Here is a 144179-nt window from a genome sequence, read left to right on the forward strand (position 1 = left end):
TGCTCATTGATCAAAGAAGACCATGCATAATATTTACTATTTATTTTATTTTTAGATTATGGTACAAATAAAATGTAATTGTACCCATATTGCCAAAATACATATATATGAAATAAATGTTTTAGCTATTTTTTAAATCACATTGTATTTCTTTGAATACAACTGAAATTATTGCATAAAGTTAGGGTGACTAAAGAAGAACTATTAAGATCGGATGAGTCTAAGAATAAAATTTAAATAGACTTTAATTACATAGAAAAAATCATTACTTAAGTATCTAGCAGTAGCAGTTCTACTCTCAAACCTACAAGAATAACTGATAACCATGTTATCATCTTTTTTTACAATCCGCCACCTACCCACTTGACCTTTTTTCACCTTTGTTCATATGCCAGGCTGAAACAATGGGAAGAACATCTGGGCATTGTGCCCACCCGAAGTTTCCAGGGTTTTTGCTGTTGCTCTGAGCTTAATCTTTATTTAGCCTTTGATTTAATGATGAAATATTTTCTCTCCATCAGCAGTTCTCAACCTACAGTGCACTTTTGTCATTTGTTCCCAATTTAAACACTTAAGGATCAGAAGGCATGACTTTGCCAACCTGTGTAATTTTTTTTTTTAAATTTTCTTTCTTAAATTCCAGTATGGCTCAATCAACTGACCTTACATAAGAGCTTGTTTGTTCAGATTCTCCTCATGCATAAAATGTTCCCTTGGCATAGACCTGGCACTCTAGAAAGTTGCATTAACTTTAGCACATCAGTTAGTCTCTTATAAAGTCACATTTTACACTGTTAGCAAAGGTAGTAAGCTAATTATTAATAAAGAAAAGAAGCAGAGGGAATCAAACATTTCTGATAACAAACTAGGAAAGTGGAATCAGATATTAAGTTTAATAAACTTGGAAAGTAAATCAGATATTGGGCCTGCTTCATTAGGAAGCTACAACATTCCATTAAGCTTGATTTATTAGGAAGCTATAGCATTTACAGACTCATTCACACACTTCAGAGGACCATCACATCCTCCACCAAGGGAACTTAATCCTTAGAGTGGGCAGGAAGGGTCTCCCTGGGATGCAACTGAGGCCCAGTACCAGGATTATGAGGTGGGGGGGAAGAAGAAACTAATTCCTCTGCTGGACACATATACAGTAGAAACCATTTGATGCAGTAGAACTTTCGAATATTCACAACAGAAGTCAAGGAGGCACAGGGCAGGGGTGCTTCTACTGAGAATAAAGCATTCTCAGAAGATGCCAAAATGACAACATAAAGAGGAGCAATCTAGCCTGGAAAAATCTAAGGAAAGAATCAGATTGGAGAGGGGGCATGGAACCCTGCTACATTCAAGGAAGAATCAGGAAGTGAACTGGATTGTTTGAATGATACCTTGCTTATCACCAAGAACCAAGAAAATGAATGGATTATTAAAAATCTCGGGGAAGCTGCTCATACATCCCTTCAACATCCCCAAGGGTGTATTATTTTCCTTTGCTCAAATAAATTCTTACCACTACTTTTTACCTTCTCCCATGCATGTGCCCTTTGAAAATCCTTTCTTGGGACATCACAAAAGAGCCTTTCTTCACGGGCAACAACAAGTTGTGCTTCAACTTTCAAAAATGCTGATGACTCATTTCGAGAGGCTAATACACAGAAATCTCTGGCTTACTATTTTAGTTGAACCATCAGTTAATTTAATAACATTTCTTTTTAAAAGTCTGAATGGGAAAAATAGCATTTTGGCGCTTGGACCAAAAAGTTGAGGTGTTAGATACATTCCTATAAACTAAAAGAATGAGAAGCTAAGCAAAGTGCTAACTGGGGAAAAACAGAGAGGCAACTTAGAAAATCACTTTTGCAGACACTAAAGTTTGTTATGTATTCTTTAGTGAGATGGGAACATATGCTGGGTTTTGCAGATCATGAAGAGAAATAAATTTCTGTTAGTAAGCATTTAAGGAAACTAAACATGAAAATAAAAAATTCCAAAAAAATTTTTAAAAAGCAACAAAGTTTATATAATTGTATATAATTTTATGGGTTTTTTTTTCTAGTTTTATTAACAACCCAAACATCAGCTGGAAGAAATGAACAACAATGGGGTCTGTTTACCCTGGGTTGAGTTCATACTTGACCAGCAATGATAAGATCCTTGGAGAAAATAACTGCTTCATGCCAGATAACTCACAGTGTCAGACTGCTTAGTATCCAGACATAAGAGCCATAACCTCTATTGATTAATGTCAGTTTACATTATCACCATCAGTTAAACAACAGCTATTTTCAAATTCATGCATATTAACAAAGTAAAATGAAAAATATCTTTAGTCTGAATTTCCATAACAATAACACAAACAGATCAGCCTTTATATAGATAGGTATTATAAGTAGGAAAAACACATGGGGATGATGTGGCATTATCACAGAAATGTCAGCTGCAATAAGAAAACAATGAAATATATCAATCCAATATACCTTAGTCAGGCTACAAAACTATCTTAAAATACTTTTCTAATACATCTCATTTTTTTTTCATCCAAATAATTTCTCTTCTCGTTATCCCAGGCCCTAACCATTGACTCTCTATCTGTACCTTGGTACCTATTTAAGCTCCTCAAAAATTTACTATTTATCCTAATGCTCTTTTTCAAAGTTTGGGTACTGGCTCTTAGACAATTATTTCTTGTCAGATTCTTCCAGCCTCATGAGTTCATTTTTTATCAAGTAATTTCTCCTTGATTCAGCTACTGATCCTGCAAAATCTCTTATTCCTTCCTCTTAATGGATAAATGGCCAAACCAATCGAGTCCCTCAAAAATAGCCAGTAATTCAAACAGACATGTTATCTGATGGGAGGTTAGAATAGGGAATTCTGAGAGCTGGTAGAGCTGTGGTTAATAGTGTGATTGTTTGTGGATAGTGTACTTGCTTTGAAACGTGGCCATATTGGGTCCAGAGGGCTCTTAGTCTACATATCCTAATTTGTATTTTGAGTTTTTGTGACTTTAATATCTGGACTTTGGGTAGGAACTTGCTTTTGCCTTCCTAAAACGTTATAAGCATAAAAAACAATATTAAATTAAACTTGGTGAACAAAAACTGAAGATTAGCTACCTAAGCCTATACTAACCTTAAAAAAATTTAACACTACATAACTTCCATAAAACATAGATATCATTTAAGAAAAAGAGAACTTGAATCTAAAACTTTATTAAAATAAATTTTCAAGTATTGAAATTTAATTCTGGCAAATGAGATGCTTTGAGATCAGACATGTTCAGGTTGGTATGGCCACAGACGACGGACTCAAATGAGAAGCTTTGAAAGTCTTAACAATTGAAAAGAAATTTCATGGATGGCTTATCTATATTTTCAAATTGAGATTTATATTTCCTCTACATTAATAACAATTAGCAGATACTACTTTGTGACCACTATATTTTCCTTGCTTTTTAAAATTATGTTGGATCACTGAAGTTAATTTTTACAATAAAAACCCATTTTCAGAATTAAGACTTCCCTGACCAGATAACTTGGTTGGTTGGAACATCATCCCAATGCACATACTATGGGTTTGATCCCCAGTCAGGGCACACGCAGGAACAGATCAATGTCCCTCTGTCTGTCTCTCTTCTCCTCACTTTCTGACTCAGTCAATACATTAAAAAAAAATGAAAACATATTTTAAAAATTAAGACAGCTTTTCAGTTATTTTTTTTATTTACAAAGTATTTATTTTTTGGCTATCTACTACAGATATTTCAAACCTATTAGATTGATATTTATGACTTCTGAAATCTGCTTCAAAATACATTTTCAGGTTCGTACTTGCTATAAAATTACCCAAACTACTCATTCTCCCTACAGGTTCACTAACCCCTTTCTCACTCAGTTTTCACTTATGCTTAGGGTAATTGCCACTTATTAACCTGTATCATGGAGGAAAATAATATTGAGCATAAGGGAGTTACACTAAGATCATTTGGGTCTATAATCTTCACACAGCATCAGGGTGCTTAACTCTTTCATGGACTGGCACAACATTTCTGATGGACCAGCAGTTGAAAACAACTGGTTTAAGTTACCCAGTCTGTAGCATTTTGTTAGGGAAGCCCCAGCAAATTGATATAGATCTCTGCAGATTTATATTAGTAAACTGAAACAAACTAATCTTGTTTAATTTAATTGTTTATTTATTTTAAATGTACAACATTAACATAATTCTAAAAGTATAACTATAAAAAAAGGCATATTCAAAAAAGTGTAACTCTCCACCATCATGTCTTTTACTGTACTTTCTTTCCCAATCATCTCTCCCCATTTCTACCAACTGTTAGTTGACAAACATTATTTTTGGGGTTATCCTTTTACATTTCTTTCTCTCTCTTCTCTCCTCCTCCCTCTCCTTTTTTCTCTCTCTTTCTCTCGCTCTTTCTTTCTCTATTCTTTCCCTCCCTCCTTCCCTCCTCTATCCTTCCCTTCCTCCCTCCTTCCCTCCTTCCCTCCTCTCTCCCTCCCTTCCTCCTTCCTTCCTTCCTTCCTTCCTTCCTTCCTTCCTTCCTTCCTTCCTTCCTTCCTTCCTTCCCTCCCTCCCTCCCTCCCTCCCTTCCTTCTTTTCCTCTCTCCAATTATTTTTTCTACTTATCTTTTCTTACTAGAATTGCTTCCTATTTCTCATATCAATTATTGTTTGTTCATCTTGTTTTTTCTCTTTAATTCTATTGAGTTATCCTAAAACCTGATGAGTTAAAAAGTAATGTAACTGGTACAGCAAACTTATATAACTTTCTTCTAATATTGTATAAGTTTCCTCTGATTTAAAGTAGCTCTGTGAAACCCTGTGTATAGAGATAGCAACCTTTAATCTTTGAGGAGAGAAAACAGCTAGAGGCCATCCTTCATGAAATCACTAAAATAAATTTGTTAGATGTTAGAAGCCACTTTGGCATAGTAATCTTTTCCAGAAAATCTTTAAATTTGTTTATAAAATCTCTCTCTTTTAGGGCTGGAGTGATCATATCACCACTAGTTACTCTCTAAATTTGGAGAATAAGGAGCAACTAGAGAATGCTGACATGTTGAGTTGTCCCCTAGATCGTCTTCAAATCAATGTCTTGAATTCTTCCCTACAAAGTATTTGGGATCTCTATTACTGCCAACCCAGAGCTTGGAGTCTCTCTAAATTCTTTTCAGAAGGGACAGTACCACCTTTTTTCCAGCCTTAAGTTTTCACCTGTATTGTCCATAAAAATTGGATTATGTTTAGTATACATTACTTAGCACTGTTTAGATTTATAACAGTTGCCATCTATTGCCAATAAAAAACTACATATAGCTAAGTGAGGTTAAGCAAGTAATTTTAGAAACTTCATCAGACATTATTTTAATAATCTGACTTTCACATAACAGCCATAAAGTTTCATAATTTTTAACCCTTTATATTTTCTTACTGTCCAATTTATCAGTAATAGAAACTATTCTTCCTCTGATTCTTAATTAATTAATATAAAACAATGGATACTGGCACTTGCACCACTGGACTTGGAGATTGATCATATCCCAGAGATTTGTCTTTCTAAACCTGTAGTATTCACCCTGCTAAGGCTTCCTACTCTTTTCTCTCAGATACGTCCTTTGCCTAGAGATTCCATTGACAATATTGAGACTTGACATTAGGTATTGTCATAAAATGCACCAAAGACCCACATATTAATTTATAATTGTTTGTCATACTCAAGGTAAAGTGTAGATGCCAAGTAGGTGAATTAGAGGGGGAAATACATCTATGTAGAGATGAATTTGAAACACTAACATTGTACTCATGATGTGAGTATACTCTGATTGAAAATTTTTGGGTCCATCAAACAATTTTATGTTGCTCTAATGATTTTAGTTACCTCTCAACTCAGTGATTTCAAGGATAGCATTATTAGGTAGTAAACCCTAATAAGATCAAAATGTACTCAAATTCTACAATGAGAGAGCAATGATGTATGGTATATACAAGTAAAATATCTACAAGCATCTCCATTCATGTCTAGAAAACAGTTTTATTATTGCCATAGCTACACTGCTTTTTGAATTAATTATTAGGTATTAGTCAACTCAAGGTTTTCTCACTCTGGCCTCAGCTCATTGAAGAAGAAATGGATATTTAACTAAATGTACCCAGAAGATGCTATGGGAAAGATCACTGTTTAAGAAAAGCAGTTATAATTGAGGAAACCAAGCAGATTCTTTTTCAGGGACAGCTGACTCTTTAAGACAGGAGTAGTCAACCTTTTTATACCTACCTCCCACATTTGTATCTGTTAGTAGTAAAATTTTCTAACCATCCAATGGTTCCACAGTAATGGTGATTTATAAAGCAAGGAAGTAACTTTACTTTATAAAATTTATAAAGCAGAGTTACAGCAAGTTAAAGCTTATAATAATAATTACTTACCAAGTACTTTATGTCATATTTTTGCTAAGTTTGGCAGAATAAATCTTTATAAAACAACTTACTATAGTTAAATCTATCTTTTTATTTATACTTTGGTTGCTCCGCTACCACCCACCATGAAAGCTGGAACGCCCACTAGTGGGTGGTAGGGACCAGATTAACTACTACTGCTTTAAGACATGAAAAAAATTAAATAGGAGCTATAGATATGGAGACAGAAGCTAGATTATTATTTAGGAATGTTATTTAACTATTTCTAAAAGACAAATTACTTAGGTTCTACTAGATTACTCAGGTGATCCACTAGAATTGCTGTTTGATCAAATTATTGCTGTGACCAAAACAAGCATCCATTTGGAATAGACATGGCTGGGTGTTTATTTATTTCCTACTTCTCTAAATAATCTTAGAGAAAGCATATTATAACTGAGATGACTAAAACATGACTCCTTCTTGCAACTTTAAAAAGTTTAATACTAATATTTCATCTAAAGTACATTTCTTAGTTGCTTTTTCTAAGAAAAAAGAAAAGTTTATATTGGCAGAGTCAAGAGTATTTTGTCACTGGAAATTCTTTAAGAGGAAGAGAAGACAATGTAAATTTTTTTGGGAAAATAAAATGTTGTATATATTTAAAATATTAAAACAATGTGCTACAAAAATAAATATTTCCAAAAATTACAATATAGCACATGTCTTCCATGTTCATTAAAATTTTGAAAAATGTCTGAATATTTTTTCAATTTTAATATGAATCTGTCATCAAGTACTTTTAAAACCTATAAATAGAAAGTATTTTGAGTAGGATTTGGAGAGTGAGTTTAAGTTTGAACAAGACATTATCATAATCAACTTAACATCTAGCTATTTCAGTCTAACTCATATGTGATGACTTTTAAAGATAATGTTTTATGTTCTTAAAAAACAGAAAGCACTCAATCCCAGTTATTACACTCCTTTTTTAATGACAATAATATCTACCTCATCTGATTTCTATACACAGTAATAGAAATTATGTATTTAAAGCTCTGGGGAAAATACCAGGCACACAGTAAACATTAAATAATTAGTAAGTATTAAAAATATATTTTATAGGTTACCTAAATATTATAGGTATTGAGTATGCTGATTGTGCTCTGAGTCAACAGAGAGATTTTAAGATTTAAAAATTTCCCCAGTGGAGTTGAAAGTTTAGAAGTTGTAATCAGTCAATTTTGCTTAACCAGCAGAGGTGCAGTAGATATACATCATCCACCTGGGACATGAGGTTCCCAGTTCAAAACCCAGCTTCAACCTCGGACAAGTTTGCCTATTTGATCACAGGTTCATTGGCTTGAACATGAGCTCACCAGCTTGAGCTTAGGGTCACTGGCTTGAACCCAATTTTGCTGGCTTGAGCAAAAGTTCATTGACTCTTCTTGAGCCCCACCCCAACCCCATCAAGGCACATAAGAGAGGCAATCAATAAAATGAAAGTGAAACAACTACAAGTTGATGCTTCTCACTCTCTCTCTTTTTCTCTCTCTTTCCTTTTCTGGCTCTCTCTCTAAAAATAATAATAACTGGTCTATTTTGTAGATAATTTATATTGTTTGCCAGAAAGTTAGTAAACAGAAAATAGACCTACTCTTTATATAAAACAATGTATTGCTCCATACAAATTTGTCATCTCTACTGTTAAAATCTTAAGATAACTAAAAGTTTATTTTTATTTATTTAATTAATTAATTTATTTATGTGTGTGTGTGACAGAGACATAGAGAGACAGAGAGAGGGACAGATAGTGACAGACAGACAGGAAAGGAGAGAGATGAGAAGCATCAATTCTTCACTGAGGCACCTTAGTTCATTAATTACTTTCTCATATGTGCTTTGACCTGGGGGCTACAGCAGACTGAGTGAACCCTTACTTGTCCAGCAACCTTGGTCTCAAGCTGGTGAGCCTTGCTTAAACCAGATGAACCCGTGCTCAAGCTGGCGACCTCAGGGTTTCAAACCTGGGTCCTCGTGTTCCAGTCTGACACTCTATCCATTTCACCACCACCTGGTCAGGCCAAAGTTTATTTTTAAATATAAGAAATAATATCGCAATTTTCTCACTTTTTAGTAATCTTAAAGTATATAGGGAAAGTAATTTTATTTTATAGTAGATTATGTCCTTAAGCATTCTCTCTCTCTCTCTCTCTCTCTCTCTATATATATATATATATAAATTTCTTGAACACAATTAAATTTCAGACATAAATACACTTGGGGTCAAAAATATGTGTGAAATGTAAAATAATAAATAAATAAATAACAGTAAACTTTCAAAAATATAACACTCACACAACAATATTATCTAAGCTTAAATGTTATTTAAGGCAGTAACCAGGTAAGGGATACCAATCTTCAAACCAAAAATAAAAATAAGAAATATAGACAGCATTCCATTGCACTTTGGTGGGGAAATACTGTTTTCAATAGTGTGATGCAAGAGTGGCACCTTCCAAATTTCACATTTAGCAGCATTATCATGGTTGTTTCAATACAACAGCAAAATAATTTGACAAGGCCATTAAAATTTGGTTAAGAAGTAGACAGCAATTTGCTAAGTGTCAAACAGTAACACTGATCTGGGAAAAAAGTGATAATAAGGTGGCCTGCTACCTGACTCTGCTACCTACTTATTTTCAATGATCCATGCTTGAATTCATCATAAGCCTCCTTCAATGATAAATATTGTGGTACATTTATTTATAGAATAACTAAAAATTTAAAACCAGACCCATTAAGCAAAGTGACTTTAGAGACTAAGTCATAAATCAAATGAAAGGATTTTATTTGGCTTGAATAAAAAAGCATATTAAATGAGATTGAAGCTGTCATATGAAAGAATGAGGCATAGCACAAGAATATAACAAGCATTAATCCTTTCTTTGATAAAACTCAAGAACAGCTTGTATCCATGTAGATTTTGATATGATACTAATATAGAATACAAATTAACCCTGACTTTAAAAAAAGGTGTAATAAGTAGGAAAATAAGAAAAATATTACAATAATGAGTTAAAATATTAAATAAATATATTATTTTGGTTGAATAAATATAATTTAGTGAAAATATTCAGAAAGTTCTTATAGGTTTTAATTTAAAACTAACATGCCAGCATCATATCTTTATGTTTGATATTTTATATATTCATTAAACTTTGCATGAAGTAGTTATTTATATTTTATCTTTGACTTTCATTTTTTTTTTCTTTTTTTTGTATTTTTCTGAAGCTGGAAACGGGGAGAGACAGCCAGACAGACTCCCGCATGCGCCCCACCGGGATCCACCCGGCACACCCACCAGGGGCGAAGCTCTGCCCACCAGGGGGCAATGCTCTGCCCCTCCGGGGCGTCGCTCTGCCGCGACCAGAGCCACTCTAGCACCTGGGGCAGAGGCCAAAGGAGCCATTCCCAGCGCCCGGACCATCCTTGCTCCAATGGAGCCTTGGCTGCGGGAGGGGAAGAGAGAGACAGAGAGGAAGGAGGGGGTGGGGGGTGGAGAAGCAAATGGGCGCTTCTCCTATGTGCCCTGACCGGGAATCGAACCCGGGTCCCCCGCACGCCAGGCCGACGCTCTACCGCTGAGCCAACCGGCCAGGGTCAACTTTCATTTTTCATGATGTTAATTTTTAAAATTTAATACAATTTAAATGTTTATTACAAAAGGGAACTTGCTGTTATATAAATAAAAAGAAGAAAAAAGACAAAAGATTTTAGTAAATAAAAAAATAAAATGAAAGTTTTGTTCTTAATATTTTTGGCTTTTTTCTTATTTCAGAGTTCAGCTTTTTATTGAACATTACAAAAGAAGTTTAGTCAAAAAGACCAAAACCAATGTCATCATCAGACTCCTCAGATTCTTTTTTTGCTTCTACTTTCTTTTCCTCAGCTGGGGCACACAGCAAGAGAAACTGACAACAAAACAGACAGCCAACTAATTGGGAGATGATATTTTTAAACAACAGCTCAGATAAGGGCCTAATATCCAAAATATACAAAGAACTCATAAAACTCAACAACAAACAAATAAACAATCCAATAAAAAAAATGGAAGGAGGACATTAACAGACACTTTTCCCAGGAAGAAATACAAATGGCCAACAGATATAGAAAAGATGTTTATCTTCATTAGCTATTAGAGAAATGCAAATCAAAACTACAATGAGATACCACCTCACACCTGTTAGATTAGCTATTATCAACAAGACAGGTAATAAATGCTGGAGAGGCTGTGATGAAAAAGGAACCCTCATCCACTGTTGGTGGGAATGTAAAGTAGTACAACCATTATGGAAGAAAATATGGTGGTTCCTCAAAAAATTAAAAATAGAACTACCATATGACCCAGCAATCCCTCTTCTGGGAATATACCCCCAAAACTCAAACACTCTGGTACGTAAAGACACATGCAGCCCCATGTTCATCGTAGCATTGTTCACGGTGGCCAAGACATGGAAACAACCAAAAAGCCCTTCAATAGATGATTGTATAAAGAAGATGTGGTACATATATACTATGGAATACTACTCAGCCATAAGCAATGATGGCATTGGATCATTTACAATAACATGGATGGACCTTGATAACATTATACAAAGTGAAATAAGTAAATCAGAAAAAACTAAGAACTGTATGATTCCATACATAAGTGGGATATAAAAATGAGACTCAGAGACATGGACAAGAGTGTGGTGGTTACACGGGGTAGGGAAGAGTGGAGAGAGAGAAGGTGGGGGAGGGAGAGGCACAAAGAAAACCAGATAGAAGGTGACGGAGGACAATTTGACTTTGGGTGATGGGAATGCAACATAATCGAATGTCAAAATAACCTGGAGATGCTTTATCTGAACATATGTACCCTGATTTATCAATGTCACCCCATTAAAATTAATAAATATATATGTCGGGAGCCGATCAACGACTGCTGGCTGACAAGGTCACAGCAGAGAAGATCCACAACTGCTGGCTGACAAGGTCACAGCAGGAGAAGACCCACAACTGCTGGCTTACAAGGTCACAGCAGAAGAAGATCAAAATCTGCTGACTGACAAAGTCACAGCAGAGAAGATCAATGGCTGCTGGTTGACAAAGTCACCGCAAAGGAAAGGCACAATGATACTTCCCCCTTTGACCTTTTTGAATTAATCTGGCCTTATATCCCCCCTTTTTCTGGGTGTGTGCTATCATTTATGGCACAGGGATAATAGTACCGTGCTTTCCCTGTAGATTCGTAGTAATGTCTTAGGAAATGAGACAGAGGGTGTGAGTTCCACAGAAAAGCCTGTAAGCCCCTTGAACTGGGCTCATAGACATAAGAGGCTGGCTATGATATCCTTCATAAAGGGTTAAGTTTGTAGGAGAATTTCTTCTTATTAATCATGTTAGAAAAAATAGATTGTGACTTATGAATAGGTAGGAAACAGTAACTATACACAGAGCACCTTTCAGCCTTCACTTAATTCATCACTTTACCTCCCTAGCCTTTTCATGTGGCAGAGTAAAGAAACTTTCCTTTCTTCTTGCATACCTGACCTGCAGGTGGTGGAACACTCTGAGAAGAATAAAGTTAGAACTTAACTAGTGTATGAATATAGTAAATAAATAAAATTTGACTAGACAATAGAATCTTAGGTAAGGTAGAGTTATTAATTAGTACTGACCTTTTGGAAGTTTGTACCAATATTGTTATTGCTGTTCAAGTTATTGTGTAACTGTACTTTGAATGACTTACCACCTGATTTATAGTTTATAGAAATGAATTAACTGTTACCTAGAAAATGTAACCATAGTGAAATAAAAACAATGATTAATCAATGTATTCTGAATACCATGTGATTGTAACTTAGTGTGTGTGTATAAAAGTAAAGTTAGACCAGCCATTGGCAGAGATGCCTGGCAGTAAATGCTAACGAGAGAATAAAGAGAAAGAAAAGAATTCGGCTCTCTCACTCGATTCGCGCCGACGCCGTCTCTTCCTGTGGGACCCCTGGATTCCCCCCGGGGCTGGACCCTGGCATATATATATTTTTTGGGGGAATATAATAAAATATTCTACTATTGTATGTTTAATACACATGTTAAAAAAGATCTTTAAGAATGAGTTGCTATGAGTAGTGTAAATTTAATACCTAAGATCTTGTTTTTTAATCAGTATTTTATTATTCTACTTTTCTATCTTTATTTCTTTGTAAATTATGAATGTGTTATTTTATCACTTCTACAAATGTAGAGTGGATACCTTAACAAATGCATCAGATTTAACTAAAATACTTTTTAATGAAACTACTTATACCTGACTGGGCAGTGGCACAGTGGATAGAGCGTGGGACTGGGATGAGGAGGACCCAGGTTTGAGACCCCAAAGTTGCCAGCTTGAGCACAGGCTCATCTGGTTTGAGCAAAACTCACCAGCTTGGACCCAAGGTTGCTGGCTCAAGCAAGGGGTCACTCAGTCTGCTGCAGCCCCATGGTCAAGGCACATATGAGAAAGCAATCAATGGACAACTAAGGTGTCACAACGAAAAACTGATGATTGATGCTTCTCATCTCTCTCTGTTCCTGTTTGTCCCTATCTATCCCTCTCTCTGTCACTGTAAAAAAACAAACAAAAAAAACCCCCCAAACTACTTATGCATAATTTTTTAAATAGCAATATTGAAATAGTTAACTTTATTTCTCAACTAAACTGGCCTAATGTGCCCAAATTAAACATTATTCCTGGGTGCGTTTTTGAAGGTGTTTCCAGATGAGGTTAGCATTTGAATTTGTTGACTCAGTAATGATTGTTCTCCCCAGTGTGGGTAGCCATCATCCAATCTGCTGAAAGCCTGAGTAGATAAACAGGCAGAGGAAAATAAAATTAACCTCTTTTTCATTCTGCTTGAATACTTGACCCGGGACATGGTTATTTTATTTTGCTCTCTGTGCTCAGATCTTAACGGTTGAATTTATAGTTTCCAGTTTTTAGAAGGTAGATTAAGGGACTTCTAAGGCTCCATAACTGTATGAGCCAAGTCCTTTAATACAACTTTTTATATATGTAGAAATTAATTGGTATCTACCATCTATCTAATTTTACTGGTTCTGTTTCTCTAGAGAATACTGGTTAATAAAAAAATGTTTAAATCTCACTAGTAATCTTCAGCCTTGGTTTATATTTGATCTATAAGTATGCAGTTATGACAAGTAAGGTTTATTTTTCTTTTGCAAGTAAAATCCCTCAAATAAATCCATATCTTTAAGTATCTCACTCAAACTCCTCCAGATATTTCAAAGTATTGGTGTAAACTCAATATAGGCATAAGGTGGGATGAATTCTTGTATTAAAGTTTAAAATATTTTAGAGTTTTATCTGTTTCTAGAAAAAAATCAGTTTCATCAAATAGACAAATAATACACACTTGAATTATTTTGAGTATTGTAAGGTGATCGGTTGAGGAGACAACTTAAAAGAAGATGTTATATTGAAAATAATGTGCAAATAAAAGGAACATTTTCCATTTTCCCAGAAATCATTGAATGACCACGGTAATACAGGAAAACTGATACAGACAGAGGTAAAATCACCACAAACATATTGGCTAAATTGATGCAAATATTGGAGCAGACTTGGTACTGGTATTCTTATCCTATTTATTGTTTAAAATAAATAAAGACTATGGAGTAGATTTTAGCTGTAATGCACTAAAATAAAAGTTATGCTTGTTTAGTCTTAAGATTGAATAAAGATATTCTCAGAAGAAGCAGTTAACATAAGTATCAAGGTAAGGATGAAATTGAAAGCTTGGTATTTATAAAAGTAAAAATATTTATTTACAATGTATAAGCATTTCTTTTTTTTTAGAGAATATTTTCAAAAGCCAAAATTGCCCGAGGACTTTTATCCTCAAAATTACTATTAAAAGCTCAAAGGGTCATTTAAAATTAGAACCAGGGACTAACTGTAATGATGATTTATATCATGAGATTACCAATTTTTGCCTCACAGTCTTAACCAGTGGTTCTCAGAATATACATTGGAACATATGGAAGGCTTGTAGGATATAGATAACTGTGCTAACCTATAAAGTTTCTGATCCAACAGGTCTGGAATAAGGTCTGAAATTTTGCATTTCTAACAAGTCTCCAGGTGATGTTGATTCAGTTGCTCTGAAGAAAATCCTGTGAGAAACAGTAGTCTAAATAATGTTCAGCTCATTTTAGGAATTATTTAACTGGCAGAGCAAACATATCTAATTAGGTAGAGTACTATTCATTCTTGTGTTAGGTGGAAAAAGAAAGGGAAGACCTCGCGTCTCCATGCTGTAGCCATCCCTACACACATGCATGCACCACCCCCCACCACACACACAGACATGTACATACACAATTTTAAGATAGAAAGATTAGGTTTACTTATCTAAGAAATGTGGACCAATGACTGTTATTCATTGGGGAAAAAGGAGCAAAAATAGCTATCAGTTATTTCTCAATTTTCTGGGCTAAGAGAAAGAAAGTAGGTGACCAAGTCTAATCATGCTACAAACATGCTGATAACTGGTGCTCCTGAAAAATAGACAAATAATATTAGAGTTAAAGGGAAGTCCATATCAAATAAATTATCTTTGTAAGGGATCTCTAATTCAAGATTGCTTATGTTTAATAAATCTACAATCTATGGAATTATGGAAGTAAATCCTTGGAAAATACAGTGTAAAATAAGTGATCTTTTAGAGTATGATATAAAATGTTTCATTATCTTATTGTTCCTTCTTTTATGTGAGTGATTAAAGACCTCATTGAGATCACATCTCCTACCCTGGTTCTAACGTAAGAAAGAAGGATTAAGGGAGACACGTATTTTTCCAAGTCCTTCCTTTGCATATTAAAAATGTGACTCACTAGAAAGCTTCACTAATAATTTCAAAAATACACATGAAGAGGCACATGTATTAGTAAAGCTTGGTAATAAGATCTCTTCATTCTTTGTTTTAGCTCATTCAACAACCAAATAATTTCCTCACCCTATGAATAAAATAAGGGGTGAGAAAAGACAAATAACTCAATTTTAAAATAGAGAAAGGAGGCCCTGGCCAGTTGGCTCAATGGATGAAGCATTGGCCCAGCATGCGTATATCACAGGTTTGATTCCCAGTCAAGGCACACACAAGAAGCAATCATATACTTCTCTTCCCCTCCCTCTCCTAATTTTCTCTCTCACAGCCAGTAGCTCAGTTGGTTAGAGCTTTGGTCTCAGGTGCTGAGGATAGCTCAGTTGATTTGAACATCAGCCCCAGATGGGATTTGCCAGGTGGATTCCTGCTGGGGCACATGTGGGAGTTTGTCTCAATATCTCCCTTCTTCTCAGTTAAAAAAAAAATAAGGAAAGTGTTTGAACAGACATTTTTTCAAAGAAAAGTGGACAACAACCATATGAAAAGATGCTTAACATCATATGATTAGAAAAATACAAATTAAACTACAATGAGATGCCATTTCACAACCACTTGATGACAATAATAAAAAAGCCAGACAATAACTAATGAAGTTAAAAATATAGAGAAATTGGAATCCTTATAAATTTATTGGTAGAAATGTAAAAAATTTATAGCCACTTTGGGGAACAGTTTGGAAGTTCCTCAAAAACATAATATAGCTACCATATAACCCACCAATTTTACTTTAAGTTAATTATGTCATGTATACACCAAATTAGCATATGTTCAAGCAAAAACTTGTATGAGAATGTTCATAGCAACATTATTTATAATGCATAAAGGTTTTAAACAACCCAAGTGTTCATCAAATGATGAACAGATTAGCAAATGTGGATAAACTATATGTTGTAGATTGAAATGTATCACCATAAAGATATGTTGAAATCATAAACCATGTTACCTATGAATGTGATCTTACCTTGAAATAACATCTTTGCAAATTTTATCAAGTAAAGATGAAGTTATTATGCAATCTTAATGCAATATGACCGGTATGCTTATAAGAAAAGAAAAACATCATAGAAAAACAGAGACACATAGACAGATGATTGTGTGATGACAGAGGCAAAGAGGTTGGAGTTATACAATTGTAAACAAAGGAAAATAAAGGATGTATAAGATATAAAGAGGCAAAAAGGGATTTTACCCAGGGCCTCAGAGGGAGTATGGCATTGCTGATACCTGATTTGACACAGCTAACCACCAGAATTGTGAGGGAATACATTTCTGTTGCTTTAAGCAATACAGTTTGTGGTACTTTGTAATGGCCATCTTAGAAAACAAATATACCATGTAATGAAATATGTTTGACCACAGAAAAAAAATGATGTTCTGATACATACCACAACATGGACAAATATTTTACTAAATGGAATAAGTCAAACCTGGAAAAAAAAGAAAAGACAAATCAAATGTCAAATGATTCTACCTACATGAAATATCTAGAATAAATAAATTTTTACAGAATGAGTAGATGAATGGTTGCCAGGGGGTGGAGAAGTGGATAAATGAGGAGTAACTTTCTAATGACTATAACATTTATTTTGGGGGTCATGATAATATTTATCAATTAGATATTGGTGATGGGTATATAACTTCATAAATTTATTAAACATCACTGTAATTTATACATTAAAAGTGACTATTATGTATGTGAATTAAATCACAATAAAAAATAATAAGGGCCAAAGAAAAGTGCCTCAGATAGTCAAGATAACTTGCTCCTTATGGCAAACAGTTTCATATGTTTATAATCTTAAAGACTTAGACCTCTTACTGAACCAAGTCACCTGTACAATATTAGGGCTCATCTTGAGCTCCTTAAAAAAATCTGTTATTAAGAAATGTGCTTATGATAAATACAATATCTGAAATGAAGACTGCACTGGAAAGAATCAACACAGGTTGGATAAAGCAGAGGATCAAATCAGGGATTTAGAGGACAAGAAGACAGAAGAAGAGCAGCATAAATCAAAGAGGCTCAAGAAGGTTGAGGAAACTCTAAGAGACTTCTGTAACAACATGTAGCAGAACAACATCTATATCATAGGAGGTCCCTAAAAGATAAGAGAATGAACAAGGGCTACAGAACTTGTTTGAAGACAGCAAAGCGGAAAATTTTTCTAACCTGATGAAGAAAGAAATCACACAAGTTCAGGAAGTACAGAGTCCCATTAAAGATAAGCCCAAAATAGTTCACACAATGAAACATTATAAATAAAATGCCAAAGATAAGAGATAAAGAAAAAAATCCTAAAAGCAGCAAGAGAAAAGTAATTAATTGCCTACAAAGAGCCCCCATAAAGCTGTCATCAGACTTCTTAAAAAAAACACTTCAGGCCTGAAGGATTTGCCAAAAAATATTCCAAATGATACAAAACAAGAATGTACAACCAAGACTACTCTGGTCCAGCAAAGCTATCATTTAAAATTAAAAGAGAAATAAAGAGCTTCTCAAACAACAAAAAAAAGGCTCAAGAGGTTTATTACCACCAAACCAGTATTGTAAGAAATGTTCAAGTGCCTTCTATAAGAAGAGGAAAGGGCCTGACTAGGTGGTGGCACAGTAGATCGAGCATTGGACTGGGACACAGATAACCTAGGTTTGGAACCCCGAGGTTGCTGGCTTGAGCACAGGCTCATTGGCTTGAACAGGGGCTTACCAGCTTGAGCACAACATCACTGTCTTGAATATAGTATCATAGACATAACCCCATGGTCACTGGCTTGAGCAAGGGGTCACTCATTCTGCTGTAGCACCCCAGTCAAGGTAATATGAGAAAGCAATCAATAAAAAACTAAGGTGCTGCAATGAAAAATTGATGCTTCTCATCTCTCTCCTTTCCTTCCTGCTGTCCCTGTCTCTGTCTCTGTCACAAACACACACACACACACACACACACACACACACACGCACACACAATGAAAAGAGAAATTGAGAGAAAGAAGATAATAGGTATAAAGAATAAAATGGCAATAAATAAGTATATGTCAATAATAACTTTAAATGTAAATGGATTAAATGTTTCAATCAAAAGACGTATGATAGCTGCATGGATAAGAAAACAACCCCTATATACACTGTCTTCAAGAGACCCACCTTAGAACAAAAGATACACATAGACAGAATGTGAAGGGATGGAAAAAAATATTCCATGCAAATGAAAATTAAAAAAAAGTGGGGGTAGCAATACTTTTAGTTGACAAAAAAAAGTCTTTAAAACAAAGACTATAGTAAGGGATAAAGAAGGTCACAATATAATGATAAAGGGAGAAACCCAACAAGAAGATATAACCATTGTAAATATAAGAGCACCTAAATATATAAAGTAGATTTTGATGTACATAAAGGGAGAGCAATATAGTAATAGGAGGGGATTTTAATACCCTACTGACATCAAAGGATAGATTCTCCAGACAGAAAATCAACAAAGAAACAGGGGCCTTAAATGACACACTAGATCAACTAAATTTAATTGATACTTCTAGAACATTTCATCCCAAAGGAGAAGATATATATTATTTTCAAATGCATATGGTGCATTCTCCAGGATATACCATATGTTAGGTCTCTATATAAGTTCAGTAAATTTAAGAAGATTGAAATCGTATCAAACATCTTCTCTGAAAACAATGGCATGGCACTAGAAATGAACTACAATAAAAAACCACAAAATTATTCAAACACCTGGAGGCTAAATAGCATCTCATTAACTAACAAATGGGTTAGTAATGAGACCAAGGAAGAAATAAAAATTTCCTTGAAACAAATAAAAGTGAACTTATAACAACCCAAAATCTATGGGACACAACAAAAGCTGTACTGAAAGGGAAGTTCAAGGATTACAGGCATAGCTCAAGAAGCAAAAAAATATCAGATAAACAGTTGAACCCCGTATTGCAAACCAGCACAACAAATAATTTTGCAGGTCTCAGGTGGGATCAGTGGAGGATTAAAAAATAACCCAGAAAGAAAAAGAATAGAATGGGGAGGTCTCATTGTGGCTGATGACCTACCAAAAGTGCCTGTACTCCCAAAAGCTTTGTCTTTATAGTGCAAAGCAAAGTCATTTGCAAATCAAAGAGAGTTCAGATACAATGTTACATTTGTGAGGAAAACCAAGAATTTTCCCAAATGCAGAAAACCACCTCCATGTATAACATCTTCACTTCATAAAACAAAGGGTAAAAAGAAAACTGCCTCCAGTTTTTTCAAGGGACATGGGAAATGGGATGAGAAGAAACAATTCAGCATCACAGCTAACATGAAGGTGTGGGGAAGGGCATCTAAACTGTCTTTATTAACTTTAACAGTCAGAGGTTGTGGGGAAGAGTTTAGCCTTTAGCAACTTTATCAGTCAAGTGAGGGGGGGTATGGGCAGCAAGGACCCTGTCAGCTTACTACCAGTCCCCCACAAGTCTTTGTCCCCCACAAATCTAAATTTCAAAGACTCTGTCAGCTTGCAGTCTTCAACAACACTACACCTAGAAGAACTAGAAAAAGAACAACAAACAAAGCACAGAGGAAGGGGAAGAAAGGAAACAATAAAAATCAGAAAGGAAATGAAGAGGCTAAAATATATATAAAAGATCAATGAAACCAGGAGCTGATTCTTTAAAAAGGTAAACAGTATTGAGAGACTTTTAACCAGATGCATCAAGAATAAAAGAGAGGGAAGACAAGATGGCGCTGGAGTAGGCGGACATACCAACATCCACCTCACAGAACCAAAGTGGATTACAAACTAATTTTAAGAACTATCATTTGGAAAAACCAACTTTGGACTAAACTAAGAGGACTCTTCAACCAAGGAACACTGAAGAAGCCAAACCAAGACTGGTAGGAAAAGCGGAAACACAAAGAGGGCTGCCCAGCTCCCCAGAGCGAACAGCAGCCGGGAGAGACTCGCGTGGCAGGAAGTGAGTTTAGCAGAGAGGGAAGGGTCCTAAGTCCCAAGAACAAAGCCCCAGCCTGCATCCCCAGAGCCCAGAAAAGGTGTAAGGACAGTATTTAGCTAGAAACAAGTCAGGATACTGTTTGTGAGAAAGAGACTGATTTCTCAGACCCAGGATCCTTCTTAAAGGGACCGCGCAGAAAACCTCTCTCACAACCACTCACCCGGGGCTCTGGGGGACGGGGGGAGAGAGGAGAATACCAGAGTAGCACAAAGAGAGTGTAATCTAGGGGGCACAGGGAGAAACATTTTGGGAGACAGCCACTCTAACCCCTGGGATGAGTCACTCCCCAAATCTGAAGTAAATATTTCCCCTGGAAACAGCAATACCAGCAAAGGGAAGCAGAAGAGCAGCCAAACAAGCTCCCCTGTGGCACTCAGAGCAGAGTCACTTAGAAGGAGGGAGCTTTTGGGTCTACAGTAGTGAGTGTTAGGGTCTGAGCTACAGCGCCCACACCCAAGCAGCTGAGGGCTCGCCAGAGGGTGGGCGGCAGGGGGACTTGGAGGTGCAGTTCTGTTGGCTGGGGCAGAAGCCGGGTGGCCACCACTGGGCTCACGTGTGAGCTCAGTCTTGCCTGGCTGGGGAGGAGGGGGTGTGCAAAAGCTGTCAAGCCCAGCTGCCGGTAGCCTGTAATCCAGCCTGTGGGAGAAGGGTGGGAACCCCAGAAGGGGTGGACACCAGCCCTTGAGCAAGGAAGGGCGCAGGAGCACAGCCTTGCCCCACCCGTGGAACCAAGGCTTGTGACCTGACTTGGGAGACAGCTTCTCCCACAGGGGTGGAGCCAAAAGCACAGAACAGGTGGAGTTCTGCTACTGAGTTGAGCTTGGGCACGCAGTCCTGCCTGGCCAGTAGAGCCAAGGCTAGCAGCCGATCCAGGAGCGGGCTCCTTCTACAAGGGCAGGGTGAAAGCCCAGAAACAGGCGGATACCCACAGCTGAACAAAGGTTCTCGCCCGAGCCCTCAAGACAGAGCATAATGCCACCCACGGGAGCAGGGCAAAGGCCAAGGCCACTAAGGCTTGTGCACCCAAGCACATGATCACAGCCACTCCCGTGAAGAGAAAATGCAGAGGCAGAGAAATGCAACACAAATAAACCAAAAGAAATCCCCAGAAAAGGACCTAAATGAATCAGATATAACCAAATTACCAGATGCAGAGTTTAAAATAATGATTGTTAGGATGCTCAAAGATATTAGAACAACAATAGATGGTCATTACAAACACCTAAATAAAGAGATAGCAGATATAAAAAAGGACATTGAAATAATAAAAAAGAATCAGTCAGAAATGACAAATACAATATCTAAAATAAAGAACACAATGGAAAGAATTAAAAGCAGGATAGATGAAGTGGAGAATCAAATCAGCGAGCTAGAAGACATGATAAATAAAGGCACAGAAGCAGAGCAGAAAAAAGAAAAGAGACTCATAAAGTCTAAGGAAACTATAAGAGAGCTCTGTGACAACATGAAGAGAAATAACATCTGCATCATAGGGGTTCCTGAAGAAGAAGAGAAAGAACAAAAGATAGAGACTTTGTTCAAACATATCATAGCTGAAAACTTCCCTTAATTAAGGCAGGAAAACATCTCACATGTTCAGGAAGCACAAAGAACTCCATTAAGGAGAAACCCAAAGAAATCAACACCAAGACACATCATAATTAAAATACCAAAGCTAAATGATAAAGAGAAAATATTAAAAGCTGCTAGAGAAAAAAAGACTATCACTTACAGAGGAGCACCATAAGGATGACTTCTGACTTCTCAACAGAAATACTTGAGGCCAGAAGGGAATGGCAAGAAATATTCAAAGTAATGCAGAACAAGAGCCTACAACCAAGACTATTTTATCAAGCAAGGCTATCATTTAAAATTGAAGGAGAAATAAAAAGATTTACAGACAAAAAAAAAAAACCTCAAGGAATTCACTACAACAAAACCAAGGCTGCAAGAAATGCTAAGAGACCTGTTGTAAACAGATCAAAGGAGAAAAATAATATAGCAAAAGAGGAATACAGTTTTAAAGAATAAAATGGCAATAAACAATTACATATCAATAATAATCTTAAATGTAAATGGATTAAATGATCCGATCAAAAGACATAGGGTAGCTGCGTGGATAAGAAAACAGGACCCATACATATGCTGTCTACAAGAAACACACCTTAAATCAAAAGATGCACACAGACTAAAGATAAAAGGATGGAAAAAAATGAAACACACAAACGGAAATGAAAAAAAAGCTGGGGTAGCAATACTTATATCAGACAAAATGGACTTTAAAACAAAGACTATAGTTAGAGATAAAGAAGGTCACTACATAATGATAAAGGGAGCAATTCAAAAGGAAGATATAACCGTTATAAATATCTATGCACCTAATATAGGAGCACCTAAATATATAATGCAGACTTTGATGGACTTAAAGGGCGAGATCAACAGCAATAATATAAGAGTAAGGAATTTCAATACCCCATTAACATCATTAGATAGATCCTAAAGAAAAAAAAATTAACAAAGAAACAGCAGACTTAAACGACATATTAGATCAACTTGACTTAATAGATATCTTCAGAACCTTTCACCCTAAAACAGCAGAATATAATTCTTTTCAAGCGTTCATAGCACATTTTCTAGAATAGACCATGTTAGGGCACAAAAGCGGTCTCAACAAATTTAAGAAGATTGAAATCATATCGAGCACTTTCTCTGATCACAATGGCATTAAACTAGAAATCAACCACAACAGAAAAACTGAAAAACACTTGGAAACTAAATAGCATGTTATTAAATAATGAATGGGTAAACAATGAGATCAAAGAAGAAATTAAAAAATTTCTAGAAACGAATGAGCATACATCAACTCAAAATTTATGGGACACAGCAAAAGCAGTCTTGAGAGGGAAGTTTATAGCATTACAGGCATACCTCAAGAAGCTAGAAAAAGCTCAAATATAAAACATGACCCTACATCTAAAAGAACTAGAAAAAGAACAGCAAGTAAAGCCCAGAGCTAGTAGAAGGAAAGAAATAAAACAGATCAGAGCAGAAATAAATGACATAGAGTCTAAAGAAACAATACAGAGGATCAATGAAACCAGGAGCTGGTTCTTTGAAAAAGTACACAAGATCAATGAACCTTTAACCAGACTCACCAAGAAAAAAAGAGAGAGGACTCAAATAAATAAAATTAGAAATGAGAGTGGAGAAATAACAACTGACACAACAGAAATAGAAAATATTGTAAGAAAATACTATGAAGAACTATACGCCAAAAAAACTAGACAACCTAGATGAAATGGACAAATTCCTTGAAACATATAATCTTCCAAAAATTAATCTGAAAGAATCAGAAAACCTAAACAGACCAATTACAACAAATGAGATTGAAACAGCTATCAAAAAACTCCCAAAAAAGAAAAGTCCTGGGCCTGATAGCTTCATGTGAATTCTACCAAATATTCGAAGAATTAACTCTTATCCTTCTCAAGATATTTCAAAAAATTCAAGAGGAAGGAAGACTTCGAAGCTTCTTTTATAAGGTGAGCATAATTCTGATTCCAAAACCAGGCACAGACAACACAAAAAAAGATAATTATAGGCCAATATCCCTGATGAATTTAGATGCAAAAATCCTCAACAAAATATTAGCAAACCGGATCCAGCAATATATGGAAAAAATCATACACCATGATCAAGTGGGATTTACTCTTGGGAGGCAAGGCTGGTACAATATTCACAAATCAATCAATGTGATTCACCACATAAAAAAAAGGAAGGAGAAAAACCACATGATAATTTCAATAGATGCAGAAAAAGTATTTGATAAAATCCAGCACCCATTCATGATCAAAACTCTCAGCAAGGGGGGAATACAGGGAACATACCTCAACATGATAAAGGCCATCTATGAAAAACCCACAGCCAATATCATACTCAATGAGCAAAAATTAAAAGCAATCCTCTTAAGATCAGAAACAAGGTAGGGGTGCCCCTTTTCACCACACTTATTCATCATAGTTCTGGAAGTCCTAACCATAGCAATCAGACAAGAAAAAGAAAAAGAAGGCATCCAAATTGGAAAAGAAGAAGTAAAACTATCATTATATGCAGATGATCTGATATTGTATATAGAAAACCCTAAAGTCGCAGTCAAAAAACTACTAGACCTTATAAATGAATTCAGCAAGGTGGCAGGATATAAAATCAATACTCAGAAATCCGAGGCATTTTTATACAATAACAATGAACTGTCAGAAAGAGAAATTAAGGAATCAATCCCCTTTACCATTGCAACCAAAAAATAAAGTACCTAGAAATAAATTTAACCAGGGAGATTAAAGACTTATACTTGGAAAATTATAAAACATTGATAAAAGAAATCAGGGAAGATATGAACAAGTGGAGGCATATATTGTGCTCATGGTTAGGAAGTATAAACATCATTAAAATGTCTATATTACCCAAAGCAATTTGTAAATTCAATGCAATACTGATTAAAATACCAATGACTTACTTCAAAGATATAAAACACATATTCCAAAAATTTATATGGAACCAAAAGAGAACACGAATATCCTCAGCAATCTTGAAAAGGAAGAATAAAGTGGGAGGTATCACACTTCCAGATATCAAGTTATATTATAAGGCCATTGTTCTCAAAACAGCCTGGTACTGGCATAAGAACAGGCATATAGATCAATGGAACAGAACTGAGAACCCAGAAATAAACCCACAACTTTATGGACAACTGATATTTGAAAAAGGAGGTAAGAGCATACATTGAAGTAAAGACATCCTCTTCAACAAATGGTGTTGGAAAAATTGAACAGCTACCTGCAAAAAAAATGAAACTAGACCACCAACTTACATCATTTATAAAAATAAATTCAAAATGGATAAAAGACTTAAATGTAAGCCGTGAAACCATAAGCATCTTAGAAGAAATCATAGGCAGTAAGCTCTCTGACATCTCTCGCAGCATTATAGTTGCTGATTTATCTCCACAGGCAAGTGAAATAAAAGACAGCTTAAACAAACGGGACTTTATCAAACTAAAAAGCTTCTGCACAGCTAAAGACAATAAGAACAGAATAAAAAGACAAACTATACAATGGGAGAATATATTTGACAATGCATCTGATAAGGGATTAATAACCAAAATTTATAAAGAACTTGTAAAACTTAATACTAGGAAGACAAACAATCCAATCCAAAAATGGGCAAAAGAAATAAATAGACACTTCTCCAAAGAGGACATACAGATGGCCAATAGGCATATGAAAAAATGTTCAACATCACTTATCATTAGAGAAATGCAAATTAAAACCACAATGAGATATCACCTCACACCAGGCAGAATGGCGCTCATCAACAAAACAACACAGAATAAGTGCTGGCGAGGATGTGGAGAAAAGGGAACCCTCCTGCACTGCTGGTGGGAATGCAGACTGGTGCATCCACTGTGAAAAACAGTATGGAGATTCCTCAAGAAGTTAAAAATCAAACTGCCTTTTGACCCAGCTATACCACTGTTAGGAATATACCCCAAGAACACCATAGCACTGTTTGAAAAGAAGAAATGCACCCCCATGTTTATGGCAGTATTGTTCACAATAGCTAAGATCTGGAAACAGCCCAAGTGTCCATCAGAGGACAAGTGGATTAAAAAGCTTTGGTGTATATATACTATGGAATACTACTAAGCCATAAGAAATGATGACATCGAATAACTTTTACAACAACATGGATGGACCTTGATAACATTATAGAGAGCGAAATAAGTAAATCAGATAAAACTAAGAACTATATGATTCCATACATAGGTGGGACATAAAAATGAGACTCAGAGACATGGACAACAGTGTTGGGGGTACAGGGTAGAAAGGAGGAGAGGGAGGGGTTTGGGGGAGGGGAGGGGCACAAAGAAAACCAGTAAGAAGGTGATAGAAGACAATTTTATCAATGTCACCCCATCAAAATTAATCAAAAAAAAAAAAAAAAAAAAAAAAAAAGAATGTGTCTCACGGCTAGTTCAGGCAGTTAGAGGAATAGTATAAGGATGTTAATTCTGCTTCTCAGGCCACATCCTGCAAAAGGGGTCCCAAGCAAATTGGTGATTTGGCCCCTCTGATTTTGCCAATTTTATTAAAAAAAAAAATAGGTCAGGAATGCCCTGAAATGGAACTAACAATACATGAGCATAAATTTAAAGAACATTTAGATACTGCAGCTGATGTATCTGTTATTGCTAAGCTACATTGGCCTCCTTCCTGGCCCACTCATCCAGCAGCCACAGAATTACAAGGTATAGGGCAGAGTAAATCCCCTCAACAAAGTCCTATTTTTCTACATTGGGAAGATTAAGGTCATTCTGATTTTTTAAGCCTTATGTGCTCCCTGGATGGAGAGTGAATTTGTGGGGTAGGGATGTTTTGAAAAATATAGGAGTGTTGCTTGTCAGTCCTAATGGTTTAGTCAGTACTCAGATGCTTGATCAGGGATTTTTGCCCACCAAGGGACTAGGGAAAGAACAGCGAGGAATTCTCACCCCCATAGAAGTGGCACCCAATACCAAAAGGTGTGGATTAGGATATCAAAATTTAGCATAGGGGCCTTGGTAGCTCCTGTACCGCAATAATGCATTGTGCAGACCCAGTTACTTGGAAATCAGATAATCCTTTATGGGTAGACCAATGGCCCCTTTCTCAGGAGAAACATAGGGCAGCTGCTCAATTGGTACCAGAGCAGCTACAGCTTGGGCACATTGAACCATCTAATAGCCCAAGGAATACACTTCCATATTTTGATCTTGTTGCCTTCTGGATTATCAAGGGGCACAGGCAACCCTTACAGCTTATAGGTTTTGAGCCTCAAAGTAATTGTTGTTTCTTTTTTCAAAGGATCAACAACAATGGTTCTTGGAAACTTCCAGTAAATGGCAAATCGCTCTTGCAAATCAATGACAACTTTATACTGAAACTGTCAACTTAAAATCAGCTCAATGTCTAGAATTATTTGCCATTATCATGGCTTTTTAGCATTTGCCATATTCCCCCTTTAATCTATATACAGACAGCAAATATTTACTTATGGTGTTTCCACTATAAAGACTGCTGTCTTAAGGACAAATGCTGATGAACTATTTCAGCACTTTCTTCTTCAAAGACTTGTATGTCAACATAGAGCTCCATGTTTTATAGGACATACTCAAGCTCACTCCATGCTCCCTGAAGCTTTAGCACAAGACCTTTTTTTTTGTTTCTTTTTTTTTTTTTTTTTTTTTTGTATCTTTCTGAAGTTGGAAATGGAGAGGCAGTCAGACAGACTCACGCTTTTGCCGGACTAGGATCCACCCGGCATGCCTACCAGTGGGGATGCTCTGCCAATCTGGGGTGTTGCTCTGTTGCAACCAGAGCCATTCTAGTGCCTGAGGCAGAGGCCACAGGGCCATCCTTAGCACCCGGCCGGCTTTGCTCCGGTGGAGCCTTGGCTGTGGGAGGGGAAAAGAGAGACAGAGAGGAAGGGGAAGAGGAGGGGTGGAGAGGCAGATGAGCGCTTCTTCTGTATGCTCTGGCTGGGAATTGAAGCCAGGAATCCTGCATGCCAGGCTGATGCTCTACCACTGCGCCAACCGGCCAGGGCCTAGGAATGCCCTTGCTGATCAAGCTACCCAAAAGAAAATTATTTGGAGCAACCATGACAGATCGAGCAATTCAGTCTTATACTATTCATCACCAGAACACTGTAGCCCTGTATAAACAGTTTCAACTTTCTCAGGAAGCAGGGTGGCAGATTGGGAAATCCTGTCCAAGGGGTCCTATACTACAATCTTCCCCTTCATTTGGAGTTAACCCTCAAGGACCCCTACCAGGACAACTTTGGCAAATGGATGTTACTCATATACCTTCATTTGGCAAACATTCCTATGCCCACATTACAGTGGATACATATTCTGGATTTATAGTAACCTCTGTCAGAACAGGAAAGGCTGTGAAGCATGTTATAGCTCATTGTCTGTATGCATTGTTCTATTATTGGATTTCCTAAACTGGTTAAACTGAAAATGCTCCTACATATGGAGCAAAAGCATTTACTGTATTTTGTCATTCTTACAATCTTTAAAGTTAAGGTATTATTAAAGTGTACCCAGCAAATATTTTAAGGTCAATTTAAAAAAATGTAAAAGGGGGTAGTCATATCCTGGAACTCCTATGGGTCTACCATATCATGCTTTTTACTTAAAAAAATTTAAAATTTCTTTTGAATGCTGATGAACAGGAGATGCCAAACTAGTAGTTTTCTCCTGCAAACTACTACCTTCTTTATTTGATCCAGCTAATAACACTGTTTTGTCTTTTTCCAAATAGCTCCAGATATATGGGAAAGGTTTATATAGGTGGATGGGGATCCTCAAACCCTTCAGCGAGATCTCCTGAGCATGGCTTTTAAGATACCAAGATGCAGAAAAAGCCCAATAGAGATCAAGGGAACTACCAGCTTTTAGGATACGACCTTAAAGGCTCCAATGCCTCAAAGGGGTCTCATAGAAAGCCATCTGGGTCCTGCTTCAATAGTGGAAAGGAAGGTCATTGAGCTAAAGCCTGCCAGACTTACATGCCTCTGCTGTGAGGAAACAGAAACACTGGAAGGTAGGCTTCCCCCTCGCTCCTCTAAGGGAGGGTTCAGTCTCTTCCTGCCCTGCTCCAGCCACCTATGGCCTAACCTTGCCCAGGATGCTGGGGTTTGCCATGGAAGGCTGAATGTGCCCGGGCCATCAGCCCAATCTACGACACTGTGGACAAGCCTAGGTTATTTTTTCCAAGAAGCAGATAAACTGATCTCATTTGCACAAGGGCCACTAAACTATGTCTTGCCTGAATAGTCAGGTTTTTTATTCTTCCCTTAAAGATCTCTGTTGTGGGTGTTGATATCCTATTTTCTGCTGCTTTGTTTAATATATAGTGTTTCCTTTATTCCTCCTATCTCAATGCCCCACTCATATTTCAGCCTGGAACCTACTCCTAATTTAGAGCTTTCTTTCCCCCTTTTGCCAACTTCTATTATGAATCTACCTTTGCCACCCAGCTTAGTGTATCCCAAGGTTCTCTTTACCATGCCACAGTCACAGAGCTCCAGGGAAAAGCAACCTGGTCTCATCTCTCCAGGCAGAGGAGAACAGAAGCTCCATATCCACACATACTGCAGATGGCATTTCCAGTCTACCTAAAACATTACCAGCCAGAAGCAGTGGTCATTGGGACTTGGACGTGAGCTGCAAAGTATAAAATTGTGACAACAATTCCAGTGCCATGTGGACTTTTCCTGGATGTGGACTTTTCCTGGATTCCTGCTCCTTGTGACAGCTCCTAACAGATTGAACTGGGGTTGGGTTACATTTTTCAGGGATTTGGCATGGGGTTGGGGCCAACTTGGACTTGGTGAACATGTTAAGGACACTACTCTTTTATGGATTCTTGCTGTATTGGCCAAGAGTTTGCTTAAAGGCTTTAATCACTGTAAAAAAAAAAAAGAATAGAAGACTAGATAAAAAATATGTGGCACATATACCATGGTATACTATTCAGCCATAAAAAATGATGACATTGGATCACTTACAACAAAGTGGTGGGATCTTGATAACATTATACAGAGTGAAATAAGTAAATCATAAAAAAACAAGAACTGCAGGATTCCATACATTGGTGGGACATAAAAATGAGACTAAGAGACATGGACAAGAGTGTGGTGGTGGTTAGGGGGGGTGGGGGGAGGGAAGGAGGGAAAAGGGGAGGGGGAGGGGCACAAAGAAAACTAGATAGAAGGTGACGGAGGACAATCTGACTTTGGGTGATGGTTATGCAACAGAATTGAATAAGAAGATAACCTGTATATGTTTTCTTTGAATATATGTACACTAATTTATTGATGTCACCCCATTAAAATAAAAATTTATTTATAAAAAAAGAATAAAAGAGAGAGGATTCAAGTAAATAAAATCAGAAATTAAAAAAAGTAACAGCAGACATCACCAAAATACAAGGGATTGTGAGAAAATACTACAAGAATTATATGCCAAAAAATTGACAACCTGTGAAAAATGGATAAATTCCTGGAAATACATAATCTTCTAAAACTGAATCTAGATAAATCAGAAAACATGAAGAGACCAATTACAACAAATAAAATTGAAACACTTATAAAAAAACTCTCAGCAACATGAACAATTAAAAATTTTTCTGGGGAAGAATGCTGGTACAATACTGGCAAATCAATAACTTGATTCATCACATAAAAAAGGATAAAAATCAAATGATTATATTAATAGATGCAGAAAAAGCATTTGATAACATCCAGCACTCATTTATGATAAAAACTCTTAGCAAAATATGAATACAGAAAACATACCTCAATATAATAAAAGCCATATATGACAAACCCACAGCTAACATTATACTCAGTGAGCAAAAATTACATGCAATCACCGAAAGGATCAAGAAAAACACAGAGGTGTCACCTTTTACCATTTTTATGGAATGTAGTACTAGAAGTCCTAGCTACAGCAATCAGACAAGAAAAAATAAAAGGCATCCAAATTGGACAAGAAGTAAAACTCTCATCATTTGTTTATGACATGATATTATGTATAGAAAACCCTAAAGTCTCCACCAAAAAAACTACAAGCCCTAATAAATAAATTTTGCAAAGTGGCAGGATATAAAATTTTTTATTTAAAGTGAGAGGCAGAGAAACAGGGAGGCAGAGAGACAGAGTCCTGTGTGTGCTGAGATCCACCCAACAAATCCCCTACAGCAGTGGTCCCCAACCCCCGAGCTATGGACCGGTACCAGTCCATAGGCCATTTGATTCTGGTTCACAGAGAAAGAATAAAGAACTTACATTATTTCTGTTTTATTTATATTTAAGTCTGAACAATGTTTTATTTTTAAAAAAGGACCAGATTCCTTCTGTTACATCCGTCTAAGACTCACTCTTGATGCTTGTCTCAGTCACATGATACATTTATCCATCCCACCCTAAAGGCCAGTCCGTGAAAATATTTTCTGATATTAAACCAGTCTGTGGCCCAAAAAAGGTTGGGGACCACTGCCCTACAGGATTATGCTCTACCTATCTGGGCTACTGCTCTGTTGTTCGGCAACTGAGCCATCTTCAATTGTTCTTCAACTGAGCATGGGTCCAACTTGCTCAAACTATTCAAGTGATGGCTGCAGAGGGGAAGAGGAGAGAAAGAAGGGAAAAGTGTAGGGATGAAGAAGCAGATGGTTGCTCCTCCTGTGTGCACTGACTGAGAACCCAGGACTTCCATATGCCAGGCTGATGCTTTACTGCTGAGCCAACCAACCAGGGCTAGGATAAAAAATTAATATTTAGAAATCCATGGCATTTTATACACCAATAATGAACTGCCAGAAAGAGAAATTAAGGAAAAAATCTCATTTACTATTGCAACAACAACAAAATAAAGTACCTAGGAATAAATTTAACCAAGTAACTAGAAAAATTGTGCCTGGAAAATTGTAAGACATTGAGAAAAAAAGAATCATGAAAGATATAACAAAGTAGAAGCATGTACCATGTTCATGGATAGGAAGAATTAACATCGCTAAAATGTCCATACTACCCAAAGCAATCTATAGATTCAGTGCAATTCCTATTAAAGTACCAATGGCATACTTCACAGATCTAGAACAAATACTCCAAAAATTTATATAGAACAGAAAAAAAAAAACCAAATAGCCTCAGCAATTTTGAAAATGAAGAACTAAGTGGGAAGTATCACACTTTTTGACATCAGGAAGGCCATTGTAATCAAGACAGCATGGTACTGGCATAAGAACAGTCATAGAGATCAATGGAACAGAACAAAGAATCTAGAAATAAATGCACACTTTTATGGTCAGTTAATATTTGACAAAGAAAGCAAGAGTATACAATAAAGTAAAGCTAGTCTTTTTAATAAATGGTATTAGGAAAATTGGATAGGTACATGCAACACAATGATAGTCGACCACCAGCTTACACCACTCATTAAGATAAAAGGCTTAAATGTAAGTTGTGAAACCATAAAAATTATAGAATAAAATGTAAGTAGTAGACTCTCAGACATCTCTCATAGCAATATTATTGCCGATATATCTTCTCAGGCAAGGGAAATAAAGGACAAAATAAACAAATGAGATGATATCAAACTAAAAAGCTTTTGCACAGCAAAAGACTCAATTAACAAAATAAAAACTCACCCCAGCCAATGGGAAAACATATTTGCTGATACATCTGATAAGGGGTTAATAACCACAATTTATAAAGAACTAATAAAACTCAACACCAGGAAGGTAAACAATCTAATTAAAAATAAACAAAGGACCTGAATAGGCACTTCTACAAAGAGGACATACAGATGGTCAACAGGTATATGAAAAAATGCTGAACATCACTAATCATCAGAGAAATTCAAATTAAAACCCTAATGAGATAAAACCTCACACCTGCTATAGTGGCTTTCATTAACAAATCAACAAACAACCAGTGCTGGTGAGGGAGTGGAGAAAAGGGAACCCTCTTGCACTGCTGGGGGGAATGCAGACTGGTGCAGCCACTGTGGAATATAGTAAAGTATTCCCTCAAAAAATTAAAAATGTAACTGCCATTTGACGCAGCTATCCCACTTCTAGGAATATATTCTAAGAATCCCAAAACATTAATTAAAAAGAAGATATGCACCCCACGATCACTACAACATTGTTTGTGATAGCCCAGATCAGGAAACAGCTAAATATTTATCTGTGGACAAGTGGATAAAAATGCTGTGGTACATTTACAGCATGGAATATCACAGGGCCATAAAAAAAAGAAGGAAATCTTACCTTTTGCGACAGCATGGATGGACTTGGAGCTTATTATGCTTAGTGAAATAAGCCAGACAGAGAAAGACAAATATATAATATGTGATCTCATTTATATGTGGAATCTAATGAACACAATAAACTGAGAAACAAAATAGAGGCAGAGGCAGGGTCACAGGGAGCAGATGGACAGCTGTCAGAGGGAAGGGGGAAGAGGGAAAAGGATCAAAGAATGAGAAGTGATTTTCAAAAAACATATACGTAACACATATATACAGACCACAGGGTGGCAAACATATACGTAACACATATATACAGACGAAAAGGGGGAGTGAAGCTGGGGGGATGGTGGTAGAAAGAGACTGCACGGGGCATGGGGGACATGATGCAGAGTAGAGAGAGGCTGTTATATTGGGTGGGATACCTGACACCCTGTCAAAACAATAAATTAAAAATAAAAATTTTAGAAAGAGAAATGTGCTTATATGTCAGCAGTGTTATTCCTTATGTGCTATACAAATAGTTGAAGGGTAGTTAGCAGTATAATGAAATAATAATGCTGCCAATCTTTTTAGATTAAAAAAAAACTATTTTTTTCTATTTTCTAAAATGTATTTTTTAAATTCTAAATATTTTAGAATACAATCAGCTTAGAACATCTTTTCCAGACTTCTTTCACACTATTTATGTCTTATTTCATGGTAATCAAGCTCCTTCCAGTTTTAAACTTAACTGAAATTTGACTCTCTTCAAAGAACAATACTTCTATAGCCATTTTATGTAGAACATATTAATACATACATGTTCAGTCTCTTGGGTGAGAAATTAAGTTTTCATTCTTTTAGTTACTATGACCCTGTCCAAAGTACCATACTTACTGTTTCATATATATGGTTCACAAAAATTAGGGGATACTTTAAAATTCATTTGAAGCGGCCCTGGCCAGTTGGCTCAGTGGTAGAGCGTTGGCCTGGTGTGCGAAGTCCCGGGTTCAATTCCGGCCAGGGCACACAGGAGAAGCGCCCATCTGCTTCTCCACCCCTCCCCCTCTCCTTCCTCTCTGTCTCTCTCTTCCCCTCCTGCAGCCGAGGCTCCATTGGAGCAAAGATGGCCCGGGCACTGGGGATGGCTCCTTGGCCTCTGCCCCAGGCCCTAGAGTGGCTCTGGTCGCAACAGAGCGATGCCCCGGAGGGGCAGAGCATCGCCCCTGGTGGGCAGAGCGTCGCCCCCCTGGTGGGCGTGCTGGGTGGATCCCGGTCGGGCGCATGCGGGAGTCTGTCTGACTGTCTCTCCCCGTTTCTAGCTTCAGAAAAATACAAAAAAAAAAAAAAAAAAAAATCATTTGAAGCAATAAAATAGCCCCTAATTTTTGTGAGCAGTATATATAAAATAGAGTTTGTCCAATGAAGTTCTTTCCTTCAGTTTAATTCTCCCTGATACTACCTTGTTTGGACAATTACAAATATTCTTTCTACTTTTCTGAATTAATCGAGTGGCTAACTTGTTGTTTGTTTGTTTTCCAGAATAAACCCTGTTAAAGAGTTTATTAGATTATGTAAATGGTCTTCATCTATGATTGATATTGGCAACTAAGAGGATTCTCTTTTAAAAGCTAAACTAGGCCTGACCTGTGGTAGTTCGTGGATAAAGCATCAACCTGACATGCTGAGGTGGCCAGTTCAAAACCCTGGACTTGCTTGGTCAAGGCACATATGGGAGTTGATGCTTCCTACTCCTCCCCTCTCTCTCTTTCTAAATAAATAAAGTCTTTAAAAAATTTTTAAAAAAGGCTAAACTACTGCTGATTGCCACTTTTGATTAAAGCCTGGTGAAAGCTACTCAGTATAATAGACTCTCTGTTCTTCACCCACAAATATGTGGAGTTAAACAAAAATCAAGGCCCTGGCTGGTTGACTCACTAGTACAGTATTGGCCTTGAGTGTAGATGTCCTATCTTTGATTCCTGTCAGGGCACACAGGAGGAGCAACTGTCTGTTTCTCCATACTCCTCTCCTTCTCTCTCTCTCTTCTTCTCTCTCTTCCCTTCTTGCAGCCATGGCTCAATTGGTTCGAGCAAGTTGACCTCAAATTCTAAAGATAGCTCCATGATCTTCACTTCAGGTGCTAAAAACAAATGGTTTGGTTGCTTAGCAATGGAGCAATGGCCCCAGATGGGCAGATCATTACCCCCTAGTGGGCTTTCTAGATGGATACCTGTTGGGGTACATGCAGGAGTCTGTCTCTCTGCCTCCCCTACTTTCACTAAACAAATAAATAAGTAAATAAATAAATAAAAATCAAAGCATAGCATTTCCTTCTGTTTAGTTAACAGACAACAATTTATATTAAAGATATATATTAACCCCTGGCAAGTTGGCTCAGTGGTAGAGCATCAACCTGGCACGTGGATATCCCAGGTTTGATTCCTGGCCAGGGCACACAGAAGTTCCCATAGGCTTATCCACCCCTCCCTCTCTCCTTCCTCTCTGTCTCTCTCTTCCCCTCCTGCAGCCAAGGCTCCATCGGAGCAAAAGTTGGCCCAGGCACTAAGGATGGCTCCATGGCCTCCACCTCAGGTGCTAGAATGGCTCTGGTTGAAATAGAGCAATGCCCCAGATGGGCAGAGCATCACCCCCTAATGGGCTTCCCAGTTGGATCCTGGTCAGGTGCATGCAGGAGTCTGTCTCTCTGCTTCCCCACTTCTCACTTCAGAAAAATACAAAAAAAATTATATTATTGAATACTGTTGTAGAGAAGATGATTTAGAGCTAAAAACAAATTGAACATAATTAAAAATAACTGTGGGGACTATTGGGGATGCTAAATTATACTATCCTAGCCAGCCATATTAAAAAAAAATGGGTCAGTTTTATGAGCTAATAAAATATAATGCTTTAAAGAGAATTATGAAAACTTAGTGGAAAAACATAGATTATATTTTAATACAGTGACCTCAACCAGTGGTTAACTTGGCTTAATGGCGTTTACCTATCCATTCAAGCACTCCATATCTCATCAAACAGATAACTCAATCCATCAATGAGGAAGAATAAAGAGAAGATATAAAAAGTCCTAGAAGTTTTTATGCTAATATTTTACATTTGGGAGCCTAAAACAGTCCCTTCACCAAGCAAATGAGGATAGGAGCTAAAAATTTAGTAGCAAAATAAGTTAAAATGAAATAAAATTAATTCAAATTTAAAATCTAATTAAAAATTAAATGTAAAAAATATTTAATAGCAAGAATAGTGAGTAAGGTAAACAGACGTATTCATTTGGGTAAACAATTATAATTAAGTAGACTTTAGATCTATGAAAGAATTACAGGAATATACACGTAAAATACCTAACCTTAGTGTATAACAATGAAATAAAGCATTCTGGATATAATATTGTAGCTAAGGCTTAAGGTGGGACTTGAGAGAAGGATAGGAATTAGCCTGGCAAACATTGAGAGTGAATTGAGGTGAAGGATGGAGAATCGTTCAAGTATAGAAACTTTATGTAAAAATAGCAACTCTAATTGGATAGAGGAAAGAGATAGAAAGTCAGTAATGACTAAAATGTATGTGACCTAAGGTCAGAGAAATAAAGATGGGACAGACCTAGCAGCACTTTGTAAACTTTGTAAATTTTTAAGTTTTGGAATTCACTTAGCATAATGAGAGTCTTTGACTACATTAAGAAACTGATATAATCAGATTTATCACTTATCAAGGTCACTCTGATAGTACTGTGAGGAATGGATTGGAGTTTATTGAACCAAGGAAACAGACACTGTTGAAGTGAACTAGATTTGAGGCAGCAGGATTGAAAAATATAGATGGAAATCAGATAGAATAGGATAAAGTCAGCCAGATATGGTGATAGAATTAATGGGGGTGGGGGGAGGGCAGAGAGAAAAAAAAATTGAAAAAATAATAATGATCAGGTCTGTGGCTGGAATAACTAGGAAACTCAATACTGTATAATAAGATGAAAGACAACAGGAAGGGATAGTTCTCAGGCCAGAGAAGGATTTAATGACAGCTAGACATTCTGAGTTTGAAACCATTTGTGACCTCCAAGTGAAGATTTCCAATAAGTGAACTACAAGGGTTTCAAGCTGAAGAGAGGATAGGCTGGAAATATGGATTTGTTGATCTCTGCAATGCTATATACACAAGGCACTTAAAACCTTGGGAACAGATTTTTATATAATCTGTACTTATTTTTAGTAAAATGTTTAAGAAATAAAGACCATTGATACATTGATCTCACTGTAAACAAAACATAGGTTTTTGTATTTTAAATTGACCATATTTTTAATTTAAAATTGTTCAGAATTGAGAGATGACATCAGCAAAATGATAGAAATTAAAATCAAACAAGTCTTGCATGTGTATAAAGTTTCCAGTCTATGTATTTTCTCATTTACGAAGTTGTTTCTCAGGTAAAGTACTTTATAATTTCTTGTAGAGTTCACTAAAATATATATATTTTTAAAGAGTTATCAGGCAACCCTTGTGATATTAGAAGAAACTTACTAAAAAACTAGTAGATTAAAAGTAGGTGACTCTAAAGTAGATAAAAGTGGAGCAATGTCACTAATCCAGTAAAATGGTAATCTCCTGGATGATTGCTGCCTATTCTGACTGGGCTTGTGTTCTATAGTATAGATCAGTGGTCCTCAATCCCCGGGCCATGGACTGGTACCAGTCCGTGGGCCATTTGTTACCGATCCGCAGAGATAGAATAAATAACTTACATTATTTCCATTTTATTTATATTTAAGTCTGAACGATGTTTTATTTTTTAAAAAATGATCAGATTCCCTCCGTTATATCTTTCTAAGACTCACTCTTGATGCTTGTCTAGGTCATGTGATACATTTATCTGTCCCACCCTAAAGGCTGGTCCGTGAAAATATTTTCTGACGTTAAACCAGTCCATGGCCCAAAAAAGGTTGGGGACCACTGGTATAGGTGGATGGAAGTCAAGAAGAGTTTTACTCTATATCAGGGGTCAGGAACCTTTTTGGCTGAGAGAGCGATGAATGCCACATATTTTAAAATGTAATTCCATGAGAGCCATACAATGACCCGTGTACGTTATGCATTATCCAATAAAAATTTGATGTTGTCCCGGAGGACAGCTGTGATTGGCTCCAGCCACCCGCAACCATGAACATGAGCGATAGGAAATGAATTGGTTGTAATACATGAGAATGTTTTATAATATTTTTAAAATTATTTTTTTTAATTTAAGATTTATCTGCGAGCCAGATGCAGCCATCAAAAGAGCCACATCTGGCTTGCGAGCCATAGGTTCCTGACCCCTGCTCTATATTATAATTAAACGTTACTCTAAGGAAATGGAAGCTCAGCACTGTAGAGCAGAACTTCTTCTCAACCTGATTCTGAAAGATCTTTATTATTGTCACTGACAGAAAAAAAAGCTCAAAGAATTTGGAATCCCTGAACAGATAAAAGGGAAAGGAAATAGAAAGAGTTAGAGGTAAAATTATTATTTCTGGAATAAGAGTGATAAAGTTAGGTATTTACCAGAGTCTTTACAGAATGTTCATTGTAAACATGAAAGTTGGAATTCAAACTAATATGCTTAGTGCTGCATGGGTGGCAAGCGCACCTTAATTTCCAGATCAGATAGATGAGTTCAAATCCAGCACAAGTCTTTTGTGAAACTAAGAATTCTTTATTGATGGCTAATTTCTAGTCACATATGGCTGTGATTTTCAGCATTTGCTGATTTCTTATATTCCATTTCTGTGCAGTGGTCTAGTGCTGACCCAATTTGGGTGCATAAAACTCTCTTTGTTTCCTCTTTTCTATGTCAAAAATAATACTGGTAGAGCCAGTGGCCACCACTGTAGCCATGCAGGTTCACAATGGATTTGGGCAGATGGTAAAGAAACTATAGAGCCAGAAAATGTTGGGCCATTCCATTTATCAAAGTCTGTAACGGCAGAAAGCAGATGCACAAACAGGCAGGGAAGATCACTTCCCTTTCTCTCAAGTCTCCCAAGTCCTCACACTGGGGACTCAGGGACTCAGAGGCCCCCACCAGCCTCAGCACGCCCCAGCCAAACAGATAAGGCAAAAATACCCCTTCTCCAGAAAACAATAGAAAACCATCACCCGTCCCCATGGAGGCAGGCAATATGCAATTTGCAATCGTCACCCTGAGGGCAAGCACCCACAGCCTTTCACAGACCACAGGAACATGATGCTGCCCACGCCAATGCAAAATACAAGCAAGCAAACCTAAACACACTTTACAGACTTGTTTGCCCAGCACTACTGAAAAGAACTATCTGAGCTGGAGATTAAAACATAAGTAGAGGAGATATTAAATGACAGCATTCTATAGAATATAATTTTCAAATGACACTCAAATACCCAGCTCCTAGGAAAGGTCTTTAGCTCCATCTGTCTACTCAGACAACAGACTCCAACCTTATTGTTCTGCCTTCTCTCCTCCTCCCACTATTTCTTTTCTCATGTTTGATCTTTGCACCTTGAAATGTCTGGTCATTTTTTATTAGATAACTTAGCTAAAATTTTTATGATCTTCTCAGATCTCATGTTCATAAACCCTCAGTTTGTATTCATAGAAGACTTAAATAAAATATTCCCCTAACCAAAGGGAATTCTTAAAAAAAAAATGAACTTTGATGTAAACCAGTTAAGATAGTGTTTTTTACCAGTAAACCCTCTAGTGGGCATAATTCTTAACTTAGAGTTTTTGGTCAACTTGGCCACATCATTTTCTTATTTACCAAACCTACATACTCATACACTTTCTTATCCTCATCCCCTTTCTAACTCTATTCATTATTCCAATAATTCCCTTGTTTACATGACTCTTTCCCTTGGTCTTTAGTGTCTTTAGTCTCTATTTCCTCTTTCTTCTATTATTTTTCTACATTCTTTTTTTTTATTTCATCTTTTCTAAAATTTAACTTTTTTCTGCTTACTTGTTTTTGGTTTATTTTTTCCCTTCACAAGTAAACGCCCAGCTAATAGTAGTGGCTGAAACAGCACACTCTGTTCCATTAGAAATAAAATTATTTAATAGAGTATATAGATTACTCTATAATTTTTTTAAAAGTATCATCCAATAGGTTTAATATAATTTATTTTCAAACTTGTTGGTAATAAGCTTTGCTTCAAAATTTTTATTTCACTGATTCTAAAGCAATGTGTGATAAAAAAGAATATATTAAAATGTTACACATTTAAGTTCACAGTATGTAACATGTAGCAAAATGTTGATAACATAATTAATTCAAATTATGAAAACAGTTGAGCCTGACTAGGAGGTGGCACAGTGGATAGAGCATTGGACTGGGATGCGGAGGCCCCAGTTCGAGACCCCAAGGTTGCCAACTTGAGAGCAGGCTCATCTGGCTTGAGCAAAAAAAGAAAAAGTTCACCAGCTTGGACCTAAGGTCGCTGGCTTGAGTAAGAGGTAACTCAGTCTGCTGAAGGCCCGCGGTCAAAGCACATATGAGAAAGCAATCAATGAACAATTAAGGTGTCTCAACGAAAAACTGATAATTGATGCTTTTTATCTCTTTCCGTTCCTGTCTGTCTGTCCCTATCTGTCCCTCTTTCTGACTCTCTCTCTGTCCCTGTAAAAACAAACAAACAAACAAACAAAACAGTTGAATGGCTCTAATGCAATATTTTTTTTCAACATATAGTTTGATAATTCAGAAAAATAGAGGTTGATGCTTAAATTATTGAGTAAAAGTTAAAAATACTACTAGCCTACATAAGGAATTTCTGGAGTTCTCAGAATTTTATAAATGAAAGGTGTGAAAGCTTTGTGTTTCATTATGAAAGTAAATAAACACAACTATTTTAGAACCATAGAGTTAAAGCATTTATCTTGTTATAAAAATCCCAAAGGTTACATGAATTTATTCTAGATAATAATTTAGGAATAAAATATATTAATGTATCTATGTGCTCTAGAATAAATCTTTTATTTATGACAAGTTTTATGAAACTGCCTTCTCAGCTCAAGAACACAAATGATGATGCCCATTTGAGAAGGACATTCTCAAGAAAATTGTAATCCATTGTTGCAGAAATGCATACTTTTAACTCAGAATATTATAAATACTAAAATGTATTGTATTTCACACCAGCTAAAATTTTACTTGACTAATTATTTTTCTTAAATGTTTCTTTAACATAAAGCTTTTTATTTTGACATTTGTGGACATGTCAAAAGGTTAAAGGTTGTTAATCTGTGGTGCTGGACTGTTTACATTATCCATGTTCCCCAGAAAGGCTAGAGGCAAGTTTCTTCTATCCTTTGTTTGGTGTAAAGTTAAGATGATATGTATAGTGGGGGTTTGGATTGATGATTAAACATGAGAAATTGTCTCTTGAAGCCTTTTAGATTTCTACAAAAGAATATATGTGGCAATATCTAAAAAAGCTTTGAACATTTTACTACAATTTTCAACATCCTATTTATGTGAATTAGGATTTTCTACCCTCAACACAATTAAGAGTAAAAAAGAGAGAAATTCTTCAATGTATTGATGAGGAAATGAGAGTTTGCCTTTTAAATATATGCCCAAACATTGAAGAAATCACTAGGACACATCAGGCTCATGTTTCTCATAAACATAAGAATAAAAAAAATCACATTCATGCTGGGACCTGCTGAATTTACTAAATCTTACTAAGAATGTATCTATATTTATAAAAAGGTAACATTTTGTTGTTTTTTTATTTTTTAACCCCTCTTTTTTATGAATTCTAAAAAGTATAACAAAAAATGTAACATAAAAATGTTTTTAAATGTTAGAATAAACTTAATTTTGTCGTATTTATTGTTTAATTACCACAAAAGCATGCTTGGACTTTATATTTTTTCTTTAATATTTGACTTAATTATTATAACATATTTCTTAGAAATCTGTATATAGTGTGCCTACAATTATTTGTAGGATTTTAAATGCATCCCAACTTCAAAAAGTTTGAGAACCACTGTTTCCTCATGCATGACTGTAAACACCTGCCAGTCTATGGTCCCCAAAAAAGACAGGGGGAACCACAGCCAGTCCTCTATTTCACTGCTCAAGGGGGGTGGAGGCCCTATACTGATCTGATCCGAATCCTGCCACAAACTATGCCAAATGTATAGTCAGTATTCACCGCCGCAATCAAAGCCACCTGGCCGATGCAGGTTCAAGTTTAATTTGGACAGACGGTTAGGAATCAACAGAGCCAAAACCTGGCGTTCCATTTTCCTTTAATCCTAGCTTGCACCTAGCGGGAGAGAAAATATACACAGCAGTCAACACTTCCCTTTCCATCAGGGCTCCCAAAGCCACTGACTCATCTGAGTTTTCCTAGAATCAAAGGCTTCCACCTCACCATTCATCTCTGTTCCCCATCTCTTTCTCCTCCAGGAACTGGCTTCTCCTTTCCCATTCTGCCATTTTGGCTGCCTCCTCCACGTGGCCTCCCTTCGCTTCTCCAGCCTGGTCTCCTACTCCCTACAAGAACTAACCACTCTCTCCTGGAACAACATGATCTCCTAGCTCCTCCTTTTAAAACCTTTTAGTGTGAAAGCCCTCCCCCAACACACATTAGCATAACCATGCCCCTTCCAAGCAAGAAAGGCAATCAGCTTCCCCATGTGGGCAGTGGCCATCTTTAACAGGGTGAGCAAAAAAATCTTATCTGCCTGACAAGTGTCATCTGACTATCAATTTGTTAACCATCACTCTACCATTCACCTACAGGAACTATTTTTTTCTTTTTCTGGCAGCACTTGTGGCAGTGTTTTTGTTTGTTTAAATCAGCGGCTCTTAACCTGTGGTCGTGACCCTGGCGGGGGTCGAACGATCAAAACACAGGGGTCGCGACCCACAGGTTGAGAACCGCTGGTTTAAATGTTTTGAGGTTTTTTGTTTGTTTTGGGAGTTTTTTATTGTTTTTAAATTTTCTATCATATGTGCAACTATGAATTGACTTTAAGTAATTGATATTATTGGCCCTGGCCTGTTGGCTCAGTGCTAGAGCGTCAGCCCAGTGAGTGATGTCCTGGGTTTGATTCCTGATTAGGGCACGCAGAAGAAGCAACCATCTGTTTCTCCACCCTTCCCCTTCTCACTTCTCTCTCTCTGCCTCTCTTCCCCTCTGGCAGCAATGGTTTGATTGAAGTGAACTGGCCCTGGGCACTGAGGATTGCTCCATGGCCTCTGCCTTGGGTGCTAAGAAGAGCTCAGTTGCTGAATAATGAGCAATGCTGCAGATGAGCAAAACATCACCCCCTACTGGGCTTATGGGGGTGGATCCTGGTTGGGGGTGCATGCAAGAATCTGTCTCTGCCTCTCTTCCTCTCACTGAATAAAAAATAAATTAATTAAGAAAATTATTTGTATTATTGGTGAATTCTAGGTCATTATCTTTTGAATATACTGGCTGTAATTAACTATCATCTATTTGTGCTAGGCATTCTCATTATAAACTCACTCTTGTTTATATTTCATAACATTATATTTTCCATTTCTTTATATATTTGTATATATTATTGATACTTTCTTTATATCTCTTCTAAATATTAGAACGGGTTTTAATTATATATTTAAAATTATTTCCTGAGTTTTGTTTTTATACTTTTACTTGAATTTTAAAATTCATATTTTAACCCCCATTTCATTTCTTCATAGTTATTTAATATCTCAATCTGATGTTTTGGCTGCTTGTTGAATCTGCTGACTCATCTCATAATTTCTGCATCACTTTCTCTTTCCTCCCATCTTTTTTTCTTTTCCTCCCTCTCTAAGTTTTCCTTCTCTTCCTCTTTCTCTCTCCCTCTCTGTTCCTTCTTTTATCCCTCCCTTTCTTTCTTTCTTTCTTTCTTTCTTTCTTTCTTTCTTTCTTTCTTTCTTTCTTTCTTCTTTCTTTCTTTCTTTCTTTCTTTCTTTCTTTCTTTCTTTCTTTTTTCTCTTTCATCTAATGTTCTTTGAATTTTAATTTGTTAGGATTATTTGATGTCTAAATTGAATGTTCATTCCTTTAAACTAAAAAGTATGTTTTTCACAGTCCAGCTTCCAAGGACACTGTAACACAAAGTCTCTTTATTTTATTTCTTTTTTTTTCAAATTTTATTAAGATAATAGATTGTGTAAGTTTAAGTGTACAGTGTGATGATTTGATCCATGTATATAATGCTAAATGTTTATTTCAAGGCTAGTTAACACATCCTTCATCTTACATAATTACCATTTGTTGTTGTTATAGTGAGAACACTAAAGCTGTACTTTCAATGCAAATTTCAAGTATACAAAGCAGTACTATTAACTATAGTCACCAAATTACATCTTGGAACCTTGAATTCAAGAACTTATTTATCTTATAATATAAAGCTTATACCCTTTGAACAATAGCTTCTCATTTCCCCACCCTTTAAGCTTTGTCAGCTACCATCCTACTCTCTAATAGTAATGATCTCAATAGTTTCAGATTCCACACATAAGATAATATAGAATTTATCTTACTCTGACTTATTTCACTTAGCATAATGCCCTTAAGGTCCATTCATGTTATCATAATTAGAAGGATTTCCTTCTTTTATGGTTGGATAATACTCTATTGTATAAATACATACTACATTTTCTTTAACTGTTCATGTGTCAAACACTAGGTTACTTCCATGTAATCAATATTGGGACTGATGCTTCTATGAACAAAGGATGCAGATATATTCTCGAGATAGTAATTTTGTTTCTTTTGGATACACCCAGAAGTAGAATTGCTGGATCATATGGTAGTTTTAATTTCAAATTTTGAGAAAACTCTATGCTATTTTCCATAGTGGTTGCACCATTTTATGTTCCCAGCAACAGTGAACCAGGACTCCCATTTCTTTATGCCCTTGCCAACATTTGATATCTCTTGTCTTTTTGATGACAACCATTCTAACAGAAATGAGGTAATCTTATTGTGGTTTTATTTATATTTCTTTGAGAATTAGTCATGTTGAGTATTCTCTTACATACTTAATTTGCCATTTTCATATTTTCTCTATCCCAGTCTATGACTATTTTTTAATCAAATTATTTTTGTTTGTGTTTTTTATATTGCTATTGAATTGTATGAGGTCCTTTTAAATTTAAGACATTAACCTTTTATTAAATTTAATGGTTTACAAATATTTTCTTCCATTTCATTGGTTGTTTCACTGTACAGAAGCTTTTTTAGTGTGAGGGCACTCCACTTGTACATTTCTGCTTTTGTTACTGTGCTTTAGCTGTTATATCCAAAAATCATTGCCAGGACTGACTGATATCACAGAGCTTTCTCTTGTCCTGGCCAGTTGGCTCAGTGGTAGAGCGTCGGCCTGGAGTGCAGGAGTCCCGGGTATGATTCCCGGCCAGGGCACACAGGAGAAGTGCCCCTCTCCTTCCTCTCTGTCTCTCTCTTCCCCTCCCACAGCCAAGGCTCCATTGGAGCAAAAGTTGGCCCAGGCGCTGAGGATGGCTCTATGGCCGCGGCCTCAGGCACTAGAATGGCTCTGGATGCAACAGAGCAACGCCCCAAATGGGCAGAACATCGCCCCCTGGTGGGCGTGCCGGGTGGATCCCAGTCGGGCGCATGCAGGAGTCTGTCTGACTGCCTCCCCATTTCCAAGTTCAGAAAAATACACACACACACACACACACACACACAAAAAGAGCTTTCTCTTTATGCTTTCTTCTAGGAGAACTATGATTTCAAGTCTTTCTTTCCTTCTCTACATTGATTACTTTTCTAGGCATCTTTACACAGTCATTAAGAAATAGCCCTACAATAAAAAATTTGAAAAAAAAACAAAATAGCTCTACAGTTCCATTTTTCTGTGGTGACTTAAATTTTAGATGTACAAAATATATCTCTCCAGTTAATGCCAGAAAAAGTCCTGGAAAGAACTTACTAAAGAAAATAAAATATTTGCATCATAGAACAAGGGTGAAGGGAGGTTCTGAGAAATTCTAGGTTATGAGCTCACTTCAGGAATCTAGCAGGTGGGGGTGGACATCATTCAAAATCACATGGATTAATATAATACAAATACTGGTTATTTGAAAGAAAAAATCAAATTTAAATAAAAGGGAAAGAATATAGTGTTGAGCAAACAATATAATTGACATTATTATTTCTCCTGCTTCCAATCAGAAAATGGTAAAAAAATAAATAAATAAAAGAAAACATTTATTTTGAAATTTATTCATGTGAAAACACTCACAAAGATTATTTCTAATGATATTTAATCGTTTTGTTTGTTTTTTTAAATGACGTTCTTGAACTATGGTGGCACAGTGGATAAAACCTTGAGCTGGAATGCTGAGGTCACGGGTTGGAAACCTTGAGCTTGCATAGATAAGGCACATATGAGAAGCAAGTACTATGAGTTGATGGTACCTGCCCCTCACACCCTTCTCTTTCTCTCTCTTCTCTATAAAAATCAATAAATAAAATATTAAAAAATATCTAAACTAAAAAAGGACTTAATGTACAAAATATGTCACATTCTATTTTATTTACAGATACATGCTTTTTTTCAAGATCTGTTCTGTCATTGAATAAGCATCATGAAAGTTTATGTTATTAGTTAAAAGGAAGACATAAGATTGTAACCCCTTAAACTGAAAAATTAAAACATATAATTTAAATATACAATACAATTCAAATCAGGACAGTTCTCTTATTCGTGCATTTAGAAGATAATTTAATTTTTATTTAATATGCTGTTGACTACCATGAATTTATTTTTGAAGGGTGTTTCCATATACACACCATGCTATAATTTTTTCCAATGATTTGTTTAATGTTATTGATTATTTGATTTTTTTTTTTTACTAAAAATTTTGAATCAGTTTATTTTCTTGCCTAATGATTAAATGAGAAACTCCTGTCTCTTAAACCATGTCTTGCTTCACATACATAAGGGTAGGGCAAAAGTAACTTAACAGTTGTTTGCATTGAAAATAATACTATCATAAGGAAAAAAGTAATGCAAGAATAAGCTCTATTTGCATACTCACAACTGTAAACCTGCTTTTGCCTCACCCTATGTGATACATACAGAGGTTCAGACTATTTAACTGCTCTGTATAATAGGAGTGGACATTATTTTGCAGTGAAAAGTATGTGTGCTTTGGATACAGACAGGCTTATCTTTGAAACCTAAATCTGTCATTTAAAATTATATGATGTTGGACAGGAAATGTAACTCTTACTGGTTCAGTTTCTTCATCTGTAAAGTGCAAATCATACATTTATCTCACAGAGTTGTCAGAATAAATTGAACAGAATATTTAAAACACCTAACAAATCTGACTAAAATTATTAAAATGTTTGTTCATTTGCTTTAGCTCATTATTATATCCTTGCCCCTTCTTCTCATATATAAATGCTCAACAGTACAAAGTTCAATTTCACTAGTATACTCACCATTAGTTATAATTTCTGGTTATCTATGATTGGATTAAAATACTACCTCATAGATAACTCTTGCTTCTACTTCAAGGGCCAGGTTAAAAGGGTTTATGTAGCACTTTTGTCTCCCATCCTTCAAAAACTGATTAATCATTTTTCCCTTTCTCTTCCAAATCTATCTTTAAGCTTTATCACATTCTTACATGTTCTATAATCATGCTTATTAATATGTATTTTTCAGCATAAAAATCACACATAAGAAGAGGTGTAGGAATAAATCAGGGAGTATACATTCTTATATATGAGCATTAAACTATAATTTTGTTCCTGTGCCTTCCCATAAAATAACTCCAATAAAAAGAGCAATTTTTAAATCATTCTCAATACATGACATAAAGATTTTTAGCATTGTGTCTAGTAGAGTTATTCAGTGGTTTAGTATAAAAAGTTATTATTCAGTGGTAAGTAGAGACAATGGGAGGCAGTATAACTCAGCATTTAGGAGAAGAGACCCTGAAACAATCTAGGTATGAACCCATAGTTCATCTATTTCATGAAAGTGTGAAGTTACTGTACAATATTTATAAAATGGGATAATAACGTCATCTTCCTCATAGCATTATTATAAAAATTTAATGAATTCATCTAATAATAGAAAAGACATTAGATAAATTTATATAAGCATTAGGCAAATTTAATATATGTTTAGAACATAGTCAGCATATATTAAATAAGGAATACCTAAAAGTTAAGCTTCTGAAATCAAAATGTTTATTTGAGTTGGTTAACTGCAGGTATTAACTAAGATGTTGTTTGTGTAGTGTCCAGAACAAGGTGACTTCTGAATGCATAATAATTATTGTCATTATTTTTCATTTAAAAAAAAAAAACTTCTTACCTGCTTCATATTCCTTATTTCTGTCACTGTGCACTTGAGAAATCATTTTACCTCACTGTGTCTCATCTTCCAGCTATCAAAGTATTATATGATTTATAAGAAATAAGCTCCCTTTTAGAAATATCTAACTTTCAGTACCTGAAATTTACCTCCTCAAAGGCATATTTTTATACTTCTCTTCAAAGTAACTAAAGTGAAGTAGTTTCAGCTAACTAAATTCTTAGAAGAGGCACTATTTTCTCAGTAATGTATAATCCTTAAATACAGTCAACATCTTAATACTTTAAATGTACAGGCATGGTAGCACTGAGTTGTTCTTCCAATTATCATAGGTTAATGTCTAGGAATAAAATCACAAACAAAAATGTAATGAATTTTGACACATAAAAATTGAATTCTTAAATTAATCTGCATTAATGGTCTCAGTTGTCAGTCAAGATTCACAGAACCCAAGATAACATTGTTTACAAATTCATAGTTTACTGGAGAAAATAATACAACATGGCAGCAGTATTACTGGAAGAACATGAATCACAACCAAGGACTGCCACAGTGCAAGGGGTTTGAACAGATCTGGTGTGATTCCCAATTGCTTTATCTATAAGGGCTGTACCAGATGTTCTTTTCTCTCAAATCAAGAACCACTGACATGAGCATGGACATTCTGGAATCAGGACAAGGTGGCTTGTACTTTGTTGTTTACCTGAGCATATTGTTTAATGTTACCAGCCACAAAGGCAAATTCCTCAGGGTCCTTACAAAGACCAGGTGCCCCTCATGAATCTCACTGTTAACAATGCTGATAAATATGTGCAAATAATCTCACAATAAACAATGATGATAAATATGTGCAAATTGTCCCAAAATTCTTTGGCAACACGGTTAGAAAACAATATTCTTAATCAGTGTATTTGTGCTGACAAAAGATAAATATTTAATATAATAAAAGCTCATGAAAATCAATTGGAAAATAACCAAAACTCAATAGACAAATAAGATGTGCAGTGTATACATATTGAAAAAATAATAAACACACAGGAAAAAAAACATACAAATTAAACAAAATGAAACAAATCAATTTTTCTTTTTGTATTTTTTTTTCCGAAGTTTTAAGTGGGAAGTCAGTCAGACAGACTCCCACTTGTGCTGGGCTGAGATCCACCTGGCATGCCCACTAGGGGGCGATGCTCTGCCCATCTGGGGCATTACTTTGCTGAGGCTAGAACCATTCTAGTGCCTGAGTGAGAGCCCATAGAGCCATCCTCAGCTCCTGGGCCAACTTTACTCCAATGGAGCCTTGGCTGTGGAGGGGAACAGAGAGAGAGAGACAGAGATGAAGGAGAGGGGGAAGGGTGGAGAAGCAGATGGGCGCTTCTCTTGTGTGCCCTGGCCGGGGATTGAACCTGGGACTTCCACATGCCAGGCCGACACTCTACTGGTGAGCCAACAGGCCAAGTCTTCAAAAATAACAGTTAAAAATATTAATATGATTAGCAAAAATTAAATGGGGCAGGCATTTTCATACCTTACTGATGAACACATAAATTGATACAAACACATTAGCCTGAATTTGGTAATGAAATATCCATATTAGCTGTATGACTCAAATATTTTTTTGAATGAAAATCAGGACTTTGAGCTATCCTGGTCTTTGACATTTAAGCTTTTATACTATCTCTTTTTTTTTTTTTTTTTTTGTATTTTTCTGAAGCTGGAAACGAGGAGAGACAGTCAGACAGACTCCCGCATGCGCCCGACCGGGATCCACCCGGCACGCCCACCAGGGGCTAGGCTCTGCCCACCAGGGGGCAATGCTCTGCCCCTCCTGGGCATCGCTCTGCCGCGACCAGAGCCACTCTAGCACCTGGGGCAGAGGCCAAGGAGCCATCCCCAGCGCCCGGGCCATCTTTGCTCCAATGGAGCCTTGGCTGCGGGAGGGGAAGAGAGAGACAGAGAGGAAGGAGGGGTTGGGGGTGGAGAAGCAAATAGGCGCTTCTCCTATGTGCCCTGGCCGGGAATCGAACCCGGGTCCCCCGCATGCCAGGCCGACGCTCTACCGCTGAGCCCACCGGCCAGGGCCTATACTGTCTCTTTAAGCTAGTTAAACAACCTCACCCAGATAGTGCACTTGGTCAGTGCATTGTCCTGATATGCCACGGTTGTGGGTTTGATCCCCAATCAGGGCACATAAGAAGACATTAAAAAGTGTTCTTCTGGAGATTAAAAAAAGAAAAGAAAAGAAAAGAAAACAACCAATGAATGCATAAATAAGTGGAACAACAAATTGGTATTTCTCTTTATCTCTTTTTCTCTCTTTAAAATCAATCAACAAAAATTTTTAAAAAGTTAGCCAAACATAATTTTTGAGAATTTTCTACATAGTTATATACTGCTCACAAAAATTAGGGGTTATTTTATCACTTCATATTCATTTTTAAATTTCTCCTAATTTTTGTGAGCAGTATATTTTCCCCTTCTTTTATTTGAGGAAAGTGAATTTAATAATATGTATATTTTAAACTATTTTCTTATGTGAGACATCAATGATACTAAATTTTTACCCTTTTAATGTCTCATCATATATATTAAACATAAAACACATCAGTATTTTATAAAACATGCACTTTTGCTGATACTTATGTTTAGTATCTATCTGAGGGGAATTAAAATATTATTTGTATTCCAAGTCAGGAGACATATATTCTAATTCTGGTTTTGTCCCAAACTAGCTCTATGTCTTAATAACTTCCTCTTCGAGTCGTTTCTCTGAATGGACATTGCCAAGATGTAGTTATTTATGTCAAGGGAATGAAAATAGAGCCAGGAGGCCATAAAGAAGTTTGTCTTACACGCTGCCACCCAGCATGTTTCTCCATGAACTTTTGAACTTTTCAGCTGTGCATGAATTTTAATTTCTTCCTCACCATAAAAACCAGACCATCTGTGTTTCTTACTTTAGAAAGCTTTTCTCTTTTCCCAGCCAACATCCTTCACTTACATATTGGGCTAAATCAATCCATATTAACCTGGCAGAATTCCTCATTTACATAAAGAGGACCAGACTGAGTATAGCATCTGCAGCCTGAGACTTTATAAGCCCTATCTTTCTTTATTTTCCCTGGAGTACACTTTAAGTTAAGTTGTTACCTGAATCTCAGTCTCCCTGATGCAATTTCTGACCCCCAAATAAATGGTTTTTATTTTTCTTTCGGTTTATGCCTTTTTCTTAGTTAACAATTCAAAGGTTAATTACCAAACCTTTAACAACTCTTGAACTCTAATCCTCTTCCTCCCTTTTCAGCCCCCCACCTCCTCACCTCCCCTGCTCTCTAAGAAACAGATGTCATCATTAGAAACACAGTTCCCCACTTACTGTTGGCTAGCTCCTCCCAGACCTCTGGCCCTCTGGAAGATTGTGAGTCTCCCTGTTGTCTCACATGTATTTCTTATTTCCTTTTAAATTTTACCTTCCCCTTAGTATTTAAAGATTACATATAGCTATAATTTAAACAGAAGTTTCCATATCCTTACTTTTTTCTCCAACTAGTATATTATATCACCTTATCCTTTCATAACAAACTGTTGAAAAATTATTTCTATTTATTATTTATTGTTAAAGAAAAAATTCAGTGACACTTGTTAAAGCATGGTAAGAAAGACTTTACTAGGGAGGGAAGCAATAACAGGATAAGTAGGTAACACTGAGATAAAATCTTGCAGTATAGAAGAGAGATTGGGTTCAAATTGAAATTCAGTATGGGCAATTGGAAATTTATAGCCAAAGAACAGGGTGCAGTCAATGAGTAAACAATTACTAAGAGTAAAGATCAGGGATAAGAGAATTCTGACCAAACTGAACTGACAGGATTCTTGTTGAAGACAGGGCAGGGTAATCACACATCACCTTGAGAGATGCTAGATAATGAGGAGACTGATTAGCTATCTTAGGTGACCAGATATCAAGGATGGGTGGCAGAGAGTGGGATTGGGGAAGAAAGGGAGTTCTGGCTAAACTGACATAACAAGATTCTTCCTAGCCCTGGCCAGTTAGCTCAGTTGGTTAACAGCATTGTCAGAAACAGTTAGGTTGTGGTTGGAAGCCTGGACAGGGCACACACGAGAAGTAACAACAACAACAAAAAAATTCATGACTGAGTGGAACAACAAATGCCTCCCTTAACCCCTCCCTTCTCTTTCCCTTCCTTTCTCTTTCTAAAAAAAAAAAAAAGAGTCAATAAAATTAAGCTCTGGCCAGATAGCTGGGTTGGTTAGAGTGTTGGACCAGAGCACAAAAATTGACAGTTTGATGCCCAGGTCAGGGCACATACATGATCAGTTCAATGCCTTGCCTTTCTTAAAAGAAAAATGAAGCCCTGGCTGGTTGGCTCAGCGGTAGAGCGGCGGCCTGGAGTGCGGGGGACCCGGGTTCGATTCCCGGCCAGGGCACATAGGAGAGGCGCCCATTTGCTTCTTCACCCCCACCCCCTCCTTCCTCTCTGTCTCTCTCTTCCCCTCCCGCAGCCAAGGCTCCATTGGAGCAAAGATGGCCCGGGCGCTGGGGATGGCTCCTTGGCCTCTGCCCCAGGCGCTAGAGTGGCTCTGGTCGCGGCAGAGCGATGCCCAGGAGGGGCAGAGCATCGCCCCCTGGTGGGCAGAGCCTTGCTCCTGGTGGGCATGCCGGGTGGATCCCGGTCGGGCGCATGCAGGAGTCTGTCTGACTGTCTCTCCCTGTTTCCAGCTTCAGAAAAAAAAAAAAAGAAAAGAAAAATGAGATTCTTGGCCCTGGCCAGTTGGCTCAGCAGTAGAGTGTCGGCCTGGCATGTGGAAGTCCCAGGTTCGAATTCTTGGTCAGGGCACACAGGAAAAGCACCCTTCTGCTTCTCCACCCATCCCCCTTCTCCTTCCTCTCTCTCTCTCTCTCTTCCCCTCCCGCAGTCAAGGCTCCAAGGCTCCACTGGAGCAAAGTTGGCCTGGGAACTGAGGATGGCTCCATGGTGCCTCAGGCGCTAGAATGGCTCCATCACAAGGGAGCAACACCCCAGATGGGCAGAGCATTGCCCTTTCGTGGGCATACCAGGTGGCTCCTGGTCAGGCGCATGCGGGAATCTGTCTGACTTTCTCTCTGCTTCAAACTTCAGGAAAAAAAAAGAGATTCTTGCTAAAACTGAATTTTTTTTAAGTTTGTTGATTGATTTTAGAAAAAAGAGGGGAAAGAGACAGACACATGAATCAGTTCATGTATGTGCCCTGACTGGGGATCAAGACCACAACCTTTTCATATTAGGTGTATATTCCAACCAACCAAGCTATCCTGCCAGGGCTAAAACTGGATTTTAAAAGTTAAGTACGTACACATATGGGTCTAAGAGAAAGTTCAGCAGCCTGAGTAAAGTTTAGTCAAGCAAAAAATTTTGTCATTATATCCTTACATTATTATCTTCATGGGAACTCTCCAACTACTTAGTTTGCTTCATCAATCTATGGGAATCAGTTTTATAATGACAAACATGGCTAAATGTATGCAAATCTAATGTAAGCTTAATGAAAGGTTTCCACTTTTTATCTTACTCCTTAATTTCTCCTCCTTAAAATACTTTCTCCCCTTGATCTTTTTTTGGATTTTCTACTGTCGGGACGCTCTTTTTATGTCTTAACTGATATTTTTATTCTTTGATCTTTATTTTTTTCTATTAATATTAGTTATTCAAAACTCAATTTTATGCCATTTTCTTGTGATACATTCCTTTCTTTTTTTTTTTACTTCTCTTGCCTTTGGGGTCAAATTCATAAAATGTTCTCTATGGCTGAAGTTCATAAGTTTAGTACCTATGTTTTTTTCTATATAGTTTATTATTTCAGATCTTATATTTAATTTCTTGATTCATTTTGAATTAATTTTTGTGCAAGGGATCAAGGTATAGTCAGGTTTTAATCTTGCATGTGGCTTTCCAAGTTTCCCAGCAGCACATATTGAAGAGGCTTTCTTTTCTCCATTGTGTGCTTTTTCCTCTTTTGCCAAAGATTATTTGTTCATATATAAGTGGTTTTATTTCTGGGCTCTCAGTTCTTTTCCATTCATCTGTATGTCTGTTTTTCTGGCAATACCATACTATTTTGATTATTGTGGCTTTGTAGTATAATTTAAAGTCAAGTAGTGTGGTACGCCCAGCTTTATTCTTTTGCTCAGAATAGTTATGGCTATTTGGTTTTTTATGGTTCCATAAAAATCCAGTGATTTTTTTGTTTTATTTATTTAAAAAATGACATTGGAATTTTAATAGAGATAGAACAGAAGTTTTATATTGCTTTGGGTAATATGGTCCTTTTTTGTATTTATTGTTTCTAATAATTCTTCAGTGGAGTCTTTGGAGTTTTCTATATATAGGATTATGTCATCTGCAAAAAGTGATACCATTACATCTTCTTTGCTGATATCATTGCCTTTTATTTCTTTTTCTTGCCTGATTGTTCTGGGTAGGACTTTTAGTACTATGTTGAATAAGAGTGGAGAGATAGGTAACCTTGTCCTGTTGCTGGTTTTAGAGGAAAAGCTTTCAGTTTTTTACCATTTAGTTTAATATTGGCTATATGGCCTTTATTATGCCAAAGTACTTTCCTTCTATACACATTTTATTGAGTGTTTTAAACATAAATGGATGTTGTATCTTATTGAATGCCTTTGCTGAATCTATTGATAGAACTATAGAATTTTTGTCCTTTGTTTTGTTGTTGCGGTGTATTACATTGATTGATTTATACACATGTTGAACTATCCATGTACTCCTGAAAAGAATCCCACTTGATCATGATGTATTTCTTTTTTAATGTATTCTTACATAAGATTGGCTGGTATTTTGTTTAAGATTTTTATATCTGTGTTCATTAGAGATATTGGTCTGTAGTTTCCTTTTTTTATGTTGTCCTTGCCAGGTTTTGGTATCAGGGTTATGTTGGCCTCATAAAATGTGTTAAGGTGGCCTGACTAGTGGTGGCACAGTGGAGGTCCCAGGTTGAAACACCAAGGTCTCTGGCTTGAGCACAGGGTTGCTGGCTTGAGCATAGAATCATTGACAAGATTCAGTGGTCACTGGCTGGAGCTGATAGGTCACTGGCTTGAAGTTCAAGGTCACTAGGTTGACCCCAGGGTCACTGGCTAGAGCAAGGATCACTGGATTTTCTGGAGGCCCTGGTCAAAATATGTATGGGAAGAAATCAATGAACAACTAAAATGCTACAACAATAAGCTGATGCTTCTCATCTCTCTTTCTTTCTCTCTCTCTCTCTCTCTCTCTCTCTCTCTCGCTCGCTCGCTAAAAAAATGTGGTAGGTAGTAGTGTTTCTTCTTCTATTTTTTGAAATATTTTGAGGAGGATAGGTACCAAATCTTCTTTGAATGTTCGGTACAATTCACTACTGTAGCCATCTTGTCCTGGACTTTTATTTTGGGGGAGGTTTTTGATAGATGTTTCTATTTCCTCCCTTCTTATGGGTCTATTTAGGTTTTCTACTTCTTTGTGACTCAGTTAGGAAGATTGTGTAGTTCTAGGAACTTACACATTTCTTCTAGATTGTTTAATTTGATGGCATATAATCTCTCATAGTATTTCAGTATTATCCTTTGTATATCTATGATGTCTCTGTTAATTTTTCCTCCTTCAGATTTTGATTATATGAGTCATTTCCCTTTTTTCATTAGTGAGTCTAGCCAAGGGTTTGTCAATTTTATTATTTCAAAGAAAAAGCTCTATGTGGTATCAATTTTTTTATAGTTTTTTGTTATCTATTTTATTTAGTTCTGCTCTAATTTTTACTATCTCCTTTCTTCTATTAAACTTGGGTGGCCTTTGTTGTTCTTTTTCTAGTTCTTTCAGATGTAATGTTAACTTATTTATTTCAGAACTCTCCTGTTTCTCTAGGCTCTTCTGAGCAGAAGAAGTCCAAGTCACTCTGGGTTTCTGCCGTCTCAGGAGCCCCAGCAGACAAAAACCCAGACAGTCCGGGTTTCTCTTTTCTCTGAAGGCCGACCACAAATGTGTCTTATCTTCCTCCCCCCTTCTCAACCCTTCCCTCATTTAGGTGATCTGATGCACGGAACTTTGCAGGCAAGCTTACCAACTCAGCTGAGGTTTCTTTACTGCGTTGTAGCTTTTCAATTTGCTGAAATTTCAAGGGAAGAAATCAAGGGCATCTCTCATGCTGCCATTACTCTAATGTTATCAGTCTTGATCCTTTTCATTCCCTATGACTATAATTACATTCTATGTAGATTGTAATATCTCTCCCTTTAACAATCTTTGGTACATAAAATACCTGTATTAAAGTTTTATCATATTTTTGATGTTTGATTATTTTTAGGATGCTCTCTTTGAGTGCCAGAGCAACAAAAGCAGTGGAATACAGTGGAAAAAGCTCTGCAAAGGTATAAAAGTGTTTATTTCTTTTCTCATTCAGACTAATGTTAACTTTCATAAGCAATTCAACCTCTGTTGACCTTATCTGTTTCTTTATCTATATGCAAATGAGAATCTGCATTATTAAATAATTTTTAAGGTCCTTCCAACTCTGAAGTTTTATTGTGCAATTTCAGCTTGGTTGGCTCCATGATTTTAATATTGATATTGATGACTAACATGCCACCTTATATTATAAAGCATAATAAGTCATATCTTTTATATAAATAATAGAAAATGCCTTTAATGTCTAATAAGTGGTTATAATCACTTTTATGCTCTAAGACATTTAAACATGTATTTGAAAGAAAAAAATGAAGAAATAAATAAAGAAAAAATTTTAAAAAGTACAAAAAAACAAAAAAAAGTTTTATAAAAAATATTGAGAATAAAGTGAGAGGATAGGGAAATTGTTTAAAAGTGAACAAAGTATGCAGTAAAAGGTTATTCTGTGCATGTTCAGCCAAGAAATAAGAACTGCACACATGGAATGAAATTCAATTATAAAGTTTCTAACTTCAAATTTTTCTCTAATATATTTTTGCTATTCTACAAATTAAAATCTTTTAGTTGATACCATTTAAAAGATAAGAATACTTTTTTTTTTTTTGTATTTTCTGAAGCTGGAAACCGGGAGGCAGTCAGACAGACTCCCGCATGCGCCCAACAGGGATCCACCTGGCATGCCCACCAGGGGTCAATGCTCTGCCCATCTGGGGTGTCGCTCTGTTGTGACCAGAGCTATTCTAGTGCCTGAGGCAGAGGCCTTGGAGCCATCCCCAGCGCCCGGGCCATCTTTGCTCCAATGGGGTCTTGGCTGCGGGAGGGGAAGAGAGAGACAGAGAGGAAGGAGAGGGGGAGGGGTGGAGAAGCAGATGGGTGCTTCTCCTGTGTGCCCTGGCTGGAAATCGAACCCGGGACTTCCGCACTCCAGGCCGACGCTCCACCAGATAAGAATACTTTTTAATAACCTCATTTTCCTAGTCATGTTCAAAGTTCTGAATGTTTCTACTTAGATCTTTCTCTACCAAAGGTCTTTCTCTACCAAATCCCAATTAAAAATAAGAAATATAACTGCTTCTATGCAAAATCATATATATATATACATATATATATTTAAAATATTAAATTCACAACTTAAACAATAAATGATTCTTTAAGCTATACTAAAGTTAATAATTTAGGAAACATAATTTTTATAACATGGAATATTAAAGATGTAGAACACTAAATTGAGACACATAAGTCAAAATATTAAAAATATAAAAATATACAAAATATAAAAATGCCAACTTTATTTCCAAATATTCACTATTTTAAAAAAAATTAAAATAAAAATATTTATTATTTTATTCATTTATTCACAGTTCTGATAAATAAATAAATGTGCCAGCACTGAATTAAAAAATGTCCAAATTGCCCAACCTGTGATGGTGATCTGTAGGAATTTCATATAATCAAGTTGTTTTAATATACACTAACGTTTCCAAAAATGCAAGCAGTATGTATAGAACAAAAATCTTGCACTTGATTTTATTTACAAGTACCATAAGTTGTTCACGATTTTGGATATTAAGTCAGCAATGGCAACACAGCTCATGATATGTCAGTTGCCAATTCAACATCTTTGTAAGAGTCTATGCCGCTGAGTATTCTCCACTGTACCTTCTTGTATAGTGGTTTCTCAGAACTTACTTAAATGCATATTACTTTATTATGTTTTTTTTTCTTTTTCCTTTATGTTAGTGTTAGTATATCACTTTAGTACTTTTAAATTAATTTATCGGTTATACATTCTATAAATTTTGTTTCAGAAGAGTGAAGTGTATATTACAATAAGCTTGTCTTAAAAATGAGATTTCAGTCTGATAGAGCTGAGAATCACGGACTTCTGTGGTCAGGTGTAAAGCTGGGCAACAGTGGTATGAATGAATGAGAGTGGCTTTGAGCTAAATGTATTAAGCAAAGTTCATTCTGAAATCAGGAAAATGACCCATAGATCTAGCTATCAGTTGCAATGAGAACCAATTATGAAGCCAGAAGTATTAGCATTTGTGCTGCCTGTCACCAATTTAGCCAAATAAGTAGATAAGGATCGAATCTTATATGTTGCTTAATTCAGATAGCCAGCAATCTGAGAAGATGTGGGTGATATTCCCAAACCGTCTTAATCATCTATTCCCAGCCAACCTTTTTATAAGAGGAAGAAAAGGGTAGGTAAGGGTTTTGGAATTTCAAGAGAAAATTAATCAGATCATAGTCAAAGTTATCTGGATCAGAGTCAGCAGTTGGTCTATCCTTGGAGGACAAAAGATTTCCTTACAGTCCATTGAGGCACAAAGGTGAATTGCTCAAAGATCTTCTGGGTCACAAAAGTTCATTACTTACATTAACCATTATGCTCATTGACCATACCCACAGTCACCAGCACTCAAGCTAAAATTTTAACTCTTGAGTTCAACCTATCATTTACACAGCACAGGTGCTGGTGCAAAGGAAAAGGGTTAATACAAGTGCCAGGCACCTGAAAAGATGGGGTGACTCCTGTGCTCAAGAACATATTCTCCCTTCTAGTGAAGGCAGGAGTATTGATTGATTGATTTTAGGGAGAGAGACAGACAGACAGAAAAATCAATCTGTTTCTGTATGTGCCCTGACTGGGGATCGAACCCACAACCTTTGTATATCAGGAGCTCCTATCGACCAAGCTATCTGGCCAGGGATAAGCAGAAGTTTTTATAAGGAGGGAGCAGAAGGGGGGGGGATGGTGGATTAGCAAAACTAGAACACAGATATCAAAGGGAGAGGGTGCAGAGTTTTTTGTAAAGGGAATCATCACAGTTTATTTAGATGAGTGGATGACGATCCTAAATCTCTTAGTGTTGACATATCTGAAAGTCAGAGTCTGTTCTATTGTTGCAGAAACTGAATCTAGCAAGTAACATAAATTAGAATTTTTGTTTCATGTACAAGTATCTGCAGATTCCCACAGTCAAGCTGTCCTCTTTGGCCTTGAATGAATAAGGATCTGAACTGCAAACCCTAGCATAGTGGGAGGGAGGAGAAGTGGTTATGTTTTTTACTCAGATGTTAATCCTTGGTGTACATCAGCCAGAGAGGAACAGGCCTTTTAACAGTAATGAGAATGTGGCTAGAGGTGAAAGCACAAGATTAATTAAGTACTATTGATTTGTTACAAAATACATAACTGAGATTACTAAACCGGTAATATTAAATCATGGCTATAAGAGCAACAAACTAGATTTAACATTTTATAGAAATACTTTTACAAGTTTCCTTTGTTAGTACATTCTTTTTTAGCTCTTTTTTATGGATAGTCAGACTAATATTAGTAAATTAGTAATATAGCATATTTATTACCAATTACAGTCCCAGTTACTAATTTTTAGGTAGCAGTAAGGGACTGTAAGAGAATTTGTTAAAGATCACCTATAACCCATGGCCTATTTCTGAAAATTTATATTCAGCTCCTGTAGATATTTTCTATACACTCAGGCACTCCTGTCTTTTAGCTTCTCTGCATGAATAATTTCTCTAGCCCAGAAGAAAGTCCAAATTTAACAAGATGTGTGCTGGCTACTTAAGTTTTTTTATCCTTCATTGGGACAATTTTTACATACATTATACCCAACTTATAGAGGGTCTGCAGTTGCTCACAATGTAATCTGACTGTAGTTCACACTTTGTTGGCTTTTCTTTCATCCTTTCATACTTGTTCCATTTCCCACTGTTGTTCTTTAGGGTTATTTCCAAATAAAACACCTTTATCCCCAATTTTTTTCTGGGTCTGTTTGGGGTAAGGATTGGGGAATTCAATCAAAAGCAAAGAAAAACCCATGCCTTTCTGACCTCTTAGGTGTGCATTTTTACTTTTCTCTCCTAAACTCTAAGGGTCCCCCAATACTTGCAACCAGGAGAACAATGGGCAGCTGCATCTCATCCAAGCTTACCCCCTAAACCTGTATCCAAGACCCACTTTTCTCTGAATTTTCAGTGAGTTAACGACAACCTCATCTTGAATCACTTCTTCCTTATAATGTTTCTAGAGAAACAAACCAGAGCAGCACCTAGGCCCTCTCCTGTGGCTTCTTCTACCCTAATCCTCTCCTTTGATTTACTATCCCCAGATTTCATAAATTTACTCTCAATAGTACCTAGACTCATGTTATGAAATCTGGCCCAAGGCAGACCTCCTCCAGACCCAATCCCTCTCTGGTACATGACGTGGGGCAGAGGTCCAGGTAGGCTAAAGACACGAGAGTCATCAGTTTGGGAACAAATTAGACTGCATAGAGAGAGATCAGCAAAGGGGGAGTAAGATATAAGAATTTTTCATATCAGAAGAGATTTTAGGCAATAAAACAATAAAAGCACAAATTTTACACATCCATTTCTCTTCAGGTTAAAAAAAAAGAACACTCACAAGAGCATTTTAATGTTTAGACAATCTATATTTATAGTACAACCTTAACTTCCTACTGGTTTCTGTTTCATGTCTTTATTAGTGGTATAACTTGCTTTTGTGTGATTTTAGTTACTCAGAAAATCTTCATTTAATTTCTGTCACCATGGAGTAAATTTAGAGTCACATTAACATCAGAAAATTCAACTAAGAATACTAGTTTTTATTTCTCATAACTAAAATGAAATTTCAACAACAGTTGCCATTAAAGAAAAGTTATCTTTAATACTTATTCATTTTTAAGACTTTTTGCCAAATCGCTTTTGAAGATAACCCTGCTGCGAATAGCCTTCGTTTAATGCCTTCTTCTAGAACATCAAAACATACTTCTTTATAGATATTCTTACTTCAGATACACACAGTGAATAAAAACTGGCTTTTGATTGTACTTTAGAAGATTAAATTCATCATATAAATGTAAGTATTTAGCTTTAGGAAAGAAATTCATATCTAAATTCTGAGAGTTTAGAGTGAATACACTCTAGTTTATAAGAAGAATTTTTTAATGCAAAAATGTGAATTACAATAAAAATTTTGAAGTAAGTCCAAAAATATGTAAAATAAAAATGTACTAAATCAAATATGAAAACTGTTTGTACTGTGGTAGGTCATTTCAGAAAAGACAATAAAAGATGATGTAGTGTGATAATTAATTCTATGTGTAAATTTGAGTAGACCAAGGGGTGCACAGTTATTTAGTTAAATATTATTCTGGGTGTATCTGTGTGGGTGTTTCTGAAAGAGATTACCATGAATCAATAATCTAAGTAAAGCAGATTATTATATCTGATATTAATGGGCCTTATTTAATCTATTGAATGTTTAAGTAAAACAAAAAGGCTGAGTAAGGGGGAATTTACTCTCTTTGCCTATTGCCTTTAGACTCAGACTAGGACTAGAACTTGAATTTTAAAATGTGCTAATTTTTTTTAAAGTTAAAAAATATGGGAAGTAGAAACTTAAAAAAAGCATTGTCTTAACATTTGGAGACAAATAATGTTAGTGTTATATTTTTTTCTAATCTTTTTTTGAGTACATATAGTCTATAAAAACATAAGTATATATCATTTATAGAAATATTTGACATTATAGATACAAAGAAGCATTCCATAGACTTCTTTTGCTAAAGAGATGGTAAAGTTTCCAAAGCATTTGGAATATATGTATGAAGTAGTTAATTATATGTGTCAACTTGAGTAGGCTAAGGATATCAAGAGAGCTGAGACATCTGTTTTCTCTTGTTCTCATTTATATTCATGGTTTTTGGGCTTTTAGACTCAGGTAGGAACTTAAACCATCAGCATCTCAATTTTCAGGCCTTTGAGCCCAGTCTAAATTACAACACAAAGTTTCTGATTCTCTAGTTTACAGCTGGATGACAGATTATGAGACTTCTCAGCTTTCATAATATAATTTCTATAAAAATCTCCTCATATATATCTATCTAATGTCATTTTTTTTTTCATTTTTCCGAAGCTGGAAATGGGGAGGCAGTCAGACAGACTCCCGCATGCACCTGACTGGGATCCACCCGGCATGCCCTCCAGGGGGCGATGCTTTGCCCCTCTGGGGCGTCGCTCTGTTGCGTCCAGAGCCATTCTAGCGCCTGAGGCAGAGGCCACAGAGCCATCCCCAGCGCCCAGGCCATCTTTGCTCCAATGGAGCCTCGCTGCGGGAGGGGAAGAGAGAGACAGAGAGGAAGGAGAGGGGGAGAGGTGGAGAAGCAAATGGGCACCTCTCCTGTGTGCCCTGGCCGGGAATTGAACCGGGACTCCTGCACGCCAGGCCAACACTGTACCACTGAGCCAACCGGCCAGGGCCTATCTAATGTCATTTTGTTTCTGTTTTTCTAGAGAACCCTAATATGTGTTTGTGTATACAAAATTCAATGTCTTAGCTTAATCATTGTAAAATATGGTAAATAGGACTTGTTTGTACATACTTTTGACTACTTCCATTATCTGGTGAATGCTTTGAACATAAGTATTTATTATCTGATTTTCAAATGGTTGTATTTTTCTTTCTACTTATTAAAAAAAAACATATATTTCAAGTGAGAGGAGGAGAGATAGACAGACATCTCTACTGGGATCCACCTAGCAACCCCCATCTAGAGCCAATTCTCAAATCAACCAAGCTATCCTCAGCACCTGAGGTAAATACTCAGACTAACAGAGTCACTGGCTGTAATAGGGGAAGACAGAGAGAAGGAAAGAAAGGAAGGGGGAGAGAAGCAAATGGTTACTTCTCATGTGTGTCCTTACACAGAATGGAACCCAGGACATCTGCATGCCAGGCCAAAACTTGATCCATTGAGCCAACCAGCCAGAGCCTAAAAAACATTAATATAATTAACTCAGAGATGACATTAACAGACTATATAAGTTTTATCTAAATAGAATTATTTTATTATGTTAGAACTATCATAAATGATCTCTTAACAATCTAAAATTACTAAGTATTGTTACATTAGTTATTTTTCCTTGACATATAACAATATATTAAAGTTTACTTTCAAACTTTTGATATTAGTTATATTAAATATCTTTTTCTAAATTTAAATATATTTAACTTATTTTGAAATGATGATTCTACAAGTATTAGTAAGAGTTCTTCAAAAAACAGAATAAAAAATTATATATAACAATATATATAATTTGTTATAAGAAATTGGTTCATAAATTTATAGAGGCTGAACAGTCCCAAAATCTGCAGTTGGCAAACTAGAGACTAAAGAGAGCCAATAATACAGTTCTAGTTTAAGTACAAAGACCTGATAACCAGGGGAGCTGATAGTGTGAAGTGAGTCCAAGACAGTCTAAAAGCAGGAAAAGACTGATACCTTAGCTTGAAACAAGTGAGGCAGAGAGAGAATTCTTCCTTACTCTTTCTGTCTATTCAGGATTTCAATGGATTGGATAAGTCTTACTGTCTGTGGAGAGGGCAATATGCTTTACTCAATCTACTGATTCAAATGAAATACTGTCAAAGACACACCCAAAATAATATTTAAATATCTGAGCACCCCAAGGCTTATATAAGTTGACAAAACTGACCATCACAATTTTACCTCTTCTCAACTTTGCACCTATACACATCCATTCAACTGTATTTTGTCTCCAAATACAAACAATAACAAAGTCACAATTCTGCTAACATGATACAGCTATACTGAGTATAACCAAAAACACACTAACTCCTTCCCAAGAAAAAGAAGTAAAGTCCTGGAATATTTAACTCTTCTCTTTTATATCCTATAATTAAATACTATAAATTAAAATTAACAATACAAAATACTTTGATATAAAGTTAATGCATATTATGTTACATAATAAGTGAATTAGGGGGAAAAGAAAGTAAAAAAAAACACACATACACAAACATTTATTACAAAATAAGAAAGGAGAAATGTTTATGAGATTACACATCTTTAGTTCTATAACTGGTTATTCAGTATCTTTAACCACCTTCTTCTCATTTTTTATTTTCTTTGCCATCAGCAAACATCTCAGGTGGTTATGGGTCTTAACTTTATGAGTTAAACCGAACTTTCATTTGGTAAGGATCTGAGTCATTCATAGCACTGTCTGGATTGGGTTGTTGTATTTTGCCATTCACCCTAATCACAGAACATGGTAATACCAAGATGATCTTAAAATTCCTCTCAGCTAAAGTAAGCTTTAGAGAAATTTCCTCTTGGCCATGGCCCTGATGCTCCCTCATCTTAGAGCATTTACTTTAAAGAATTTGTAAAATTTATAAAACTCTTTATCTGTATCTTTGAAATGCATATAAAACTCCTTAGAAGCCTCTTGCTAATTTTATAATCCAGGGACTATTTTTCTCAAGGACCTGATGATTATCTTTAAGTATGTAGTACTAGGTGTCCCAGTCTCTGTTAGAGGGTAGAAGCCAATGGGTGCCAATTAGCAAACACAAATGACCTAATTACAGTAAAAAAAAAAAAAAAAAAAAAAAAAAAAAAGAAAACATTTAGGAATAACTCTTATTCATTTCCAATAACTCCCATGAACTGACAAATAACATCCCATTGATCAATCTTCTCATTTATAAGCTCCTCTATATAGTCATTTACAACATAATAATGTTTCAGACAATGACAGACCCCATATACAATACTGGTTTTATAAGATTATAATGGAGCTGAAAAACCGCTATCACCTAGTGACATCATAGCCAATGTAACATGGCAGCAAACACATTACTCACATGTTAGTGGTGATGTTGGTATAAACAGGTGACACTGAGGTCATATTAAAGTATAGCATGTATAATTACACATAGTACATGATACTTGATAATTATAACAAATGATTATGTTACTGGGTTATGTATTTTGCATATTATACTTTTTACTGGTATTTTAGAGTGTACTTTTTCTACTTAAAAAAAGTTTGCTGTCAAACAGTGTGCTATGTTAATCAAGCAGCAGCTTCATACATCCCCTATTTATCACAGCTCTTGACTGCATTATTTTTCTTTTGTGCTTGATTTATCTTGTGTCATTTTGTACAATAAAAAGCTGTATAGGCTTGGAACCTAAGAACACCATGCTATACCATATAGCCTAGTTGTGCAGAAGGCTATAGTTCTAGGTTTGGATCAGTGTCCTCTACGATGTTAGTACAACACTGAAATTGCCTAACAATACCTTTTTCAAAATATATCTTTCATTGAGTTGCACATAACTGTATTCTTTTGTTAGATCATCCCAGTGCTTCCTCCAGAGCTGTTTATTTAGCAAAGTTGAGTTGAAGTCTCTATTTCCTATTAACACAACTTTGAATAAAGTTTTCTTTGCCTATTTAACTCTGAATAGTGTGAATTTTTGCTTTGACAGACTAAATAAATAAGCTAGTATAACCACATAGAAACTTCATTTCTTTAATATGACCTTTTCTCTTTTTTTTTCCTCTTGATTCAAATTGGCCTCATCCAGCATCTTGATTCACCTGCCTCTTTCTATGTCCACTGTCTCAGTCATTAAGCCCTCAGGACAAAAAGGTTCTGGTTTGCATCAAATAATCTTAGGAAAAAAGCCTCAGGTGTACTGACCACAGAGACAGAAATTCAATCAAACTAAAGATAATGTCTAGGTCTCAGTTGTGTTTCTGCTCCAGACCTAGAAAAGCTATGAAACCAGACAAGGCCTTGCAATGGCTGACATCAGGGCCAGATGCCTTGATCAACTACCCCCTACCCTAGCACCAACCAGTCAATAGAGCTTATGACATTGGCCAATATCCTTACTTTCTTAGTCACCATGATTAACGATATTTCCCCTATATGACTCATTGCCTGGAAGCCATCTGGGAGCCAGGTCTCTGAGCATTTGCTCACCTGTGACTGGAAGTGGGTCAATTAATAAACCCATACTTTTCTTCAAACTCCTAATCATGTCTTACTGACCTTTGATAAACACAGGCAAATGGATCCATTTTGTTTAACAACACCAGTCATGAGACTCACATCTCTTGTTTCTCATCTTTCAAGAATTACTGTATTTATTGTCTGATGTGCCATATCTTACCTGGAGGCAGAAATATATCACACAGATTATTTTCAATTATTAAGAGTAAACAAGTCTCAAATGAAAACAATAATATTGAATTAGGCTGGTAGTCCACTGATTGGAGTCATTCAATAGTATATTGAATAAATTGAATAAATTTATAGCATAAAAAGAATTAATAATTGAAAATAATATAAAATGTTTAATGTTATTTTTTAATTACAGTATCACACTAACATTAATCAATGAATGAAGAAACAGGCTTGTATTCTTGTAGTCCTCTGATTGTGTCAAGTTCTCTCAGCTTTTAAGTTTTGCTTCATGCCTCTTTCTCAGTCTGGAAAGTTTTTTGTATGTCAATTGATTGTCCCTAACTTGACTTTTAAATTTCATTGTGAAAAGACTTTGATTTCACATATAGCTTTGACTCTAGTTATTTAAGTTGGACACAGAAAAAAAAAAAAGAACTAAAACTTTGGAACATCAAAGGTCATAAAGCTTAGATGGCAGACTAGAACCAAAGATAGAGATGAAAGGCAGATGAGAAAAAAAAAATCAACCTCCCAGAATTATTTGCAGCATTCTCAAAAAGGAACTGAGCTAAAACCTGTGTGACACTAAAGAATTAAAGTTAAAATAATTTGCTCTCTTTTAATAGGTAAGATCTTGTATAAAATTGTCATGGGTGCAATTACACTTAAATTGTACATTGGAGGAGACCAAAATTTTGCCACCCCAAAATGTGCCTGTTGAGATATTGATTTTAAGTCAGTTATTAAGAAACAAGACTAAGCCTGGCAAGAGCTGGTACAATGGATTGAGCATCAATCAAGAATGGTGAGTTTCCTGGTTCAACACTCTGAGGTTACCAGCTTGAGCGAGGGATCATAGACACGATCCCAAGATCACTGGCTTGAGCAGAGTCACTGGCTTGGCTTGAGCCCCCCTGGTGAAGGCACTTATGAGAAGACATCAATAAACAACAAAAGTGAAGAAACTATGAGTTGATGATTTTTATCAACTAAATAAGAGCCTTTGACCCTCTCCCTTATTGCCCCCCAAAATACAGATAGAAATCCTACTTCAGGAAAAGAACTTTAGCATAATCACCTTAGCATATTCACTTTAGGATTTTTAATTTAGCTTAATTTGAATTAAGTATAGTAGAATAAAAGTGTTAGCCTAGGTAGCTAAATAGTAATAAGGGAAGGAAGCAGAGAGAATCAGATATTAAGGGATCTTCTTATTTCACTGGGAAACTGCAGTTCCAGACACCCCAAAAGATTAACCCACTAAAGGGATTAACACCCCTCCCTTTCTGAGTTGGGGTGAGACATGAACTGGGGGAATCCCTGTTGTTGGGATGGGCAGAAATGGCTTTGGGATTCCTACAGCCCGCAGGGATAGCACACCATCCTGGTTTTGATCATGCACACGGGGACTAGGGAGCACAGAGGATGCTCACGCCTCCTTAGTTACCTAACTTCTTACTGTCTTACAAAGAAGAAAGTTTTCTCTCCCCAAAGACACTAAGAAATACCTTGTTCATCCACAGTGAGTCAGGAAACCATTTTTAGAATATATACTCAGCAACCAGTAAAATTTTACTCTGAGTCTCTCAAAAAATGATTTAAGGATAATTGGCTTTATGAAACCAAACACCTGGTCTCCAAGAAATCTTTTCTAAGCCACCTTTTAATTTTTTTTTAAATTTCTTTTTTTTGACAGAGTCAGAGAGAGTCAGATAGTAGAACAGATAGACACAGACAGACAGGAAGAGAGATGAGAAGCATCAATTCTTTGTTGCAGCACTGTAAGGCCAGTAGTTGCAGCTACTGTCATGGCCATGCACATGCAGGTTCTCATCGAATTCCAACAGATGGTAAAGAAACAGTGGAGCCAAAATCTGGTGGGCCATTCCTTTATTAAAGTCTCACATCAGCTGATGAGCAAACAGGCAGGGAAAACACTGCCCTTTCACTGTGGGCTCCCAAAGCCACTGACGCATTCTCCAGTTCCACAACCAGGAGAACCTTCTCCTGTTTCTCCTAAAATCAAAGGCTACACCAGTCTTAGTGGAGCTTGCAAAGCCCCTCAGCTCTGGTTCTTTATCTGCACACCTTCTCTTTCCCTGCAACATGGCTTCTTCAACACTCTGCATTTTCTCTGCACTCACTATGCACACATGGCTTCTTTTTGCCTCTTCTCCTTCTTTTTAAAACTTTCTAGCACAAAAATCTCTGCTCCTACAAACATTAGCAAAACAATAGCCCTTCCCAAGCAGGAAGGTAATTTGCAATTTCACAGACCACATATACCTGGTGCTGCCCAGCCCCCAATGCAAATTATAAGTGATCAAACATCAAAATCATATTTTACTAACTTATTTTATCAACAGGCACCTTAGTTCTTCACTGATTGCTTTTTCATATGTGCCTTGACTGGGGGGATATAGTAGAGTGAGGACCCCTTGCTCAAGCCAGCGACCTTGGGCTCAAGGCAGTGACCTTTGGGTTCAAGCCAGCAACCATGGGGTCATGTCTATGATTCCATGCTCAAGCCAGCAACCCTGTGCTCAAGCTGGTAAGACCATAATCAAGCCAGATGAGCCCAGCTCAAGCAGGCAACCTCATGGTTTCAAACCTGGGTCCTCTGCGTCCCAGTCCTATTCTCTACCCACTGAGCCACTACCTGGTCAGACTAAGCCATCTTTTAAAATGCACATTTCTGAAAGGTAAATTTCATCAAGAAAGAAAAACCTTAGCCATCTAATCAAATCAATTTAACACATTTCCACTGTGAGTTTTGTTTATAATACCTGTCTCATAGAAACATGTCTTCTGAAAGTGAAAAACCACTTGCCAATTAAGAAGCCTATACTTCTAAAAGTATTGAAATATATTTTCCAATCTAAAAATATGTTAATAGCTTACCTTTTAACTGTCTAATACAGAATTGAAATTTGGTTCTTTTTACTATTATAGGAGTAATAATTTTCCTTTTGCTTTATATTATTCTCCCTACATGATCCCTCTAGAATTCTCCAATTCTTAATAAGGAAGTTATGGCAATACATTTGTTTGATGAATCTATTAAGAATCTGTTTTCCTTACAATAGAGCACATAGGCCAGTTTCTAATTATGGTTTTATTAACCAAGACTTGACTGAAATGTCATGTCTGGAACAGACATGCCTAGACTCTGGATGTCACTAGAAAGTCTTAAAGAATTAAAATTGACTTTCAAAGCTAATAAAAACCCTGAATAGCCTAATACCTTGTTTACTCATGTGGTTCACAGAAGTCTTTCCACGTAAGAAATAAAGGTTACTTTCTTGAAAAGGGGCAAGGAAGAAATCTCAAGACATTTTAGGGGATCTTAGGAACTTGAGGAATTTAACCTAACCAATAGGTATTGCAGACAAAGCCTGATGTCAACTCTGGGGCTTGGCTTCTTTGCCCTGAGGGGCTGATTAAAGATCAATCTGAAGATTCCTTATAAGAGTCCAGCAAAGCAGAGTTAAAAAGCCTGTATAATCAGTTGCTATTCTTATTGTGTTTATGCAAATAATCAAGCCAAATCAAACCTGAAATTAATGCAGTTTCTTTGATGAAAATAAGAGTGATTTCAGGGAGAAAAAATGTGTGTATTTTTTTTAAAGTAAGAAGAGGGGAGATAGTGAACCAGATTCATGCATGTGCCCCAGTGGGGATCCACTTGGCAACCCCTGTCTGGGGCTGATGTTCAAATCAAATGAGCTATTTTTAGCATCTGAGACTGATGCACTTGAACCAATTAAGCCATCCTCAGCACTCAGGCCCAACGCTCAAACCAATCGAGCCACTGAATGTGGGAGGAGAAGAGGAAGAGAAAAGGGAATATGAGGGGGAGAGAAGCAAATGGTCAATTCTCCTGTGTGCCCTGACTGGGAATCAAACCTGGATGCCCATATGCTGGGGAATGCTCTATCCACTGAGCCAGCTGGCCAGGGCCAAAAATTGTGTTTCAATAAAAATTACATGCACAGTTGTGAATATTGGACTCTAGTTCAGTTAACTGCCTTAAAGTTTGTTTTTCAATTAATTTTTTTTCCTGAGGCTATGTCTCTATATACCATACAGAATTTACCGAAATACCTGATGATTTCACCAAAGATGTTCAAACTGCACATAAGAATCTATCACATTGTAACTGCTTGCTTTCATTCCAACAAAAGACCTGCATCTATAACTCTTCTCAGATTACAGTCTTACAGACTCAGTAACTGGTTTATAATTTGCTGTGTTCATTAACCTATGTATTTTTTTCTTCTGTTTTCAAAATGTGTATGCCTATAAACTTACTTACCTGATTGCTTATCTACACGAATAGGTCTCACTTTAAAAGCCCATGTGCACTGTTGTCTCCTGAAATGAGACTCAGTGGTTTGGCTAGATTGACTTTTGTCAGGACTAAATGGTTGAGTCAGTGAAGTATGAAGTGGCCAATCAGCTTCACTTGTAACTGCTTCTCCTTTTCTGCTCAAGTGATTTAAATAGAAAAGGACTGCTACAGGGAATAATCTTAGAATGTTCCCTTTAGCCTAACTTATATTTAAGTATGATAAGCAAAAAAAAGACTTCAGATATGTGTAACACACCTTTGTCCAGAAAAGCCATTCATCCAACCTAATCTGGGACACTGTAAAATTAACCCCTCCATCTACCACCTGGTTTTTACCTCTCACCAGATGTTTAGTTGCTATAGGTTCTCCTCATTTTTGAACCATGTCTTTTAAGCTTGTAAAATTTGTCACTTCTAGAATTCAACAAAAATGTCAGGCTTGTCCAGCATTACCATCCTATAAACCAGGGATTGGAAACCTATGGCTCGTGAACCAGATGTGACTCTTTTGATGGCTGCATCTGGCTCGCAGACAAATCTTTAATAAAAAAAAATAATAACGTTAAAAATATAAAACATTCTCATATATTACAATCCATTCATTTCCTACCGCTCATGTTTATAGTTGCGGGTGGCTGGAACCAATCACAGCTGTCCTCTGGGACAACACTAATTTTTTTTTTTTATTAATTTTAATGGGGTGACATTGATAAATCAGGGTACATATGTTCAGAGAAAACATCTATAGCTTATTTTGATATTTGATTATGCTGCATTCCAATCATCCAAAGTCCAATTGTCTTCCGTCACCTTCTAACTGGTTTTCCTTGTGCCCCTCCCCTCCCCCAACCCCCTTCCTTTCCCCCCCAACACCACACTCTTGTTCATGTCTCTGAATCTCATTTTTATGTCCCACCTATGTATGGAATCATATAGTTCTTAGTTTTTTTCTGATTTATTTATTTCGCTCAGTATAATGTTATCAAGGTCCATCCACGTTGTTGTAAATGATCCGATGTCATCATTTCTTATAACCCCAAATTTTTATTGGATAGTGTGTAACATACATGGGTTGTTGTATGGCTTTCATGGAATTACATTTTAAAACATGTGACATTTATGGCTCTCTCAGCCAAAAAGGTTCTCGACCCCTGCTCTAAACATTGCATATGCCACCTCCCAAGGACAGCACCAGACTGACCTGGATTTTGCAAAATCCCTTTTTCTACATGAAATCTCCTTTTCCTTTTCATTCTTTCATACTTTGAGATGAACCTCTGGGCCTGGCACAGGCAGGACCATGTACCTTGAGAGCAAGAAGAGGTTATAGAAGATAAGACCTTCATCCATTTATAAGATTAAAAATGGCCCAGGGGTTTCAGGGGAGAATGTCAACATAGGTTGGTAGCTAAATATGTTGTTTGTTTATTTGCTTTGTTTTTTAGCAAAGAGGGGGCAGACAGGGATAGACAGAGAGAAAGGGAGAGAGAGGAGAAGTATCACCTTGTTGTTTCAGCACCTTAGTTGTTCACTGTTTGCTTTCTCATATGTGCCTTGACCAGGGTTCTCCAGAAGAGCCAGTGACCCCTTGCTCAAGCCAGGGACTTTGGGCTTCAAGCCAGCGACCTTTGCACTCAACCCATTGACAATGGGGTCATGTCTGTGATCCCATGCTCAAACTGGTGACCTCACGCTCAAGCTGAATGAGCCCATGCTCAAGCCAGAGACCATGAGTTTTGAACTTGGGTCATCAGCATTCCAGGCCAACACTCAATCCACGGTACCACTACCTGGTCAAGTGAAATGTTTTTAAAATGTTTATTTTGTTGATTTTAGAGAGAGGGAGAGAGAGAGAGAGACAGAAAAATCAATCTGTTCCTGTGTATGTTCTGACCGGGGATCAAATTAACAACCTCTGTGCTTTGGGACAATGCTTTAATCAACAAAACTATCGGATCAGGTGTTAGAGGGAGATACAAGAACATCAATCTACTCCTGCATGTAGCTAAATATACTGTTCACAAAAATTAGAGGATATTTTATTGCTTCATATTCATTTTGAAATATCCCCAATTTTTGTGAGCAGTATATTAATAAGGGAGGAAAACAGAGGAAATCAGACATTTAGGAGCCTGTTTACTTTACTGGGAAGCTACAGTTCTGGACACCCCAGGGGATTTCCTGCTAAAATGATTAACACTCCTCCTTCCCTTGCCTAGGGAGGAAGAAACAGTTTTTCCATCACCCCAGGGGACTGCTGGTTCATCCTTAGAGTATCCAGGTAGGTGCTTCTCTGCTTTTACTGTGAGGCATGTGCAGTGGAAGGCAAGATGGCAATCATAGAGGTTTGTCACTTTAGCTTAGAAGAAGAACCTGATTGGTTAGTGGGAGAAACTAACCAAGCTGGGTAACATTAAGCAAATTTGTTGTTTTTAAAAAAAAGATGGTATTTCCCTGCCCCAAAATATAAACACAGGCCAAATAAAGACTTGGGCCTTCCCTTCTCTATTTTTCCTTTGGAAAGCAAACTCACCCAATTATTTGTGAGTTTCCCAAGCAGCCATTCAGTCCTAAAAAAGCTACATGACCTGGCCAGCTGCTACAGCCACGTGAATTTCAAGCCAGAATATATCATCAACCAAGGCACAGCCAGGAATACAGAGTATGCTAGCCAGATGAGGAATTATTGGACTGAATATGTCACAGAATATCTAGACACCAGTCTTTGTGTTGGTCTTAAGAAAAAATTAAGCCTGACCAGGTGGTGGTGCAGTGGATAGAGCATCGGACTGGGATGCGAGGACCCAGGTTCAAGACCCCGAGGTCGCCAGCTTGAGCACGGGCTCATCTGATTTAAGCAAAGCTCACCAGCTTGGACCCAAGGTTGCTGGCTTGAGCAAGAGGTTACTCGGTCTGCTGAAGACCCACGGTCAAGGTACATATGAGAGAGCAATCAATGAACTAAGGTGTCACAATGAAAAACTGATGATTGATGCTTCTCATCTCTCTCCATTCCTTTCTGTCTGACTGTCTCTGTAAAAAAAAAAAATTAAATATTTTCCTTGGTAAGATGGATAGAGATGAGACAGAGAACCTGTGGGCAGCCTTCTATTTCAACCTGAATAAATCCTACTGCAAAAACTTTATCTTCTCCAGACATAAGTCCTATAAAATGCTTTCTCTCCAACTCCATAAAAGAATACTATTTCCACTGGCAATAGAAGAATCCATGTAAAAACCTGCTCTACTGGATTCTCCCCTCTGTCCTATTGTTTGTGGGTTTTCTAACAGGAACTTATTTGCCCTGTGTTCTTCTCTTCCTCAACTACCTGTAAATGGCCTATTTCTCCTTCTAAATTCTAGATCCCCATCCCTCTTTGTTCCTCTTAGTAGCTTCAGAGTGACATATAAACCTCAACTGTATAACGTCTCTTTGGGTCTTACTACAGCAACCTGGAATGCACATTTATATAATAAACATAGAATATTTTCACCTGGTAATCTGTCTTTGTTAATTTGGTTAATAGCCCAGATGGTGCCTCAACAATATTTGTACAATTAAATGGAAAACATAAAGTAAGAATTTCTCTGGTAGGTAAAGATACTTTTAAATAATAGGACAGAGTATTTGAATCCAAAAACAAATGCAAAAAAGAGGAAAATACTATAAGCATCTTAAAATTAGAGTTTTAAAATAGCAATATATTTTAAATACATATTAATTTATTAATACTAAATAATAGGCCTTCTACTTACTATATTTATTTGATATTTTGTAAAATATTAAATTATACAAAATTATTTTTATTATATTTTTAATCTTTTTTTCTCACTAGGGTTTTAATATCTTTAATTTTTGTGTTTTGTATTCTATGGGACCAAGAAATGACTATTTTTTATGTGTGTGCATATATGTTTTAATGGTATCCTTCTGTAGAACATAAGCCTGTTTGGAACAGAACCAATTATTAACCATCTTATTACCAGAGAAAATAAGTTTTTTAGTGGTTGTCACAGGAAAAGAATTTCAGGGACACTCATGTAGGAGGAGTTTTAAGCAATAGTGGCAAGATTTATTAGAGTGAAAAGTGACAACATACTCTCTGAGAAGCAGCGAATGGATAGGCTATAAAGTCCCGGCCAAGCCTCCATATTATTTTCCTGGGTTTGGGAAGAGCAGGCTTTCTTTCAAACTAACCAATCACTTTGTTAGCTTTTCCCAGCTTATGTCTGTACCCTCCCCCTATTCAATCTCCTTTTTGAATTTTTTAAGGGCTTTTTGCCTTTACCCTATCTGATCTTTTCTCAAGACTTTCCAGGCTAATGCCCTTTCCTTTTTAAGGTCTCCACTTGGTTTCTACTGCTCATGCCCCATAGCTTTACTCCATCATTTGGCACTCAATAAAAGGACTTCTTTCTTGCTCTTATCTCCCTGCCCCATTAACTTAGTGAAACAAATTATTCCCTGGAGTGACTTTCTCAAACACACTCTCCTCTTTTGTTAATATTTTTGGGCAAACCAATGTGTTTCAAGTGTGAAACAAGCGTTTTTTTTTAAGTTTGTTTGCTTGTATGAGGCAGCCTCATGTGTGTGTGGTCTATGGAAGGCTGCAGGTGCTTGTCCTCAGGGCGGCAGATTCGAAATTGTAGATGGCCTTCCTTCTTGGAAGGGGCCATTGTTTGCTACTATTTGCTGGAGAATGTTTTTTTTTCCACCCCAGCCTATTTTGCTGGAGAGTCTAGAGCCGTGATGGTGAACCATTTTATAAAAACCGCCCACTTTTGCAGTGCTGGTCAACCTGGTCCCTCTCGCCCACTAGTGGGCATTCCAGCTTTCATAGTGGGCAGTAGTGGAGCAACCAATGGTGCCTCAATTGGCCCACCATGAAAGCTGGACTGCCCACTAGTGGGAGGGAGGGACCAGGTTGACCAGCATTGCAAAAGTGGGCAGTTTTTATAAAATGGTTCACCATCACGGCTCTAGAGAGAGAGGGGGGGGGGAGAGGAAGTGCTGAGGGGCTTGGGAACCCTGAGAAGAGGGAAGCAGTTTTCCTGCCCATTTACTCATCTACCATTACTAGACTTTAATAAATGGAATGGCTCACAATTTTCTGGCTCCACTGTTCCTTTACTGTCTGCTTGAATCTAATGAGAACTTGCATGGTCATGGCAACAGCCACTAGCCTTAACAGATATCTACTAACTGCCTACTCTAAAAATCTTCCTATTTCTGCTAGCTAACTCAGTGACTTATTGTAGTAGAAATATAATACATTTGATAATTATGGCTGAATTAAAATCATAGACAAAAATTGTACACATACATGTTTAACAAAGCATTAACACTGAAAGTCAAGAAACAACAAAAGTAAAGTTCTTATGGAATAAATAGTTTTTATATTCTAGAAAATCTTTAAAAATATGTAAATTAGACATTAAAATTAGGTTTATGATAATTATACAAATATATGGCTAATTATCTTATTAGGCACAGAAAAGTAATAAAATAGTACAAATACATTATAATTTTGATGCCAGAGGAGCAAGTCCCTTGTGGAAACTTGAGAATTAAGCCACCAAGAAGAGGTTTCTAGACTTCAGAAGGGAAGAACTCAAGATGCAAGCCAGACAAGAGGTTAAAATGGAAAAGCAGGTTTTATTGAGCAGAAGGCTACAAGCAAGAAAAGCCACTCCACAGACAATATAGCAGGAAAAGCCACTCTATTGACAAACTGGAGGACTCTTCTAGCAAGACAAGGAAGAGAGAGCCTAACCATCTCTAGAGTTTGAACTTATATCTGTTTGTAGTTTCAATGGAGAATTGATGGTATGTAGACATTAAGTGGAAAACAATTAGAGTTAACTTTAACTTTTACAAGGTATGTTTTGTGGCCTTTTATTTTCTCTTCATGGTATGGGCAAACAACAAGAAAACTATTAATTAATTTTTGCAAAATTTTTCTTTGTTCCAGTGACTCCTCATGGTCTGCTTCCATCTCTAATCAGCCGAGTTCTGTGTCAGGCAACATATAACTGGCACTGACTTAACTTATTTATATAGATCTCATGTTCCTCTCTTATATTAATCTCAAAAGATTTAAAAACATATGCACCTAAAACTAAGTGGAGAAAATCACATGACTTTACAATGGTAGTATTCTTGAGAAGCATCTGTTAAAGTGGAAACCACAGGCCAAAAATGGAGTCCATTTGGCTAAAGCCCATGACACTAAACCTAGACTTAATATCTGACCAAATTGCCATTTCAGCCTCTTCCTGGAATGTGACCTGAAACCAATGAGTCTGTAATTTCCTGATAAACACAGATGAGGTAATCTGCCTAATAAGACCTCTATAGCCCTTCCCCCAAAGAATTATGAGCTTGCCTGAAGCAATCCTTCCTCTCTTCTTTTTTTAACTTGATAACATGTTTTGTTTGTTTGTTTTTTAATTTCAGTTGGTATACAATGTTATTTTCAGATGATTAAACATTTATATAACTTATGAAGTAATCACCCTGATAAGTATAGTACCCATCCGACACCATACGTAGTTATTACAATTCCTTTCTTCCCTTTTGTTAATAACTTTCTTGTGCCACTCAGTTTCTGCCTATAATATTCTCCCATTTTGTACAACTTTTTGGAGCAACTTTCTATTTACTAGACAGGATACCATCTGATTCATGAATTACTCAATAAAATCAATTAGATCTTCTAATTTATTTGAATGAATATTTGTTAACATATCCAAGATGTATTTTTTCGATTATTTTATTCAATTCTCTTTATATTAAATAATTTTAAATTGTTTTAATAATTTCTTCATTTTGCCAACATATGTCTACCACTAGGGAATTAAAATAATTATACAAAAGTGATAAAAAATACATACACAAAATACATATATGGTAATATGCCACTAGTAGGAACCAAATTAAACTCATAACCAGCATATTATGAAATTGAAAATCAAAGTTGTATGGCAAAAATGACAGCAAGTACATAACAAGCTTGAGCTATTTTGCCTATAAATCTCAGTCTTTGGTAAAAAAACTCTGGCCAAACAATCTGGGAAATACACACTATACAAAAGGCTTTCATTGGTCATTTTTGTTTTGGAGTATATAGAATATATGGGCTACTTAAAGACTGAAACAGTGCAGTGAACAACAACAAATTAGAACTTGTAAAGGATAGCGAGGGACCAGACAGCCTTTTATTGTAATTTTTATCTGCCTCTTTTTTTGTGTGTCCTGCAACAGCTACAGGTAAACACTGGGCCTAGACATTAAGTACTTGACTTTCTGTGCCACAAATTCTGAACTGTATTCTGGCTGAATCTATTAAAAATCTTATCGTACATTTTTCCATAATAATTTCTAATAAAATATTCTTATTTATTTATTTTCTTTATCCCAATTGATAGCCAAATTTGCTATTACAAAGAATAAATTATAACCATTCTGTAATTTTTTATTTTTTACCAGAAAGCATGCATTTTTTTTCTTTTGGGAAGAGTTTTGCCCTTATGATAATAAAAAAAGTGTTAAATGTAAAATATAAGGTCTACTGGAAAGTTATGCTCATTTCTATCACAACAAGTTTTGACACGTAAGCACATGTTTATTTGGCTCATGTGTGCCTCTCTATTTTTATCACTTAATGTATACATACTGACGTAGCAAATTAACTAAAACAAAGTTGATTCATGTTAGTCTTACGTGTGAAGCGATAGTGTACCCATGGCTACTGATAAATTTCATTTACGCCACTGTAATTTTTATGAATTTCAACAAGGAAGAAATGCTACAGAAGCATGTCTGTCGCATCCACCATATTCCCCGGACTTAGCACCCTCCGACTATCACTTGTTTTTATCCTTACAAAATTTTTTGAAGGGTAAAAATTTCAAAAATGAAGAAGATATCAAAAAAGCACTGGTTCAATTTTTCGTATCAAAAGATAAAACATTTTTCAAAAATGGGATATACAAATTGCCCTCACACTGGCAAGAAATCATTAATAATAATGGCAATTATATTATTTAATAAAGTTTATTATATTTTGTTTTATTCCAAAAACGGACAGAACTTTCCAGTAGATCTTATATGTATGATCTTATATATATATATATATATATATATTTAAATATCTGGTTGCTTGAATACCTAATGTACCTTTTCAATTTTACGTTTTCAACATTTTGTTTTGAGATTATACAGATGTACTCCAATTTCTATATTTTTCTAAAGAGAATCATACAAAACCTGCTTAGAGTTTGTAAGATTACAAAGAGCAACAAATGTCTACCTTCTTTATGTTATCAGGATATGTGTAAGGGTATAGATGGATTTCTCTAGTGTTTGCTAAAACCTGATATGTTGTGATAAATTCATAGTTACATGCATAACCGCATATCTAAAAATTAAAATCTGAAGTTAGTATGTTCATATCAATCACAAAACAATTAGCTAGTAAACCAGCAACTTAGATCAAATAAGGAAATAATGCAAGATAATACATTTGAAAATTAGCATTATGCTTTATGAAATATTTTTAAATTAAATTAAATAATTCAGCATATTAAACATGAACTTTTTGATTCTCATTCATTGAAAGAGATACATTTAAATGTAAAATAAAACAGTTTAAGCTGACGGTTTTGTTTTTTGTTTCTTAGTGTTTTTATCAAGTAAAAGATTTCAGCCCTTATTTTTTTCAAAGAAACTTAAAGCTTTATGAAACTTCTCACCACATATATGTTCAAATATAAAAATATACACAAGTAAAAACAATAAATATATTAAGAAATATATACTTTTATTTATATATTTTATTCATATGAATTCATATGTAGTGTAAGATCATTTTAAAGAGTAGATTTAGTCCCTGGCCAGTTGGCTCAGTGGTAGAGTGTCAACCTAGCGTGTGGAAGTCCCAGTCAGGGCACACAGGAGAAGTGACCATCTGCTTCTCTACTCCTCCCTCTGCTCCTTCTCTCTCTCTTCTCCTCCTGCAGCCTTTACTCAAATGGTGAGCAAGATGGCCCTGGGCACTGAGGATGGCTCCATGGCCTTGCCTCAGGTGCTACAATAGCTTGGTTGCTGAGCAATGGAGCAGCAGCCCCAGATGGGCAGAGTTTCACCCCATAGAAGGCTCGCCAGGTGGATCCCGGTCAGGGCACATGCGGAAGTCTGTCTCTGCCTCCCTGTCTCTCACTTAATAATAATAATTAAAAAAAAGTAAATTCATGACCCAAACATATATAACTGAAGATACGTTAATAATTTTATTTTACCTAATTATTGAGAAAATCAGTAAGATGTCTTAAGAAATGATTCAAAGGAGAAATCAAAGATGAGACACATTGATAGGCAATTAGAAATGCAAATTTAACTTATTCCATGTGGGTGTTAATGAGTTCTTTTTTAAACCAGAAAATAATTAATTTGCATTTGTGGAAATAAAGACCAAATTTACTGGTCTGGGAGGCTGGCTTGAAATATAAGTGTTTTTCTAAACTGTGCTTCTCCTTCTTAGAACAAACAACACTTTTAGAAAGCACAACACAAAACAGTTAACACTGTGGACCTCAAGAATAACGATTCATTTGATATGAACCCAGAGAATGAGTTTATCTGCTGAGACAGATTCTCCATGGTCAAATGACAGCCCAGAGTTTATAATCAATAAGAGCCCCGGGGTCATTTACTGACAGGATTTCTGGTACTCTTATTATATACTAAGAAAAACCTCAAACTGAACTGTCAGTTTCCTATACCATGCCTTGTTTGTTTATGTTATCTGGGTCAACAGTTATAAGAGAGTTCCTCTTTTCATCTTTCTACCAATGGACTAAGACCTGCCCTGTCCAGTCAGAACTGCTCCCTGATGACCAAACAGCATGCAAAATACCAGCCAATCAGGACTTCACAATCCAGATTAATCAGAAGTGTACATACTTGGGAGACCTTGTTTGGAACCTGTGCAAGAGCTTTTGATATAAAAGGCAGTTTACTCTTCTTTGTCTGAGCAGAAAACATTTAGGATCCTACTCGAATCTCTGTCTCCTGAGCTACAACTCCTTTTTGTTTAAATAAATGGTTTTTTTTTTTTTTCATTAGAGTCTATTATTTATTTTGGTTCATAATACAAAAGATAGCAAAGAGGAGAGAAAAAGAACAGCTGATTTTACCAAGTATAAAGACACCAAGTGAATGAGAATCAGTAACAAAATCCAGGTGTCAAACCAAAGAATAAGTAGGCCAGGAACTCAATGTAGAGAGTGTGGAGTTCAGCTCCCCATGCTGCTTTACCACATCTTCACAAACTACACAATCTGCAAACAGCAAGGCACAGGGGCTTTTGTGGGTATTGTATCTGGTCAAAGTCTGAGGTCTGTGGCAACAATCAGTGCAGACTGGGTGGGTCATAATAGGTCATCTGCTATCTGTGGAAATAAACAAAGGCTATTTATTTATAGCTTGTATAGTAAGGGAGTCAGCCATATCACTTGCGTTTCGTACACACTCAAAAGCAAGCAGAGGAGTGAGAAAGATCTATAGTAGAATAAAGAGAAAGCTTCAGGTGTGCTCTGTTTAGAGGCCATTGGCATGAGGAAGTTGTAGGCAAGCTAACTATAAGTGGGGCATCCTCTGTGATTGATTAGAGATGCATATTTGGCTTTCTCTGGTTGGTTCAAGGTTGAAACCAACAGTCAACGCAACAATATGCCAACAGTCAACACAACAATATCTGGCAATATCTGGTGTGAATGAATCAAAATTATACCTCTTTTTTTGTTAGATTAGCAAAAATATATTTTTTTGGTGTGCTGCAGAATTTTAATAATTAGTTTATGAGAGCCATGAGATGAAAAAGTTGAAAATTGCTATTGTAGAAGAAGAGCTGGTTTTCAAGGATTTTAATAAACATTAACGTTTACCATTTATTTAAGTAATTATGAAACTGTTGAAAAATATATTAAAATATTTTATCTATTTAAAGGTATGTTATAATACTATGTACAATATGTGTTGTAGAATTTGGCACCTGAAACTTATATAATAATGTTAACTAGTGTCACCTTAATAAACTCAATTAAAATTATAAATAAATAAAATATAATAAATAAGAGTAGTTACATATGATTTAATATACTGAACTTATATGTGTATGTAGTTAGAACATAATAATAGTTACATACTTCATGTATGGGTGTATGTATATATATGTACATGTGTGTGTGTGTGTGTGTGTGTGTGTGTGTGTGTATATATATATATATGCAGTTTTAGCCATTAAAATGGCCACATTTTATTTACCACCATATTTTCAAAGAGAAAATCAGTATGTTAATTGCATGTTCTTACTGAATGTTTTTTTCTTTCTTTTAATTCAAATATTTTTCTACCCATATCTTCAAAATGATTAGTCCAAGTATGGAAGAGAGGATAGGAAAAGATTAGAACTCTAGCAGATGAAAAATAGTTATGTAATTTTTATAAAGGAAACAATTGAAAATATTATTATAATGTCAAATAAATTTTCCTACTACTTTTTTTTTCTTAAGTGAGAAGCTGGGAAGCGGAAAGACAGACTCCCACATGCACCTGACCAGGATCCACCTGGCAAACCCACTAGGGGCAATGCTCTGCCATCTGGGGCATTGCTCTGTTGCAACCAGAGCTATTCTTGCAACTGAGGTGAAGTCATGGAGGCATCCTGAGCACCCACGCCAACTTTGCTCCAATGGGGCCTTCTCTGTGGGAGCGGAAGAAAGAGATAGAGAGAAGGGGGGGAGGGTGGAGAAGCAGATGGTCATTTCTCCTGTGTGCTCTGACTGGGAATCACACCTGGGACATCCACATGCCAGGTGACGCTCTACCACTGAGCAACCAGCCAGGGCCCTACTATTATTTATTATTTGTTTTTATAATGGAATTCCAGTAGTATAATATGTGCCTATATATAAAAACAGTGTTACTGTAATAATAATGATAGCTCTCAATTATAAAAGGTATATTCTGTGCCTGAAACTATTCTAAGTATATTTCATTAATTTATTTTATTCTGACAAGAGCAATATGAACTATTATAATTATTCTTTACTATCAACAGATGGTAACATTGATTAAGTTTCAGAGATTTAGATTAACTTACTTTTGGTTACCTCCTAGTCTTGGAGTCAGGATGTGAATTCAAGTATCTAGCTTTATAACTGTGTGCTTAACCATTTTAGCACACTAATGCTATAAAAAGGACAGTAAATAAAGTACCATTTTCATGTACCTGTATTTTACTTTATTTTGTATTTTAAAAAATTATTTGGTTTTATTAATAAAAAAATAACAACCCATAATCAAAACAAGTAGAGTAATGTATCATCCTGTAAAATCCAGCATAGAAAAAGATGTTATTGATATCTATAATAAAGATTCACATATAATTCATTCTGAAATCCTCAAAATACTACTATTCCTTAGGAGGTAGGATGGCAGAGTGAGAGTACAGAATTTACAGTAATAATTAATCTTTATAGAATATTTAGTGTGGGCTAGTTTCTTTACTCAAAATTTCCTTTGCTATGTTTCATGTAATGCTCATAATAACCCTATGAGGCAGACAGTAGTATTGGTCCTTATCTACAGATTAGAACTAAGACAGAAAAAGAAGTTAAGTAATCTAAATAAAATCATAGAGCTTGTATTAATAGGAACACGACTCAATGGAAGGTTGACTCTAAAGCTTATTTTTTGTGGGCAGATCTGGGGTGAATTTCTGTTCAGTCACATATTCAATGACCTAGAAAATTTTGTATTTCTCAGAATCATTTGCTCCCTCTTCAATGAGATGATATTTATTTCAAGAGATATTTTAAAATACTATAAATATTCATGTTCTTATCAATTTTCTATTGACAAATATTAAATAAATTGTAGACATTAATACTTACTAATATTCTTTGGCATGATTATCATATAAATGTATGTATTTCAGTTGTTTTGAATAGTCTATAATATTTATTGGTAGTTAATTTTGAAATAATAATAATGGTAACTAATGACCAAGAGAATTTTAACATTCCACTCAGTTTGATGAAACTTTAGGTACAATTCTTTTCTGTTAGACAGAGACAATATGTTCTTGAATTCTTTTTTTTAGAGCCTTTCTTTGAAACACTTGTAATTATAAATTCTTCTCTCTCCTGTGAAAACTATGCAAATCTGCCAGTGTCTTGCCAGTTTTACAAAAATAACCATCTTCCTTAAGAAAAAGGGAACCACCTCCTTAAAATGTAAACATGAAAGGCAACAATACTTCTAACCCCTATCCTCTGAGAAAGGGTAAAAGCCTATGGGTGCAAATTAGCAAATATAGATAGCTTAAATATAGAGAAAAACATTTGCATTATCAGAAGAAACTAAATGTTTGACACATTTATTGATCAACCTTCCCTCCATTCCCCTCCTGAAAGTCCCCAGTCCTTTCTTACACTAGTATACCAGTGCTCAAATCCCCAATGTACACCCAGACTTCTTTCTCCTAATAAAGTTGAGTTCAGTCTCACTCCCTTATTGGAGTAGTATCAGAATAAAATCAACTTATTTGTTCCTGTAAGATGCCTTATTTTCTTAATACCTAGAAGATATTTTAATGTGATGCTTACCTATTAAAAGCTTCAATATAATGACTACTGCTTAATTATTAGTAAATAATGTAAAATACACTTTAAAAAATAGGAACAACTGGCCCTGGCAGGTTGGCTCAATAGATAGAGTGACAGCAGGCATATAGACATCCAAGATTTGAGTCTGGTCAGGGCACACAAGAGAAGTGACCATCTGCTTCTCTCCCTTTCTCTCTCCCCTTTCTCTCCGTCTTCCCTTCCAGAAGCCAGTGGCTTGAATAGTTTGAGTGTGGGCCAGGGCACTGAATATAGCTTGGTTGGTCTGAGTGTCAGTCAGCCTGAGGTGCTAAAAATAGTTTAATGAATTCAAGCATTGGCTCCAGACAGGGGTTGCTGTATGGATCCTGGTCTGGGTGTATGTGGGAGTCTGTCTCACTAGGTCCCCTCCTTTCACTTAAAAAATTAAAAAAAAATTAAAATTATAAAGATATCCACAATAAGAATCTTTGTTTAGAGGCTGGAACTTCAATGTACCCATATAAGAATAGAAATTTTCTTTGCAACATATTAAATTATTGCATTTTAGCAGTGGTCCCCAACCCCTGGGCCATGGACCAGTACCAGTCCATGGGCCATTTGGTACTGGTTCGCAGAGAAAGAATAAATAACTTACATTATTTTCATTTTATTTATATTTAAGTCTGAATGATGTTTTATTTTTTAAAAATGACCAGATTCCCTCTGTTACATCCATCAAAAACTCACTCCTGACACTTGTCTCAGTCAAGTGATACATTGCCGCTAAAATTAAACCCATAAACTAGCAAAATGAGTGAAAAACAACATTCCATTGAAAATTTTCTTGCAAAGTGGAAAAGGGCCATTGAGGAGACAGAAGAAGAACCTACGACCGCGAAGATAAAGAAGGCTTCATTTAACAGACAATACTAGGAGTCCTACTTGAAGTATGGATTTATCGCAACTGGTGATTCTCATGCACCAAGGCCACTCTGCATAATATGTGGTGACCAGCTAAGTAATGAGGCAATGAAGCCTTCAAAACTGCTTCACCACTTGGAGACCAAGCACTCTACTTTAAAAAATAAGCTTTCTGGCCCTGGCCGGTTGGCTCAGCAGTAGAGCGTCGGCCTGGCATGCGGGGGACCCGGGTTCGATTCCCAGCCAGGGCACACGGGAGAAGCGCCCATTTGCTTCTCCACCCCCCTCCTTCCTCTCTGTCTCTCTCTTCCCCTCCCGCAGCCAAGGCTCCATTGGAGCAAAGATGGCCCGGGCGCTGGGGATGGCTCCTTGGCCTCTGCCCCAGGCACTAGAGTGGCTCTGGTCGCTCGCAGCAGAGCGACACCCCGGAGGGGCAGAGCATCACCCCCTGGTGGGCAGAGCATCGCCCCTGGTGGGCATGCCGGGTGGATCCCGGTCGGGCACATGCGGGAGTCTGTCTGACTGTCTCTCCCCATTTCCAGCTTCGGAAAAATACAAAAAAAAATAAGATAATAATAATAATAAATAAATAAATAAATAAATAAATAAAAATAAAAAACAAGCTTTCTGAATATTTCAAAAGAAAAAAGCATGAACAAGAAGGACAGAAACAATTACTGGTAGCCACTACATCAATAAATGCGAGTGCACTGAGAGCATCATACTTGGTGGCTAATCGTATTGCTAAGGCTAAGAAGCCATTCACCATTGGTGAAGAATTGATCCTTCCAGCCACTAAAGACATTTGTCGTGTACTTCTAGGAGAGGCTATGGTTAAAAAGATAGCACAGATGCCTCTTTCAGCTACCACTGTCACATGGCACATTGAGGAAATAGCAGAGGATATTGAATCACAATTATTGGAAAGGATTAATAAATCACCGTGGTACATTCTCCAGGTTGATGAATCTACAGATAATGACAACAAGGCAATGCTACTTGTTTACGTGTGTTATCTTTATCAAGAGGATGTACATGAGAATATGTTATGTGCACTATCATTGCCAACCAAAACCACAGCCACAGAACTATTTAAATCTCTGGATGACTATATATCAGGAAAACTGAAATGGTCTTTTTGTGTCAGCATATGCAGAGATGGAGCTGCTGCCATGACCAGAAGGATGTCTGGTTTAACTGTTCTGATTAAGGAGGTTGCACCTGAATGTGAGTCTATGCATTGTGTCATTCACAGGGAAATGCTGGCTAGCCAAAATACACCACGGGAATTTAACAGCATATTGAATGATGTCATTAAAGTTATTAAGCACATCAAAGCACACACCCTTCACTCGCGCCTGTTCGAGCAGCTTTGTGAGGAAGTGAATGTGGAGCACGGATACCTTCTCTTATACACAGAAATAAGATGGTTATCCTGAGGGAGGTTCCTGGCCAGAGTGTTTGAATTATGAGAGCCGCTGCAGAGATTTCTCTCAGAACAAAAGTCACCACTAGCAGCACATTTCAGTGACGAGAAATGGGTCGTAAAACTTGCTTACTTGTGCAACATATTTAACCTCCTCAATGAACTCAATCGGTCACTTCAGGGGAAAATAACAACTGTCTTCAAGTTGGCAGATTAAAGTACCTGCATTTAAAGCCAAACTGGATTTGTGGGGACGACGCATGAACAGGGATATATTTGACATTTTTCAAACATTCACGGAAATTTTGGAAGAGACTGAGCCCAAGCCTTCATTGTCCCAGCTGGTGCCCGATCACCTGTATTTGCTTTTAAAAGAGTTTGAATGCTACTTCCCAACCACAAAAGACCCATTTCTGTGATCCATTTGTCAACAAAACAGGTGAATCCAGCGTGTCTATGCAAGAAGAGGATCGACTACTGGAGATCGCAAATGATGGTGGCCTTAAAAATATGTTCGAAACTACAACTCTGACGGTGTTCTGGATTAAAGTCATGGCAGAATACCCCGAGATCACCACAAAAGCACTAAAAACCCTGTTTCCATTTCTGACATCCTATTTGTGTGAAACGAGATTTTCTGCAGTAACAGCAACCAAAACAAAATTATGGAATAGACTGGATATATGCAACACATTTTGGGTGTCACTGTCTCCCATTACCCCTAGATGGGACCGTCTCGTTGCAGAGGAACAAGCTCAGCGCTTCCACTGATTTAGCATTATGGTTGTTGAGAGATAGGCTTTTATCTTTCATTCTATATAAACATTATCATAAATAACCCTTCACTTACAATATTCATAACAATGGTGAGTTGTATTTTTCATGCACTTTATATTTGTTTTTGTGTTGTATCTTATTTTTAAGGCATGTTTAAACATTACCATAGCGACTGGAAAGTGTTTGGAGGCAGAGAGGATGTTACTAATGTTATGTTGTTGGTGCGATGTTAAGAGGACACTTCTAATAAAGTTGCATATGAGTACACAGTGGATTCATGTTTATTTTTATTGTCGTAGGTTCATGATTGGTAGCGAGCCTGAACCTATCATATTACACATTGATGTCAGACATGAAATGTTGTCAGAATAACAAATTTAAATACAGCTTGAATAATGAGGACATGTTCGTTCCTCCTTTAACTTAGCCCAATAAATATCGTAAATTCAACAATTATATTTAAAAATAGCACAGTTTTTATGCTGGTTGCATAATTTTATTTTGTGCATTTATCCATCCCACCCTAAAGGCCGGTCCATGAAAATATTTTCTGAAAATTAAACCGGTCCTTGGCCCAAAAAAGGTTGGGGACCACTGCATTATAGGATCCTCTTCAGCAATAACAAGCTCTAAGGTGTTTCCTAGAGTGATAAAATATTCAATAAAAGTAAGAAAAAGAGACACAGGAGACCTCAACAGCTCTTTGGCCCTTTGAAATACATTAGTTGCCTGTAAACTATTAGCTTAATAATCCTTTCTAGGAAAAACTGTAATTTATCCTCTAAAAGCAAAGCGATTATACTGAATCTGTAAAATTTATCTTCATCTTCATTCAAGGTCTTAGATCTGATCTAATATGAAGTCATCTCTTTGCATGCACAGGGTGACAATGTTGGGGACAAGGTATTAAAATAATGTCATTTTTCCTATCCACTAACAATCAATAAATCTGCAGTGCTAAAAGGACTGAGGTAAATTGATCAATTACCTCTCAATTTTGCACACTGTTGTGAAGAAATCTAGGATGAACATACTCCTGATCTTATGAGGTTTTTCTCCTATGAATTGTTAGTGATTAGTTTTATAGCATGATAATATACCTGAGCTATCAATTACCTTTTTCTTAAATAAGGGTTAAAAAAAAAAAAAAAAGCCTGGCCAAACTTTGCCAACAAAGCAGTCATTCCAGAATAAAGAGTCACATAATTCTGAACAGCAATTAAGATTTTTTTGTGTGTGTGAGAAAGAGAGAGATTGATTTCTTGTTCCACTTATCATGCATTCAATGTTCGATTCTTGTATGTGCCCTGACCAGGAATAAAACCCTCAACCTGGGTGTATTCAGAAAATGCTCTCCAACTACACTACTCAGACTGGATTAGGCCTCTTTTTGAATGAGAGTATTTTCTGTCATAACACAAAACCAAATTATGAAGTAAAAATAAGGAAATGATCTCAAGAATAAACTATGTTAATATTTAATCTGACTTCTTCAAACAATTTTTGTTTATAATGCTAAAAACCTTTTAATGATTTGAGACTTGTTTAAAATATTTATTGACATATGTAATTATCTTAAAAGTCATAGCAAATTGGTTTAGATTTCCATTTTGAAAGTTTAATAAGATTGATAAACATAGCAATGATAATGATGTATTAAGTAGATCTTATATGCAAATAGGCACACATCATCTAATTTAATCAACAACCCTCTTAGTTACTATTATTTACCTTATACATGTAAAATAGCATAGTCATACTATATATATTTATATAATTTACCACAGTTGCTCGGCAAAACTGTAGTTTAGAACTCACACACCTTCAGCTAATTACAAGAATGTCTTATCCCTCTCAGATAAAAGTGTTCCCATACCATTTCTATTTAATTTGAAAGAAGAGAATGCCGTCATGTCTTCCAAATCTTTCTTTAAATGACTTTGAAATGTTTTTACAATGGTAATATATAGACCCAGATTATCTTTACCGTAACCCATTATTTGAATCATATGATATCGTTTGATAAAGTATACAATCTGGTCAGTTTTATGGAAATGGCTAAGTATTCCCTCAGTGTTGGATAGTAATAGCACAGCAATGATCAGAATGGGAAGATGAAGTGTCTGGTCCATCCCATACAGAATTGAAGGGCCACTGCTAATCCAGCAATCTCCAGAAGATGAATGAGTCGGTATGGTGAGGTGCTGGTGAGATAATCACATACTTTATCGTCTAATTCAAGGTACCTGTAAGGTACCCATATGAATAATTAGGCTGCAATAACAGAGATAAACTGGCATTCACTGGGACAAACCAGGACATAGGATCTCTTAAAAACATTAAATTTGATTTTTTTTTATTTATTCATTATAGAGAGGAGAGAGAGAAAGAGAGAGAGAGAGAAGGGGGAGGAGCAAGAAGCATCAACTCCCATATGTGCCTTGACCAGGCAAGCCCAGGGTTTTAAACCGGCAACCTCAGCATTCCCAGGTTGATGCTTTATCCACTGCGCCACCAGAGGTCAGGCTAAATTTGAAATCATAGAAAAGCGAGTATAAATTTTAATTCTACCTTTACTACCTGTGAAATTTAACAAGTTGTGTTTGATTCCTTATATACAAAATGCCAATAACTAAGCTTAGGGTTCTGTTTATGGAAGTTAAACATGATAATGCTCACAAAATGCTTCATCCAAGGATCTGGCAAGTTGTTGAGTCCTCAATGTCCACAGATCCTTCAGTTTTAATGAAGTGAACTGAAGCATCATTTAATGAAATGATTTTGCCTTAGTTTTCTTATCTGTAAAATTAAGAAAAAGTTATATGACATACCTTACAGAATTATTATAGGAATTAAATTAAATATACACACAGAACATTTAGTAGACTATATTATTCATAATTAACTTTACAGTATTGTCATTATTATTTAAATTTTATATTATATTATTAGTGCATTGGTACACTGGCCTTCTTTCAGTGTTTTGGTTATAAGAACATTCAAAAGGAGAAGGAAGAAAAGAATTCATAAAAGATAAAAAGCATTAATTTAGCATACTCTTAAATTACACTGTAAATTTAACAAAACAACTAAATAATTATTTCTCTTCTGGTGTTTTAAAATCTATGTACCAAAAAAATATTTTTATATTTTCCAAAAATTTCCAATTATTGCTTATGCAAATTATTTCAAACTGTGAAGAATGTGGAGAATCAGGGTGACATTTTAAATTCCAAATTATAGTGTTTAAAGATTATCTAATTCTATTCAGTTTGATTTTTATTTCTCATGACAAATTGAGTTAATATGCAAATATTTCCTCAGTTTGATTCCTTTTTATCCATGGAAATTTATCTATGAATTCTGAGCTTTATTTATAGCATCTTAGAAATAAAAATTCTTAAACTCTATTTAAAAAAAAGTATTCTAGTGTTCATGTGTTCATTTCAAAGAAGTATGTAAATGAGAAACTTAATAACTCATCATTAATTAAAACCAAAGTAAAATGCAACTCATAAGATGTCATATAAGCACATGAACATGCTAGTTCTACCCACAACTCTGGAGGACAGATAGGGACTACACAGAAAGGGGGAACTTGGAAAGCACAGCAATCCCAGAGGATGAAGGCTTACCATTACGATAGATATGATATTCTTCACAATATCCAGTCCGTGTATCATGATTCCTCAAGCACAGTGATATATGCCATATGTCTGAGTAAAGCCACACTTGTAAGGCACCAAGGCTTGGGGAGGGAGGACAGATTGGAAGGAAAACCTGACATGGCCTTCTACATTAGCTATCTTGGGACAAAGCATCACAGAAAAGCTCCCAGTGATGGCAGGACTCACTTCCAGGGAATATAACACGTGCGCACGTGTGTGCGTGTGTGTACATGCATGAACATATAACACGTGTGCACATGTGTGTGTGTGTGTGTACATGCATGAACATACCCATAAGAGAAGGGTAAGTCCAAAAATGTGAGGCCACGGCTGTTCAGACTCACATAGTCCAAGGCCCTAATTAGAACATCATTTCCTAATTAGCCAGCTACACAGTTGCAGTTTAAACCCTTAAAGCCTTTCAAAAAATAAGAATCTAGAGAGAAAGCATCACTCACTTGGAACCTTTTTGTCCCTTAACCCACTACCCAGTAGGCACTAGAATGAGCCTGGACATGAGCAAATCACCTGAGTCTAAATAACCTACAGTTTCCATCTTTCACAGACTGTGGCTACTCCACCCCCTGTCCCAGTTTGGAAACATTAGAAGCTCAAGACTGAAAGTAAAGACAGGAAGCAACTGTGGGCTCAGATTGTTCAAATCAGAATGAAACAAGAGGTCAAACTAAGGAGAGTCAGAAATGCCCAGGTGCTGCTCTCAGGTGGCACTGTTTGGCCTCACCTCTCCTCTCTGGCCCCAGATACCCATACAACCAGTCCCCTCCTACTGCAGTTAGAGGTCCTGGCTCCTCTCAGGCCTCTGGTACTGCACTCCTAGAGGGATGGGCTGAGAAGTCCTCCCAAGGTTTTCCCCCATGTCCCAGACAGATGGGATTGTGAGAGTCAGAGGACAGGAGCAGAATGCCTGATTTAACAGCTTTCACATGCCACGATTCAGACCCAATCTGCTAAAAGAAAGGTTCTGAGTGGTGTGGAGCCTCTGCACCTGTCTCCCTTCTAGCTCATGACTTAACACTGCATCATTCTGTTACTAAACATCTGTGGCTGCTCTGGCTGTGACAAAACACCAGGCTGCTCCACCCTACTGCTTCCACAGCAGGGCGAGTGCCTCAGCCAGCCCACTGCACCACCGACCAGCAGACTGTCAGAGACATACTGGCCTGTGCTCAGGCTAGGTGGGGGCCATTACCCAAAGAAGGGGCACAGTGTAAAGCACCTCACCCTGCCTATGGATGCAGACAGGTAGCTCTCTCACCTTAACCCACACAACCCCCAGCCATCCCACAGCTTTGAAGGATAGAAGGGGAACTGACAGGCTGCTGCTCAGAAAAGAAGCCGAGGAACTTGGTTCAGCTCTAACACAATGAAATGAATGGCGGCAACTACCCAGAGTCAATGATCTCATAACTACCCTTGCAGATAAATTCTCTTTCCTGTAAATGGACTGGAAACTAATACTTTTCAAAATCCTCTAGAACAGCCAGACACAGGTGTTTCTATATTAGTAATTTTTTGTTCTTACTCGTGTCTATATTTTTTAGTCTTTGCAGGTACCAGACTCCCTGTTGTAGGCAACAACATACATTTACACGTGCATGCAGACATGAGACATTCTGACCACTCCAAAATCTGAGCAAATTTTCCATTTGACTAAAAGCCGTTCATTCCCTGTGTCATTTCCATCTTCCTCTCACACCATGTAACTGGAAGCCCAGCCTTTTGGCCTTTGTTACTCAAAATACATATATGGTTCATTTTTTCAATCCAATAAAGCTGATGTAAACTATGCTTTCAAATCATAGCAGACTTTTTTCTTTTTCTGACACCAATTCAATCAGGTAAGCTTAGTTTTATTTAGTTTTTAATACTCCTAAGATGGTTGGCCTCTGTTACCACATGTTTAGTAAGATTTCTGAAGTCACACCTACTAACGGACTTTTTGAAAAGATGTTGCATATAATTTTTTTCCCTTAAACTTCAGAGAAATAGAAGCAGCTTGTTCAAATGGCTCATAGGCAGAACCAGTAATTCCTCCCTTATAGGCCTAACCCTATTTCTTTACATTGTTAGCTACAGACTGGCCCAGGAGTCACAGCCAAACCTTGCTTGGCTCTCTGTCCTGCTTGTCCCAGATCACCTTCACAGGAAACCATAAGTTCACTTGCTTGTCCTCCTTAGTGAAGGAGCTGTGGCCTGTCCGATGGAAAACTTCTTGTTGTTAAGAAAACTGGGGGTGATGTTCTTATTTCTATCTAGTTTTACCCTGCTGCAGGTGCTCTAGAAAGCACACTCCTTGGATGGAAGCAGGGTGGGGATTCAGGGGAGAAGCTTCTATGTGGTTAGTGAATTTTGAAATCCAAGAAAGTGAGGAAACTGCACTTAGAAAACAATGTGTCCCAAATCTACAACAGATTCACAGCCTCCTACCATTGCCCCATTTATTATATATTTCTTAAGTTGTATAAGCACTTAATTTCTTTAAGTGAAACAGAGCTCTTTATACCAATTCTGAAGAATGCACCCTAAGAGGCTACATTTGGAAATTGAATTTGAGTTTCCCACAGCTAGCACTTGTACATATATAAGACAAACAAGGCAAACACAAATGTCGACACAAAGAACAAAATCTAACTCCCATGGGATAGACAGTCAGATTACCAGACCAGAGATTGTCAGTGGAATGCTGGTGGTTGAGACCAGGCGGGTTCACACTGGACTCAGGCAGGCGGTAGAGGAACAGTGGAGGTGGAAAGCATTGGACTATTCCCGTTTATTAGATCCTCGCAATGGTAGGCAAGCACACAGGAAAACCACCCCTCTGATGGTGGGCAGGCAATCCACACTGAGGGAAAGTACCTGTAGCCTTAAGTAGGCTACCAACATGTAGCTCTGCCATGTGCTCATGCACTAATCATGCAAAGTGCAAGTAAGCAAACCTAACACAGCTGTCTTCCCTAAAGTCACCCAAGGATGTTTTAGGTTGTCCCAGAGCCATTCTTCAACATCCCAGAGTTAGACCTATATCCAGCTGTAAATGAATTCCTTGGAGAATTTCTGCCCTACTAACTGGAAACTGTACTAGCTTATGGGAAAGAAACATTAATTAAAGTGACCACAGGATCTGATCTGCCCACTGATAAGGTGGCCACTCCAGCTTTACTGTCATAGGCCAGGCTGTCATCCTGGTGGTTTGCACCAAACAAAAGTCTCCCATGGAGCCAATCATCTGTCCAGTGGAGATGCAGGCAAGCAAACCCTGAATCAACAGCTGCTGCAGACTTCTATGCCAAGTATCCCCACCAGGCCAAGAGGGGTCCTCTTAAGATAGTTCCATCTGGGGTCACCAAATTTGTTAACAAACTCAAGGGGTTTGCCACTTAGAGGGCTCTCTTCAAAAATAAGATGTGATTGTTGCAAGGTAAATTTATTGACTTGCAGCAAGTAAGGGAGGCAAGGGATTCATATCCAAAGCCCCACCTCTCCGAAGGAAGGGTTAGCCATTGCTTATATGCACTATTTTGTCAATTACATTTGAATTGTTTTATGTTGGCTTTTGTAGTTGGCTATGTTTACCTTCTTGAGTTCCTATCAGCTCATCCAATTTACAACTGGATCTACAAAATACTATGCTACATTTTACTGTCCAGACCTTGAGACTTTTGTCCTAACAATATGATCCCACAATTCCACTTCTAAGTATTTATCCAAAGTAAACAAAACCACTTACTCAAGTAATATATGTACTCCCATGTTCATTGCAGCATATGGCAACAACCTAAGTGTTCCTCAATGAACGAATAGATTACGGTTTATAAGTACAATGAAATATTATTCAGCCATAATAAAAAATAAAACCTTTCCATTTGCAACAACACAGATGAACTTCAAAGGCACTATGCTAAATGAAATGGGCCAGACAAGGAAAAATAGCATATAATTTTATTATATGTAGAATCTCTAAATACATACATACATACATACATAAATGCACACACATATATCAAGTTCTTAGATACAGAGAACTATAGTCATCCCTCGCCATATCACGGCTCACTTTTTGCAGTCTCACTGTATTGCAGATCTTAAAATTGTATATATCCAATTTTGCATTGCAAATTTTTTTGTTATATCGCAGAACTTTGTAGTATATAGGTATTTTTATATATTTATTATTTTAATTATATTTGTGGTAAATAAGCAAAATAAGTGTGGGGAAAGTTAATAACAGTGTGTGAAAGGTTTATAAAACTGTGGAGAGGGTTTATAAAGCCTTAAAAAGTATATAAATAATAAAATAAATATCCCTGACCAGTTGGCTCAGCAGTAGAGTGTTGGCCTGGCGTGTGGTTGTCTTGGGTTCGATTCTTGGTTAGAGCAGACAGAAATACCCTTCCCCCTATTTTTTTTCTCTATCTCTCTTCCCCTCTCACAGCCAAGGCTCCATTGGAGCAAAGTTGGCCCAGGCACTGAGGATGGCTCAATAGCCTCCACCTCAGGTGCTAGAATAGCTCTGGTTTCAACAGAGCAATGTCCCAGATGGGCAGAACTTCACCCCTAGTGGGCATGCCAGGTGGATTCAGGTCAGGTGCATGTGAGAATCTGTCTCTCTGCCTCCCCTCTTCTCACTTCAAAAAAATTAAATAAATAAATAAATAAATAAATAAATAAAATATAAGGTCGCTACTTTGCCATTTTCCACCTATTTGGGGGGTTCTGGAACCTAACCGCCATGATAAATGAAAGACCACTGTAATTGGTGGTTGCCAGAAGTGGGGCATAGGAGTAAGAAAAATGGTGAACTATACTGGTTTTCTCTAAACAAATTAAGTTTAAAAAGTATAAATAAATGAAGGAGAGAAACTGAAGTACTAAAACCAAAGAATATATTCTTCCAAAAAGCTTTCAGCTATCCATTTTATTTAGTAACTTCTAATTTACAGAATAGAATTTCCTAAATCTGTGTACTATATACCATTTACTTATGACAATTTCTAATAAAGTACTACTGCTTTGCTCCACTCATCACATTATTATTTATTTCTTCCTTTTCTTCTTCTTCTCCTTCTTCTTTTCTTCTTCTTTTTCTTCTTCTTCTTCTTCTTCTTCTTCTTCTTCTTCTTTTCTTCTTCTTCTTTTCTTCTTCTTCTTCTCTTCTCTTCTCCTTCTTTTCTTCTTCTTCTCTTCCTCCTCCTCCTCTTCCTTCTCTTCCTCCCCTTCCTTCTTCTTCTCTTCTCTTTCTTCTTTGTATCTAACTTATTTGCTAGTATTATGCAAAAAACTTCTCATTATCAGAAACTCATTGTAGCAATAACTTCTAAGATGGCTCCCAGGCACACCCAGCTCCAGGTAAGCATTTCTCATGTAATCTCTTCCCTTGGAGAGTAGGCTTTGCCTGGTGACTTGTTTCTAACAAACAGAGTATGTAAAAAGTGATGGAATGTCGATTCTGAGATCAGGTTACAAAAATACCTTGACTTTTCTAATTCACACTTTTTCTCTTTTTCTTTCTCTCAGTTGATCTCAGGGAAAGCTGTGTGAAGGAGTGGCCTATGTGACAAGGAACTGAAATGCCTCACCAATAGCTAGCAAGGACCTGAGACCTGTCAACAGCCATGTAAATGAATTTGAAGGTAGTTTCTCCCTCAGTGGAGCTGTAAGATCCTTGGAGTATCAGCACCTTGATTGCAGCCTTATGAGAGATCCTAAACTGGCACTAAACCCTGCAAATGCAAGTTCAAACTTCCAACCTTCAGAAATTTTGAGATAATAAATGTTTGACATTTTAAGTTGCATTTTTTAGAGTAATTTGCTTTTATTTGTTTGTTTTTAATATTTCTTTTATTTATTGATTTTATAGAGAGTAGAAAGGGGCAAGGAGGAGCAAGAATTATCTACTTGAAGTTGCTTCACTTTAGTTGTTCATTGCTTCCTTGTCACTTGTCTGTGTCTTAACTGGGCAAGCCCAGGGTTTTTTCGTTTTGTTTGTTTTGTTTTGTTGTATTTTTCTGAAGTTGGAAACGGGGAGGCAGTCAGACAGACTCCCGCATGCACCCGACTGGGATCCACTCGGCATGCCCACTAAGGGGCGATGCTCTGCCCATCTGGGGCATTGCTCTGTTGTAACCAGAGCCATTCTAGCGCCTGAGGCAGAGGCTATAGAGCCATCCTCAGCACCTGGGCCAACTTTGCTCCAGTGGAGCCTTGGCTGCAGGAGGAGAAGAGAGAGAGAAGAAGGAGAGGGGGAGGGGTGGAGAAGCAGATGGGAACTTCTCCTGTGTGCCCTGGCCAGGAATCAAACCCAGGACTCCTGCACACCAGGCCGATGCTTTACCACTGAGCCATCTGGCCAGGACTAAGCCCACGGTTTTGAACTGCAGACCTCAGCATTCCAGGTAGATATTCTGTCCACTAAACCACCACAGGCCAGCCTAGAGTAGTTGTTTATGTAGCAATAGATAATAGGAAATGAAGTATAGTCATAACAAATACCTAAAAATGTAGGTGAAGACAAATATTTTGAGTGGCATCTAAGAAAAACCTAAATGGACATTAACAGATTGTTAGAAATTTAGTTGTGAGGATGCTGTTTAAAAAGGAAGTAATAAAATAGTTTAACAAAGTAAGAAAATATCAGAAATTGAAAAAAAAATTGGAAACCTTTTGTTATAAAGTAGCAAATAGCTTAACAAAACTAATATCTGTAATTATGTGGAAGTTTAAAGTATACCTAATGAATTTGCTCACCTAGATAAGGGTACCTCAAAGCAAACTGTTGAAAGTGCTGCCTGGATTCTTCTGGTACTTAATGTAAAATGTCTTTGTGATGGCTTTTACAAAGCTGAAGAAGCTTACCTCTCTAAATAAAGCAAAATTTTTTCAAAATCTACCCAAACATTATATATGCATATAAATATGCAACAAACTGGTATCTTGATGAGCTGCATTCTCTAGTCTCTGAGCTCATAACTTTAAATTCCTTTTGAAGTCAATATTCTATTCCAACAATCAATAAACTCTGAGTGGGTATTATTTTTATATGGAATAAAATATGTGATCAATGTAACAACATCTCTGGTGAGATGATGAATTAAAAAGAAGTTTGAATTAGAAAACCACATTCATCATATAAAGTAATAAAAAAGAAAATAACACTAAATTTTATATATATATAATTTATATATGTATATATATATATATATATATAAATGTATACAGTGGTACATTGAGATATAACTCGTTCTGTAACCAAGCTCGTAAGTCAGTCAACTTGTATATCAAACTGCCAATACTGGACCCATGCGCCAACACACCAACTAGTGGCAGCTTCCCTAATCACGACTCGTATCTCAGAATTTCGCTCGGATCTTGAACAAAAATACAGACCAAGTCGCAGCTCATATCTTAAACATTTGTGTGTTGGTCTGTTCGTATCTCAAGGTACCACTGTATATATTTTTTCAAGGTTTCATTTTGAAGAAACAAAAAGAAAGCCACTATTGATACAATTAAAAGAGGTAATGGTGTTGCTGGTTGAAGTGTTGTACTTCCATGGAGCCACAAGGAAAGTATTTCGGGGACTCATGCATGGGAGGATGAGGTATAGTGATAAGATTTATCAGAATGTAAGTAAAAGACTGCCCTCAGGTTCTCAGTGTCTCATCTCCATCTATTCATTTGTGAAAAATGCCCAGTCTTGCCTGACCACATGGTGGCACAGTGGATAGAGTGTCCTGGGATGCAGAGGAGCCAGGTACAAAACCCTGAGGTTGCCACCTTGAGTGTGGGATTATAGACATGACCCCATGGTCGCTAGCTTGAGCCCAAGGTCACTGGCTTAAGCAAGGGGTCACTAGCTGTGCTGTAGCACCCCTACCCCTTATCAAGGCACATATGAGAAAGAAATCAGTGAACAACTAAGGTGCCACAACAAAGATTTGATGCCTCTCTCCTCTCTCCCTTCCTGTCTGTCTGTCCGTATCTGTCCCTGTTTCTGTCTCTGTCTCTGTCACACACACACAAAAAAAGATGTCCAGCCTTGTCTTCAGCAAGCCCAGAAGGAGTACCAGGGTCCAGAAATTCTCTGCCATTGGTTATTAGTCTATATGAAAGCTTAGTCCAGTCTTTGTCCTTATCTAGTTAGCTTACCCTTTGTTCCTGGATGTGCTCTGGCCCATACTTTATTGCCATACCCAGTACCAGGCTCAGGCTTGGAGCCCACATGGCTGCCCAGCCTGCATGGACACTAGACAGAAAGAACAAGCGAATGAGAACAAACAGAGTGAGTGAGCGTTACTGAGTGAAAGGCCTTTTTAAACTTAAATTATATTATCTTGGGCTTTCAAACTGACAAGTCTCTTTTCCAAACTTTGTGGGCTTGTGCTCCACCTTCCCTCTAACCAATTGATTTCTTAGATCTTGGAGAATTCTGGGTTTCTTGTCTAATCCAATACTTTTCCTGGATGAGACAGTGGTTGCGATCTTGGCTCTCATTGCACATGCCTCAGCAGAAGGGCCTCTCCCTGTATCATCTTGAATTTTATTGCATACGTGACCAGCAAGGGAATTTCCCTACTTTTTCCTCTGATAATCCCAGTACCAAAGGGCTGGTTGTTCCTTGGGGAGATCCTTCCTTCCTATATGGAGGAAATAAAGGGTGTTAATCCTTTCGATGGGGCAATTCTGCTACCCCCCTGGAGTATGAGAAGCTGTAGCTTCCAACCTAATTAAGCTTAGCCAGTTTTGCTCCCTTCTCTTTTATTGATATCTAACTACCTATTCTAAAACTGTCAAAAACAAATCAATGGCTAAATGACCACTCTTCCTCAGCAAACCTCCATCTTTCTTGCTTCAGGTCAATCTCCATTGTGGCCTTAAACAATTTACTTAGCTTCAATGTGTCCTGAGGTATGATAACTTTTCTCACAGAACTTTTATTCAATCAACATATTATTCACAATCACACTTTGCACTAAAACTTTTCAAATAGTATTAACTGAGTAAAGGAGAATAATTGACTCTGAATCTATGTAATTGCTTATATTGATATGTGGCAATCTACTTCATCAGGTGAGCATTAGTTTGCATAGCTTTTCATTGATTCACTGACATGAATTTCCTTTAGGAAAAAAAAATGATACCAGAAGTAGTAACCTCATTTAAAATCCAACTTCTACCCTGGACCTTGTTCTACTCCTTTTAGATTCCCCTATCTGGCTGTAAGTTTTACTTTTATCTATAGTTTATCACCTTCTATTTTAAGTTTTTTTATGCATTATTTACTAGTATCTAAATCTTTTGGAAAGTATATTTATTTCCAAAGGGAAGAAGCTTTTTATTTTATTCACTGATGTAGTTCAAGTACCTAGAAATATACCTTGCATGTAATAGGTAATAAATCATTGTCAAACAAAGAAATAAGTAATTCCTCAATTATTTCATAAGGTTAATAATTGTCTAACATATGTTATCTATAAAAATTGAGAAGGAATATATATGCTAAGAGAGACTCCTCATGGTTACCTAGACACAAATTTGTAACCAAAGTCTAGCAGTCTATGTATGAAAATAAAATGGGACAAATACTAAACTTGGTAAGTTCAAGTGAAATCTATTTGCATGGTGATCTTACAAACCCAGAGACAGAAAGTAACCACGTAAGATGGTCTGAAATTAAAACTTCTAACGAAAAGCAATTCATGGAAGGTAGACATGTCCTAAACTTAAATATTTTTTTCTAACAAAGGTCAATCTTTACATTAATTTAGCAAGTCTGTTGTCTTTTTGCAGCTGCAATAACATGCCTTTGAAGTATCAAAGTAATTTCCTTTTCCTCAGAAACCTCAAAGCACAACCACTGCACCATAGCAGAGATCATAAATTCCCTCACTGCTATTATGATCATGTTAATTGCTGGCTGTTAACTATCCTATACCCACCTATATAAAAGAAATATGTGTCTATTCATTTTAATTTTTATCTAATCCCAGAGATTTCCTCATTTTGCTTTCTCCTGCCTCCCTCATTTATCACCAATGAATTTCATGTCACCCCCTTACATTTTCCCCTTTGATTCTAATGTATAAAATAAGTGGAATAACTGCCATTTTGTAGCACATTTTCTTAGTCCATGGAGATTTTGATTCCTGACAATTATTGTCATTTTGGCTCAAATAAACTCATGAAAATTCTCTATAGGCTCGAACATTTCTTATATTGATAATTCTTTGATAATAGAGACCACTCATGCGCTCTGCATTTCAGGGGAAATCCACAGACTGATTTTTCAATTGCTTGCACTGTGCTCCTGTTGCTTGAGTCAATCCTCCGACCGATAGTCTGAGACCCGCCCCACCCAATCAGAACTGCAGAACTATATCATCATTTGCATCTATATCAAACAATCAAAACTGCTTCATAACAACCAATTAGAACACATGATTCCAACTGAGCCAGGCCATGTGATTTGGACTAATCATACTGTGAGATTTGGATTTCTCATTTGTATATAATTTGACCAATCAGGACCACCAAAGGAACTTTTATTAATAAAAGGAGAGGGCCGTTTGGTTTTCCACCAGAAGCTGCATTTTCCAGGCTTACAAATTGTTTACCTGAATAAAATCTCACTTCTATCTCCACCTCATTCAAAATTTTTGTTGACATATCTAAGAATTTAAAGGAATTCAGTATTGTCAACCACCTGAACCCGATCAATTACTTACCTGTATTCTGAAGGTAGCTTCACAGTTTTTGTTGTCTCTAAGTGAAAATCTTGGAAACAATTCAAAAAAGTCCCTAACTACACTATAATTTAGAATTTGACAAAAACAAAATTTTAATAACAGATCCTGAAGTTACATAGGGCCAATGAACAGTTTTAAATTCTACTATAGAAGCATTCAATCAAAAATGGTGAATAATTTTCTACATTTTGATTATGCAGATTTTACATTGCAGACAAGTATCTGCTACTTTGGAAAACCAACATTTTTATAATATAAACATGAAACCATAAATTCCTTTAACTGTCTCAATTTACATTGTAGGTTTTCCATAAATCCTTTTTAGTTTAAAATTAGGAAAAGTTTGGACTTCAGTCATCTAGCCATTTTTAATAGGCCAGCTAAACAACAGAAACAGTCCTGACCATTTCTCTGCCCTCTAGTGCTTGTTGTTTCTAGTTACTGCCTAGGAATAGATTTACCGTTAGCATGTCAAATAACACACTGGGTACTGAACACCAAGCTTTTATTCCATTTAGTCTACAGATACATCAAGCTCTTTCAGCCCTTGGCCTGAAAACTCATAAAAAAGCATAAATATTCTTTTATTTTGGCTAAATTCAAAATTTGTTTTACTAGGAAAAAAAATTATCTTTTCATCAATTGAGTTGTTAAATATCTACCAAATATTTAGCAGTATTCTAAACATCAAAATAACTATGATAACACAATTAAAATATTTTGATAGAATACATATTATATTCTTTATCACTCATTTATTTAAAAAATATGTTAGTTACTCTACAACTACTAAATGAACATACAGATAGATCAAACCATACAACATTTATATAACTCAGAAACTTCTATATAATTCTAAGGAAGTATTAATAAACAATTTTATTTATATATATTTAATCATATTGGTTATTTACCATTTAAATATGTTTCCTTAGATCACTAAAATAATTTTACTTTGTAATTATCTATAGTAGCTACTTAACTTATGTATATCATGTGATATGGACTGTATGAGTATTTTATACTATACTTGTTCAGCTTATAGTTATCAACTTCAAAATAAAACTATTTTAATTATTCATATATTTTGTACTCTCCTTTTTTGCATGTAGTAAGTATTATGAGCTTTTTTTTAGTTTATTTTTCTATCTAGCACTCAACTTTCTGGCAATCAATAAAAATCTTTTAATCTACTGGCCAAATTAAGGACTCTGGCTCAATAAAGCTATGGTGTTTTTAAATAGAAATTTTTTTTTCAACAATCTTTTTTTTTTTTAATGCATTTTTAGAGAGGAGAGAGAGGTAGAGAGAGAGACAGAGAGAGAAGGGGGGAGGAGCTGGAAGCATCAACTCCCATATGTGCCTTGACCAGGCAAGCCCAGGGTTTTGAACCGGCGATCTCAGCATTTCCAGGTCGACGCTTTATCCACTGCGCCACCACAGGTCAGGCCTAAATAGAAATTTTTCATGACATTTATTTTCTTATACAAAAGAGCACAGTAATGATGAGTCTGTTCTGTTTGTATGTATGCATATTGATCTATTTCTAATGGAAAGCAATCTCTGAATTCATTTACGAGTCATGAGAAGTTGTCTTATCAAAATATCAAGTAATATTTTCAATATGATACCTAGAGGCCAATTGAACACCCATTATTTTTTATTAAAATCCAATGGAATAATTCAAAATGCATTTTTATATTAAAAATGAATTGTAACACAGAATTGTAACGAAGTATTGCCAACCAGGAAAGCTTATCTGAGTCTTGGTGTTTATGGTTTTGATGGGAGGTAACACAGAAAGTCATGAAGCAACCATGGGCCTGACCTCAGGAATAGGAATTCACCATAAATTACACTGTTAACATAAACTATTTAGTCAATCTACTGCATGTGGCTTAAGCACTCAAGCACACAAATACACTCTTTTTTAATTTTTATTCATTTTAATGGAGTAACATTGATAAATCAGAAAACATATGTTCAGAGAAAATATATTCAGGTTATTTTGACATTCGATTATGTTGCATACCCCTCACCCAAAGTTAAATTGTCCTCCATCACTGTATATCTGGTTTTTTTTGTGCCTCTCCCTTCCCCCACCTTCTCCCTCTTCACTCTTCCCTACTCCCCATAACCACTACATTTTTGTCCATGTCTCTGAGTCTCATTTTTATGTCCCACTTATGTATGGAATCATATAGTTCTTAGTTTTTTCTGATTTACTTATTTCACTTCGTATAATGTTATCATTTACGATATCATCCCTGTTATTGTAAATGATCCAGTGTCATCATTTCTTATGGCTGAGTAGTATTCCATAGTATATATGTACCACATCTTCTTTATCTAGTCATCTATTGAAGGGCTTTTTGGTTGTTTCCATGTCGTGGCCACCGTGAACATGCTGCGATGAACATGGGGCTACATGTGTCTTTACGTACCAGAGTGTTTGAGTTTTGGGGGTATATATCCAGTAAAGGGATTGCTGGGTCATATGGTAATTCTATTTTTAATTTTTTGAGGAACCACCATACTTTCCTCCATAATGGTTGTATTACTTTACATTCCCACCAACAGTGGATGAGGGTTCCTTTTTCTTCATAGCCTCTCCAGCATTTATTACCTGTCTTATTGATAATAGCTAATCTAACAGGTGTGAGGTGGTATCTCATTGTAGTTTTGATTTGCATTTCTCTAATAGTTAATGAAAATGAGCATCTTTTTATATATCTGTTGGCCATTTGTATTTCTTCCTGGGAAAAGTGTCTGTTAATGTCCTCCTTCCATTTCTTTATTGGATTGTTTGTTTGTTTATTGTTGAGTTTTATGAGTTCTTTGTATATTTTGGATATTAGGCTCTTATCTGAGCTGTTGTTTGAAAATATCATCTTTCATTTAGTTGGCTGTCTGTTTGTTTTGTTGTCAGTTTCTCTTGCTGTGCAAAAGTTTCTTAGTCTGATGTGGTCCCATTCAGTTATCTTTGCCTTCATTTCACTTGACTCAAAAAAATAATCCCCTTTATGGTTGCAACAACAAAAAATAAAATACCTAGGAATAAACATAACAAAGAATGTAAAGGACATATATAATAAAAACTACAAAACATTGTTAAGGGAAATTGAAAAAGATACAATGAAATGGAAAAATATTCCTTGTTCCTGGATAGGAAAAATAAATATAGTCAAAACTACCATATTACCCAAAGCGATATATACATTTATTGCAATTCCTATCAAAATTTCAATGTCATTTTTTAAAGAAAGGGAACAAAAATTCATCAGGTTTATATGGAACTATAAAAAACCCCAAATAGCTAAAGCAATCCTAAGGAAAAAGAATGAAGCTTGTGGCATTACAATACCTGACTTCAAATTATATTATAGAGCCATGCAATCAAAATAGCATGGTACTGGCAGAAAAATAGACACTTAGACCAATAAAACAGAGTAAAAAGCCCAGAAATAAAACCACATATATATGGTCAAATAATTTTTGATAAAGGGGCCAACAACACACAATGGAGAAAAGAAAGCCTCTTCAACAAATGGTGCTGGGAAAACTGGAAAGCCACGTGCAAAAGAATAAAACTTGACTACAGTTTGCCCCTTGTACTAAAATTAATTCAAAATGGATCAAATACCTAAATATGAGACCTGAAACAATAAAGTACATAGAAGAAAACATAGGTACTAAACTCGTGGACCTTGCTTATAAAGAGCACTTTATAAATTTGACTCCAAAGATAAATATACTCTTAATAAGCAAATTATTTTGTAAACTCAGAGTTTAACTTTCAGGAGAGATTCACGGACCAGAGGTAAAGACAGGCCTTCTGGGAAAATGAGCTAAATTTGAGCAACCCAGTTCTGCTGTGTTAAACTTTTCCTTCATGGTCCATTGCCTTCCACCCCCCCACCCCCCATCTCATGGCCTGGGTTCTCTTTCAGCAAAATGACTAAATTTTTCTACATTACATATACTTCAACAGTATCAGCATAAATATGGCTAGCATTTGGGGGAGCCAGTGTGGACTAGGAGTAGATTTAAAGAAAAACTAATTCATTCTATAAATCCATTGTATACATTTTTACTTTTTTTTACCAATTCAATAACATGATTTATAGTTATTTGTACCTTAAGATAAAGTTGTGTGGTACAAAGCATTGAAATCAAGCAATGGTTGTTAGTAAATTGCCTCAAGCTATTTACTGTCTGTACTACATTCTGAGGAAGCTTTAACTTGTACTTCTAATGCATCTGATCATTTATATTGGAATTAACATATGAACAACTTGCATAAGGTACTTCAGTCTTAGCAACAATGCCAGTGTTACAAAATATTGCAGTATGTTCATGCTAAATTCCAGGTTCACCTCAAAGCAAATAAGTAAGAATTCCAAATGTATTTGTTAGGCTTTCCCAACAAAATTGACCTTTATCCATCTATCAGATATGATGATTCGATGTCAAAACTGGATATGATTCAGTTATTTCTGGGTTTTAAGTCAGCTGAGAACAAGCTAGTCACCATTCCTGAGTTTACAGTTGTATGCTGAGAGTGGTTTCCATTGTGTGCTGTTATATATAACCCATCTCTGTACTCTGTAACTCCCCCATGCCTTCTCATTTTATAAACCCAGGTGGTCACTGCAAGCAAGTGCACCAGCATATCCACTGGCTGGTTCCAGTCACCTTGCAATCTGTAAATAATTTCTGATGGGCTTGACATGCTCTACTGTAATGTGCTCTTTAAATACTCTTATGATTTTAATAGGGTCATGACCTATAGTGGCATCCCTTTAAGAATTCATTTTTGTATTGCCTATATGCCTGAATAAATGAGTAGGCCACTGGCCACGACCCTTGAGTTAGTATATCCATATCAGGGCTCTTATATATATTCAATTATTCCATCACTGCAATCAAGTTCACTGAATTGATCTGTTTATTTCCTTCTTTAATCAGAGTTTTTCTTCAGTTAGTAGTATGTTGAAATTTCCATCTATAAACCAATAGTGCCCCCTTGGTTAACTGAACACTTTGTTTTTTCATTTGGTTACCAGACTGCTTCTATGCCAAGGGGCTGGTCCTGCCCTGGTGTGGTCCAGGAACTTTTCAGTGTCAGGCAGCCTCCAAGTTCTTGATTCATATAGGAAAAATTTCAAGACATGTGTCTAGGTGAAAGTGAAACTAAGTTTATTAAAGCCTGGGACAGGGAAGCACAGGAAGGGCCCTGCTGCCAAGTGTTCTCTTGAGTATAAGTCTCATCTGGACCCTTAGAGCCTAGGATAGAAGAAGCAAAATATACTCCTGAAGAAAGATGTGTGGGTGTACTAAAAAAATATGCACCGGTGTCCATTGTCCTGAGGGGTATTATCTATTTTCTGTAGGTGGGAATTTTAGAGAAGGTAGGTGCCAGGTGAAGTTTGCAAAGGAATGTTTATTAGATTTCTTGGTGTGTCAGCTAGTATGCTGATGCATTAAAATGAACATATAATAGGGTCTAGCATAATTTTCTGGTTAGTTTTAGCTTTATCTCAAATTAGCCTGCCTCTGATTAGTATTTTGTTATTTATCTCCCTAAGGTGATTTAGACCATCTGCTTTTAGGTATCTTTGGTTAGAAAGGATAAAGTCTTGTGATTTATGAGCCATTTGTTTTAGTCCTTCATTCCTCTTACCAAGGAACTTTTCTAGCTTCTTACTACCCTTCCTTAATTTGAGAGCTGTTCATAGAGCACCAGCCCTGTTGCAATAAGATCTTACAGCTTACTAAAGTAATTCCATAGTCTACCCTAGAGAAAAAGAGGCTACTTGCTCATGAATAAAAACAATGAGTACTTCCCTGCATCCCTTCAGCAGCATTGCATTTGGAAATTTTTTGGCCCCAAATCCCATATTTTCTGTTTTGGCAGCAGTCACATGCTTCTGCCATAAGTTTCCATCTGCATAAGTTTACCATATTTCTCCATGTATAAGATGCTCCCATGTATAAGACACACCTTAATTTTCTGGCCCAAAATAAAAAAAAGTATTACATAAAGCTATTGAACTCAAGTTTTATTCATCATAAAATTCATACAATTCTTCCTCACTGTCAAAACTCCCAGCCATTAGTTTGTCCTCATCTGTGTCCAATGACAAACCCCTATCTTCAACAATGAGTGAAAAAACAAGTGTGAAAAAGCGGAAAATGCAAGTAAAAAAATCTACAACCACTGTATAAGATGCACCCAGTTTTTAGACCCCAAATTTTTTTTAAAAAAGGTGGATTGCTGATTCTTCCTGATAAAATTGAAGAGTATCCATAAAGACTAGAAGGCTTGAAATGAGCCACCACTCAGATGTAGCCTATACTTGTTGAGGGCCCATTCAAAAATGGCTTTCTTTCAGCTATTTTTTGTAGATAACACCTGTCAATATTTCCAGATGTGAAATATGAATCCTCCTAAATCCAAACAGGTCAGTCAGGCACTCTGCTTCAGTTACAGGGGTAGGTAGGCAATGACAGCACTTTATTTTTAGTTGCCTGCAGAATGTCACAGGTAGCTTTTGCCCAAGTTATTCATAAGAGTTTCCCCTTCGGATCCTTTATTAGATCTATCAACAAGTATCTGTTAGTCTTGTGTGTCACCACTGAATTTAAGTTAGCTCCAGCTTTTTCAGCTTCTGATTTGATCATTATGTCATCAGTGTAGGACAGTATCCCACTGGAGACTGCATTAGTCCCTTTAATAAAATCATAGACAGCCAGTGAATTTAAATAATATTGGACAAGGCAGTAAATGCAAATTGTGATCCTTTCCATATAAAAGCACACTTTTTCTTTCTTTCCCAACATTGAGCTAAAGATAAAGCATTTTCAAGGTTAATCACTAAGTTTGGGTCTCCTTTAGGTTGTTGTTGTTATTCTTCCTGTTAAAAACCATGTCAGAAGCTGTTGACACTAGATATGGTAGCACTTTATTCAAGACTTGTTTGCAATCTTCTGTTGGCTTTCATGAGCCTCCACATTTTTCATGGGTCACATTGAGCCATTGTACAGAGTCTTAGTTGGAACCAGCATTCTAACTTCTAACATGTCAGTAATTACAGTTGTGATATATTTTTATTCAGTGATTATCTGAATTTATTTCAAATTAAAAAACTGTCTGGGCTTGGAAAATTCTATAGATTCCCATTTAGCATGTCCAAGTAATACTGTCCAAAGACAAAACACATGCCTTCTGCTTTAGTTCCCTAGTTAGACATCATATTCATCACAATAATACATGTAGGTGTTAGATACACAACCACTTTACACAAAGTCTGTGCAAGCATTCCAATCTTCATCCAAACTTTCACTTGTGTGTCATCTATCCCTGCATTCCCAAATAGCACTAATCTGCCTTCCACTAGGACTTCTCTAACAGGTTTTAGAATCACAGTACAATAGGATATCATGGCAAAAAAAAAAAAATCAGAAAAGTTAGTTTTCTGATGCTTGGTCATTTTACTCACAAGTGCATTTGACCTTGAAGCCCAGTCAAAGGGCAGGCCTAGATACCATGGACCTTTCATCAATACTCATTACAATTAAACTACTAAAATATCACCCTGATATTTTAAGGTCAAGTTTCTCATTATCTTCTTTGTTTTCTGGCATCATAAATTCCTCCAAACTAGAGTAAATAAAGATGATTTGTGTAGAATCCTTCAATATTGGAGGATCATCACAGCCTATCATCAGTTTACCCATTAACTGATAGTACTGAATTAATCAATTAATCCTCTTGTGTCAACCCGATCAATGTTTGTTATAATCATCACATTTCTTGAAGACTTTCTTCCACTTACTGAGAATTCCTTGAATGAACTTTTTTCTTTTCATATTCTCTTGTAGATCACACTAATTTCTGTATCATTTTTAAGATTCACAAGTGGAAGCTGAAACAAATCTAATCTGGCTTCTCAGACAATTATACTTAATTTTGTAAGTTTATATGACATGTCCATGCAATGCAGCCCCTTTAATAGCATAATTCACCTTGAGCGGGGTATATTGGGCCATATTGAGTGGATAAATATCTTGATCATTGCAAAGCCAAACTTATAGCTGACATACATAGCATACTAGTCACCACACCGGTAGAGTCGCATTTCTCACAGTAGACAAACTTTAAAGTGGCTTTCATCCAATACACAGGGCTAGCTTTCTCTTCAGAAATAATGTGCTGTGCATTTGGATTATGTACATGAAGCTCTCACAGTTTAATAGTAAGCTATGTGTCTTGCCTCCATCCAAACGTGCTCCTACATCCTGAAGTATGCCAAACAGAAGACTGACCTTAAGTAAGTCACTCTCACAACCCATTTCATTAATGATTATTCAGGAAGATGATAATATTAAATCATAATTGAGCTAGAATAGATATTTGTTGGAATAAAGAGGCTCTGATTTAATATAGCTTCCACATAGTGGTGGACAGGAAAATATAGTACTTTTCTTGCCTTGCAATATATTATACAGTTAAACTACGTATAAAATATGAATCATTTATGGCTCTTTCTCCCTCTCTCCCTATATCAAGAGATATATAGATTCTTATAGATAAAGATTTAGGTGTAGATACAGAGATATAGATAAGAAGTATATATTAACACAAACAGATAATAAACATATTAAGAGATTGTAACTTTAAATTATTGGGGTCTTAATGTGTTCATTTTAAAGATTGAAAGCAATTGTTGAACCATTGTTGGAAAATTACTTTTTTCCCCTCTGAAAGCCACATGCATTTTAAACTATTCCAATGAAAAGATACAAATCTAGATTTAAAAGACTCAGTGTTTAACCATAGGGTTTTTCTCCCTGAAACATGTATTCATGAAGTACTAGTTAACTTGATTATACTGGGAAGCAGGAACACAGTAAGAGAAACAAGAAGACTTGAACCTTCATTTACATGTCACATGTCACTGGAGTTAAAATTATGAGTCTTAACCACACATTAGCACAAACCTACTTGGTATCTTGTACTGTTAGATGCTTAACATGTATCTTTTCAATGAATACATTAATTGGAATCACAAAATAGATCGTCATACTCAATATTCTTTACATTATTATGTAGCTAATTTTTAAAAAATACCATCACTTAAATATTTCATTTATTAATTCATTTGTATGATATTGACATACTTCTTGCAACAAAATGTTCAAAAGAGCAAATATGTATACTTTTAAAGTATTATGGCTTCCTCTAAATCCTTATAAAAATTCATTCAATTAAAATAACAAAATAAATTTTTCTGGGATTTCAAAAGATTATCAGCATTCAGATATATAAAGAGAAGTACATTTTATGTTGATTAATATTTAAGAAAAGAAATCAAGAGATGGTTATTTCTTTTCAGTTGGCATTGCTTTAAAAATTAATAATTCATTGAAACACTATATTAAGGTAATAAAACTTTTTATTGGCTATATGTGTCTTTAAAACATGATAAAATTTATTATAGCATGAAGGCAAAGAATTAAACTCAATGTACATAATATTCAATTTTTGTTTATGAATATTATTTGCTCTAGGGTTTTAACTTTTCTAATGATCATGGTTTTATGGGAAATTATGAGGACTTGGTTCTGTAAGCAAACCCAGGACACTGAAAGGTAGTAAGCATTTCTATCTTGGAAACTCTACCATAACATAGTGTAACTAATTATTTAAAGATCTAAAAATTTTCTTTATTTGAGACACAGAACATCCCAGTTAAGATCAAATGAAGGAAAATCTGTTTCTGGTTCTTATTCAGGGAAATAGAGACTGGATTATAACATGTCGTACCCTTAAAACATATTGTGACCCAACATCACCATTGTAGACTTTGTGAGAATGTGGCTTTGAGAATAAGAAGAGTTTTAGGGTGATATTCTATGAAAAATCTAAAAGCATAGGAAAAACATGGGAGTGAGGTACAAAACAAAAAACATTTAGCCATGTTTCTTTAAGAGCTGCAAAAGGAGAAAATTGCAAATGAGAAACATGACAGAGGTTGGCATCAACATATACTGCACACAAACTTGAATGCCTGCTGATAAAAGCATATATAGAGCCCCTGTACGTACAGGCCTATATTTGGACACTCTGTGTAGAATCACTGACCAATTTGTATACCTCAGGCCAATGCCACGCTATCTTACTAGTGTAGCTTTATATATTTAAAATCAGTATTAGTCCTCCATTTTGTTTTTTATTCAGAGTTTTGGGCAGAAATTTTACTTAAGATTATGATGAAACTATAAATCTAATTGGAGATAACTATCTTTTTTTTTACAGAGACAGAGAGAGTCAGCGAGAGGGATAGATAGGGACAGACAGACAGGAACGGAGAGAGATGAGAAGCATCAATCATCAGTTTTTCGTTTCGACAACTTAGCTGTTCATTGATTCCTTTCTCATATGTTCCTTGACCCACAGACTGAGTATCCCCTTGCTTAAGCCAGCGACCTTGGGTCCAAGCTGGTGAGCTTTTTGCTCAAGACAGATGAGCCCACGCTCAAGCTGGTGACCTTGGGGTCTCAAGCCTGGGTCTTCCGTTTCCCAGTCCGATGCTCTATCCACTGTGTCACTGCCTGGTCAGAGGAGATAACTATCTTAATAACACTGAATTCTTCAAACCATAATAAAAATATATCTTTCCATTATTTAAGTCAACTTAAATGTGTCTTGCCTATGTTTTATAGTTTATAATGTATAGCTCTATGCTTCTTTTATCAGATTAATTTCTAAATAGTTCATACTTTTGATGTTGTTATAATTTATCATTTTATGCCTGATCTGTGGTGGGGCAGTGAATACAGTGTCGACCTGAAGTTCTGAGGTTGCTGGTTCAAGGCCCTGGTCATGCCTGGTAAAGGCACATATGAGAGACAACTGTTATGAGTTGATGCTTCCTGTTCTTTCCCTCTTCTTTCTCTTTTTCTTTCTCCTCTCTAAAATCAATAAATAAAAAAAAATTTTAATTATCATTTTATTAAACTTTATAGCAATACAGTTGATTATTGTATATCAATATTTTTTAAAGTTTAGGTACAATTATCACTTTTCAGAACATTAAAGATATTTTCATTGTTTTTTTATTTGTTTGTTTGCATTTCTTTTTCTCAGAGGATATCTGCTGTTACCTTATCTTGGTTTTTCTTTACTTAGCATATTTATTTACTATAGTGGTTTTTTAATGTTTTGAGTAGCTTGGTAATGATATGCTTATGTGTTTATTTTTTATGTTCTGGTGTTTTAAGTTGTTTGAGCTTCTTGTATTTGCATATATAAGGTTAACATCAAGTTTGGAAATTTTTCTTACAATTTTTTTTGGTATTTCCTCTCTTCTACTATTTTTTTATATTTTTATTTTATATTGATTAAATCATTTGAAAGTTTTTTTGTGTTTATTGATGTTCTTTTATTTTTTCTATTTCTTCTTTGTTTCTTTTATATATCCTCTAAACATTCTCTGTGATACCTTCAAAGTCACTAATCTTTTCTTTTGTAATACCAATTGTACTGTTAAACTTAACCTGTGTATTTTTCATCCTGATTTTATTTGTTTTGATTTGTGTTTTTTTTTTTTTTTTTCATTTTTCTGAAGCTGGAAACAGGGAGAGACAGTCAGACAGACTCCCGCATGCACCTGACCGGGATCCACCCGGCACGCCCACCAGGGGACGATGCTCTGCCCATCCTGCGCGTCGCCATGTTGCGACCAGAGCCACTCTAGCGCCTGAGGCAGAGGCTATAGAGACATCCCCAGCGCCCGGGCCATCTTTGCTCCAATGGAGCCTTGGCTGCGGGAGGGGAAGAGAGAGACAGAGAGGAAAGCGCGGCGGAGGGGTGGAGAAGCAAATGGGCGCTTCTCCTGTGTGCCCTGGCCGGGAATCGAACCCGGGTCCTCTGCACGCTAGGCCGATGCTCTACCGCTGAGCCAACCGGCCAGGGCTTTGATTTGTGTCTTTTTAACACCCAACATTTCTGTACATTATGAACATAAGAAATGTAATTATAATAACTGTTTTAGCTTGACCAGGCAGTGGCGCAACTGATAGAGCATCAGACTGGGACATGTAGGATCCAGGTTTGAAACCCCGAGGTCGCCAGTTTGAGGGTAGGTTCATCTGGCTTGAGCGTGGACACATCCAGCTTGAGCACAGACTCACCAACTTGAGTGTGGGGTCACCAGCTTGAGCGTGGGATCATAGACATAACCCGATGGTCACTGGCTTGAGCCCAAAGGTCTCTGGCTTAAAGCCCAAGGTCACTGGCTTGAGAAAGGGATCACTCGTTCTGCTGTAGCCTCCTGGTCAAGGCATATATGAGAAAGAAATCAATGAAAAACTCAAGTGCTACAATGAAGAATCGATGCTTCTTATCTTTCTCCCTTCTGGTCTGTCTGTTCCTATCTGTCCCTTTCTCTGTCTCTCACTATCGCTGTCACACACAGACAAAAAATAAATAAAACAAAACAAAAGAAACAAAAAAATAACTATTTTAATGTCCTTAAATGCTAATCATTTTCAAGCCTTATTTTTAAGCTTCATTGTGTGGCATGACCAGGCAATTTTGTTCTTGACCTGGTTCAGTCCAACTCTTCAACTGATTTTACCACCTTCATCATGGTCTGTTTAGGTTTTCTGTTTCTTTCTTTTTCTTTCCTTCTTTCGTTTTCTTTCTTTCTTTCTTTCTTTCTTTCTTTCTTTCTTTCTTTCTTTCTTTCTTTCTTTCTTTCTTTCTTTCTTTCTTTTCTTTCTTTCCTTTCTCTCTCTCCCTCCCTCCCTCCTTCCTTCTCTCCTTCCTTCTTTCCTTCCTTCCTTCCTTCCTTCCTTCCTTCCTTCCTTCCTTCCTTCCTTCCTTCCATCCGTCTTTTTCTTTTTTGAAAGAAGCAGAGAGAAAATTAGAGAGAAAGAGAGAGAGAAAGAAACATCAAGATGCTGCTGTATGTGCCCTGACTAGGAAAACAAACCAGGAACCTCTGTGTTTTAAGATGACACTCCAACCAACTGAGTTATTCTGCCAATGTTTCATTTTTATTAATTTTTAGAGAGATAGAGAGTGGAAGGGAGTGACAGAAGAGGAGGAAGGGAAGCCTTCATTTGTTGTTCCATTCAGTCATGCATTCTTTAGTTGCTTCCCATGTGTGATCTGATGCGGTTCAAACCCACAACCTTGTCGTTTCGGGATGACGTTCTTAACTGACTGAGCTAACTGACCAGGGCCTAGATTTTCTGTTTCTTTATAATTAATCCTGAAAGTTTGTATGTTTTTAGGAATTTATTTATTTATTTATTTATGCTCCTCACTCATTTCCTAGTTTTTACAGTCTCTGTTCTGATTGGTCAGTACTAGAAAATTCCCTTGTCCTTTATGACTCTGGGAATTGTTGCATTTACAGTACTTGCAGATTTGCAGTTATTGCTCTTTCTCCACAGTTGCTCTTTGCTTAGTTTTATGCATTCCCACCACATGCATGAGCAGCTGAGTTCTCAGTTCTGCTGTTTGCTAAGGAAGTCAAATCTTGTTTCAGTTATGCCATTCTGAACACAATTATCTTTTGATTCTTTCAGTGCTTTCTGGTATAGTAGTCAATAAAAATTATCACAGTTTTTTTTTATCATAGTCCAATTATATTTCTACAAAAATGTGTTGCCTTACAAAGTACTTATATATAGTCTTTAAAAACTTTGTTGCTTGTACTGCTCCCCTATAAAGACAGAACTGTCTATGTATTTTATATGTCATGTGTTTATAGAATTACTCTGAAGTAATTAGTGTTCAATAAAAGAAATGTATAACAGTTTATTTTAAAATTTCTGAGTACTGTAAAAAACAATGGGCTTTAAAACATGCCTTCATTTTATATCTAATAAGAACATAATATAAAATCCTAAATTGTCATGATATTAATTAAATATAAGATGAAAGAACCAATGTCTCAAAGAAAAGGTGATAACTTTGCAAAAAAAAAAAAGATAACTATACTGTATTTGTTGTTTAATAATGTTTTTTAAAGTGCTTTTTAATAGCATGTTTTCATCCATTACCAAATCTCAGTTGACACCAATCTAATCTACAGATTATTTAGAAAACAAGACTGATCTTCCTTGTTAAGGAATAAAGGTAGTTAATCATCCTGAAGCAATAATGCAGAGAACTCTGGAAAGCATGTTCCATTTGCATATATTTTCCCAGAGAGCTTACAAATGCACACAACTAACAACAATAAAATGCCCACTAAGATATCTGTTGAAATAAATGTCAAAAATAAAAAATTATATTAAGAAGCAAATGAGTATAATCCAAGTTATACCCTTGGTTCTTTAATGAAATAGAACTATTTAAAGGTTTTCAAAACAAAACTCTCCACAGTATATTTTTTTGATCTGTCAGTAGGATTTACCTAATGTCTTTGGAGAGTCTTTCTTAATATAGCAATATGAGCTTGAAAAAAATTTAACTCTCCCCAAGAGTTTCAGAAGTGAAAACAAGAATTAAAGAACAAGACTAAAGGCCTAGATGTTTATTTTTGAATGAAGAAATATATTATGAATTTGTTACATATTATAATAAAACATAAAAACATATCTAAGGTTTACATTTCAGAATACAAAAAATAAAAAACACTAAAAACAATCTGGGGTCTCTAAACTTTTTACACAGGGGTGCAGTTCACTGTCCCTCAGACTGTTGGAGGGCCGCCACATAAAGTGCTCCTCTCACTGACCACCAATGAAAGAGGTGCCCCTTCCAGAAGCGCAGTGGGGCTGGATGAATGGCCTCAGGAGGCCGCATGCAGCCCGCAGGCCATAGTTTTGAGATGCCTGATCTACAGTATGAGAAAAAAATTATAGGCTTCTTTCAATATCAAGTAAGATTAATGATAAAAAAAGAAAAATAGAAACTTGATGACAACTAGTCTAATGTCTTCAGAATTAATTGAAATATTAAGATATTTTTTACTTTTTCAATTTTAATGTTCTTTTTATTTTTTCCCTGCCAAATACATTTTGAAGGAAAAATTTAGACAGATACAAGTAGAAAGCACAAGTTAGTGCTGGATAATTTTACAAATATTATTTCTTTAGCTACTTTACATAAAATAACAACTTTCATAGGTTCCCTGAAAGGAACAGACTTTCCAGCCTTCTTCAATAGCTATAAATAATTCTTTAACAACATATATTTTAATTTAATAAACTTATGAGTATAGTAAAAATGAGATATATTCTAAAGAAAAATAAAATGTGTTTATCAATAAAGCAATACAAACTTTGCAAAATGTTACAATTTTAGGGAATGTGAAGTATTCCTGTTTAAATTCCTTGCTTTTACTATTTTCTAAAACTGAATTAGTCCTCATCAAATGTAGCACTAAGCAAAAGGCTAAGAGTATATAACATCTGCCTTTTATATATAAGAGTATATAAAAGTGAAGCCTACATTTGTTTCCATACTAATTTCCATAGAAGAGCTCATACCTCTGTCATATACTCTGTTCCATTTCATTTTATCTTTTAAGAAACAGAAAAAAAATATTAAAAAATCTACTAAACTATTTCATAGATCTTAAAATCAAGCATGATTTCATCAATAGTATTACATAAATTATTTAAATAAAAAGAATAAACTTGCAGTTTATCACTGTTAAAAGTAATAAATTTGCTCAGTTATATAGGCTTGCATGCGGAGCATAGCATTATTATTGTGGCGAAAGCTGGCAATATATGATATTATTTAAAATGCAGCTAGTAAAAAATAAATGAAAAGCAGCTTCCATTTTGAGAGAATAAAAATAAAATGGAAAGTAGAAATTAATGAGTAGAATGAAAACTTTTTTGCTTTAAGTCTCAGTTTGCTCATCAACTATAATTTTTTTTTAAGGATTCTCTGCCTAATAATTATTATGATATATATTCCAATGGAGAAAGAAGGGGTAGAAGGATTCTCTTAATTTTGTTACACACCAAGAATAGCTCTATTTAAACCAGATGATTGTTTTCATTATCACTGTTAAATTTCAGTGTAAGAAAAAAATCTTGCACTAAATAGAAATATAGTTTCCAACTGACTGTAAAAATTATGGGGTTGTGCTTGTAGCTAAAACACATGTTTCTCATTAGTGAATTAACAAGAAGATATATAGATATTTTTGTGATGCTTCATTGTCAGATATACAAAAGGATATTGTGCACAGACAGCTGTGTTTAAATGACCTATCTTACATTTACTTAGTACGTGCTAGGTGCAACCCACACCCACACCATTATTTCATCATTGGAGAAATATAAAATTAAAAGAAAAAAACTTAAAAAGACAACACTTGTCATCTCTAAATTTAATATCTGATTAATTTTATTAATGTTCCTATCTCTTCTTGCAGTACTTACTGTTCGAAAACATAGAAAAAAACAAACATTGTTTTCTTTCTCAAACAATGGCAAGACTTCAAAAACCAAAATCTTCCACACAAATTTAAATTTTCTCTGAATCTAATTTTCAAGCAACCTAGCTATAGTAATGTATTTTCCATTCCTAATTTATTCTCGGCTGCAGATATTAGCTTCTTTGGTGGTACAGCTAAAGTGAAAGATGTTGTAAATTTCTTAGTTGCAAATAATTGGGTTTTTTCCTACAGTATGGTATCTATTTTTTAACTAATATTTATTTTAATTTTTCTTTTTATTATACTAGGAATTAATCTCTGGAAACACAGTAAGTACGTAATAATAGATGTTCAATTAAATGATTTAATCATCAAAAAGAAAAATTGGGTAAAGTTGAGAGAGAAAAGAGTGTATGAAGTTAAAGTTTCTAAAAGTTAACCAAGATGTTTAAAACAGCATTTGTTAAATTGCATCTATACTCTGATTCAACTTGTGATTAAATAAGAAAAACAATCACCAGCATGTGTTTTAAGATGGTAATAAACATATTCAAAAACATAAAGCAATAATGCAGTCTAAATAAAACAGACATAACTTCAGTAGGTTATTTTATAGCAGCACCTATAATCTCCATAAATCTTATGGTTGAGGAAATGAAGAATGTTATACAACAACAAAGTTTCCAAAGTTAAAATCCATACTGTTAATCAGAATGGAATTTTACAAATTGGTCAGTTATACTGCTTAGACTGTTAAACTCTTTTAAGAATCTCCACTTGAGATTAATAAAATTATATATACATAACACAGCATTATAGAGAACAGGACAGCAAATCCTGGAGGGAAGGGGTGAAGGCATTAGGGGGAAGGGATATGGGGGGGGGGGCTAAGGGGGAATAGGGTGTGGGGGGAGATATATTCAGTGAGACACTTGAATCTACGTAAACAAAAATTAAAATCATAAATAATAAAAAAGTATACAGACGAAAAAGTACACAGCCTAAAAATTCCAACAATTCTAAGACTGTTTCCTCTATGTGTATTATCTAAGCACATAGCCTAATTAATTCTACATACAGTGATTACTATGTGTCAACATTGCTATACACACCCTATATATATTAAGTGTTTTAATTCTAGTATCCTGATGAACATATTATCCCCATTTTACAGATAATGTTAAGTAACTATCTAAAGTCAAAAAGCTGTTAAATAATGAAGGTAAGATTTAAACCAAAATATTCTGGTTTCAGAGCCCTGTTGCTTAACCACTATGCTGCTATACCTTCCAATGAGAACTGAAAACATTAAAGTAGAGGTTCACAGTGTTCTAATTTCTTTTTACTTTTTCATTTACCCTCATTATATTGTGCTTATTACATATATAGATTAATAGATTAAGAAAAAATGGCCTATTCAATTTCATTCAGGTATCAAGTGGCAGAAAACAGATCTAATTTTTACAATATACCATTAGATTTGCTTCAAAATTTTTACCAATAAAAACAAGCACCAGAGAAATAATAATTTAAATCATAAATACTATATAGCTATTATAAAGATATTATTTAGATATTAATAGATAAATAAGAGAGACGAGAAGAGCACCAAGAAAAATTGTGGTTTCTCTTCCTTAAAATTTTCATACATTGTTAAATTTCATTCTCTCCTCTGTCATGGATTACAGTACAATGAGATCTTTGTAGCTTAAAGATTTAAGCTACTTAATTAAACGATTATGAAAAATATTATTTGAAACCACCTTTCCTGTGTTTTTCTCTTTCTTTAATTTGGTGTGAATTAATTTTCTCTGGTTGCATAGATTGTTCACTGATCTGGGAAACCTACTTGTTGATACTAGAGAAGCAATAGTTTATGTTTCAATCTGAATTGTTTACTTAATCACCTTGCTGCCTTCTTTTTGTCTATTTTAACAGCTACCCTGGCCGGCTGGCTCGGTGGTGGAGAGTCGGCCTGGCGTGCATAAGTCCCGGGTTCGATTCCCGGCCGGCGCACACAGGGGAGGAGCCCATCTGCTTCTCCACCCCTCCCCCTCTCCTTCCTCTCTGTCTCTCTCTTCCCTTCCCGCAGCCAGGCTCCATTGGAGCGGAGATGGCCCGGGCGCTGGGGATGGCTCCTTGGCCTCTGCCCCAGGCGCTGGAGTGGCTCTGGTCGCAATAGAGCGATGCCCCAGAGGGGCAGAGCGTCGCCCCCTGGTGGGCGTGCCAGGTGGATCCTGGTCGGGCGCATGCGGGGGTCTGTCTGACTGTCTCTCCCCGTTTCCAGCTTCAGAAAAATTAAAAACAAACAAACAAAAATAAACAAACAAAAAAAACCAGCTAAAAATATTACAGCATTGCGTTTATTTCTATTATTAAATTAACAATAAATTTATACCATAAAAATCATGTTGCTTTATATCACTTTATGGAACAAGTAATTAACACATACATTTCATCATTACTGGATGTTTACCTGGATGAAGTATCACCCAATAAAAATGACAGGCTCTTCACCTAAAATCTCTTTATTTCTAAATTCAGTTAAATGACATAAGATGGAATGCTCTAGCCATTTTTTTAGGGTTAATTATCTAGGAATTTAACACTGCTTTGAAAAGTTTCCAAGTTCCCACCAGTCAAAGAAACAGAACACAATATAAAATATTTAATCCACACTTTAATTAAGATCAAACAAGAATGGTAACATGGCAATACAGGGAGGAAAACAGCAAAACTTCAACATTTTGAAGACTAAAACTACCTAAAGATATTTTTTAATAAAACTCAGAAAAAAATTAACTTAAACATTTAAGAGTTGGAACCTAGTTTAGATAAAGAAAATATTTAAATGGCAAAATACAAAAAAAAAGAATCTCCACTTGAACCTAGGGGTTGGGAGTAGATGCTGTTCTGTCTGCGTTTGTCTGAAACACTATTAAAATACAGCAAAAAACATTTCTTACTATGGGGAAATGCTGGGAGAGGATCAAGCTTGAGGGAGTTAGTTACTCAGTGACAAACAGAATTAAGGGAGATCTAATTTAGAATATAACATCAGGACTCTTAATCAAATATATATCTGATATAAATTCCTACACAAATTTTTGAAATCTTGAGGGGAAAGGTTTAAGCAAATTTTAAGATCTTTGTTCTCTAAACTCTAAAAATTGTCAAAGCACACTTGCAGGACTGAATACCAGAGAGAAGTGATGAATCCTTCCTCTATAGAAATCTGGGCTCTTGACAGCACAAACAATCAATCCACAAGTCAGTTGGTGAGAGAAAAAAAGACAAATCATGAATAGACTTTTTATTTTTACAATAATTCTGTTTGTATTAAGTATGAAATAAGTTCACATTTCTCCTACTTGATCTGAAAGAGTTGTGACTAATACAGTTTTTATTTTAAAAATATTAATAAAGAAACTTAAAGTGGATGAGTCATTTATCAGGACAACCCAAATAACATGAAATTGTGCTATGATTTTGACCCAAGTTTACTAAAGAAAACCTAGACACTTTCTGCTATGTATTATTTTCTTTCTTGTTGTTTAAACATCTTGATATTATAAGAAAATAATATTTCCCTTTAGATCTAATACTATGATAACTGATGTATATGTAGTCCCATATGTCTAATGTGTAGTATACAAATCAAGTATTAAATGTCGATTATAGGATACAAAATGGCAGTAATGCAGGATGAATAAGTGTACAGATCTAATATACAGCATGGCAACTACAGTTAATATTTTATATTATATTATATTTATATTATATTATATTATATTATATTATTATATTATATTATATTATATTATATTATATTATATTTATTATATTATATGCTGGTATAGTATTTAATAAAATTGCTCCTCTCCACCCTTCCCCAAAATAACAGTCTGGAAAGAATTGAACACAAAGACAAAAACACTTCCTCATTTGTTTTTGTTTGCTGTTTATTTTTCTGATGAAAGCACTGCTACCACAAAACTGGAAAATATTCCATTTAGTGGAAAATAATTTTTTGAGATTTACATGATGAAACCACCACATCTGGTCCTGGTACAAGTCATCATTCTCAGTTACCATTCTACATATAATGGAAAGGTGAGATACACTGAGACATAACATCCATCCTTTGCTCCTACCCCACCCCTGCCTGTGGGTCCAGTTCCTTCCTGTGACTGGAGTGGCAGTCATGCTTATGAGCCGTTGCACTGGCTAGATTGCTCCAGCTGACTTTTTCCAGTTTGCAGTTAAATCTCATTCATTCCAGCCTGAACCATTATCCTGGTCTCTCTAAAATAGTTGAATCCATCAATGTCCAAACCTTATTTAATGGGAATACAATTTCTACCTATCTGCGGTGAGTTATTAATATTAATTGAATAAATGTAAAACCACATGCACAAAGTTCATGGCAGAAGATCTTCATATTTTTCTCCATTGAATAATTTTATTTTTTAAAAGCAGTTTAATATCTTTGTTAGATAAATATTTTTAAAAGCTTAAGACAGAATTTTGTAATTATGCATAGCCACCTGCTCTGAGTCATATATTTAATTTAGAATGCTAAGTCTACAGATTTACAGTTTTTCCATTTGGACTCTGAGTTCTGGCCTGAATCTGTCACATAATTTCTAAGTAGCTTTATACACAGAACAGCCTAAAACACAGTCCTAATCAGTGAAAGCAAGTCGCCAGTCATGATGGAGGTTAATGTATCCAAGTCAGAGAGCTATTATCTGCTATTTATATCACACAGTATGTCCACTGAGTCACTATAATAGTGACCAAAAAATGAAGTGGGCAAAATATATTCTAGTTTTTAGTTAATGGCTTTCATATATATAATTTTATTTTTGATAATATACTAAGGTATAGATATTATATTTCTCTGTCAAAATATAGAAATGAAGCTTGAGATAAGGGTGGATAGAGAAAATACTACTCTGTATTAAGCCACTAATAAATCTTGACATTTATTTCCTTTCAAAATCAGTTATTAACTAGGAAGTAGAATTTGAAACTTAATGTGTATAGAAAATATGAATGCAGAAATGTGGCTCATATACATGTGAATCTTTCTCATATTACAATTTTCTAGTTTTATATGGAAATATAAATGTTAGCTTTTTAAAATTTAAATAAGCCCTCAAATTCCTTTAATTGAAATAGTTCCCTTTCTTTTCAGTATTTTACCGAAATCACTGGAGCTGTTTTTTTTTGTTTTTTTTTACAGAGACAGAGAGAGTCAGAGAGAGGGATAGATAGGGACAGACAGACAGGAACGAAGAGAGATGAGAAGCATCAATCATCAATTTTTCGTTGCGACACCTTAGTTGTTCATTGATTTCTTTCTCATATGTGCCTTGACCATGAGGCTACAGCAGACCGAGTAACCCCCTGCTCGAGCCAGCGACCCTGCGTCCAAGCTGGTGAGCTTTGCTCAAACAAGATGAGCCCGCGCTCAAACTGGCAACCCCGGGGTATCAAACCTTGGCCCTCCGAATCCTAGTCAGATGCTCCATCCACTGTGCCACCGCCTGGTCAAGCTGGAGCTGAAAATTTGAGTGAAGAACACATCAACTGGCTAATGGTTGCTGCTAATATTTCAATTTTATTTTAAATGTTATTTTAATAGTAAGGTATTTTTTTAATTTATTGGTTTTTAGAGAGAAAGGAAAGGTGAGAGACAGAGAGAGAAAAAAATCAATTTATTGTCCTACTTATTTATGCATTCATTGGTTGCTAAGGGGATGGAGCCTGCAACCTTGGAGTATCCAGAGAATACTCTAACCAACTGAAGTCCCTGCCCAGGGCCTCAGTGGTAAGTTAAACTGAATATATAAGGAAGATATACAGAGGTGATGATTTCTCTGAGAAATGTGACAGAAAAATAATAAAAATATATGTGAGCTCCAATTTCCTATTTTGGTCAAATATATTCAATGTGATCTTAAAAGCAGCATAACCAAACCAGTTTCTAATTTAATACTATAAGGATAACTGTCATCTTTCATTTTAATGCACTGTGTGTTAAATCTTAATTCTACCTGTAACTCTTCCACTGTAGAGATGCTGTTGTTATTTGTTCTTGTTCAGCTCCCACTGCAATGCAGCATTATCTGTGAATGATGTTTATGCGTGTTGTCCAGGATATTGTAGTTAGAAATAGCCCTGTGGCAAAGAGGTAATCACATTGATTTTTCACTACCACAAAAAATACTCTTGTGTCCAACTGCTAAGCTTTGGCAAAAAAATAAATAAAACCACAACTATCATATCTGCTGTTGAAGCAAGATTTCAAGTGCCTCCAAATCATCAACTCCAAGGTCATTTCAGACAGTATTGCCCTTTTAGGTGGGATGCATTGGATAATATTTGCAGTTTTCCAAGCTTTACAATAACTGGTTATTCTGGACTATTTTCTTCCTGACTATTTTTATAGGTGTCAACACAAAGTTTTAAGGTGCTATTTGTTTTGTAAATCAAAATATAAGCGATATAACTGCTACTCTACTAAGGAAATGGAGGATGTCAAGAAACAGAGATGCTCAAGAAATTATGTGCTTTAGTTCTTTAGAAATAAAATATTTTTAAACATTCAAAAAATATAACTTTTAAGAAAGAATTGTTTTAATGTTTTAAGAAAGCCTTGTTTTAAGTGTGGTTAAAAAAGAATTTTTCTTAATTAATTATTTTTTAAGTGAAAGGAAGAGAGATAGTGAGACAGATTCCCTCATGCACCCCAACTAGGATCAACCTGGCAACCCCCATCTTGGGCTATGTTTAAATCAACTAAGCTATTTTTAGTGCCAGAAGTTGACCCTGGGACCAACAAGCTATCCTTACCACCTGGGGCCGACACTCAAACCAATTGAGCCACTAGCAGTGGGAGGAAAAGAGAAAAAGAAGGGGGAAGAGGGAGGAAAAGAGAAGCAGATGGTCACTTCTCCTGTGTGCCCTGATTGGGAATTGATCCTGGGACATTCATACGCCAGGCTGACACTGTATCCACTGAGCCAACTGACCAGGGTCTGTTATACTTCTATGATAAAATTGAGTACTAAAATCAAACCACACAAGAATGATTTCACACTTGAGCATGTATTCAGCATACTAAATAAAAAGAATACTCTGTATAGAGGGGGGAAAAAGAATAAAGAATCTGATCTTGAAAATTTGGAGTTTGTGTATCTGTTGTCATCTCAAAAAAGATGTATAGATTATCAGTAGGTAATATGTTAGAAAATAGATTTCATGTGAACAGGAACAGAGTCTCTTTGACTGCAACCAATCATCGTGCATAGTTGCTGGAATATATATAATATGGTTTTTGCCTGACTGGGCAGTGGTGCAGTGGCTAGAGCATCAGACTGGGATGCCGAGAACCCAGGTTCGAGACCCTGAGGTCACCAGCTTGAGTGAGGGCTCATCTGGTTTGAGCAAAAAGCTCACCAGCTTGAGCCCAAGGTCGCTGACTCCAGCAAGGGGTTACTCGGTCTGCTCAAGGCCCACGGTCAAGGCACGTATGAGAAAGCAATCAATGAACAATTAAGGTGCTGCAATGCGCAATGAAAAATTAATGATTGATGCTTCTCATCTCTCTGTTCCTGTCTGTCTGTCCCTGTCTATCCCTCTCTCTGACTCTCTCACTGTCTCTGTAAAAAACAAACAAACAAACAAACAAACAAAAGTCTAATAGGGTTTTAATAAGCATTTCAGGGGTGTGGTTAATAGTAGATTTTATAGTAGAAATATGATCACCTCAGCAGATCAATCATAGAGTTAAAAAAAGAACCATGTAAACCTTGAAAATGTCTGCATCTATATTAAAGCTCACCACTGTCTCTTATAAATGGTAACTGTTGATCTAATATTTGGCAAAAATAAATTAAAGAATAATTTTATTAAGTTACTCTATGAAAGTTACTCTCCAATTAGAACATTTTAAAAAGTTTGTGGCTTACTAAATTGTAAATTTAATGATAGTGAATTTAGTCAAATGCCACCATGCAATGTATAATTTATTATTAAATTTTACATAGAAACTTAAGAATTCAGTTAATTAAATGTCTAACTCTGAATATTTCTGGATTTGATAAGGATAAAATTACATTCTACTGTTGTATAAAACACAGGTGTAACCATGGATGTGTAAAAAAACGAAGAGAAAGAGGTTACTCTTTCAACTTCGTTACTTATATCTTAGAAGGGGCTTATTGCTCAACTGAGAAAGATTTTTTTTTCATGGTTGCTATCCTTTTTTTCATCCAGACATATTCAATAGGCTCAAAACCATGAGCAGAATGAACTATAGCATGGGTCCCTGAAAGAACACCCAAAATAAAAATATATGGAAATAATACAAGTATAGTACCTATACTATGCAAATTAAATGTTGTAAACAATGAAATATTTTCTAGTTTTTCTAGGAAACTTTTGATTTATTACTGTGCCCCATCTAAAAATATAATTCTTAAAGGCAGTTTTATTTATGCAAGTCTTCTGAACAAATGTCAATGAGAAAAATAATAGTTTGTAACCCTCAGTGAATAAAGAATGCCAAAAATAGAAAACTACAAGGTAAAATTTAATTGATGATCCTAGGTTGTGTTTTTCTTTTGTTACACAAAATCAAAAAAAGAGTTGCCAAAAGAGCATTTTGGATAAGAATAAAAAGCTCCAGACTTTCTTGCCCAACCAAAATCTAAGTACTAATACCAGTCTGTACAATAAACAGCTGTTGGAAACTCATGATTATTGATTCAATTATTATTAATTTAATAGCAGTGAACTACTATTTTATTGAATTGATGTAAAAGCCAAAATACTGATGTCTTATTTTACTTTATACTTAACAGTTATCGAATATGCTTTGTATTCTATGCAGATATAATGTAAGAATTCTCTTAATCGAATGTTTTAAAATAAAAATGCAAGTATGCCAACTAATTAAAAAACATCACATTATATTATCATTTAATCACATAAACACATGATTATCACCAAATTTCAATGAATTAAAAACACCCAGTGCATTCTCTTCTTGAGCTTCACTGTTCTTCATCAGGATAGGGGATAGCTGGGGCAATTTGTGCAGGTGGAAAGATTAGGCCTCAACTCATAAATATATATATATTTTTTGGAAAAAGGTGTGAAAGGAGGCACTGCTGATTTCAATTATACTAGTATCAACTACAAGGAGAGATTGATGGATGCTTTTATTTCTTTACAAATTGAAAGAGTAAACATACCCTGTAATGAACAATTCCATTCTTGGCTATAGTTTACAGAAATGAGTGCTATGTGTACCAGGAAACATATAAACGTAAGATCATAGAGAAAGTGTATTAGTTGAATAACATGTGCTCCAGTCACCAATGGAATACTATGCAGCAATAAATATGAATTACTGATACAGTTACATATAATGATATTGCTGATAGATATGGTAAAATGTGTAAGAAAATAAGGATACCAAATAACATTTACTGTATAGTTCCATGTATATACAATTTAAAAACTGAGAAGAAACTTTAGAATAGTTTGGAAATAAATAGTTGAGTAAAAACTGCTACGGACTGTGTTTTTTCCTCTCCAAAATTCATATGTGGAAACCCTAATGCCCAATGTGATGATATTCGAAGATGGGGCTTTTGTAAGGTAATTAAATCATGGGAGTGAGTCCCTCATGGTAAGATTATAAGAAGAGATAGGAGAGAGAACCTGCTTGACCCCGTTGCTCTTTGCTGGAGAAGAACAGAAGAAGATAGGTTTCTGCAAACCAGGTAACAGGCTACCAGCGATATCCGACTCTGCCAGCACCTTGACCTTGGACTTATAGCCTCCAGAACTGTGAGAAATAAATGTTTGTTTCTGAAGCCACCCAATCTATAGTAATTTGTTATAGCAGCTTGAGCAAAGTAAAACAGTTCCTTAAAATATAAAGTAAGTGGGATTGTAAGCAAAGTCAGCTAGGGAAGGCTATTTTAAGGAGGGGCTAGCTATTAGGAAGAGACACATTGAGGGAGATCTTGGAGGGTACTGGCAATATTCTACTCCTTGATCTTTGTGGGAGCTATGTGGTTGAACATTTTACAGAAAATTGTTAGGTAATACATTTTTGCTTTATGTACCCTTCATCATGTTTTGTTATTCTTCACAATAAATCTAGTTAAAAACAAAAATAAAGACCAAAAGGAAACAAAAAAAATAGAAAATTTTAAAAGTAATGTTTAAAGGTAGGAGGATTGACTGCATAGATTAGACTCAAATATGATAAAATAGGACTGAAAACGATCTGGCCCTGTCATCCATCTGTGGGCAGTTCTGTCTTGCCCAGTTGTGCGCAGTCCATTACTCTGCGCACAAGCTAGTTAGCTGGAATATAACAAATGCTACAACTACCTGTATGTTAAATGCAGAGTCCTTGAAGGACACATGGCAATGCAAAACAAACTAGTTACTTGTATAAAATTATTGAGGAGAAAAAGGGACTTTAATAAGGAAATAAAGGAAATTAATCAGAAGAAAATGAGCTTTTTTTAAAATTAATCATAAAGTTGAGTCAAAACTAATTAATATACACTGCTCAGAAAAAATGAGGGGATATTTTTAAATGAACATGAAGCGATAAAATATCCCCTATTTTTTGTGAGCAGTATAGTTTACTTTTAAAATTAAAATATTAATTGTAATGGCTTTTAAAGAATCTACCTACAAATACCACCATACATGTTTTTGCAGATATGGATTGTTAATATCAGAGATGTCACATGGTCAACACTTCTTCCATATCTGAATAGAGACTGAGATGTGCTTGTAGACTGATATTTTACTAGGGTGTTTTTTATTTCTTGTCATTAGAAATAAAGTCTAGATTCTTAAGGTTTAGATTTATTTTCTGTTGTATGAGATGATCTACCAAAATAATTTCTCTGAATAATATGGCCATATAAATAATTTGCCTCCTTTTTTATTACTTATACATTATAAAACTTACCAGTTAAGTAATTAGTGCTTCTAAATAGTATATGTAGATGAAACTGCTTGGTGACTTGTGTCAAAAACAGTATAATTAGAGAGAAAGCCAATGAGGTGTTTGTCTCTATAGCTAAAGGGAAGAGTTTAGACCAGAGATTTTTCAACTGGGGTGCACAGAAGGAACACTGGCATGCCGCAAGAATTTTTAAAACATACAATATCTGATTATTTAGTTAGGGACATTGACCTCTTTTCCCTTAGATTGTCAAATTAAAAAATTATAAGAGCCAACACATCAACAGCTGTTCAGTGTGAATAAATCAAAATTATATGTATTTTTTTGTCAGATTGGCAAAAAAGAGATTTTTTGGTGTGCTGAAAATTTTTAGTAATTAGTTTATGTGTGCCATGAGATGAAAAAGGTTGAAAATTGCTGCTTTAGACAATCAATTGCTTAAATCAAGCATTAAAACTGTTTTGCTTCAATTGCCTAGATTATTAAAATCAAGTTGCTGGGAATTTTGCCTAAAATTTTTAAGCAGTTAGTTCCATCTTTTACTAGATTGGGCAATAGAAATGTAATTTCTAAATTTTGTGGTGTTATTATTTGTAGGAAAAGAAATGAAACTGGCTATTGTCTCTACTCAAATATTGAAGTACTCTCATTAAATGGAAAAAAATGAAGGATTTTCAAACTTTGTTTGAATTGTTTAAACTATCTTCTATTCTTTGCCTCTACCACTTGTCCTACCTTTGTTCTTCTCCTTGTCTCTTATTTTATTTCTAACACATATATACAAACACATTTTCTTGTACTAACTTCTTCAAGAAAGTTCAGTCACTAACATAAGTATCATGCCATAATTTGAGGTATAAGAATTTGTTGGAATTACTCAGAACAAGAGGGAAAAAACAACTATCAGATGATGAATTTCATGGTATGTTCAAACCTCAGTAAAACATCCATTTTAAACAAAATATAGTAGTATTTGTAGCTCTGGCATAGACAGATTAAAAAGCTAGAATGTCAAGAGCTAATCATAAAGTAGAGGCTTCGGAATGAACTGTGTGGACATCCTGCTCTGTTCAATAGGTTACCACTAAAATTCTTCATTTGAGAAAGACATATTCAGAGCGTTGAGAGGATTACATAGGCAGCAAAGAGAATGGACTAAATTGGACAGAAAAGGGTGATGAAGAAACCAATTAAAAGATGGTTGAACTAGCCCAGGCTTGAAATACAACCGTAGCAATAGGTGTAGAGCATAGAGTACAGATTTTTAGAATAATTCTAAGATAAAACAAAAATTGTAACATTGGTTAGAGAAGATGTTCTAAGGAAAGTGTATATAAGCAAGAAGAAAAGCAGAGCAATACCGCAATACTTGGAATCAGAAAATTAAGAAAAGGTAACAAAGATGTAATTACTAATAAAGTAAACTGCCAATAAATAGTAAGAGAACCATAGAGGATTTAGAACCTTTATCCTTGGACCTTTCCTTCACAAGGTAGGCATAATGAAAAATGTACTGTTTAGTAATGATTCTCAATTCCTTTTGCTTATTAAAACGTAAACATTCACCATGAAGTGACTAGATATATCTAAATATAAAAAGGCAAATTAATGTCAGTGTGAAATATATTAAAGTAGATAGCATTTATTTGCTATTTATAATTATTAGAATTTTTTGAAAAAACTAATCACAATTATTTTCTTTGATTGATTGTATATTATAAAAATGTTTTTGCACTATTTTGATATAAAGGTATACATCTTTTCAAAATAAATAATTTTGAAATTTTGAATTACCAGAGGAAATTAGAACTTTTCCTCTAGGCTAACATCTAGGCTTTTACATCTCAGTACAAGTGAAACATCTGGTGAGCACCATCTAACACATACCATTTTTTTTTTGGTACCCATATGGTTCCTTCACTATTTTTCTACTATTGTGCTCATTACAAGGTTGTATTATTTTACATATTTATCTTGGCATCCTTTAAAACAAGCATCAACCAAGTCTCTGGTGCTAATATTATTTATTGAATAGCTAGAAATTAAAAATACATGCTAACAGTTTTGCCAGAATATTAATAACCCTTCAGTGGTATACTAACAAAAACACTAGTCAAGACAAATAAAGTAATGTTACCTCCAAACGTTCTAATAATTTGTATTTTAATATGATTATTTTAAATTTATTAAAGAATTTGTTTAAATTTCTTTTGCATTTAGTAATCAAAATGATAGTGTGGCTTACCTAGTATCTCAATAGTTATTAGGCCCTCTGAAGTCTTTAATATTAATTCTAGATTTGATATAGTTATTACCTTATAAACAGGAAGCACTTTTTTATTATAATTTCTGTGGTACCTGTACTGCAAATGTTTTAATTACAAATAAAAGTTGCTGCTGATCAGAGCACAAACAACTTTGCTGGACAAAAATTCAATAACTAATGAATGACTCAATTGCCAGCTAGATTTCCCTAAGGAGCAATCTTTCCCATGAAGCTAGCTAAAGTGCGCATGTCTTTTTCATGTTCACCTCTATTCCATAGAGGAATACTGATTCGTATATTAACTCTCAGAGGGCCTGACCTCCTTATAACAGTGCATGGTGCTTTCATCTGAAGTGGCACTGAGAGAGGCTGTGCCTTTGAATCATTTATTTTTTTTTACTTCCTCTGGGCTCTCCTTGAGAATAAACACACATACATATTTATGATATGGTTTCATTCATTTAGAAATCAAAATAGCTGCATAATAAAAGCAATAATGTATTTTTAAAATGAATAGCAAATATTGTTGACCTTAATATGGATGCATGCTATGAACTCCAAATCCCTATGCTTTTCTGGAAGCAGCCTGCTTTCATCATCCTCATAAGATAAAATGCTTAACTTTATACCTACTGACCTAGATTTAGGAGCACAGGATGTAAGAAATACTGCATGGAGATAGTTTCTTGATATATTCAGCTCTGAATTCTGTGATTTCATCTCTGATAGTTGTTCATAGTGGTATATTTTCAGGAAATTATGAAAACTGAATCCATCCTTAGTCATAAATGTGACCTTAGTCATCTTTATATTTAGTTTCCTTTCTTTCATAGTATGTATGGCACTCTAATTTCTCATCTCTCCTTACAGTGAATATACAATGACACCAAGCCCTCTCTCACTCTGACATTCTTAATCTCATTAAGTACTATATATATCTAATTTGGTTTGAAAACTAATTAATGGAAAGTTTTATATGCTTTTTTTCAAAAAGTTTTTTCATCTAATACAAGCAAAGCCTTATTAACAAAATAAATATGAATGGCTTAATTTGTCTTCAGAGGCCAAATATATGACACAATTGCCTTCTTATTGGATTCCCTGGAATCCCTCTGACATCAGAGAGGACTCAATTTCTATTCTAAGGACACTCACCCAGTTAAGCCAGGGCCACTAAGATAATTTTTCTTATTAATACAAAGCTAACTGATTTAAAACTTTGCATCTGCAAAATTCTTTATCTTTCCCATGTTTCGGGCAAGAAGCAAATCACAGGTCTAACTCACATTCAATAGAAAGGCATTACAGAGCATGCGTACCAGGAAGTGGTGATCTTTGGGGTCATCTTTAAAGAAATGTCTACCACAGAGGCAAAGCCAACAGAAATCTCCATAGCTTAGATAAATAGTTGGAAGTCAAATAGACAGCTCTCAGACTTTTGCCTGATGAAAAGGAATGATGGTGGGTGATGCCACTTACTGAGATGTGGTGACTAGGGTGAAAAGATATAAATATATCCAGAGGATAGGAGAAATTAAGTGATTTGTTTTGGACATGTTAAATTTAAAATATCAATTAGACATCAAATTGAAATACTGAGCAGATCATTCACCATACAAGTCTAGAGCTTAAAAGAGTTCAAAAAAAAGATCTATAAACTTAGGGTATCACAGTGTAGATAATAGTGAAAATCAAGTGTCTGCAAAAGTGCTCTGAAGGAAGATGCCAATTAGAGAGAAACAGGTTGAATGCTGTGGACTGAAACACTCTAAGTGTAGAGGTATGAAGAAATAGGAGACAGAGCCAGTTCAGGAAATGGGCTGGGCATTCAGTACATTCTGAAGAAGGTAATCACAATTGTATTTGAAACAAAACAAATACACTTTTCAGAGTAGAATGAGTAATTAATTGTCTCAACTGTGGTTAAGTGATAAAAAACAATGGGATTTAATATTTCCTCTGGATTTGGCAAGCTCATGGATGATTGGTTATTAAAATTTGTAGGTTGTAAGTGTAGTTGGATTGGCTACAAGAGGAAATAGAAGATAGATCCAGTGTAGAAAATTTCTTTATAAGCTTTACTATAAGGGAAAGGATGGGCTTCAATGATGTGGTTTTCTTTCATTATTATTGTTTTCATATGTAATTACTACAGTATTTTTTATACTGTGGGAGTGAATTATTATGAAGAAGAGAGAGAGTATACTTCCAAACAATAGGACTTGTGTAGTGGACAGCAAATCATATCCATTGTAAAACAGGAGAGTTGTACTTTACATAAGTAAAAGGAGAATTCACCCAGTGGAATATTAGGTAAGATCAACTGTATGGCACAGATGAAAGGTGGACAGGAAGGCTTGGCAATGTGTACCAAGTGTGGTAAGCTAATTTGCATTGCCAGTGAACATGATTAACGATTTACAATTAGGCTTTTAAAGATTTCCTATAAAATCTTTACTTTTGTGACCAGAAAGAATACTTTCATTTTTCAACCATTTATATTACAGCTTAGGAAAAATATTCCTTAAAAAATGTTTTGCATTAAACCATTTGTTTTTTTTTAACTTTGTTGGTATAAATTCTAAGCCACCATCTGTATTAGGGTACTTCTGACGTAATATAATTCACCAAACATTTGCAAAGTACAAACGTCTAGATTTTAGAGTACAAAAATATACTGCTTCTTATCTTATGTGAACACAATTCCATAGTAAAATAAAAAGTATATGACTTAATATAATCCAAATAAAGGAGAGAAAGACAGAGAGAGAGGAACATTGAGCTGTTCCTGTATGTGCTCTGACCGAGGATTGAACCATCAACCTTTGTGCTTTGAGGTGACGCTCCAACCAGCAGAACTATTCAGTCAGGGCTTAATCTTTTATTTTTTGATTGGTTTTTAGAGAGACAGAGAGGAAGGGAGAGACAGGAGAGGGAGAAGGAAAGCATTTATTTGTTGTTCCACACAGTCATGCACTTACTGGTAGCTTATCCCGAGTGCCCTGACCAGGAATTGAACTCGCAACCTTGTCGTTTCAAGACCATGTCTAACTGATTGAGCTAACTTGCCAAGGCCTCTATCTACAATAATTTTGATAAACTTATCTTAGTTTTTATTTCCTATCTATGATATTGTTCATTATTTTTTTTATTATGTATGCTTTTGTCTCTAAAAAATCCTAGAATTAATGAAAAACTTTGATGAAAATTTTAATTCACATTATTTTATTAAAAACAAGAATTAATGCATTATGAAGTAAAAATAAATAAAAATATATACTTCAAAAGGTAAGGCACACACAGAGAAAAATGTATGTGCTAACTGCATTTTCATAATCCATTCCTCAAATATTACATCCTGGAGTAACTCTATGGCTATGACTTTATCCTTACTAGAAAATCTCTAGAAGTAAGGACATATTGTCAGCTTTATTATAAACTGTACATATAGTAACTTTTGTGTATATAATTTTATATATATATATCTCTTTCCATATCCTGTTTATTCTTATTACCTTGTTTATTATATTTGATCTTTAAGGGTTATATTAATATAATATATTTAAATGCATATTTAAATATCAGTATTATGAAATTACTAGATTTGATTTGGATAATGTGTTATTCTAGATAAACAGATATAATTTAATTATTTTCTGAGAACCAATAGCATGGTTGATGAACTGAGAGAAAAAAGTGATATTTATGTTTGCCTTACTTTTCAGAGAGAAATAATTTTTGTTACCAAGCTTTCTCAATTTATCTCTTACCTAATTAAAATGTTTATGCTCAGAGAACAAATTGAGGCTCTTGTTATTAAATTAAGCATTATGACTATGTAGACTTGAAAGGGAACTCTGTACCGCCAGTGGGCATTTCAATTTGCTAAGCTGATGACATTCCAGATAGTAAAAACATCCAAAACTAGAGCTATGTGGAAACAATGTGTTTCTGGCAACTGTGACTCAAATTCATGTGTTTGTTTAAAAACCCTAAATAAATATATTTATTGTATTTTTTTTTTCAAAACTAATGCTGACTAGAGGACCAGACCTTAAAGATTACTTAGAAATATTGTATCTCTTAGGACTCTTTGGTAGAAAGTGACACTGTATCTGCTATTTCTTAGCATCCTATATAGTAAAAAATTAAATATTTTTACTGACACTTATGCATAGTAAATGCTTCTTAGTGCCAACTATTTAAAAAGTGTGTAATTATATACTATTAAATTTAATAGCCTAGGAGAAAAAATAATCAAGTATGCTGTTGGCAGTTTATTCAGAATTAGTTATACATTTTATTTCTTTGTAAATAGGTGTGGACGAGTCCTGCCAGGGGTGAGGATGACAGAGACACAAAGACCCAACTCCAGGGACCAGGTTCAGTGACGCAGATCCACTTTATTCAGGAAGTAAGCTAGCTTATATACACAGGTTCAGCCTATAGGGTGTTACAGCATGACTTTCATAGCCAATGGCTGAAAAGATCAGGGAGCTGCCTGGTTGGGGCTGAGTCACTTCCTTATAGCAGGTGAGCTTCCTTCCTGGGTGTGCCCAGGAGGGTTCTGTGAGCTGGAGTATTCTCACAGCATTGCATCAGCCACAACTGCTAGGAATGCACTCTGCACTCCACCCACACCTCCCCCTTCTCTTTTAATTAAGGCCAATTGGACTTGATGAATGACAGCTTGCTGTTGTAGCTTCTGAATGCTACGCATTATGCAACGGAACCCTAGTAGAACTAAAACAACTATAATCCTATTATACTATGTGCTAATAGATTAGCTTGACTAAACAATGAGGCAAGCTTCTGTAATGTTTGACTAGTTAGGAAATAGAACGGGGGTCTTAAACAGGGATTCCTCCTAGGGGTTGGGATGTCATTTCCCTCCCATTGTGTTACAGAGACCTTCTAGGTGCTGTTAAACAGTTCCATTTTGATTGTAAAAGATGGACGTAGATCCATACATGCCCCCTTCCCACAAAGGTGCCAGTGTTCAAACACAGAACAGATGGCTTGCCATGGGCTGCGTATTGCATATGGTTGCAAGGCACACTACACAAATTACAACAACATGACAAATCATACAATTTCAACAATTACAAAGGTACATTTCACCAGTCTCTGAGCACTTTGTCAAAAGCACAAAATGTCCTCTGCATTCTTTCTAGCTGTTTAAAAGGCTTCCCAGGGCAGGGGAAAGGCCTCCAGCAAAGCCGCCCCCCCCATCAGGGTATTTCACATTGTCCAAAATCTGTAAGTCCATCCAACAAAGGAGCCAGTGCCCACTCTGGTTGTAATCCAGGAATCAGTCCACACACATGGGACCTCAGCCTCCCCTCTCATCCCTGCCATCCTGGCAGGTCTTATACTGTCCCAAAGAGGAGCATGTGGCAATGGCAGTCAGCATTTTCATCTCTGCTCTGGAGAGCATGATGGTATGCACCCCTATGTCTCAAAATGTGACCGAACCCACCAGTGGCTTAGCAGGCACTCCCTGTCATTTCTGCCTCCACTTGGTGATGCAAGCCTGGCTTCCCTTCATCCTCCCACTGCAGTTGCCGCCGTTTACCTTCTGAAGCCTGCGATTTGCAACTCCGGCCAAATTCTCCTCATCCTCCAAAGATGAACTAAAAACACCAGCTCGCACTGCCTGGCTTGAGCCCTGGGCAGCTGCCACCTGCATCTGGGAGTCAGTGGTTACTATAACACAATAAGAAAGAATAGAGCACCAGGGCCTGGGGGTCTGTCAGGGGCAATTCTCTGGGCCCACCCCGCCAAAGCCTCCACATCCTCCCAGGAGATGGGGCGTGCATACTGGCCACGAGGTCTTCTAGAGCACTGAGGACCTACTCCCCTCAGATGCAATCGGTGTGGAGAAGGCCAGGGCTGTGGCTTTGGACGAGTGAAGACTGAACCATTTAGTGGATGCCCAAGAAACCCTGTCAAGCAGGTTGGGGGGTTCCTGGGATCCAAATTGCCTGAAAAACACAAGCATAACCTCTCCCTTGCATTAGAAGAGGGTGTGATCCCTGCCACTGTGCCATGGCTGGGTCCTTCCAGCATCATTTCAGAGATAGGGGCAGGGGAGAGAGAGAGCGAGAGATACAAGACAGACAGAAAGAAAAAAGATACATGGGGCATATAGGCTGGCCCATGGGTCTGCAGCAGGTACACATGTTGGAGAAAATGGCGTCTGAGAGGCTGGGGTGGGGCACTGAGCCCCAGCAGAGAATGCAGAAGTAGTGACTTCTGCTTCTTCTGCCGGCAGAGCTGATGGCGCAGTTAGCAATTTGGTTGGTTTCATTTCTGCACGCTCGGCTGCAAGTCCATCAAACTTGGTAGCTAAACTACTTTCCTCTGCAGAGTAGTGGGGTGAATTGGAAGGCGGGGGCTCCCCAGAGAGGAGCAGCCTGCAATATCTTTGGCACCAGCAGAGGGTCCCCAGCAGGAGCACCGGTCAAGCAGGCGTGTATTGCCAATAAGGCAGGAATGAGGCCAAGAGGGAAGGCTTGCCGCCCATGCACCTCGGCCAAACGAACTTGTCGGAGAGCTCGGGTCCAAGTATCCAAGTCCCAGAGGGGCATGTCCTCAATCTAGGGATTGAGACCAGAGAGAATCTCCCAGTAAATACAGAGATCCTTTTCACAAACTTCAACTCACCTAATCTGCAATAAGGCATGTAGGGCTCGAGACTGTGGGGTTGAGAGTGGGGGAGAAGGTTTCCCATTGCAGATGGTCACTCACCTGTCCCTTGGATGCCAGTTAGGTCCCTGCTCAACGTTGGGCACCAGTTGTGGACAAGTTCTGCCAGGGGTGAGGACGACGGATACGCAAAGACCCAACTCCGGGGACCAGGTTCAGTGACACAGATCCACTTTATTCAGGAAGTAAGCTAGCTTACATGCAGAGGTGCAGCCTATAGAGTGTTACAGTGTGTCCTTCATAGCCAATGCCTGAAAAGATCAGGGAGCTGTGTGGTTGGTGCTGAGTCACTTCCTTATAGCTGGCGAGCTTCCTTCCTGGGTGTGCCCAGGAGGGTTCTGGGAGCTGCAGTATTCTCACAGCATTGCATCAGCCGCAGCTGCTAGGAATGCGCTCTGCGCTCCACCCACAAATAGCCACAAAAATTTAATGTATTTCTTTGTTTAAGTGAGTAGTTTATTTTTTATAAGTAATTGATAAGCATCTAATCTCACTGGTTTCTCCAGGATTTAGTTGAAACCTTAGTGTTATCGAGGTTAGAGTGAAATGGAGGTGTAAGTGTTCAGCAAAGAGTATGCAGTGCTGGCAATGAAATCCCTAAGAGTGGTAACACTGCTCTAATCATCTAAATGATGTAGCCTTATGCTTTCTTGAATCTACATGACAGATTGATAACTATAACCATCTGCTTTATCATTAAAGGGCAGCTGCTTTTCAAAGAAAAAAGTAAAAATCACTCAAAACATTTCTGTGCAAAATTTTAAAGCATAGTAATACCAAGTTCTATAGAAAATAACAACAACATTGTCATTATATTATGAATCTCCTTCCTTTCATTTGCCAAAGTGATTGAAAAAACAGACAAGTTTTGCCTTATCTGTGGTGATGCAGTGGATAAAGCATGGACCTGGAACACTGAGGTCGCTAGTTCAAAACTCCGTGCTTGCCTGGTCAAGGCACATATGGGAATTGATGCTTCCTGCTCCTCCCCTATTCTCTCTCTCTCTCCTCTCTAAAATGAATAGGTAAAATCTTTTTAAAAAACCCAGAAAACTTGTAATGCCATTTACTATTTTAACACCTGTAAAAATTGTCTGCCTTAAAAGTTTAAATAATTCTTCATAAATTTGAGTTTCCTACTGAAAGCTAAATGTAATGATTACATTTGAACATTATAATTAAGACAACACTCCAATTTAAACATTCTGTATAGAATAATGATGAATGGCCCCAATACATAATATTCTTATTGTAAAAATACTAATATTCCTTCATTGAATCATATTGTTTTACTTCCAGACTTGCCCTGGTGACAAGGTCATGCCTGCATCTCTAAATACCTGACCTTGCCTCCATTGTCTTTAGTCACATTCTGAGGAATTTTCATTTCAGTCTTCCCACTGATAAGTCTGACGTACCTCATAGTTTTTCAGTTGCTTTCTGCTTTGTTAGTTTGTAAAAACCAAAGTCAAGTCTAAGTTCAAATGATATAATATCTGCTGTCTCTGTAACTCTATTCTGACCCACATGTCAGGGGACTAGAAAGATAGGGGTGACGGAAGGTGGAGGTGATTAGCTTTTTACCTTTCTCTGACTAAAATTCTACAAAACTGCACTTCTTCCAGTACTCTGCCTTGACCCCTGCTCCTTATTTCCTTCTCGTGCCTGGTAAATTCCACATCCCCCACCAGCAGGTAATGCCACTGTCTTTGTCTTTTTCTGGTTTCTACTGGAGATGTGAGCTGTATATAAGGAAAAGGAAAAGCTTTACATGTGGTGGGTAATAGCAGGTGGTGGGTCAGGGTAGGGTCAGGTGTTTTACTCCAACATATGTCTGTTTACCCAACAAGTATTTTAAATTAAATGCACCCCCTCTTTTAAGTAATTACTTATTTTATAAAATCTTATTTCTTAAGAGAAAGTTTTAATTTTAACTGCTAATATTATTGATACTATTTCTTCAGAATAAAAAGAAAATGAAACTGATAAATGTGTATTTACTCTTTCTTTCCCTAATTTGTGTTACAAAATATCACAGAAACTGAGAAATAATGGTTCAGTGTTACAATGTCTCATCTCCTCTTTAACTCTAGGTTCTTCCTGCCCAGAAGTAATTTAAATCTCCCTCTCTTATCAGTTACCTAAAATAGCTTCAGGGACCCTGCAGGAAAATAGATGAAGCAAGTTAACTAAACGGCAAGAAGAAATATGCCTTATGGGCAAAACGAAAAACAAAGCAAATAAATAACACCACCTTGTACCCTCCCCCAAAGCACAAACTCTTGTGTACACCAAACTGAATTTATCTATCTATTAACAGTTTGTGACCACAGTCTTAGCAAGACTTTATCATATAGTTTATGATAAATAAACATCATTTTAAGATATGGTAGAGTTACTACCCCCTCCCACATTTCTCTCTAGTTTCAACATTTTCATGTCTGTTCTACTTATTTATTTGTTCATATAAAAATTTAAATTAACATCTAACTAGGAAAAACAGTTGACAATAAATTGATATATACACTTACAGAGAAATGGCCTATTTTGAAGTTGAATGTGACCCAGTGTGAGAGGATAGAGACTAGGAAACACTGACACAGGGAATGTACACCTACTCCCAGGTCCAACCCTGCAGACCTTCTCCAGGTGCTCACAGGAAAGCTGGAGGCAAGATGGGAGATGGAAGAAAGCCTCTGTGGAAGTGCAGGCCTGGAAGAAGGCTGACCTTAGATACTGCCCCCAGAGAAAGTTAGTTAAATCCATACACCCAATGTGTGGATGACGACTTTTTGAAGATGGGAAAGGGGAAAAAAAGAAAGAAAATGCAATCCACCATCCCTGTGGTTAACGTGTGCCTAGAATTCTGCACCAATACTATTCAAAGTTTCTGACCTTTGAGATAGTGGCAGGAAAAACTCTATAGAAACCATAAACAATACAAGGCAGAGTTTGGCTACCATCCGGAGAAGAGGCATGTTCACTGAGAGAACTGCACCTTTGAGACCTAGAAACAGAAACACTACCTAACACTAGGGCTGGAAAAAACAGCTTGCATCAACTGATGCTTTTGTCAGCGCAGTGTTCTTCAGTCCTGTACAGTGTACAATGAACCTCTGGGATCACCAGGTTTTTTTACAGGCCATATTGAACTGTTAGATAGAAAATTTGTGAGTATAAATACCTCCATCTAACATATCTGTAATTAAAGTTGAAACATTTATTGCCAGGAATCTTATAACTCAAACCAACAAATTGAAACTATTTAGAAAATTATAAAAATTCTCATCTATTATACAGTTAAAACAAGATGAAAATAATATGTACAGTTCATTCAGATGACCAAAAATTGGCTTCAACAAGAGCCTTCCATTCAGATATTATATCGTTCCAATGATACATTTTGGTAAAGATGAGGCAGTAATCCCACACATTCCAAAAAGCCTGGACTGAATGCTTTCTAGCTAAGATCAAAAATAAAGAAAGGAAATTTGTTCTCAACATTTATCTTCATCATTACAATGAAGTCTATCATGGCATTAAAAAAGAAATAAAAGACATACAGAAAAAATAAACTATACTAGAACTGTATCTATTAAAAAAAGACATACTTATCTATATAGAAAATCTAAGTAATCTATAATATAAAAAGCAAACAAAACTAATGAGTGAGTTTTGTAAGGTTGCAGGTTATAAAGTTTTCATAAAAATAAGTTGTATTTCTCTATTATAACTGAATAAGAAGAAAGTGAAACAAACTTTTACAGTCAAAAATAAAATGAAATAGGATAAATTTAAGAGACAAGCAAAACTTTGAAACTAAAACCTCCCCCAAACTGTTGAAACTAAAGACCTAAAAGTAGTATATGAAAACATAAATTAGAAGATTCAATATTGTAATATTTGTCAATTTTCCCCAGATTGATTACAGTTCTGTTCAAACCTCAGCAGCCTCTTAATTTTTTTTGTAAGAAATAGCAAGCTGATTCTGTAGTTTACATGAAAATATAAAAGTTAAAGGATAACCAAAAGAATGACAAAGTTGGAGGAATCTTACAATCTTATTTCAAGACTATTTTAAAGCTACAGTAACTTAAACATTATCTTCTGGCATAAAGATAGATATATAGAAAAATAAAAAATAGTGTACAGAGTCCATAAATAGATCCACATAAACATGTGTTTAACTGATTTTGAAAAATTGCCAAGACTGTTGCTAAGGAAAAGAAAATACTTTCCCACGGATGGTATTGGAAAAATTGGTTAAAACCATTACAATTTTTTTGCATTGTTTACATAAATAAAAAATGGTATACATTCATCCCTCACCATATTGTGGTTCACTTTTCGTGGTTTCACTATATCACGGATTTTTAAATTTATGCATCTAACTTTGTATCATGGATTTTTTGCTGTATTGTGAGATTTTGCAGTATATAGGCATTTTTTTTCTTTTCTTTTTATTTTTTTACAGAGACAGAGAGAGAGTCAGAGAGAAGAATAGACAGGGACACACAGACAGGAACGAAGTGATGAGAAGCATCAGCCATTAGTTTTTCATTGTGCATTGCGACACCTTGGTTGTTCATTGATTGCTTTCTCATATGTGCCTTGACCGTGGGCCTTCAGCAGACCGAGTAACCCCTTGCTGGAGCCAGCGACCCTGGGTCCAAGCTGGTGAGCTTGTGCTCAAATCAAATGAGCCCACGCTCAAATTGGCGACCTTGGGGTCTCGAACCTGGGTCCTTGGCATCCCAGTCCGTCACTCTACCCACTGCGCCACTGCCTGGTCAGGCAGTATATAGGTATTTTTATATATTTATTATTTAAATTATTTTTAAGGTAAAATAAGCATTTTCTAGCCTAAAAAATTGAAAACAATATAAAAAGAGTGTGGGAAAGGTTAAAGTGTTCAAAAAGTTTATAAGAGTATGGGGAGGGTTTATAAAGTCTTAATATATATATATATATAAATAATAATTATAATGTCTCTACTTTGCAGATTTTTGTCTATCATGGGGTGTTCTGGAACCTAAACCCTGTGATAGATGAGGGACCACTGTAGTCACTTTGGAAAAGAGAGACAATCAT

The sequence above is a fragment of the Saccopteryx leptura genome, chromosome 6 (assembly GCF_036850995.1).
Source record: "Saccopteryx leptura isolate mSacLep1 chromosome 6, mSacLep1_pri_phased_curated, whole genome shotgun sequence".
NCBI lineage: Eukaryota > Metazoa > Chordata > Mammalia > Chiroptera > Emballonuridae > Saccopteryx > Saccopteryx leptura.